We start from the raw sequence: 144,179 nt of genomic DNA on the forward strand, positions 1-144,179 counted from the left end.
TCAGATCTGTTGCAGGTTCCAACCTAAGTAGCACAGGATCTACAATGGTGGGCTTGCAGACATCATATCCTCAGAGGAGAATCTTTTTGGCAACCATGGCCAGAGATAACAGTAGTAACGGACGCCTCACTCACAGGGTGGGGAGCTCACACCAGCAGGTTGACAATCAGCGGTCACTGGTCTCCATCGGAGTCCAAACTACACATCAACCTTTTGGAGCTAAGGGCGATCAGACTAGCACTGAAGGCCTCCTGCCCTCTGTACGGGGAAAGAATGTCCTGATAATGACGGACAACACGGTGTCCATGTACTACCTCAACAAGAGAGGAGGAGTGGCGTCACTGCCACTGTACAGAGAGGTGATGCAGCTCTGGTTCTGGGCAATACAAGAAGGGATCTCTCTATCGGCAGTTCATCTAGCTGGAGAGCAAAACACAGCGGCGGACGCTCTGAGCAGGCAGAGCACAGTGTCCCATGAGTGGGAGCTAGCTCAGGAAGTCATTCAAGAGATCTTCACCCTTTGAGGAACCTCCCAAGTGGATCTGTTCGCGACCGGTACCAACCGGAAGTGCGAACTGTACTGCTCCAGGGAATTTCCCCCAAGAGGAGCTCTAGGGGACGCGTTTGTGGTGGATTGGGAGTTTCCACTTCTGTACGCATTCCCTCCAGTCCATGTGATCCCTCAAGTAATAAGGAGGTTGAGAAAGTTCAAGAAAACCATAATCCTAATTGTCCCGTATTGGGCCAGGAGAACGTGTACCAGGACCTTCTGGACATGTCCATCTGCCCTCCAATACGTCTTGCAAAAATAGAGGATCTTCTCTCGCGAGAGGAAGGTCATGTTCTCCATCCGGAGGTCAACACACTCAACCTTCATGCATGGCTTCTGAGAGGTTGAGATATAAGGATTGGGACCTTCCGGATGACCTGATGGAGATTTTGCTTTCGGCCAGAAGGCCAGCAACGAAATCTCTGTATCGGTGTCGTTGGAACAAGTTCAGTAACTGGTGCACGGAAAAGAATGTCGACCCGTTTCAATGTAATATTCCCACAATGTTATCTTTTCTATTACACTTAGCTAATCTTGGGCTCCAGGTTGGTACGATAAAGGGATACTTGGCAGCGCTGTCCATTTTCAAGCGCTCCTCAGAGGAAGAATCTTATTTTAAGTTACCTTTTAATAATTCAATTCTTAAAAGGTCTAATGTGTTTTCACCAATACCTTTTCAAGTTCCTGTGTGGGATTTAAACTTTCGTTCTGAAATTCCTCACATGCATTCCATTTGAGCCTTTGCACTCTTGTCCACTAAGGCTCCTTACTTTGAAAGTTACAGGTGCTGTCTAGCGGTCCTCCTCACACCATCTTTTATAAAGACAAAGTAGTGCTTAGAGTTAAACCATCATTTTTGCCAAAAATTGTTTCTGATTTTCACCTGTCACAAAAAACATTGCCTACTTTTTACCCTCTTCCTCATGCAAGTAAGGACTAGATCCCAGAAGAGCTCTTAGCTTCTATATTTTAAGATTGGCAAAAATACGTCAGTGTGATCAACTTTTTGTGGGGTACACTGGCTGCAAATTAGGACTTGCTGTAACTAAACAAACATTATCTAGATGGATAATTTTGGCTATAACATAGATTGGTGGGAAAGAACCACCAGATGCGCTGAGGGCTCATTCGACCAGGGGCATGGCAACTTCAACAGCACTAAAAAGGGGTGTCCCTGTACAGGATATTTGTGCAGCAGCCACATGGTCATCCATGCATACGTTTATAAAACATTATGCTCTACACTCAACTTCTTATCAAGGAGGTCTGTTTGCTAAATCTGTACTCCATTCTGTACATGACTAGAACAATTCTGTACTCCCACCTCCAATACAAACTGCTTTGGGAGCCTATCTAAGATGAGGAATATGTAGGAGGACACAATCCATTCGAAGAACAAGTTACCAACTGTAACGTTCTTTCGATTGGATGTTCCTCCCACGTATTCCTCATCGACCATCCCAGCCAACCCCACAGTAGTTATGTGATTTACACTCTAAATTCTTTTAAGGCTTGGGTCAAAAGAGGCACGGCATTAACTACAATACATTGGTTACAATATATGAAAAAACAACTGAGGCCAATGGGCACGTTCGAGGCATTTATACAGCGGATGACGTTGGTGCTCGACGGATGCTGCCGAGGGACATCAACGCTGCGGCCTCGAGAGGAGCGCCCTCTGGTGGAGAGGGAGAGAAATCATTTTTCCGAATAGCAAAGCTGAAGGTAAGGATATAGCTAAAATGAGGAATAATTGGGAGATGCATCCAATCAAAAAAAGTTACAGTTGGTAAGTAACTTGTTCTTTTGCAAAATGGTCTAAAAGTCAATGTCTCAAAAACCCAAATCATGTCCTTCTGCGTTCAACATGGAAGCATTAAAGGGAAGTTCGCCATATTCTTGGGGCTAATTAAACTGGAGCAAGTTTACACCACAAAATACTTAGGCGTTTGGGTCAACTCCAGTATTGGTGAATATGGTTGGGAAGCTGCGCTAAGAATCAAGGCGCATAGTTTGCCGCGTCAAGCTGTGGTTCTACACAAGATGTATGGAAAATTCTCTGTGCTACCGGTAGTTACCTTTGATGTCCAGAAAGTGGCACCAATACTTATTTACGGAGCGGAAACAGCTCTTAACTTTGTCAATTTGGGACTTGTTGGAAGACACCTTTTTGTGGAAAGTGCTCGCCTTCCGCAATTGTTTTCAGTAGCTCTTATAAGGTACGAACAGGCTCTCCAGTCCCAACGTTGTAAGGTATTGTGGAAATCCCATGACCTATATCGCAAATCAATTATCAGACAGGGCCACAAAATGGGCTACTTAATTAATGGAAAAATAAATGCAGAGGCTGGATCCAATTTCTCAGCTGTTCAATAGAAACTTTGAAGACAAATCCTGCTAAGATCAACAACAAAAAAATCAGTGGAACAACTGGATAGAAACGCAAGAAAAGAAAGTTTGGTACAAACTATCTATCAACAGTCTGGTAGAAAGACGTTCAATAAATCAACTACCTCCTTATCTGACGAAACTCCCCTGTCTGAGATTTAGAGATCTCTTCTTGAGATTGAGACTTAACCTCCTTCCTTCGAGGGAAGTTTTGGCCCAACATAAACAGCTGAAGGGACAGCCGGTGATCTATCGCTTTTGTGAGGTTACTGCGCAAAATGAAAGCTTGAGACACCTCTTGACTGAATGTATGAGCTTAACTAGCCTAAGAAATAAATATCGGGCAACCCTCATACACAACCCATCATCATTGAATGCCGAAGTACGGTGGAATCTGCTCCTATTGAGAGAACACAAGAGGCTCATTTTCACAATACTGTTGTTCTGGAAGGAAATACTGTCAATCCCTAATACCAGGACATAACTGAGGTTCATTCCTTTGCTCTGCCCTTAATTAACTTTCATGTAATGGGGGGGGGGAAGTGGGAACAGAATCAATTGGAGTATTCTCTGGAGCACTCCGATTTATCCAAGTGATCTCGTGGTCAGAAGATGATTGCTTTGCATGTTTTTAGATTTTTTTTTTTATTTAGTTTTACTTTGGATGTGTAAGAAAAAGTGAAATGTTTGTAATCAACTGTATCCATTAATATCTATATTTTTAAAGCCAATACAAGACCCAAAACCAATGGCTTCCTCAAAGCTCGTTTTACTTTTCTCTCTCTATTCTCACCCCTCTTGCGACCTCTATATTTCCATCTTTCTGCCCGGCTTCTCTCTTTTCTGAACATGTCTTTCACTCCCTTAGTAAATGTTCTCTCCTCTCAGTCTTTTCTCCCTACCTTTTTCTCAAGCTAGCTCTACCTCGTCTCACTGTCTGATGTCTCTATCCTTTCTATTTGCTGTCCCCCTCACCCTGCCTCTGCTTCCAATATTTTTGTCTTAAGCTTCATTTCTCGGTCTTTGCAAAGTCTCCCCACCTATCTTCCTCATGTCTCCCTTGTGTCGTGGCCCTAGATCTCTTCTGTTCTCAGTCCATGTGGACTGCCCGCTTCCTCTCTCTTTGATGTCCTATTTTTCTCAGCCTGCCTCCCTGTCTCTGCCCTCGGTACATCATTTTCTCTGTCTACATAGTGTGACCTTGTCTTTCCCTTCTCAGTGCCTTATTCCACCCACTCTGCCCTATTTTGTCACTTTACTTTCTGACCCTGTCAATCCATCCTTTTATCAGTCCTCAGCTCCCCCTCCTCCATCACTCCTCTCGATACCCTCCCTGCCTGTCTCCAGGCTGTCCGATCTGCTTCATGTCCTCAGGCTCTCCCATTTACTTTGTCCTCTCCATTGCTCTTCGACACCGCCCTGCCAACTTTTCTTCTCTTCTGTCTTCCCCCACTTGCTCCACTCTTTTCTCCCCTCTGCTTCCACGATCTCAGCTGTAGGTATTAGCCTCTTCTTGGCCTGCCACTGTCTCTGTCTGCCTCAATCTCTGCTCCCTGCTCGCTTCACTTCTCTCATGGGTATACAGCATGTCTCCCGTCTTTGCCATGGGTCTCTAGTCTCCATCTATGCCCTGTTTCCCTCCCCCTCTTTTTCCACTGATTCTGCTCTGCCCCCATCCTAAGTCTATGCCATGTATCTCCCCCTTCTTCTTACCCTGTTTCTGCCCTCTCGTGTGTTTCTCTTCTCGGTTTACACCCTGTCTCCCTCCCCTCTGCTGTGTCGTCATTCGTATTTTTGCGCCCTGTCTCCCTCTGCTCAACCCCCCCGCCCGCCGTCTCTCTGACATATACATCCCTCATCTAGGTCTGCCTCCGCTCATCCTCCACTGCTTCTGCCCTGCCACATGTGTCTTTCTATTTCGGTCTACCCTCTCTCCCTCTTCTCCTAGTCCCCGGTCTGTGCCGTCCTATGGTCCTGCTTCGTGGTCTGCACTGCCACGGCCCTGTCTGGGTTTGACTCTTGTCTTCTTCCCCTTTCTTTCATGTGTCCCTACTCTCTATTTGCTCTGCTGTGCCCTCCTTTTGCACTGCTGCTGCCCTGTGTGAGTGTATCTGTGTTCCTCCCCGCTGTTTACCCATTTCTGCCCTGCCGCCTGTATCCCTCTTCTCGGTCTGCACCCTCTCCCACTGCCCTCTGCTTCCACTGTCTCCCTCCCTTCTTCACCCCCTCTCTCTGCTGTAGCATGTAGGATCCCTCTTCTCAGTCTGCGCCGTCTTCCTGGCCTAGCTTCCCCATCTCACTCCCCCCCAAACCCCTCCCTCTGCAGTATGCATTCCCCTACCTACTCCCTTTGCCGCCACTCTTCGTCTACTGTGCCCTGTCCCATGTGTCTCCTCTCGAAGTTTCCACCCTCTACTCCTCTTCCCCTGTCCTATGGTCCCTCCTCTTGGTCTGCAGTGCACTGTCTCTGTCCACCTCCCACTCTGCTGTCTGTCGTTCACCTCAATCTCTCCCTGTTTGCTTCACTTCTCTCATGGGTGGGTCTGCCCCATGTCTCCCTCCTCTCTGCTTCCGGCCTCTGCCATGCGTCCCTATTCTCGGTCTGCACCCTGCCTCCCCTACCTCTGTCCTCCGCCTCGCTCTCCTCCCAGCCCTCTCGCCACTGCCCCATTGTTCTCTCTTCTCAGCCTGCTCAGTCTCCCCTTACATCCTCTGTCTGAGAATCGTTTGCATCAGCAGGTTTCCGAGCTCTTACTCCCCCCTCTCTCTCAAGAGAAGGAGAGGGAGGAGGTGATGGGGCCTCAAGCTGATAGATGAGGAGAAAGGGAGAAGGAGGAGGCGTTATGTAGCAGTGCCAGCGGAGTGGACATGGGTGAAAAAATGCCGAGACAAAAGGCGAAGTTTAAACGAGACGTGTTAAAGACAGTCGAGAGAGAAGGAGAGAAATAGTGAAAAAGAGCAACGGGCAAATACACCGAGAAGAGTAAGAACAGGGGGTGACGGGATGGGGAAGCGAGAGGTATGTGGAAAAGAAAGACGGAACAAACGAAAAGAACAATATGGAGTGGACATAGAAAGCCAGAGGGGAAAAAGAGAAAGACGCGGGAAGGGATCGAGAATGGCGAGACGAGAACAAAGAGGGAGGCAGGGGACACGGGGCGCCAATACAACAGGGAGGGGGGCAGGGAACGAAAACGAGATAAAACTGGTATGTAGAAGAGGGACTCTGGAGAACGAGCGAACAAAGAAAGGCATAGCGGAGGGGCAAAAGACAGGCCGGAAAGGACGAAGAGAGGGTAGAGACGGGGACCGAGAAAATGTAAGAGAAGGGTGAAGATAATGAAGCGAAGATGGAAAATGAGCAGTAGAAGGCAAGCCATGAGCGAGAAAAAAAACACAGGGAAAATGGCGCAAAGACAGAGGGGAGGAGAGAGACAGAAATATGAGCTCAGCTCTGCAGCAGCAAATCTGTCAACTCCAGGCTTTATACAGACCTGCCAACAAAGCACTCTGGAGAGGAGGGCGGGGGGATGCACGTGGGGAGGAGGGCGGAGAGATGCGGCGGAGAGGGGAGGCAAAGAAAGCAACAAAGGGAACCAGCGAGAGGGGAAGAGGAGGGAGGGGGAGGAGTGGCCGCCAGAGCAGGAAATCGTAGCCGTGGCGGCGTATTTCTGTGGCTCCGAGTGCTCTTAGTGTGCTGCTGCTGTGCCTATCCTTGTATCTGTGCTCCTTGTGTATCTGCCAGTTCTTATGTGTTTGTGTGACTGACAGTGGAGTAATGTATAGTGTGTGTTTTTGTGTGTGTATACCGTGTAGTCACGGGTCAGTGTGTCTGTTTCTTTAGTATAAAATATATTCACACTTCCACAGTGTGTATCCATGCTTTTGTGTTAGTACATGCACGGGTATTTAGCGTGGGGGCTGTCTGTCAGTGTGTCTATGTATACTGCATGTCGATGTATCTGTTAGTATAGCTTTATATACACTATGTTGGTACTTGTGGTGCACGTTTCGCTGTAGTCATTGCTTCATGAATCAGGGTTCACTTCGAACCGTAACATTGTACATATGACGAGCCTCCTCTCTGTTAGGATGCTGTACACCTGGATTGCATGATGTAGAATTTATTTTAGAACCAGCTGCCAGTGTGGGGGCTAATCTGCAGCCTTGCTCGACTCCTTTGTAAGTAGGAATCCATTGAGTGACCTCTCCCGTATGGCCAAATCGAACCTTAACCCAAGTATTAGTGTGAAGATGAATACTCATAGATCATAGGCTGGCATGGATGTGCCAAGCTGCAATAAGTTTACGCCGCAGTATGTCTCTGAGAACAGTTTCAAAGGCGCAGCTTAAATCTATAAAAGCCACATGTACTGGTTGTTTTCAAGTATTCCAAGCAGTTCCAAATATGGTAACTAAGGCTAGAATATTGTGCAGGCTGCTGGAGTGTTTGCGGAAGCCGATTTGATTGTATGATATGATATTGTTTTGATCAATCCAGGAAGTCAATTCAAGGAGTACCATCCCAGACTTTTCCTTCTACTTTTTTTTATGTACGAAGTGAGCTGATTTTAGTGCTGTTAAGTACATTCCAAAATGATCTTTGATCATTGGTGACTGCACAATTGACTGAAGAGAGCCAAAAAACTGTCCCTTTTCCTAAAATGTGCTCGAAAATGTTTTTGATACTCTCCTTTCCTATTCTTGACTAAGGCAGAGATACTCTCCCTATGATCATTACGCTGTGCTAGAGATTTCAAGTCATGCCTCAGTTGTCTCTTTGCATGTTGTACAGCACTATTATCTCTACTCCCCAATGCACAAATGCTGTGAGTTCATGCAGTAGCGATCTTATGCCGTCTATTTATATAGACCTGCGAGGTAATATTAGCAATATCTGTATCATATTTAAGAAAAACAATTTTCTTCATGGAAGAATTAACTTCACGCTCAAGATTAAAAGGGGCTAAATGTGTGAAGTCTTCTAGGGATTAAATAGCAATAAGGTTAGCTTTACTGAGATTAGTAGGGTTCCATCTAATTCGATTAGGAGCAGTGTGAGTGGTCTAAAGACCAATAGTGCCATGATCCAAGAACAGGAGTCTAGTTTAAGAGCAGTGCATATCTTCTCTGGTAATGATGGCCATGTCAAGAACTCGCAGAAGTAATAAGTGGTTGACAAAGATATAATCAATAACAGATTGCCTTTTTGCCACCGACTCTGGTGAATCCTCCGGGAATGCTACCATAACAGTAGTCATTGATCATCTTAACATTGCATTGATATGATAGGTTGGCCCAGGAGGCTGCTTTCTGATCATAGAGACATTCCATAGTAGGAGAATATGAAAGGTCAGCATGAAAAGATACAGTGTTTGGGTGAATTTTGGCATTAAAATCACCACAAATTATAATAGTCTTAGAAAATTATCGCAATAGTAATTCCACACTTTTCAAAGTCTTGTTATATAAGGAAGGAGGGGTCGTACACATTGATAATACATATGGAATTAATCAGATTGTTCACATTATTGCATTTGAGAAACCCGGCAAGTACATTCTGTGATTAAATTCGGTTTCTCGATTCAAAACAAATTGGGAAACGATATTAGCAGGCTGCCTTTCGATTATATGGTATTTTATTTATATTGCGCTCATACACAAGTGGTTCACAGCAAGACCAGGCCAAGGGAGGGGAACAGGGGAGAACAAAAATAAACGATCTTACTAGGCCCAGTGACATTGAGAATGCGCAAGTGCATGGGAGAGGGAAAAGGGGGAAAAGTGCATTGAAGGGGGAGAAGTGGAAAGTGCGGAACAGAGGAGAGACAGAATAAATAATAAGTAAAATAAATAAAGGTGATAAACAGTGGTAGTGTAACCAGCAAGTGCTAGGTGAAGCAGAGAGGGTATAGCTGAAGTGCAGAAGAAAAGTGGGTGGGGGACTGTATGGGTACAGATACAGACCCCAGTGCAAGGGGTGGCCCGGAGATAGTGCAGGAGGGTGGTAGGGTGAGCAGGTAACTGGGTCCGAAGTACAGTGGGTGGCCAGGTGCACAGTGCTGAGAAAGAAAACAGATCAGCAGGGGAAAAGAGGGGCAAAGGCAGAAGCGAAGACTAAGGTCTTGAGCTGATTCCAGAACCAGAGATGGTTTTCCTCAAGTTTCAGGGTGGCGGGGAGGCTGTTCCAAGAGGAGGCCCCAGCCGAAGACAGCAATCTTTTTTTTTTATTTTAATTATTTATTTTTGTTGCACACAGTTAATACAAACACTTAGCTGTAATATTAGTATGTTCATACATTGTACAATTTCAATTACTGTTCAGAGTCAGAGTGTTCTTGCTCGGTCTTTTCAAATACAGTTTGTATCTTTCCCATATATTCTTTGGCCGTGAAACAGGCAGTACCGAGTCTATGTACAGTTCCTCCATGTCGTTTGCCCATACCATGTCCCTGTCCCAATCCGCCTTGGTTGGGGGATTTGCACTCTTCCATTTGAGCAGGATCGCCCTCTTGGCTAGGAGCAGACTTAAGTTCAACAGTTTCCGCCATATCAGGTTCATTTTCTCGACTACCCCCAACAGGCACATCCGTGGGGTCCATTCCACTGGTTGATCTGCCATCCCATCCAGTGCTAGACACACCTCCTCCCAATATCCCCTCAGTTTAACACACGCCCATAACATATGGTAAATGTTTGCATTTTCAGCATGGCATCTCGGGCAGTTCCCAGTCATGGCCGGATATATGCGTTTGAGCCTCATAGAAGTGTAGTGTGTTCTTTGTATTATCTTATAGTGAATTAGCCTGTATCTAGAGTTACATGAAATCTGTTTGTTGAGAGCACAGTGTCGGGACCATTCATCGTCTTCAATCTGCTCACCCAAGTCTTGTTTCCACTTGGCCTTAGTTGTGCGTTGCTCTATCAGGCGTGTCTGGAGTATGATCTAATACAGTGCTGACGCCATTATCTTTTGGGATCCCCCGTGAACATATATCCCAATCCCATGTTAAGTGGTGGTTCATTAGGAAAGGTCGGACATATACTTTGTATGGCTGCCCGTATACGGGAATATTGTTGTCTGGTCCCGTGCGTATTCCCCGCTACTTCCTTGATATCATCCCACTGGGTAAAGTGCCGATCCGTGAATAGTTGACCCCATTGTGATATGCCCCTGGAGGACCAATGGCGGGCTACCTCCCCCTCTATACTGAAGGGTGTCTGGGGGTCACCCCAGAGCGGCATACTCGGGTGGTATATCTTGTCTGTGCCATATATCTCAACTATTTTGGCCCACGCCGTAGTCACCACTTTTGTTGGTTTCGGGGAGTTATAATGCTTGGAAGTGGGCCTCGTAAGTTGGTGGAGCGCCAACACGGCCTCTTTTTCGGGCTGGCTCAGTGCAGGGCCCGCTGGATTAAGAAATGTTGTGGCCCACTGGGCGGCATGCTGTGCCTGTGCAGACAAATAGTATAGTTCGAGGTCTGGTGCCAACAGACCGCCCTTTGGGTAGTCATCAGTAAGTACCCTCCAGGTCACCCTAGGGTGACCACCCCAAACAAATGAAACACATGCGCTAGACATCTTGGAGAATAAGGCCCCCCCCGGCCAGACCGGTACCGTAATAAATAAAACAACTTTGGGAGAATTATCATTTTCACTAAGGCGATCCTACCCATCATGGAAATGGAGAGAGCACTCCAACGCTTTAACTTCATACATAGAGGGTCTGCCAGCAGGTTATAGTTTAGTGCCCGAGACAACTGAGCTGTCCTTGCTATACATGCTCCCAGATACAGAACATGTGTCGGGCACCACTGTAGGTCATGCGGGTCATGGGGTTTACTCGTGTTTTCAGTAATGGGGAACACCTCTGATTTGTTGGGGTTAAGTCGTAGGCCCGAGAGTCTACCAAATTGTTCTACTACTGCCATGACCCTCCCCAATGTTCTGTCTGGGTATTTTAGGTACAGCAAGATATCGTCTGCGTATAGATTTATGATGTGTAGTTTATTCCCTATCCTTAGCCCGTATGTGCTGTAGCGAGCCCTCAATATGTCCGCCAGTGGTTCTATTATTAGGGCGAACAGTAATGGCGACAATGGGCAACCCTGTCTAGTGCCCCCTCGCAGTTCGAGCTTTTCTATTAGGGTGCCATTAACTCTAACTCTGGCCTGGGGGCCTGTGTATAGTAATTGTATCCATTTCAGGAAGTTTGGACCGAACCCATAATTTCGTAAGACCCCGAACAGGAAGGGCCAGGATACCGTATCAAATGCTTTGCGCATGTCTAGTGACACGGCTATGACTTGCTGATCTGGGGGTGTTGTAGTCAGGATCTCATGGCATCTTCTGATGTTAGTGGCCGTGGACCTGCCAGGAATGAACCCTGCCTGATCCTCATGGACCATATATGGCATCAAAGGTGTTAACCTAGTGGGGAGTATCTTTGCCAAGACCTTTGCATCCGTATTAATTAATGATGGAGATCTATAAGACCCGCAGTCATCCGGGGGTTTCCCCGATTTAAGCAGTAGCGTTATTACTGCTTCCCTTGTAGTCTCGGGGAGCTCTCCCCTGTCCAGGGCTTCGGTCCACATCGCCAGTAGTCTGGGCACTAGAAGATGTTTAAACTCCTTGTAGAACTCTGCGCTAAGGCCATCGGTGCCAGGGGCCTTCCCGTTGGGGAGTGCCTCAATTGCCTCCACAACTTCCGCCTCAGATATCGGAGTCTCCAACAACTCTCTGGTATCCGCCGCCAGTAATGTCGTTGGGATTTGGGAGAGGTAATGTTCAATCTCCGCATCCGTAGAGTCGGATTGAGGTGAGTAAAGTTCTTCATATAATGCGTGAAATGTGTCACGTATCTTACCCTGATCTGTGGTGACCGAGTCGTCCGCTGTTTGTATACATGGGATATCTGTTGATCCCCTTTCTCCCCTCACTGCTCTGGCTAACAACCTCCCCGGGCGTTCGCTTTCACCGTAGCGGCGTGCAGCCGCCGGTCTGTCAAAGTAGTGGATCTCTTGGTCCGCTGTGTCCGTATATTCGTCTAGCTTGTTTTTTATATCTAAAGTGAGTTGTGGTGTCGGAGTGAGCACATATTGGGCTTGTATTGATGCTATTTGCGCTTCTAGTCGTTGCAATCTATTCCTAATGACTTTGAGGATGCCACTTTCCTTTGATATGGATGCGCCCCTTATATACACCTTAAATGCTTGCCACAATATCGCGAGAGAGGACACTGAGTTCTCATTGAGTTCAAAATATTCTTGTATGTGCTGGTTCATTGCATTTCTGTAGACCAGATCCCGTAGCGCAGCCGGTTTGAATCTCCATGGGGGCCTGCCCACCGCATCGCCGGGTATTCGCAATGCCATCAGTATGGGGGAATGATCTGAGTATGTCCTGGGGAGTATCTGAGTGTCGGTGACCCATGATAATACTGTGTTATCCAGCAACCAAATATCTATCCTGGAATGCATGTCGTGTACTGTCGAGTAATATGTGTATCCTCTCGCAGAGGGGTGTAGTGTCCTCCATGCATCCTTCAGCCTCAAATCTGCCATGTGAGTGATAATTGTCTGTGCTGCTTTGGATAGTGCTCTCACTTGTGTCGAAGTACGGTCGATGTTCACATCAAGAATGGTGTTAAAGTCCCCCCCGCATATCAGATGGGCTGTGGGGTAGTGTGCCAGTTTCCCGAAGATTGTGGAGTAGAATTCCGGGTCATCTATGTTCGGCCCGTATATGTTAAGGAGGACTATCTCTTTATCTCGTAGAGTACCATGTACTAACACATATCTCCCCCCAGAATCACATTCCACTTCTTTACACGTGAACCGCAAGGTCTTGTGTAACAAGATTGCTGTACCTCTAGCTCTTTTAGAGTAAGTTGTGTAATATTGGTGTGTTCCCCAATTCAGAACCAGCTGTCCCCCTTGTTGTGGCCCACTGTGTGTCTCTTGTAGGAAAAGAATCTTGGGAGTCTGTCTGTTAATGTATGCTATCATTTTCTGTTTCTTAACTCTGGAGCCTAGACCTCGAACATTCCAGCTCATTACTTTAATGTCTTCAGTGCTTGTTTCAGCCATTCCACATGAAATGATCGTGAATGTGTGTTTGCGGATATTGCTTTACAATGCTTTCAGGATTGCCAGTGTACATGAACTGTGTGCTTTTTACTTTCTTCCCCAACATAACATAACCCCCTCCCAGCGTGTCAAACTCTCCCCCTCCCCTCACAGTTCCCCTAACTTCAACTGTGCTTTTAGGATCCCAACCCTTCCCCCCTTCCAACTGCATATGCACCTGCTACAGGGGGACCTGCGGAGATTCCCAGGGCCTATGCTTTCCAAACCTTGAATAAGGGTAACCGGTTCCATACGTTGCTCTCACACTTGTTATTGTCAGCGGGGGACATTGCAATGCAGCTTATCACACTTATTGAGACATTCCCGCCCCCACTTAAAGCTACCCCCAAAAGGGGGAGCCAATGCTACAGGACTAATGCATCATTGGTTGAACATTCTGTTAATGTGCACTCATGAAGATTATTCTTGTTCGTTAACTTCAGTGCTCCTCGACGGAGTGGGGATATGTGTCTCTATGAAGCTGGCGGCTTCCTCAGGGAAGGTGAAGAAGTGGATCTTGTTTTGATATTGAATTTTAAGTCTTGCCGGATAGAGCATGGCGTACTGAACCTGCCGTTCCCGGAGCAGTTTCTTAACCCCATTGAATTGTTTCCTTTCTTGTTGCACCGCTAGTGTAAAGTCCGGAAAGATCTGTATAACGTTGGCTTCCCATCTCAGCTCTTGCTTTTCCCTTGCCGCCTTCAGTATCAGGTCCCTGTCCCTGTAGTTCATCACACGTGCTATTATTGGTCTGGGATATGCTCCCGGCTTCGGTTTCGGGGCCAGAGATCTGTGAGCTCGCTCAATAATGAACATTGGTGACCACCCGGGGTCCCCCAGCAGTGTGTGCAGGAGGGCCTCAACTCCTTTTTCCATGGAGCCCTTCATCGCTTCCTCCGGCACCCCCACTATGCGAATATTGTTGCGTCTTGACCTCGCTTCTAAGTCCTCGCATTTAGTCTTCACCGTTCCTAGTTCGATTGCCATCGTGGATACCGTACTTTTCAAAGCTTTAAGGGCATCTTCAGTGCCCAATATTCTTGTTTCCGCCTCCGTTATACGTGTTGTCGTTTTGTCCAATTTTGTTTTAATGGACACCACGTTTGCGGTGATCCCGTCGAGTTTGTCGTTCAGTGCTGCAAACCCCTGTTGCATTGCGAGGAAGACCGCTTGCGGGTCCATCAGCGTGGTTGGCGGAGCCTGCTGGTCGAGCGGGATCGTTACCTCCTCCATCTCGGATGTTGGATCTTTCTGGATAGTCGTGGTGTATTTGTCGATAGCCCCCTTGTTCTTCTTAGGACCAAAATACTTGGGCATTATCCCCTTTTTTTTGATCGATTGTTCAACAGGATTAATGTGCTCTGCCTTCTCTGATCGGCGTATGGCGGTAATTGTGGTCGAGGTGTGCACAGCCCACAGCAGGCCTGGTCGGGCCAACACAGCACTCGTTTAGCGGAAAGTCTTATCAGCGGGGGGGGGTGAATATGCTTGTTGCAGGTAGTGCGTAGTTGGTGTCGCAGAACCAGAGCCGTGGTAAAAGCTTGACACGGCCTGTCGCGAAGCCTCCTGGTCGCTAGCTATGAAGATACAGTTCTGAGAGTGTCCCTGAGAGGCTTCGTATAGACTGTCTACGACGCACAAACCAAAATTCTTTCTAGTCGTTTCTGTCTGCCGTATATATTTGTAATTCGCCCCAAATATATTGCGGGGGCCGGGGGAGTTCGTGTCTTGTGCAATGCTGCCACCTCCCTCACGCCGCCCCACTTATCTGCGTTGTTCTCGCCGAGAAGGTACCGCTCCAGCAGTTCGTCGGTGGATTCTTGTTGCCGGATAGGGGCCGAGCGCCGGCCGTTCAGCGGTGCTTGAAGGAGGGGGTGGCGGAGCCAGTGGGGGGACCCGGCAGGTGCTCTAGGAGGAGTGCAGCACCCGCAGCAGGCCCCAATAACGATGGGCTTCCAGTGTCATGGTCGCGAAGCGCGCCTATTTCCGCCAAGCTCCTCCTATCGAGTTCCGGCTCGACCTCGACCATGTTTCATAGATGTAGAACCGGACCCGTTGAACAGTTATATTTGCATTACGGCGCTGGTTCACTCCGGAGCTCACACAGGAGCAGCCATTTTCTCCCGTGGGCAACAGCGCCCCCCCCCCGAAGACAGCAATCTACCCCCAGCTTGTTTCTTTGAAAAACAACTGACCATGAGGGAGTTAGAAGTAGAGGAGTGAACGGCTCGGGACGGGAGGTATTTACGGAGGGATAGTTGAAGGTATTTAGGACACAGGCCCCAGAAGGCCTTGTTGACAATGCAGAGGGTTTTAAATGTATGTAATCCTTGCATCCACTGGGAGCCAATGAAGGGATTTCAGCACTGGAGAGATACGATCCCAGGGCTTGAGGCCAAGGACAAGTCTTGCAGTCTTATTCTGGATTAATTGTAAAGGGCGGAGAGTGGAGGCAGGTATATTTAGAAAGAAGCTGTTACAGTAGTCCAGCCTAGAGAGAACCAGAGCTTGAGAGACAGTGAGCTTCTGAGGAAATGAGAGGAAAGGCAAAGTACCTCTGAGGAGGTCCAGTAAGAAGTTTGACCTTTTAGAGATGTCAGAGATGTGGGCGGAGAAGGAAAGTGTGGAGCCAAAGAAGGAGTAGGAGGAGGGCCGAGAGAGGCCGGCCAGAGAGTGAGGGGAAAGGAGGGTTAAAGTGTGCCGATGAGGAGGATCTAATTCTTGTTGGCATTTAGACAGTTTGAATGGCGATCTGCCCTTTGGTCCTTGATCTGCCAGAGAATGAAGATTGCCCATGCACTCAGTGCAGGAAGTCTTGATTCTATTAAAGACACAGTGGTGAGCATTATGCTTATTCTTCTTTATTACTGCTCAACAACGGCACTTTAAAAAAACTTCACTTTATTTTTGTTTTTTTTTGTTGTTTTTAAAAAGTTGAACATGCCCAACTGGCTTGAAAAACAAAGGTAAACAAAAACGTGATGGAGCAAGAGTAGTCTATAAAACCACAGCTCCCATGAGTCCCTGCATGCCAGTAGTCCCTAGCATCAGTCCTGTCCTCCAATGAGGGCTCCTCAGCAGGTAAAAGTCCCTGCGGCTGTAGGTGCCTTTCTCTTCTTTTTTTCCTCTAGCTGCTTTAACTCCTGCAACAGTCTCAATGATCGACCTTTTTTTTTTTTCCTTCAAATTTTAGTTTTATGAGTTTTTCAACAAAACAGAGACATTGGGTTACTTTTGCAGACAGGACATTCACATTTTGTGTACAGTTTACATTCTTTTCTTGTTTTCCTGTTACCGTAAGATTCAACCATTTAACATGATCCCCAACTGATTCAACTCCCCCCCTCGCTCCCCCTGCCCTATCCTGGAGCAGAACATCAATAGGGAGTTGTACATTTCGCCTTATATCGGCGCATATGGGTAGTAATGAAAGCAGCGTGTCCGCATTCTTTCTAAAGTCCATACAATTTGAGGAGAATGAGGTCAGTAGATTCGTGGGTAGGGGCCACCCTGGGGCACAGCTCAGATCGAAGGGACTTATAGGGGTGCTTGGAAGGGGTCTACTCGTGGTCCTGTGACTCAGTCACCTGGGAGGATGCAGTCAAATATTCTCTTTCAAAACCACACCACATCATTTCACTCTGGGCCGCTTTTCCATGGAGAACGACGGTAATTCGTTTCATTGTGTATATGTTGGTCGCCACGGTTGTCCACTCCCTCTGGCTAGGGAGTGTGGTCGCTTTCCATTTGGTGGCCAAACATGCCCTTGCAGCTAACAGGAGCATGGCCGCTATGCCTCTTAATTTTTCCATCTCCCCCTCAGACTGCTCAAAGCCAAATAGAACCAGGAGTGGAGTAGTTTCGTTTGAGATCCCGTCTACCCTTTTGATCCAGCTAAGGACTTCATTCCTTATGTTTGGGCCTTAGGGCACGCCCACCACATGTGCCAATAGTTTGCTTGTTCCCCACATTGACGCCAACATAGTGGGCTTCCAGCCTGGTACATTTTAGACAATCTATGGGGGTCATATTGCCATCTATGGAGGAGCTTGATGGCATGGAGCTTATATTGTGCTGCTATTGATACCTGGGCCGCTCCTCTACAAATGGCATTCCAATCGCTCGGGTCTAGTTCTATGCCCAGGTCCCTTTCCCATTTGTGTCGAGGCCCTGCCCGCCACTAAAAGTGCTTTATACATGCATGATATCATGCCCTTTGTCTCGGACATTGTGTCTAGAAGCTTTTCAAAGTTGGTGAGCTCTCTTTGGATTTTATCGGCCCATTCTTGCCTCGTGAGAGTGCCGTTTAGTTGTAGGAAGAGGAAGACTGGTAGTGGGTGGATCCCCATTGCTTCCTCGAGTTCAGTAATCGTGATGTACATTCCGTTTCTCCATAGTTGCCCAACCCTTTCCAAGCCTGCATCGTACCATGATTGGATTCTAGGGTGGTCATGGATTTCTTCCCTTATACCTGGGGACCATATATGGCTCAGTGGGGAGGGCCACGTATTGACTCCTCTCATGCCTGCGCTCTCTCTCCAAATTTCCCATATTGTGCCTAGTATCGGGTGTGTCCGTAGTCTGCGTGTGAGTTTGCGTCTGGGAACCCATAACCAGTCCGCTAGTGTCACCGGGGTCCGGTTATTGTTATCTAAATGTACCCATTGTAGTTCCTTCTTTTCCCTCAGGTGGGGGATTAGTATTCTCAGTTGCATTGCGTTGTAGTACAGTCGCAGGTCAGGGAGACCTACGCCTCCTTTTTCTTTGGGCAGGGTGAGGGTGTCGTAAGATATTCTTGTTTTTTTTCCTAGCCATAGGAATCTAAGGACCTCTCTTTTTACTTCCTTAAAGAATGTGTCTGGGATTTTTATGGGGAGCATTTGGAATGGGTATAAGAACCTCAGGTGGCAGAGCATCTTAATCGCATTGAATCTCCCCATCCAGGAGATTGTGAGTTTTTGCCAGTTCGCTAGGTCGCTATGGAAGCCTGCCAAGAGTTGGGGAAAGTTTGCCTCATATATATGCTCTCATTTTTGTGTGAGATTTATACCTAAGTATCGGAGGACGTTGCTTTCCATTAGCAATCCGAGTGCAGATAGGTTGGAAGTATCCGCAGGGGTGAGTTCTTTCAGTGGGAATACCACTGATTTTGACTTGTTGATTTTGAAGCTTGAGAGGGCACCATATTCTTCAATTAGTAGTTTGGCACTTGGTATTGTCATGAGGGGATTTTGAACGTGGAGCAGTATGTCGTCTGCGTAGAGGGCTATTTTATATTCTCTACCGGCTGTCCGGTGGCCTTCTACTCTAGGATCCGCCCTGAGAACTTGTGCAAGAGCTTCTACAGATAGGGCGAATAGGATAGCAGATAGTGGGCAGCCCTGTCTCGTACCTCTATTTAAGTCAATCTTGGTCAGGACTGGTACCAGGAAGCTCCATTCTACTCTGTCAAATGCTTTCTCAGCATCTATGGACAAGAGAGTTGGGTTATTCGCCATTCTCTGTGCCTCATGGATGAGGTGTAATGTTTTCCTCATCGTATCCGCTTCCTGTCGTCCTAGTATGAATCCTACTTGATCTGGGTGGATTATGGAGGGCATGTGAGTTTCCAACCTGGCAGCTAGTACTCTCGTGTATATTTTTGCATCTATATTTAGCAGGGAGATAGAACGGTAGGAGCCACAATATTTGGGGTCCTTTCCCTCTTTTGGAATTACGGAGATCAAGGCCTGGGAGAAGGATTCAGGGCAAGCCCTGTTCGCAAAATGTTATTGAATAGCTCTACCATGAAGGGAAGGAGGGGGGTTATGAAGGTCTTCTAAAACCCTGCGGGGTAGCCATCGCTTCCAGGTGCTTTCCCCTGTGGAAGTCGCTTAATTGCTCTTTCAACTTCCTCTACTGTGATTGGTGAGTCTATCCCTTCTGCTGTGTCTTGGGGGAGTCTCGGCATATCTGGTTTAGCTCCACTACTCTGTGCGGTACTGCAACCTCTCTGCTGAGCTGCTAGAAATCAATCTCAAGAGTTATTTTGCTCCTCTCCTACGCAAAAAGAAAAATCGACATTGTTAGGGCGGGGAATTCATTGCAATCCTCTTTATTATACTATAAATGCAGAACACTTTATTCAAATAACAAAATTCCAATAGGGAGAATGCTCGCCTCCGTATCTTTAATAGAATCAAGACTTCCTGCGCTGAGCGCATAGGCAATTTTCATTCTATGACCAGACCGAAGGCAAGCATTATGCTCGTTCAAAGCTTTGCACGGCAGCTGAAGCAATGTTAGAGACTGGCTTGAAATAGAAAGTCCTGAAAACTGAGTCACTGGACCAGTCTGCTGCCTTCATGATCGACTGAAGCGGAACTCCAGCTGCAAAAGCTCCGGAAGCCATAGCTCTTCTGGCCGAGTGGGCTCCAAAGACAGAAATGTCTATTCCCGCTAGCTCCATAATCTCCTTCACCTATCTCGCTATAGTAGGTGGGGCCACTGCTTTATGTGGCTTCCTGTGCGCTATGAGTAGCTGAGTTACACCTTGTGGCCTTATTGCTGCGGTTGCTGCATCGTATCGCTTTATGCACTGTGCTACGCAGAGGTTATTGTTATTAGGAAAGTATGCATACATAATGACTCTAGAATTGGTCTTAGTACGTTGCGCGATGTTGAACACCACTCCTTCAGGATAAATTTTTCGGTCTATCTCTAGAGCTTTAACATCTGAGACTCTTCTGCAAGATACCAAACAGAGCAAAGTAGCTAACTTCCCGGACAGCTGCTTCCCTGATAAAAGGTTGTTTCCTGGCCACTGTTCAAACAAACGCAGGACTTTATTAACGTCCCATAGGACCGAGTATCTAGGTAACGGGGGCTTGCTCACTTTAATTCCTTTCAGAAGTCGAGCCACTGTGGGGTTCTCTCCTACTGGCCCACCATCCACCAGATTGTGGCCCGCAGAGATGGCTGATCTGTACACCCCCACTGTTTTGAATGCTTTCCCTCCTGTGGTAAGAGACGCTAGAAAATGAATAATCTGTGTTATAGGAGCTGAAATGGGAGAAACATTCCTCCCCCTGCACCATAGCTCCCAGGCCTGCCAAGCGGAATTATAGCTCCTGATTGTGTATGGTGCCCATGATACTCTGATACTCTGAGTTCTGTAGCCTCCTCTGAAAGTCCCGGCAAGCACCACCTTTGACTGAAATTCTGCAGGCCAGGAGGGTTAGTGTCTGATCCTGCACTAGGGGATGCGGGGCTCCCACTGGATCTGTGAGGAGATCTGTTCTGTGAGGAGATCCTCTGAGGGAAATCCGTGGAAAGCTCCATCCGAATCGGAAACCAGGCTTGCGGCCTCCATTCTGGAGTCACAATGACCAGTACCGCCCTGTCTCTGCGTACCTTCGCTAGACCCGGGCCAGCATCGCGAAGGGGGGAAAGGCATAGTGGATGTGATCCTTCCAATCACGAAGGGGGGAAAGGCATAGTGGATGTGATCCTTCCAGTCTTGTAGGAACGCATCTGTCCCTATCGCTCCTGAAGTAGCTCGGCAGGTGGGTATTAAGTCTCAAGGCGTAGAGATCTGTATGTAAAGGACCCCATCTGTGCTGTAATTTGTCGAAGACTGACTTGTGTAGTCTCCAGTTGCTCGAGTCTATTAGATAGCAGGAGTTCCAGTCTGCCACTGAATTCTTCACCCCTGGAAGATATTCCGCTTTGACCAATATTTTCCTGTCTAGACAGAAGTGCAATTTCCACTAGCACCTTGGACTTTGCCTCCCATCTTGTTGATATATCTCACGGTTGAGATATTGTCCATGTGTAGGAGGATGCAACATTGCGCTCTGTCCTTGGAAAAGGCTCTGACTGCGAATGAACCTGCGAGGAGCTCTAAACAGTTGATGTGCAACTCTAGCTCCTTTTGAGACCATTTTCCCCCCGTCTCTTTGTGCCCGCATCTGGCACCCCAGCCTGATCTACTGGCGTGTGATTGTACAATGAGTTCCGGCAGGTCTCCGAAGATGGCTTGGCCATTCCATGCTTCCATGTTGTGAAGCCACCAGCGAAGCTCTGTCTTGCTGTCTTCATCCAGAGGTACCTGGTGATGGTATCTCCATCCCTTCTGAAGGTACCTGATCTTGAGCCTCTGAAGGGCTCGATAATGTGAAGGCCCGGGAAAGATCGCCTGGATAGAGGCTGCATGCAGACCAATTATCCTGGCTAGATTCCGAAGCGATATAACCGGTCTCCCTAGGGCTGTCCTCAGATCCTTCTTGATGGATCTTATCTTGGTGGACGGGAGCTCCAACGTGGCTTTTTTCGCATCTATGGTGAACCCTAATAACTCCAGCTTCCTGCATGGGATCAGAGCTGATTTCTCTGTGCTGATCTAGACCCGAGATCAAGGACGTTGCCCACTGCACTTGCTTCTGCAATATCTCCTTGTCTTCCGACATGAGCAGGATGTCGTCTAAATAGATGATCATCCTGATTCCCTGCTCTCTCATCGCGTTCACCAGGGGCCTCATAAGCTTGGTAAAGGCCAATGGCGCTGACGCTAGGCCAAAAGATAGCGTCTTGAACTGCCATATCTCTCCCTTCCATGCAAATCGTAGGAAACAACAGTGGTGTGGTGTTATGGGTACTGTCAGGTATGCGTCCTTTATATCTAACCGCGCTAGCCAATTGTCTCTTTTGAGAAGGTCTGCTAGTAGATGGATTCCTTCCATCTTGAAACTAACCAGCTGTTTAGTTGCTTCAGATTGATGACTGGTCGTACTTTGCCCTTGTGGTGGACCAGAAACATGTTGCTCAAGAATCCTTCTGAGTGAGGTTGCGCCCTCTCTATGGCTTGTTTGCGAACTAGCACCTCTATCTCAGTGTCTAGAAGTGTAATCTCTGCTTGCGAGGTGTGCATGCGCTGTGGGAGGCTCAGTTGAAGTGGCGTTTGTAAGAATTCTAGGTGAAAACCTTGCGCTGTCTGTAACACCCATGCGTCTGCTGATAGCTCACTCCAACTGTTCATAAAAAGCAAGTTTCTCCCTCCTACTGTCTCTCTCTCTCACCTGTGGGGTCGTTCTTGTGCCTGAAATATCCTCTGCGGCCCCTGAAACCTCTGCTTCTGTTTGGGAAGAATGTGTCCTGCTGGCCTGATTCCGAGTATTGGGCTCTGGGCTCTTGGGGTCTCCTGTTTGTGTTGAAGTGGTCAGTCGAGCGGCCCCTGAATTGACCGGCCCCTGCAAAAACACGACTAGGGAAAACTTTTCTAGTCGGCGCTTGAGCCTTCTCGAGCGCTGTATAAGTCTCCACGAACGTATTCATTTCTTTCACGAACGTGTCTCTGAAAAGTAGGCCTTGAGCCCCTTGCCCTGCTTCATAGGAGGCTAGGTCACCTAGTTTATTATCTATCTTCTATAACATTGACCTTCGTCTCTCCACCGAAATGGCAGTGTTTGCGTTCCCAAGCATGCACACGGCTCGCTGGGCCCAGCCTGCCAAAATGAAAGGATCCACTGGCTCTCCAGTGTCCTTAGATCTCTCTGCAAGGTCCATCATTTTTGCTATGGGGCCTGTTAGGTCCAGGATCTTGTCCTGGCAAGACCTCCATGCACGGTCCATCCCCTTCCTGGCATCCTTACTGGCCTTAGTGACAAATGTGAGTATTTTAGGGTCCAGCTCCGGAGTATCCGTCACCTTCCCAGTAAGCTCTGGCCTGGGGCATTCGGCTCTAAGCCGAAACCTGGTCTCCTTCTCCAAAGGCTTCCTAATTTTTTGAACCATATAGAGAGCTACTCTCGGGGACGGGGTCCACTCCATGGACCTGGGGTGCCTAATAGCATCCGGCTCAAACATGTCCGAAATGTCATCATCTTCAGGGGTACTCTCCACCAAGCTGGCTTTCTTATCGGAGGATCTGTCTTTTTCTTGCGCTCCCGAGCTGCCTTTTGGACAGGATTATTTAATTGTCCTCCTGCTCCTCTTCCTGGTCATACTCCTCGGAGGATAATGGTGCTTCCCCTATGTTTTTCGCCCCCGGGGTAGGGGGTACGAGTCTGGGCACTGCTGATTTCTCTGATTTCGCAAGGAAAGCATCTTTAAGCCTATTAAAGGCATCAGCTGCCTCCTGGGGCCTGGGGCTTTTCTCTCTTACTGATATCTGTCCCCGGGGGCGGGGGAGGTAGAAGAGTGTTTCCTCTTCTGAGGCTTAATGGTGGAGGTCCCCTCACCTGGGTCATCCTGCAGGCCAGCTCTAGTGCCCAAAATGTTCTCCAGGACTTGTAGCCTGTCCTGTATAGGCTGAACTCCCTGTGCCACAGCTCTCACTAGGGAGTCTCCCAAAACTCTTTTAAAGCTTTGGGATAGGTCTATTTCCTCCTCCTGGAGCTCATGCTCCTAGTCACTAAATTCTTCCCAGTACTCTTCCCATCTGTCACAGGCCATTATGGTGATAATCTGTGTGGGGCAGTGTGACCATAAACTCTCAAGGTCTTAGTCTGACCTATCTGCCACTAGTAGGTTTTTTTTGTTGTTGTATAAAATATGCCTTCTGTATCTTGAAATGCTGAGTTCCTGTGATGAATGGAGGCTTAGGAGCTCCGGAGCGCTGCTCGAAACCTTCTTGTTCGAATACGGAACGTTTAAGGAGGTAATGCGGACCCACTGAGTGAACCGTTGCTGCTTCCGTCTGGTGTGTGTGGCGCGGAGCGCAACGCCGCAGAAAATAGATAACGGTGCCCGGAATATGACAAACCCTAATGCGAAAGAGGTCGCTCGTGGGCCTGTCATCTCTGCTTATTTGAATTACTCACAAAATATAATCAAATAAGTTCCGACGCTTGCATGAAACGAAACGCTTGAAAAGTAAGTAATAATATGTGCACTGACATACAACGCTGCGCGTCTACACTATTATGTTGTTCTCAATAACCCATTGATAACTGCCTGACTAGAACATAGGATATAACCTGTCACGAAACAAATGTGATAAAATGGCAAATGGGTACTTAGCTGTCGTAAGCAGCAAAAAAGAAGTTGAAGGCACCTACAGCCGCAGGGACTTATACCTGCTGAGGAGCCCTCATTGGAGGACAGGACTGATGCTAGGGACTACTGGCCTGCAGGGACTCATGGGAGCTGTGGTTTTATAGACTACTCTGGTTCCATCACGTTTTTGTTTACCTTTGTTTTTCAAGCCAGTTGGGCATGTTCAACTGTTTAAAAAAAGAAAAACAGAAATAAAGTGAAGTTTTAAAGTGCTGTTGTTGAGCAGTAATAAAGAAGAATAAGCATAATGTTCGCCTCCGATCTTGTCATAGAATTAATAGTTTGTCTTCCATCCGTTTTCAGAATGTTTACCGCAGGACTTCTGTAGGGCAAGTGGAAATTGTTCAATGTTTTCTAGTAGACCGTCCTCGGTCTACTAGAAAACAACCACCTAGATGCTACCTGCCCTTCTTCAGGACTCTTTTGCAACTTCTGCGAATCCCTCTCTCTCTCTATTTTTCCCTCTGGCCTGACTCACTCTGAAGGGCTCACCCTGGATGTTCTGATCTCCTCAGACCTCTCGCTCTCCAACTCTCTCACCACTCTTCTCTCCTGGACTGATCATTCTCCTTTCCACCCACCTCTCTCTCTGCCTCTCAGCCCAAGCCGACTCTAACACTCCCACCTACCTTCTCCGTCATCCGACCCATGAGGCGTGTATTAGCTGAGGCTTTCGCCGCTACTTTCTCTCCTCCTTCTGCGCCTTTGGCTGACTCACACCCTGACACACCCCTATCTAACCTCCATCTTTCTATCTCGAACACTCTGGATGCACTTGCCCCTTTCATGAAGATCTGCTTGAAGCTGATATCCAAGTGCAACTCTTGGTACAAATTCGTCCTCGTCACCCTCAAACACAAGTGCAGGGTGGCTCAGAGGAAGTGGAGGGCATCGGGTGCACCCTCTGACAAACTGACCTGCCGTCTGCTCCAAAGGCAATACAGACTCTCTGTCCTCGCCAAGAAGAGAGCCCACATCCAAGCCCGCGTCTCTGTGGCATCTAACAACTCGGCCGAACTCTTCAAAACCTGCAAGGAGCTGGCCAATCCTGCTGCAGTCTCTACCTCCCCTGATCCCTCCTTGGCCCTCTGTATGGCCTTGGTTTCTGATTAGGTCACTAAAACTCAGGACATCCTGTCCACCCTCTCGTCCTCTTCCTCCTCCTCCACTCCTGGCTCGCCTGTGGCTGTCTCTCCTCCTCCCTCTCTTCCTTTCCCTTGTTAACTCCAGATTATGTTCTAGACCAGTCCGATCTATGAAAGTCTTGTCAAAACAGGTTCTCCCCTGTTCATCCAGAACCATCAAAGACCACATTGACACCCTTGCACCAGCCTTGGCCGATTTCTGCAATTACCCCTTTGCCACTGTAATCCACGACCACCAGTCTGTCTCCGGAGCTTTCAGAAGCATGGAAACTACTCTCCTGAACACTCATGAAGACTTGCTCTCTAACCTTGATTCTAACCTTCCTTCTGTCCCCATTCTCCTCGATCTTTCTTCTACCTTTGATACAGTCAACCATGCCATCCTGCTCAATCGCCTCCGTGATAACCTGGGTATCACTGATCAGGCCCTGGCCTGGCTGACCTACTTTCTCACTGACCGACCCTCTCAGGACCAACTGGGGTCTTTCCTCTCCTCTAGCTCTTTCTCTACTTGTGGTGTTCCCCAGGGGTCTACCCTCTCTCCCTGGCTGTTCAACCAATACCTGGCACCTCTTTCCCACCACATTGCTTCCACCTGCTTCAACTTTCAGTGTTATGCTGATGACACCCAGCTTTCCTTCAGGCTCCCCTCAGACGCCCAGTCTCCTCCTCTCATTCCAGATTGTCTGACCGCAATTCAAGAATCGTGTACCATCAATGATATCTGCCTTAATGTCAGTAACACTTAAATCCTCATCAGTACAGCAGCTCCCTCCTTTCCTCTCTCTCTCTCTCTCTGGCCGCCCACTGTGGGCCCTCTTCCTGCTCCTACCTGTGAGGCTAAGAACCATGGGGTCATCTTCAACTCCACCCTCTCCTTCTCTCCTCCCATCTCTGACGTCCCTAAGAAGTCAAACTATCAGCTGCACATCCTCAGAGGAATTCTCCCTTTCCTGGCTTTCCCCCAGAAGCACACTGTCTCTAGAGCTCTGGTCCTCTCTAGGCTGGACTACTGCAACAGCCTCTTTCTAAATCTTCCTGCCTCTACTATCCAACCTCTACAACTTATCCAGAACAGGACTGCAAGACATGTCCTTGGCCTTAAGCCCAGAATTGTATCTCTCCAGCACTGAAATCTCTTCATTGGCTCCCAGTGGTGGCAAGGATCAAGTTCAAGACCCCCTGCATCACCACAAGGCTTTCTGGCGCCTGGTATCACACTATCTCCAACTCTCTCTTCAAAAACATCTCCCTTCTCGAGCTCTCTGCTCATCCACCTTCAACTCTCTGAGGTTCAGTCACTTTTCCAAGCAGAAAGTTGGAGGCAGAACGCTTCAGCTCGGGCCTCCCTCTGGAACAGCCTCCCTGCCTCTCTCAAACTTGAGCAGAACCATTTCCGGTTCCGGAAGCAACTCAAGACCTTCCTCGTTGCTTCCGCTTTCTCTATTTTCCTATCCCCTGCTGATGTCCCGACTGCTCCATGCACTGGTCACCTGGCTACCCTCTGAACTTGGGCCCAGGCTCCTGCATGTCCCCTCGCACTTCACACTGCCTCCCGGCTACCCTAGCACTTGTGGCATGTATCTGCAACCCTACAGTACCTTCTCTCTGCAGAATGCAGAATGCAGCGTTGAAGCTGATTGCTTTGGTGGATATGGAAGTGCTCATATACACTATACAGGCGTATATGAACACTTTCATATACACCAAACAACGCTTCTTGTGGCACTCCTCCAGTCTAACGGCACCAAAATGGTACCGTATATGTGCGCTATTTTAGTGCACATATTAAACTGGAGGAGTGCCACATGAATACCCTTAAAAAAAAACAGGTTACAAATGTGGCGGCTGCTAGGTTGGTTTCTAACCCATCCTAGCAACCGCCACATGTATTTCGAAAGTGGCACATTCCTTCTGACTTCAGAAGAATGTGCCACCTTCAGAATATGTCTTAAGTACCGAAAAGGTTGTTAATCATTTTAACAACCTTTTCGGTACTTAACACCAGGATGAGAATAGGGCCCTTGGTGTTTCTACAAAGGCAAAGCTTGTTCTTGCTCCAGGAAGAGTTGGAACAGTTTATTTTTTATTTTATTTTATTTTGGTTGGTTAAGTTAAATGAACCTTTCAAAACATTTTATTTTACATAGACAATTAAAGGAAGTAAAAAATTACAATTCACTTCACATTAAAAGAAACACATGAAAAGAAACGCATTATAATTTTGGAAACTGGAAGCTGTAACAGCTATTCTGACAAGAACATTTGTTTTCATAAAGCTGAAACCTGTTGTTACTCCAGGACTAGTGGGAATAGTTTATTCCTTTCAGAAGCTAGAGACATTTGTTGTTTCTTCGAAGGTGAAACCTGTTCTTACTCCAGGAAAAGTGTTAATAGTTTATTTCTTTAGGAAACCGCAACATTGTGACAATTACCCTAACAAACCTTATTGTTATTGCTTGCTTGGAGAAGACAAACGTGAGACAGTTCTTACTCCAGCAGGAATGGGAACTTATGATTCCTTGAGATGCCTTAATGAAGCAAAATAACGTTGTGTAGCTGAATATCAAATCCTTAAGAACTGTGTTGTAACTTTGTGCTAAACCGGAATTCCTTGTTTTCTATGAATTGGGAAAACCCCTTGGTTCAGATCTGCGGAAGAGAAACTCACCCAGGTGATGAGAAGACAATGGTCCTATTGTGAATCAGATCATATGCTATATATTGCTATTGAATTGAATTGCCATATATTTCCTTTTTGCTTTATTTGTTGTACATTTGTGAGGGTCAGATATCCATTTGTTAGAATGTTTCCTTTAGTTTATTTTAGGTATGGAAATCCTCGCCGGGGTAGACATAGTGAGGTGTTTATACAACCTGTTTATTTAATAAAATGGCTAAAGTTGAAAACTCTTTACAAAGTTGTACGCTTCACATTTCTGACCCGTCACACTACTAGGCTTATTTATATTCTCTGTACATGTGCAATTGCTTTATTTGAGAGGTAAGCTGTTAACTCCTCTTTAGTTGTAAAATGTAATAGGAGGGTTCACATGGAAAAAACCTTCAATATTTGTAGAATCTGTGATTTTGTACTCAACAGGTGTTGCTTTTCCTGCTCTTTACCTTCGCATGGAGTACTTGAGGGAATTCTCTTGGTAGGGATCATATACTAAATGAGTTTCACCATACTTTAGCAGATACGTTTCTGTTTTCTTGTTAAATTCAATTGCAAGGTTTTGGCATGTCTTCACATATGATCGTTTCTGCAGTGCTTGCCATTCTGCCAAGGACAGCTGCTGAATATGTTTGCTCTGGTACAGAAAGTCTGTCCTCGGTAACAAAGGAAGAGACCTCTGTCACGTTGTTAGAAACCTCTGTATGTTGTTCCTCTTCCCGTATCTTCATCAGCTTGCTTTTGTTTGTAGGTAAAATAATGTTACCATTTAAGGTGAACATGAGAGGTACTGCAGAGTATTTGTAATTACTAGAGCATTCCTAAAGATCAGTGTTAGGTAGACTTTGTGAAGCAATCATCAAAAGTGTGAACAAAGAACGATCTGCCTTCAATGTCACTATGGTGTCTGATACGTTTGTCTTAACAAGTTTGTGTGCACATTTACACAGCTGTAGGTTCCCTTTCTTCATTGGAACTCACAGGCTACAAATGTCTGATTCAGTCTGGTCTTCTTTAAAACGGTTGTACATTTGGCAAACTTATTTCTGTTATTCCTGATGTGGCCTTCTGAATTTTTCATCAAAACCTGCCTTTGTCGATATGTTGATGAGTTCTTTTCTATCATCATTCACAGGATTATACAATGTCATTATTGAGTTGTAGATCTGTTGAACATCTTCCTTTTGGCGTGTTGCTTTGGATGCTGTTAGGTGGTGATGTTTTAACTGTTCATTATCTGTGATTCCTACAATTGTTTTTGCTTCTGTAGACAGCCTTAACAGCTCAGGAGAAGCTAAAAAGAACTGTGCTAGAGCCTTGTTTCTTTTGATTAATAATAACCACACCACCTTTCATTGCCCTGTTTTGATGTTCCAGAGCTTCATTAGAAACAAAAGCACAAAAGGGTACTTTTGTCTTGCTTACTTTCCAGTTGCCTTTTTTGAAACTCACTCCACAAGTCCGGTGTTCGCTTTCAAGCTGTTTCATTTCTGCTACGCACCATGCTATCATACTTGCATAGTTTATCAAATTGAGGGCAAAAAAGTACTTAACAAACTCTTCAAGTGATGCAAGATGTAAATCCCAGATTGCAGTTCAGATGGATCTGATAAATAAAAGCATTGTGTCCACCATATGGATGTACTGAAGAACAACTCTGTGTTGGTTTTTCTTGATTCTTTAGCCTCAAATGCTTCCATTTTGGCAATCACATTCAAATTTGTTGGAATTGTCAATCCGGTTCCATCCTTTCATTTATTTTAACATGCTCTTTGTAGAATTCATTGATGATGCATTTCAAAAGTGCAAGCCGTAGTGACTTATGTGCTCAAACTGCTCTCCTTAGACAATTCCCTGATAAAATCTTCAACACAACATTTGCTTAATAAAATACAGTGAAGGTGGCCTCAATGACTGTACCATCCAAGAAAGAACCAATTGCTCGAAGCATCGTAATTATTATATGTAGGTCACCTGGTCTAAGCATCCAATTCTTTGACAAGTCTTTTTAGCCATAGCTCATTTAAAAAAAAAGGCTTTTAAAGGCCAAGATCAATATTACAACTGTTTTTGATTCTGGGGTAACAGATGTTATTTCCTCCATCTTCTTCATGAATGTGAGCTGTGTTTGTGTGCTTGTTGGGCTGGCATCTATGAGTGGGAGTACACAGACTCTAGTTTCTTTAGTTGGAGGATCACTTATATTGGAATTGTAAGCTGACCCAGTCGGAATTGTAGTGAGTGGTTCTGTCTCTCTCACATTCATCAGTCTTGTTTCTTCAGTGAGATTACAATGTGCATCCAGCAACGCTTCATCGAAACATTAATTGAAAATCACTTAATGGCAAGACTTCGGCCATCGTCCAAACTAGGTCCTCAAACCTGTTGGAATTTAAAATATCCCTATCCCTCTCTGTATAATCTTGGATTTGACTACTTACAGGATTCCGTGGTCTACACCCTTAGGGAATGTTGCAAGACATTACCTCAGACAGGGACTGAGTAATCTTCTGCACTGATCGAAGTGATGATTTTCCTGATGTTTCAATTGGTTTTAGGACATCTGACTCCTCCTTCTCCTGATAGACCACCATAACTGTCCCGTGCAAAGTTCCTTTATCATACAGAGTATCCTTGAGGAAGTCAATGTTGTCAGCAACACACTAGACAGATCTGCCTCTGACCAACTCTAAGGGAACGTATGATCCTCCACACTCATCCATGTGTTTTATTACCTCTGTGGCTATCTGTGTCTCAGACCGAAGAACTCTACTGTAATCTATAGAAGCTCCCATGCTATGCAGACATTAAATGTTGACCTTTCTGCGGGTATCTTTGTGCATTGTGAGCCCAACTGCCACTTGCAAGTGCATTTCATGAGAATGCCATGTAGTAGAAGTGCTTTTGTAGGAAACTTGTCATGGTGATAGCATTTCATATATAAACATTTGTGACAATTTATGAGCCCTATTCATTACAGTGGAATCCCGCTTTTCTGAATTACTTTTCATATTCATCTGTCCTTGACAGCACCACTTGCAAAAAAGAACATCATCCTTTGGAACAACATCTGTCAAATTTACTTCTTCAAAACGTCCAGTGAATTTCCATTTAGACAAGTTAGTACGGCTCTCCGTAAAATCATAGTTGCTTCAAGAAAGGTTCTCATGTTTTTCTCTATATCCTCAAATTCTTCTTCTGCATGAGACATTTGCTGTTACTTTCAGCGAGACTCGTTGTGGTTCATTTATCCTTTTTGGGATTTCTAAAAATAATGCCAATACATTCTAGTTCTTCTATGAAACGTTAGATTTGTTTTCTTGTTTTCATCTGTCCTTTTTCTAAACAATTGTTTACTGCAATTTTCCTGTAAAGCTTTTCAATTTCCCCCATTGTTGTTACGCTGCCTTCAAGGAGAAAATCATTGATTGAAGATACAAATTCAACATTTGTTGCTTTGTAAGACAGCGAATTTGGCTGCATCTGTACGCTTTGTGCAGGCTTGCGTTGTAAGACATTCACTACATGTGTGTTCCAACATAGCTTGTGATATGCAATTTCCCTTCTGTGCAGTTCAGTTCTCCAGGATTTGTACAATCGCTAAGATGAATCTTCAATGTGTCATTATTAGACAGTTCTACTGACTCTTCAAACGGATGCCAGCTGAATCAGTTGCTATCAAATATAATTGAGTTGTTCTTTTTCCTTCTTTATTGCAAAAGAAGCATTTATTTCTGCCATAGAGAGGTATTTTTAATCTTGTAGTGTAGATTTGCAATGTACCCCCGCTATTCATAACTTCCCTTCATTCAAAATCCCACAGAATTACATATGCCCCTGAACTATATGGTAACCAGGCATTTGTGGATACCTTAGCATTCCTGATGGCTGACAGTGTATCTTCTAACTTGTCAGAATTGCATGCCATTTTGCAACTTAAGGTTTGTGCTGAGCACACAAGCTGAAAGACCAAGGGCCCTGTACAGAGATACCATTAGTCGGTAGCTGATCTTCAAGGAAAGCGCTGGTAACTCTCACTCAGGAATCTCAGTGCATACCCAGATACCTGGCACAAGGCCCTCAAGAGTGCATCTGTTATTAGCTACTGAGCATGAACAGACATCCGGGTGACAGATCACCACCTCTGAAGTTATTCCAGTAACAGCCCCGGCAAGGCAATTTAGCAACTGTCATTCACCCTAGAACCAATTGGGTGCCTACCCAGCCACTGAGGCATGAAACTAGTCAGATGAGTGAGGTGCTTCTAAAAAGAGATAACTCTGTAGAAATACCTTTCTTCTCCTTAAAGGCACAGAAAGACAAACTGATAGGTTACATACATGTGCATGGAATTTACATTTCAGGCTGAGCACAGCTACCATAATAGGTATAGACCCAATGTGAGGGGTCAGAAATGAGAGGCAGACAACGTTTTGAAAGGTTTCTCAACAGATGCCATTTTCTTCTATTTAAAGGTTGGATAAATGCTTCACTATCCCTACCCTGGCAAATATTTCCCTGCCTAAAATATACTAAAGGAAACTCTCTAACAAAGGATATCTGTCCCTCACACTTATACATACAATAAATGAACAAGGAAATGCATGGCAGTTCAAACAAAACAATGATTGAATTTGTAATGTAACCACAGTCTCTCCTTATAACCTGGGCAAATTCCCCTTCCTCAGATTTAAGTTGGATTCTGCTTCACAGTTCAAGAAAAGAAAATAAGGAAATCCTGGTTTGCAACAAAGTTCGAACACAGTTCTTTGCAACTTCAACTTGTCAATAGAAAGTTCCAACACTCCAGTGATTCATCAAAGAAAATAGATGGCTCTTCCTCTTCCTCATTTCATCTTTAGCAACAATAATTGTCTTGGTCCGGATGATTTACCACAACTGATATGTTCGAAAGGAATATAACTTCTTTGTAACAACTTTACACAGTTCTTCCTTAAGCACCACAAACAACATACATTGGGCCTCATCATGAGTTGGGCAGTAACCCGTTGTATTTTCCGTTGAGCGCTATTTGCGCTAACGCCACAATGTCTGGCGGATACAATTCCAGATCATGAGTCAGCGTGCACACAGCCATGGCATTAACGCAAATAGCGCCCAGTGGAAAAAGTGGCAATGAACCCATAAATCCAGTGCACATTGCGCTACTGCCGAGCCGTGGCACTAGTAGCTCGCTGTATTATTTCCGCTGGAAACACGTCACCGCCGAAACTGGAAATAAAGCGGTGGCCATCTTGGAAATCACAATACACCGAAAATTGCAGCCCCTGTAAGCCATCCGCTCCTCCAAAGCTTGGAAAATGTCACAGGAATGTACCAGGGGCAAGTCGGCTTTGGACAGGGTGCAAAAACCCAAGTTCACAGACCAGGAGCTTGCCATACTTGTTCTGGGACGTCAAGAAGAGCTATATGGCCCCCAGCAGCGCAAGACAAGTGCACTGCGGCGAGCACAGATCTGGAGACAGGTGAGCCAGAATGTGTCACCGGTGGGCGGTGTGGCCAGGAATGGGGAGGATTGCTGCAAGCGGCTGAATGACTTTCGGGTCCATGTCCATGGTCTCTTGGCCCAGCACAGGAGCGAGCGCAATGGGACTGGAGGAGGCCAGCACCACCACCACCCGAGTTGACACCTTCGGAGGAGCAGATGACCACCCTGATAGACATGGGCACAATTGAGGGAGTCAGTGGAGCGGAGGCAGGCTCCGGTACCCAGGAGGCTGCAGATGAGTACACCCTCCCCGAAAACTGCATAATCATGTTAGGCCCATCCCTCCAAACCCAGTATGTGTTTGCAATGTGTGTGATGCACCGCAGCCACCCATTAGTGCCCCCTCGTACCACTGTAGACTAGTGCCCCCTGGTACCATAAGTACCTAAAATGTATCAACCAAAGCCCCAAGGGAAAGGCATCCATGGGCATGGCACAGCAACGTGATGTGTGGGTGCGTATCAAAGCCCCCCAAGCATAGTGACATGGGACCTGTGCATTCACAACAGACATCTGAACATGTCACACCAACATGTCCAAGCAGTGTCCCTCCCCTGTAGCACGTTCCATGAATGACAACATGGGGACTGACTAATATGCAATGGCCAAGCATGATAGAAACTGTGCCCAACCCACTGTAAGGCATGAAATGCATGTGTCATCGCGCGCCATGGAAGCTATGGAGACAATTGAAGAAGGGCTAATTCCACCGGCGGTCTAGTCTCCCATGCACCTTGCACGTCATGACGCATTTAAATAGGCGTCACACGCGGAAGTCGTCGCGTTGCAACCTTGCTTTCCCGGCTAGGTCCGTATGCTTGTACTCTGCTCCTGTCCCGCCTGTGCTTCTCCACTGGCCTTTCCTCCTTTCATTCCGCCCGCTGTGGCTGTTCGTTCTGCTCCGCCTCCTCTCCTTTCATTCCGCTCGAGCAGTCCGCTTTATCCCCAGCTTGTCTCGTGTGTTTCCCTTGGTATCCTCCTGCTGTGTGTACAGCTGTCACTGTACGCTCCTTCCACCTCAGCGTCCTTCAGTCCTCTTCCTCATTTCTCGCCTGTAGTATCCATCCAAGCTGCTGTTCCGGATACCCACGCTGGAATCTCTTCCACCTGCCAACCGTAGTGTCTTCTGGGAATTGGAGTCCATTCATCTTACTCCAATGGAAAGCCTTCCTGTCTTCGCATCCGTAGTGCTATCACATCTCAGCACACCAGGGTTTTTCAGCCACGCTTTTCCCTGGTTTTGGGGGCAGGCTCCCTGAGGGCCCCCTTTGCCTTGCTGTCTACCGGCAGGCAGGGTGGCCTCCGGTGGAGCTCGTCCTAAACTCACTAAGAAAGGACTGGACCTCTGGAGAGAAAGAAGAGCCATTTCCACTGACAGTTCTTTGGAAGAACCCAGTACAGGGGAGGAGGAGGAGGGAACTAAAGAGGGTATTCGTCAAGCACACAATACTCCATTGCATGACAGTTTGCAACGCCAAAAGATGGCTAGCTTAGAGCAGTATCAAGAACTGGTTAACGCCATACAAGGGATAGCTGCCGAGCTCCAAACCCTTAAGGTAGAAAACTCCGCTCTTAAGGCTGACAATGCCGCCCTGAGACAACAAATGATTCAGAGAGAAGAGGTCCGGGGTGATCTCCCACCTATGCCATTACCCTGTGGGAAGTATGAAGGGAACCCCAAGAGGATCAAGGAATTCCTCGACGCTTGTAGAGTATACTTCACCTTTCGCCCTAAAATGTATGAATTCGACCAGGCAAAGGTTGGCTTCCTCGTCTCAAACCTTGGGGGTAACGCCCTAGCATGGGCCACCCCATTGGTCACAGAAGCTGATCCAGTGCTAAATGATTACAATGCCTTTGTACTACGATTCAGAGAACGCTTTGAAAGGACCGAAGCCTTATACGCTTCGTATGAAAACATACTTGATCTCAAACAGGGCCTTTCTGATGTACAAACTTATGCCTCAAGCTTCCAGAGCATAGCTTTGGAGACGGGATGGCCCGATTCAGCTAAACAAACACTCTTTAGGAGAGGGTTACATGAAGAATTGAAGGATGAACTTTCTCGGGTAGCCAGACCTTCTTCATTCCAAGAACTTGTAGCCCTAGCCCTCCAGATGGAATTTCAGATATCCAAAAGACGAGCAGAAAGAAGGAAGTCCAGACCCAATCCACACTCTACTCCCTCCTCCTACTCGCCTACCGCTCCGGAGAAGTCTCATCTCCAGACTGAAGAACCCATGCAAATAGGTGCAGCAAGGGGTCCCCTTAGTGCTGCAGAAAGAAAGAGACGAAAAGACCTAAGCTTGTGCATGTACTGTGCTTCTGAGAAGCACCTTCTTAGAGACTGTTCAGAAGTACCTCCCAGAAGATCGGGAAACGAAGGACCCCGACCCTGAGCAGGGACACGGAAGGGGCTTCGCTTCCTAATCCCTGTGTTACAAGTCCACCCATAACATGTAACCCCTCTAACCAACTTATGGTCCTGAAGATCGTTCTGGAATGGACAACAACTCATGCAGTAGAGTGTCTCGCTATGCTAGACTGCGGTGCAGCTGGAAACTTTATGGACGACCTATGGGCTAGTAAATACGCCATTCCCAGAAAAACCACAACCCATACCTGTAGAAGGAGTAGATGGTACCCCTCTGTGTTCTGGTCTCATCCGACAAGAAACCACAGAAGTCGTGGTCAAGATGAAGACTCATCAGGAAACCCTGGTGTTTGATTTGATAAAGGCAGCTCACTTTCCAGTGATACTCGGAATACCCTGGTTAAGAAAGCACAATCCAGGGATTGACTGGGTAACTAACATAGTGGAATTCAGGTCAGACCTTTGTGTGCAGTCCTGCTTGAAAGAAGGAGGACAACATTCACATCAGGGAGATGCAGGGCCTGCAAGAAGTATCAACTCCATTCCTGTGACCTATCAAGAATTCACCGACATCTTTACAGACACTCAACCCAGACCCCTTCCTCCACATCGAGCCGAGGATTGTAGGATCGATCTTGTACCCAATGCTGTGGTTCCTTTTGGGAGAATGTATCCCTTATCCCTTCCTGAGAAGGAAGCATTAAGGGACTACCTAGCAAGTAATTTACAGAAAGGCTTGATACAAGAATCTACTTCATCGGCTGGAGCCTCCCTGTTCTTTATTCCAAAGAGAGGAACCAAGCAGCTAAGACCGTGTATTGACTTTAGGGGCCTGAATAGTCAAACCATACGAGACAGATACCCAATGCCTCTGATAAAGGAGATCATGGAAGCAGTACAAGGGGCTAGATGGTTTACCAAATTAGACCTAGGAGGGGCCTATCATCTCCTACGAATCAAACAAGGGGACGAATGGAAGACCGCCTTTCGTACTCCTTTAGGTCATATCGAGTACAAGGTGATGTCCTTTGGGTTAGTCAACGCGCCAGCCCAGTTCCAAAGATTCATGGACAAAGTCTTCAGTGATCTTCTGTTTAAATCCACGGTAGTCTACTTGGATGACATCTTGGTTTACTCGCACACGTTAGAACAACATCGTCTACATGTAAGGGAAGTGCTCAAGAGACTCCGAGACCATCACCTGTTAGCCAAACCTGAGAAATGTCTTTTCGAGGTTTCTACAGTTCCGTTCTTGGGCTTTATTCTGTCAGAAAACCGCATCGAGATGGATCCCAACAAGACAGCATCCATTAACAATTGGCCTGTTCCCAACTCAGTTAAAGACATCCAGAGGTTCTTGGGTCTGACTAATTTCTATCGGAAATTCATCACAGGCTTCTCCAACATAGTCTTACCTATTACGGCTTTGCTAAAGAAGGGGGTGAAATTCCATTGGACAACCGAAGCTGATTCCGCCTTTAACCAGCTCAAGCAAGCGTTCACCTCTGCACCTATTCTCAGGCAGCCTGACCAGTCTCAGCCCTTTATCGTAGAAGCTGACGCCTCACAAGGGGCCATTGTGGCAGCTTTGCTACAACGGAAGGAGGACCAACTCGAACATCCCATCGCCTATTATTCCAGAACACTCACCTCTAGTGAAAGAAACTATTCGGTGATTGAAAAGGAACTGGTAGCAATTAAACAGGCTTGTGAGGAGTGGCGTCATCTGTTGCAAGGAGCAAGGTACCCATTTCAAGTTGGGAATGACCACAGGAACCTAAGTATTCTCCAACAAATGGAATGCAGAAACTCTCGTCATGCTTGTTGGGCTTATTTCTTCTCCCATTTCGATTTCATACTTACATACTTACCTGGTAAAGAAAACCACTTAGCAGATGCACTCTCCCGCAGCTACGGAGAAGAATCTGGGAACTACACAGAACAGGAATGTCTACTCAACGGGAAGAGTTTCATTGGAACCGTCAATAGTTATTTACAACAAGTATTGAATGCCCAAAAGACTGCATCTCTTCCAAAGGATCCCTCTCTAGCCTATAAAGGGGAATACCTATTCAAAGACTACTTGCTTTACCTGCCCACCCAAGATCTCCAGAACCAAGCAATATCTTGGTGCCATGATCTGCCTATGGCTGGACATAAAGGTCATGCTTCCACACTGGATTTGCTGAAAAGGAGTTTTTGGTGGCCGACAATGAACAAGGACGTAGTGAAGTACGTCTCCACCTGCCCCATATGTGCCCAAAGCAAGCACAGTACGTCTAAACCATTGGGGCTTCTACAACAAGATGAACCATATACCGGACCCTGGCAACGTATATCCATGGATTTTGTTGATTTACCCAAATCAGAAGGATGTTCAGTAATCATGGTTGTTGTTGACTCCTTCAGTAAACTAGCTCATTTCGTCCCACTCAAAGGTACTCCTTCGGCAACTACCACCGCGGACGTATTCCTGAAGGAGATAGTCCGTCTCCATGGCCTACCGTCCTCTATAGTGTCCGATAGAGGAACACAGTTCACCTCCAAGTTCTGGACAACCTTGTGTAAACAGTTACATATTCAGAGGGCGTTATCTTCTGGTTTTCACCCCGAAACTAATGGACAGACTGAACGCCTCAACGCTACACTTGAACAGTTTCTAAGATGTTACTGCAACCAGAATCAGGACAACTGGTATCATCTCTTATCAGTGGCAGAATTCTCATACAACAACACCAAACATACTGCAATAGGAATGAGTCCTTTTAAATGTACCTATGGGTACGAACCCAAACATATCCCATTCTCTACAGTTCAACCCACCAATGTACCTACCATAGACCTACTGCTGAACACCCTTAAGCAAACTCATAAGGCTGCTCAAGAAACCCTGTCAGTCAGTCGTCAGACTTATAAGAGATGGGCTGATAAGAACAGAAAACCAAATCCCGATTTGAAAAAAGGAGACAAGGTATGGCTGTCCACTAGATATCTCCCCAGAAGAGTCCATCCAGGTAAATTCACTCCTAGATATATTGGACCATTTTCCATAGAACAAAAGATCAATCCTGTAGCCTTCCGGTTAGCCCTTCCAAACTCTCTTCGAAGGGTACATCCGGTATTCCATACCTCGCTTCTTAAAGAGTATAAACCTGATCCTTTCTCCAGAACCATCAGAAGAAAGATACCCAGTGAGGAGGATGACACCCAAGAGTATGAGGTTTCACGCATCTTGGACTCTCGATACAAAGACAGTGTCCTGGAATACCTCATCTTATGGAAGGGATACCCTTGGACGGAAAGATCGTGGGAACCAGCGAGAAATCTACATGCCTCCAGACTCCTACGCAAGTTTCACAGACTCCGTCCAGGTAAGCCTGGAGGAGGGCCTTGGCGAAGGGGTTATACTGTCATGGCACGCGCGCCATGGAAGCTATGGAGACAATGGAAGAAGGGCTAATTCCACCGGCGGTCTAGTCTCCCACACACCTTGCATGTCATGACGCATTTAAATAGGCGTCACACGCGGAAGTCGTCGCGTTGCAACCTTGCTTTCCCGGCTAGGTCCGTACGCTTGTACTCCGCTCCTGTCCCGCCCGTGCTTCTCCACTGGCCTTTCCTCCTTTCATTCCGCCCGCTGTGGCTGCTCGTTTTGCTCCGCCTCCTCTCCTTTCATTCCGCTCGAGCAGTCCGCTTTATCCCCAGCTTGTCTCGTGTGTTTCCCTTGGTATCCTACTGCTGTGTGTACAGCTGTCACTGTACGCTCCTTCCACCTCAGCGTCCTTCAGTCCTCTTCCTCATTTCTCGCCTGTAGTATCCATCCAAGCTGCTGCTCCAGATACCCACGCTGGAATCTCTTCCACCTGCCAACCGTAGTGTCTTCTGGGAATTGGAGTCCATTCATCTTACTCCAACGGAAAGCCTTCCTGTCTTCGCATCCGTAGTGCTATCACATCTCAGCACACCAGGGTTTTTCAGCCACGCTTTTCCCTGGTTTTGGGGGCAGGCTCCCTGAGGGCCCCCTTTGCCTTGCTGTCTACCTGCAGGCAGGGTGGCCTCCGGTGGAGCTCGTCCTAAACTCACTAAGAAAGGACTGGACCTCTGGAGAGAAAGAAGAGCCATTTCCACAGACAGTTCTTCGGAAGAACCCAGTACAGGTGAGGAGGAGGGAACTAAAGAGGGTATTCGTCAAGCACACAATACTCCATCGCATGACAGCATGATACAAATGTAAGCTGCCCTCATCATTCAACACCCTATGCACCCCACAGGCACACAGCGAACGTCTCAGGGCAGCGATGATGGGGGAAGCAGCATCCACATCCAGCCGCATGTCCCTACACGCATCAATTGGCACCACCACCCCACAAAGGGACCGGCATGAGACGGCAAGACGCAGGACACATCCTACATTACCCCACCGAAGCCCACTCAGACCGGCGCAACGTCCACAAGGCCACAGGGTGTCAGCGCCTCGAATGCCGGGAGCCACCACGGGCATTCAGGATGTGGAGGGAGCCACCAGTGAGTCTAACTCAGATGAGGTCCACACATCCCCTGCGGTACGACACACTGCACTGGTGTACTCACCCAGCCACAGTGCCACTCATGAGATGGGCACACCCTAATGGAGCCCGGAGCACGTGCCAGTGGAAGCACACACTCCCCATGTACCTGTGCGTGTATGCCATGCCCGCACACCCATGCCTGATATGGACACACCGTCTTATGGTTCCCCTGAAGGCAGCCCCTCCAACCGCAGCAGTCCCATCATAGATGCTGCCATGTCCCCCAACAGCTCCCCTGCCACCCCGCACAGACCTGTCAGTTCAATCAACAGCCTGACAGACCCATCGCCACGGTACCTGCTGTAATGGGGCGGCTGGATGTGATGGAGGCTCGACAGCTGAGAATTGAGGCCATGTCTGTTGAGCACAACCACCACATCAAGGCAATAAGCCGTGCCATACGCAATACTGACAAGACCATGGCACGTGATAATGCGCGCACCCGTAGAGTGGTGAAGGCCGGTACAGCAGCCGTGACAGGATTTGGACAAGGAGTATGCGAGCTGTGTGAGGGCCAATTTGCACATGCTGAGCAGATGCGGGAGGCAAACAATCTGCTCTGCCAGCAGCTGCAGTTATCAGGGGCCATTCCATCTACCTCTACAACACCCACAGAAGGATCCCTGGAGGCTTCGCCCAGTCGCTGTTCCATGCGCAATCTCCCACGCCGCTCACCAGAGGGACCCAGACGTGGGAAGCGCCCACGACCATCCTAGATGGCCATAGCACAGTTGTGCCAAGCCCTGGCACATGGACCCACTTGCACTGCTTTTTGGGGAGTTCAAAGGGGGGAGGGAAGATGGTGTGATGGTGAGTTCACAGGGGGGACGGGGGATTTTGTGCTGGGGAGTTCACAGGGGAGAGTGGGATTGTGTGCTGGGGAGTTCACAGGGGCGGGGGGGTTGTTCAACTAATAATAAATCCTGTTCATTATGCATATAAATCATGGACATTCATGATTGTGTTAAAGTGCTCTTTATTTTACAAGTGATATATGTTACATGTACCCATCCACCAGATAAAAAATAATTGTCAATCGGGGCTGTCTGGCCAACCTCCCCTCCCTTACCCCATCCCTGTGTGCATGTGCCCCAGCTTTGGGCACATTTTCATCATCACTCCCATCCCCAGGTGGCTGGCCATCAGCATCGGGGGGCAGTGGCACATGCCTGCTACAGCAAATGTTGTGCAGCATGGCACAGGTAAGTACGATTTTGCCAACTTTCTCTGGTGCATACATCAATGCCCTTCCTGTACAGTCTAGGCACCAGAAGCGTGCCTTCAGCAATCCAAATGCCTTTTCCACACAGATGCGTGTACGCCCCTGGGCAATGTTGTATGCCAGCTCAGCTGGAGTGTGTGGATTACGCAAAGGGGTCATGAGCCATGTGTACTGCAGGTATCCTGAATCACCTGCAGGGGAGAGACTGCGAACATTAGGCCAAGGTTGGTTCAGAGGGTGTACAAGGCACAGACATCAGTGACATTAGCAGCAGAATCAAGTATGTGTTGATAAGGCCCATGCTATTTCAGTGCAATGTTGTCATACATCCTTCGCCTTCCGGGACATACATGGGCTGAGGTTAACATGCAGCAGTGTACCAATTAACATGTTAATGCTTATGTGTGTCACACTCCTGTAGTACACGTACGCTACTTTTCATATACCTACTTCCATTGTGGTGTGTGATGGCTAGGTTGGGGCTACACATCATCTGCACGTTCATGGAATGGTAATTCCAGAAGAAGATCCTTCGGAAGTGCCCCAGGAACGCCCTGTGGCTTACCAGCTCTGAGTTTGGGCTACCGTGCTTCAGATGTCGCCATTCCGAGTTGAGGCGTGGAACTTGGAGGATCCCCAGCTTGTCCTATAAGACTTACCTCTGTGAAATGTTGTGGTCCTAGTATCAAAGAGACTCAGGATAGGAGGGAAAGTCTGACGCAGCAAATGAATCCCTTTGCGTCACTGTGCAATGTTGGCCATCATCCAAAATTGCTTACCTGCATCCATTCCTGTCCTGAGAGGGGCCCTGCATCAAGTTGTGCTGCATTCTTCCACTGAGAGTCCTTGCACCAGCATCAGACAGTGACTGGAGATTTGCTCGAACCTGCAACCCCTGGGGATCAAGCACTGAGCCTGATGGCGGGAAAAGCAACCTCAGACATTCTTCAACCGACCTGTTAAGTCTCATGAAGAATCAGAGTACAGGAGGTGAGTTATAGCGACACATACCTGCCCCCGAAACTGTCTTTAAAAGTTTGCTTACTTTTGTAAAGCCTAACACCTTGGCTTTGTCATTGCTTGTTCACACAAGCACTCCACAAGTTGGGAACATGTTTGTTAGCTCGGTTTAACCTGTCCTCTGACACTAGACCCTAGAAACCCTACCTTCATTTTTTCCAGCTTCACAAACTGTGTGGAAACTTTGCTGAACTTTTCAGCACAAGGCCCCAGATAACTTGGTGTTGGACCTATAAAGTTAGGGTTGATTCTCTGTGTGCCTGTAGTTCTAATACTAATCTGTACCTTTTTTTTGTCAGGGGTTTGATATGTATTTTGCCCTACACCAGTAATTGTATATATGTATCTAAGTTTTTAGACTTGTGTGATAATATTACCTGTTAGTAGTAATTGTTCATTGTGCTATTTGGCCACAAGTAAAGAAGTATTTTTATACCTATTTATCTAAGTATGTTCCGTGACTGCTTTGCTGTGTGTGCTCATTGTGGACCCCTTACAAGCTCACTACCTCTTGAGACTTAGCCTAGACCACTCAACTTGCTACCTTGAACTGGTTTGGCTACAGCTCCCAGGGTTGTCCCTTTCACAATACTAGGTTGGGCTTCTATACATCTGTCCACCAGGCCAGAGTATAGAAAATAAGTCCTCACACCTGCAGGGCTGTTAATGTAGGGAGCAGGAACGGTGGCAGGTTCACCCAGGAGATGGAGGCAGCTGATGCTTTCCCACTTCTTGGCTGCCCTTAAATTGTGTTTTTTGTGCTGCAGGCTCCCCTCCCTGCCCCCGCAAAGCCAGCGAAATCCTGTGGCCGCCCATGCCATGCCCCACACGGTGCACCGGGCCACTTCTGGCCTGACACTGTGTGCCATCACTGTGTGCTGCGAGGGGAGTGTGGAGCACGAGGAAGGGGACAGGCCAGCCGTGGTCAACAACCACTTACTCTGCAGTTGACTCCTCTGGCCGCCCGAACCGGCAGCCCCTCCAGTTGGAGGGGTCTCCCTACATTCTTATTTTTCTTGGTTGGGCTGTGTGTTGCCCGTCCCCCAAGGTCTCCTTCTCTACTCCTGGAACAGTTTCTTCCCAGTCGCATTGGTTGTCTTATTCCATATCCCGCCCTAGTATCTACTTCATGTGGTGCTCCATTACTGGGATAGCAGCACTTGGACAAGCTGTTTCAATCGAATAATTCTCTTAGAAGTGTCTTCAAGTCCATTTATGGTAAGGGGAGGATTTGTTAATCGGGGATGGGGAGACAGTAGACGTGATTCTTGAGGAGAAGGTGGAGCACATCAGATGCAGACAGGGAAACACAGAAAGCATTTCTCTGTATTCAAGAAATAGGAATGCAATTTCCCAGCAAGGTTTCTTTCAACAAGACACTCCCACTGTGAGAGGATTTTTGTTCACAGCATAAACATGGAAAAATGCTTCAACTATAGAGACATGGGGCCTCATTCCAAGTGAGGCGGTCCAGAAACAATGTGACGGTAATTCCAATTACCGGTACACATTTCAGGTCTGCCTCACTACAATGGGCAACTACAGAAACAACGTTGCCAGCCACTGCGTTCACTGTGACACTTTCGCCGGTAGCAAAGGCAATGTAAACTGGGAAACACACGGAAGGCACATCCGGAAACACCGGCACCATGGAAAGAAGATGACATTCTGACCATGTAACAAGCAGTGAGACTGGCACAGAAATTCCGGCTGCACTGCGAAAAGCAGGCCAGTAACACAGCACCGCGGAGCTGGCGGTACCCAGGCTAAGGTGTGCAGGAACAGCTCCCAGGTTCACCCAGCTGCACGCAATGAGCACAGGGACTGCAGAAAAGGACCACACCTCACACACACAGCAACACAACCATGCTGACACTTGTAGCAGCAGCCATGGACATCGAGATGCTTCATGCAGGAGGTTGAAAACTGGCAACAGGCCGACAGGCAGCGGAGGAGGAGGAGAAGGAGGAGGAGGAGGAGGAAGAGGAGGAAGAAGAGGAGGGGAAAGATGATGGTGAGGAGCAATGTGCAGCAAGCCACGTAGGCGTGAACCCATATCCCACACAAGGGCCACAACCTGGACCATGAGAGACACCCAAATACACACACTACCGGCTTAACAGGGAGACCATCCTCTCAATAGTCGACCTCATCCAGGACGACATCCATAGCATCATTGAAGTCAGCACTGCCATACCCCCACTGTTGAAGAAGGTGGTGTCCGTGCTGCATTTCCTTGCCACAAGCACATTTCAGCACACAGTTGGCGAATTGCATGGAATCGAACAGCCTGTGTTTTAGAAAGTGCTGGTGCAGGCCCTGGATGCCCTCCTCTGTCATGTGTCCCAGCACATACCTGCCAAAAGACGCAAGCACAGGCGAATACCACCTAGATCCAGTTTCATGCCCTTGGTGGCATGCCCAATGTGCTTGGGGCACTTGACTGTATACACATCGTGCCAGTGGCAGGGCACGCCACAGAGGATGTGTGCTGTAACATGAAGATGTAACATTCTCTGAATGTGCAGGTTGTATGTGACAGATTTTACCATTGCACATTGCTGTGCACGATTCCCAGGATCCACACATGACTCAATGTTCCTGCACAACAGCACGTTGCCCGTCTACATGTCGCGGTATGTTGGACAGCAGACGTGGCTGTTGGGTGAGTAAAATGATCAACAGAAACCACATTGCATGTGATGTGAATGGGGGGATGTACACTGTTAGTAGTGCATGCCTCACAGGCACCATACAAAAGCAGGGACACAACCACACAAAGGAGTGGCTGGCACGTACCACATGATCCACACCATCACAATGGCAGATGTAATGCACTACAGGTACTACAATGCATCACTCCCATGGCACAAATCACAGCAAGACCACACCATAGCCCACCAACACCACCCTGGTGTGCCCATCCCACACATGTCATGACCGGCAGAACCTGTCATCGGGACATGCAAGGTGTCACACGGCCTGCAAGTGCACAGACCCAGAGATGCATGTGTGTCACATCCACTTCCACCATGAATGCACCGCACTGTCAACGCACTGATGTGTCTCACCTTTTCCCTTTCCATGCAGGTGACTCCGGATACCAATTACAGCCCTCGCTGATGACCCCAGTCGGGCATCCACAGTGGCATCATGACACAGCCTACAATCATGCACACATCAGTACAAGGACAACAATTGAGCAGACCTTCGGCCTGTTGAAGGGACGATTCTGTTGCCTGCTCCGCTCAGGAGGTGCCTACTATGAAAGTAGGCAAGATAGTCCTGGCCTGTGCCATGTTGCACAACATGTGTATCAGGCGCAAAATTCCCCTGCACCCGGACATGGACATGCCCCCAGCTGATGATGGAGATGACAACGAAGGAGCAGCTGCAGACATGCAACACTGTGTCAGGGATGACATGGATGGGTGTGCAGCCCGCCAGGAACTGATAAGAAGTTACTTCTGAGCACACAACACCTGCACACGGGCACACATACTGCCTGTGAAACTGCGCACTAATGAAAATAGTTGAGCACAAACTGAATATCCAGACGTAATTTGAAATGCAGCACCATGTGTATTAAACATGAAATTCAAACATCAAATGTGTGGCCTGCCACCCCCTACCTCGAACCCACCCCAAACCCCCACCCAAACTCACACCAACACCCCCTCTAAACCCCCAACTACCCATACCAACTCCCCCCTCAGCAACCTCCACCCCATCCCTGACCCTACCTGGTTGAATTGCAAAGGCACACTATCACCATAACCCCCTAGACAGTCACAGTGTCATATTTCCTATCACAATCCTGCTCAATTCCATGGCTTCTTCATGCCTAGCTTGCCCTTCAGAGGTGAGCCGACAGGCACAGGGATCTTCGCTTTGGGCTGCTTTGCTGTAAGCTTGCAGGCATGATGGTGGTAAAGGGTGTGCATGTACCTGCAATGTCCCTGTATTCCAGTACGACCTACATGGAAAGGGTAAGTGCCTCTGCCATGGCCGAAATGGCCTCATTCCCTTTATGTACCCTCTGTGTCAGCAGCACCGTTCACAGGCAGCCCGTTCGAGGGCACGTGCACAGTGCAGCCTGGTGGCCTGCACGCTTTCCATGATCAATTGTGCCTCCCCAAACATCATAACTGCCTCCTCTCGAATCAAACGGGACTCCTCTAGGTGCCATGTGTTGGTGGCGTTCCTCCATGCGCTGTAGGCATGCGTCCATGTCCCTGATGCTGGGGAAGGGCGGGCATGGCAAGCTGTGCATGTCGGATGGGCTGAAGGAGGGACGTTGGTAGGGTGTGAGCTCAGATGTGCCCTCCGTCGATTCCCCGGCATCCTGTCCAGTATCCTCGTCAGTTGACACAGCCATGCACATTGGGGGGCAGAGCGGCGGGTCCAAGTGAAGCATGTGGGGTGGAGGGGTACATTGCCATGGACGAGGATAGTCAAAGTTACAGACATTGCAGAGAAGGATGAGTGTAGGCAGGTGCTGGTGAGGGAAGCTATTATTGGTTTTTCGTGGATAGACTTCTACGGGTGTCACACATGGTGGATGTGGCACCAGACAGCCTTGCATGTGGGGAGGGTGGCATGCAATTGCTGTTACCATCACAGGGAGCCTGTGCAGTGATCCTGGGCCTTTCCTGATGCAGTCCCAAGGCCAAGGGCCACAGTTTATCAATCAACAGACCCCTTGAAGTGCATTGGGGGTGAGTGTATGTGACGACAGGGTGAGGGTGGCTTTCTGACGTTCTTGGGGTGAGGGCAGTGGTGACATAGACCATATGGGTGTGGGCGTGGTAGGGTCAGCTGACTCTGGGGTGGTGGTATTATGTGCCAGCCCTATTGGCATGGTCTGTCATGTGCAGGTGCAAGGTGTGGGATGTGTCACTGATAATGGCTGGGTGTGTGGGGAGGGTGCTCAGGGAGGCTGTCCAAGGTGTGGCTGTGTTACAGTGTGCATGTGTCGCAGTGAGGTGGCTTTTTGTTTGGCTGGGATCTGGGCTGGCATGGGCCTCAGGCATGTTGCATGATTGTCACGGTATCAGGCATGTATGGGAGGGGACGGTAAGGCGGTGCAGTATGGGTGTTGGTAGGTCGACAATTTGTCATTTCACTGTTATTGGTGTATGGTGGTGATGGTAGGGACGGGCAGGTGGAGTGATATGTGTTGGTATGACCGGTCAATTGAGTTGTGACCTGTGTCCTGTGAGAAACCTGAAGGTGCCTCACCTGCTAGTCCCCACGGATCTCTCTCTCAGGTGGCCAGGGCATGGCCATCGCCTTTGGGTCCAGACCCTGAGGGCAGACAAGTACGGGAGGATCACCTGTGTGAGGGGTCCTCGGGAGCGGGAGTGGGACAACGGATGGTATTTAGAAACTCAATTCTCCCCCACGCCCCCTTTTCCTGCACAAACACTTTCTCGTGGACAGCTTGCTCTGAGAGAAAACAAAATCACATCTGAGCCATGTACATGACATGTCCCAATACTATGGTCAGGCAATTATTGACAATCACTCACACCTGACTTCCATTACACTTCCCCGCACGGGTAAAAGGTGGAGCACAAGAGCACACTGTGAGCGAGGCAAAACACATAAAGTAACAGCAGTTTCGATTTGGCAGTTGAATGAGAGGAGAAAGATGGACAGGCAAGAGAGGGGCAACACCCTTGACCAAGTTGACAGGAAGCCGTTACTTTCAAGAAACCTTCAAGTCAGAAAATGTAAGACCAGGAAACAAGGCTAAAGAATCCTGCATTTTGTGTCGGAGATATCGCGGGTCCTCCCTCGTAACTGACCAAGGCTGGGAGGAGAAGCAGATGCTGCAGTATCGTCCTTGGCTCCAAGCACAAAGAAGCGATGGAGAACAACACAGCCTGTGAGTTGGGGAGACCGGTCTGTGTTGAAGTCAAGGTTGCAAGTGGCAACATTGTAAAGTGAACACTGGAAGGAACATTGTTAACCACGTGCGATGGAAGATGCGAGTGAAGCTAAATTGCTGGTGAATATTTGAACATTAGAAGAAAAGATACAATAAAATTGACAGAGTGGTCCGGCACTGTGAATGTGCTCAATCGAAGGTCTCTGAAAGTTATCTTGGCAAAGGAAACTAAAGCAAAAGATATATGTGAAGTGTAAACTGTGTAAATTGTGTGAAGTGAATTGAAGTGGTCCTGTGACGGTTTAAGCAAAACCCATTGCACATTCGAAAGTCTTTGATTCTGGTATCAAAAGGGAATCTGAGCCCGGACGAGGGGATCGATGGTCTGAGCCCGAATGAGGGAGACCAAGTTGAGAATATTAGGGGAAAAAGGAATCTGACCCTGAACAAGGGGGTTCCATGGTCTGAGCCCGAACGAGGGAGACCAAACTGTGAACATTGTAGAAAAGGGGTCGGAGCCCGAAGAAGGGGGACCTGTGGTCTGACCCCAAAGGAAGGAGACCAGTATTGAACTTGTGAAAGTGAAACCTTGACAAAGGAAAGGAACTTTTGTGTTTTTGTTTGATGCATCAGGCCCCTGCATTAAGAGACTGTCATTGTGTGAGATACTTTGGCAGAAGGCCCTAATGCCCATGTGTTGAACTGTTACCTTGTGGCCAAGAAGCAAGTATGTACGAAGCCTGCTTGTGTCGTCTTGCCCTGTGCTAAAAACGTGGGGAAGGGAAGCGGAAGCAAGGATTGGTAATAGGTTTATTAGTATAGACCCTTTTATTTTGACAGACTCCACTAGGACTGCGTTATTATTTTTTGATGGTCGTAGCTTGCTACCGTTCTTAGATTTAGGTTTAGGTAGGCGTTTTACCAACCTATTGAAGTTCAATAAACACCCTTGAACTGTGATCACTTGTATCGGTCTTCTCTGTTTGATACCATGCATTCCTTACAGACCCAACATAGATGGGGAGTGATGTGGAGGTGTGGGCAAGCCAACATTTCTCTTGGGCATGTTGGTCTGGCAGCTGGGCAGTCAAATTTGCATGGCTGGGTCCACCAGGGCTTCTTGGGTTTGTGCATGGCTGTGAGTGTATGACAGCTGCACATAACACCTGGTAGATGCATGCCAAGGGGGAGGGGGGAGCACTCGTGTGTGTCTCCATGGCATCATTGACTGTGCAGAGAAGGGTGTCCAGTGGGCATATGTGTGTGTGTGGATATTTGTGGTGTCTGTTTCTGTATGTTTCGAAGGGGGGGCCACTCAGGGGTGGCAGTGGTCTGCCCTCGGGGTAGCGTACCAGTGAAGGGCTAGTAAGACTTGTATATACAAAAAAAGGGATACTGGTAACGCAGGGCACGGCCCATAAAAACTCATAGAGAGTTAAGTCCTGTATGGGTCCTATTACCGAAATAACCTCATTGGTTATATAGAACACTACACCCATTTGTATATTTCAAAGTCATAACCTCGCATAACAATTGAGTTTTGTGTAAGATAAAAAACATATTTAATACGAGATATTTGCACATACAATTAAGTCTAACATGTAATACACATACATAACAATAAGTGAAATCATTGAAATCATATATTAACTGGTTGAAGCCATATACTACACATATATATAACAATAGGTGAAATCATTGAAGCCATATATTAACTGTCAAATCAAACACTTTTAACCAAACAAGGCCAAAGGGCAAAGAAACGAAAGAAAAAAGAAAAGGGAAGATGCCGGACCAAAGCCGGACATAAGTAGGAGTTCTTAAATTGTTTTTAAGCTTGCACTATTACTTAACAACAATAAGAGTTCCTAGAATACATATTCCTTTGAAAATGAAATTCCAGGGTGAAAATATTAGGAAGCTGGGATTGGGTCTGCCAACGCATCAGAGGGGAGTTTTCAGAACCCAAAGTAATAAAAAATGCCACTGCTGCGTGTCCTTTAGCAAATAAAGCACAAGGGGCAGGGTTCGAGACCCAAAATGGGTGAGGCGTGTTAGTTAAGAGCCTCCAATGTCCTCTGATCAAGAAAGTGCGTTTCGGCAGTGGTAACAGTGCGGAGAAAGTGGAATCTTCACAGTTGAAAGACTGTTCCGCCTTCGTCAGGGCAATGAGTAGCAAGACCCTGTTATAGTGAGATGAAGGAAAAAAATAGAAAACAAGTGCATGAGGGTATAGAAGAAAAAAGAAAACGAATTGCTGTCAATAGAAATACAATGTAAAGAGGTTATGAAATAAACATATACAAACTTGAGTTTCAAGTGTAGGGAAAATACGCAAATGTATGTGTGCAAGTATAAGATCATGGTCCTGTATGCACTAAACTGTTAAGGGCCATGTAATGTTGAGCCTCTAATTCTGTTTCTGTGTCTTTGACTGACATCCATGTGACATCATTCACTGTATGGGTTCAGCGTGGCCTTGAGCTATTAAGTGGGGCCAAAGTTCTTGTGTGGTGCTGTGCCATGTCTGTGTTTGTTCTGTCGTGACACGTTCTACTCACTGCCCTCGCCAGGTGTCCCTGCTCTGACCTCTACTGCTCCAATTCCCACTATTCCCTCTAGGTGCAGCACGCTGCTGCACTTGTCCTCCCATGGCATCAGTCAGACTGGTAACGCGCTTCCCCCACCAGTTGCCATGCATTGCTTGCAGTGGGCTGACAGCAGGCTTCTGACCCTCAGGAGGAGGTCATCCCACCACTTGTGGCAGTCACATGGGCTTCTTCCTCCCAGATTGCATTCTTCCTGATCTGGGTGCTGCGGCGGTGGTACGTGGCAAACAACTCTCCTGCATGTTCTAGTATGCAGTCCGTTTGGATGGTCAACTCGGGTTCTGTGCAGCATGCTTTGCGCTGCCATCTCTCCGGAATGCCATGGCTGGCGGTAAGCTGGGAGTGTCTGCAGGTCCGGATGGCTAGTGGAAGTTTGATTTTCAGTGAATTGTGCTTCTCAAAATGTCCACCAGCGAGTTTCCTGTTCTCGCGATGACGTTGTTTCCGGTCCCGCTATTTCCGTAGGCACAATTTACAGTGCTGCTGTTTCCATTCTTTCATGCCAGAAATGGTGCCACCGGCACTGTAGCTTACAGTGCGTCCAATTTCTGGACCTTTTCACAGTGATTCTGTGGTGCCGGTGGCACAGATTCCAGCATGAAAGAAAGTGCGCGGCCGACAGGTCGTACTAGGCCGGTGGTCCCATCGTTACGGGGGACGGAATCAGTGCCACTGATACATCGGAAACTCCAGGATATTTGCAGCTAACTCGGAATGAGGCACATTGTTTACTTTATTACACATAGTGCATGCTCATGTTAATAAAGCCTTTCCTGTTCAACCAAATTCAGTATTAAAACGCTTACCATATAAAGATATAATTGCTATTTAAATACCACAAAATTATATAATATATATTTTTTTTATATAAGCAATTTGTATTATTTTTTCAGTTTACAAACATCACAGCACACCCGACAAGGAAAGTTACAAATGTCCAAACATCGTGTGCATTAACATGTATTTACCACTGCCATCACCTTCCCCTCTCTCTTAACCTGAGCTTACTCTGTTGCACCTTTAATTATATTCCTCCAGGGGCACCCCTCCTTCCGTGCTCCCAGAGGGATCATGTTCGCTTGGACTGGCTCGGGTGGGCTCGGTGAATGTGGCCACTCGCTGTCTCCAGGCCATCAGCGTTCCCACTTCATCATCCTCCCCCCTGTAGGCCGCCTCATACCATGCTGCTGTTTCCGCTTCAGCCCATTTCAGAAGTTCATGCCACAACACCTCTATCCTGGGTCTCTGGCACACTTTCCACCCCATAGCTATTCTGCGTTGGCCAGAATGTAAGCCACCCATGCTTCATTTTACATGGTCTGGTAAATCCTCCCACCATGCATGCCCACACAGATTCTATGTCTAACTTAATACCTTTCTCAGAGAAGCGGTGGGTGACCTCCCCCCAGAATTTCTGAATCTCTGGACATGCCCAAAACATGTGTATCATCCCCGCGTTCACTTCCCCACATTTGGGGCACGTTTGTGTTTCTGTGCTGTTAAATCGGGCTATCTTTTGAGGGGTCATGGACGCCCCATCGGTTACATATAGCTGAATCTGTTGTAATCTAGCGTTCCTGGACAACATCTTGTAGTACCTCTGTGCTCTTTCCCATTGCCCATCCTGAATGGGTTCCCCCGTGTCGTCCTCCCACTCCCGTCTCAACTGGGTCACCTCCTTCCCCACCCTGGACATTACCAGTTCATAAATCCGGGATACCTCATGCCCTCCTTCCGAGATATCATATATTGTCTCTATGGTCGAATCTGGTTGGTCTTCTGGTACCATTTCAGACCATGAGGCTCTTATCTGCCTTACCAGTCTAGTGTGGGTAATATATTGCCCAGGGTGTACTCCGGTTTCTTCCATTAGTGTTGTGAATTCCAGTTCCCTCCCTTCCCGCCACACATCTCCCAGTGTTGCTATGCCCACCAGTTCCCAGTGTCTACGTATCGTCTTTCTTAGTTTTTAGTCCACTCCCCTCAGTGCCACTAGCTGCACTTGGGGGGGGGGGGGAGGAGGAGCACGGAGTCGGGTTCTCCATGACCTGGCATGCCTTACGCCATATCTTCCACCCCAATTCTAACAGCTTCGATCGCCCTTTTTGCTCTGATTTGGGCAGCCATATCAGTTCTTTCAGGAAGAAGGGTGCACATTCAGACCGCAGCAGTCTGGACTCTGCTGTTGTGTCTTCAGATAACCACTTGGCCACATACTGTAGTTGCCCAGCCAGATGGTATATCTCGAGGTTAGGCAGTTGTAGGCCCCCTCTCTCATACGCATTTTGTAATTTCCATAAGGCAATCCTATTTCTGGTGGTGTGCCAGATGAAACCTCTGCATATGCGCTGTAGTTTACCAAAAAAGCGTTTGGGCACCATATATGGCATATTCACAAAAAAGTGCAACAGCCTAGGCAATACAACCATTTTCAACAATGTCACCCTTCCCATCATAGCCAGGGGGAGTTTAGCCCAGAACTTCATGCTGTTTTCAATGTTAGCTATTGCTTTCTCTGTGTTGTGTTCATCTTCTACCACATGGTAAATATCAATCTCTAAGTATCTGAACATACTAGTCTCCCAGGGAATTTGTAGTACCGGCAGGTTATCTTGTGCAATTCCTTTGTATCTGCCTAAGGGAAATATGCATGACTTCCTGGGGTTAACCGCGATGCCGGAGAATGACGCAAATCGTTGCATTACTTCTAGGATGTATTGCAGGTTTTCTTCTGGATACCTCCGATATAGCAGCATGTCATCTGCATACAGTGATATAAGGTGCGGCCCCTCCTAGTGTGGACCCCTATCTCTTCATAGTGTTGCCTCAAATATATCACTAGGGATTCCAGTGCGAGGATATACAGCATCGGAGACCTTGGGCAGCCTTGTCTGGTGCCCCTACTGAGCTGCCATTTATCCGAGATGATCACTCCCGTTTTGACCCTGGCAAGCGGCGAGCTATACAACAGCTTCACCCACCTCAAGTACCCAGGCCCCATTCCATATTCCGTCTAGGCTGCCATCAGCCAGAGCCACTTTACTGAATCAAAGGCTTTCACCGCATCTAGTGAGACTATTGCCTTTTTGTTTGCATCTCTTTCTGTCTGTTCCATGATGCGATGGAGCCATCTATGGTTATCGGCTATACTCCTACCCAGAACATATCCTGTCTGATCATGATGTATCAGTTTGCTTATAACCCATCTAAGTGTGTTTTGCTAGCACTGCCGTGAGTATTTTACTATCCTGGTTTAGCATGGATAGCAGTCTGTATGACCCACAATCTGTGCTAGGCTTATTTGGTTTGAGAAGCAGGATAATTATTGCCTCTCTCAGGGATTCCGGTAGTTTCCCTACCTCAAAAGCCTAGTTTTGCATCGCCAGTAGCGGCGGGTGCACCTCCAACCTGTATGTTTTATAAAACTCACTAGTGAGCCCATCCGTTCCTGGGGCTTTGCCAGTAGGCAATTATCTGACTACCATTTCTAGCTCCTCTAATGTAATGGGGGCGTCTAGGCTCTCTTTCTCTTCAGCCCTCAGTTTAGGTAACCCGATGTCCTCTAATATCTCTCTTATCTCATTCTCATCCGACCCTCCTGTATCTTCGTATAAGTGTTGGTGGAATTCGAGGAATATCCCATTTATGCTCTCTTGGGTATCCGATATTTGACCACTCTCTTCCCTTATCTCTCTTATCGCTGGTCTAGGCGTCTCCTGTTTGTATAGCCATGCCAACAGCCTTCCCATCTTATCTCCCCCAGTGTGTTGCCTTTCTATGTATTTCTTGTAGTTTAAGTTTCATAGTCTCTCCCAGTGTCCCCCACATTCTTGTTGCAATTGGCTCATAGCTTCGGCATCTTCCTGTGAGGTGTCCCCTTTGTTCATAATTGCTTCAAGTTTCTTTTCTGTTTTTTGCAGCTCTTTTATTATGTCCCCGTGGAGCCCTTTGGATTTTGATATTGCTGCCCCCTCACCACTACCTTAAATGCCTCCCACAGGGTGCTTTCCGATGCAATGCTGGCGGTGTTATTTTTGAAATATTCTATTATCTCCTCCCTCAGGTCCTCCCTGAACTCTGTATCATTCAGTGCTTCGGCTCTGAGCCGCCATGTTGGGATCTTGGCTCTGGGGGGCTGATGTTGCATGTTAAGATCAAGGGTGAGTGGTCCGATAAGACCCTTGCTTTGTATTCCGAGCTCGCTATCTCCCCGGTAAGTTCTGGGTTGACGAACATGTAGTTTAATCGTGTGTACAGGTTTTGTGGGGCAGAGTAATGTGAATAGTGTCTATCGTATGGGTGGTGCAGTCTCCATACGTCTTCTAACTGGAAGTCCCCTATCAGGGTCTTCAGCATTTTGACTGTGGGGGTGGGCCTGACTAGTTTTTTGTCTGATCTGTCCACCCTGGGGTCTAGCGTGCAATTAAAGTCTCCACCTCAAATGAGCACGCTTCCCAGGTATGGACTAACTTTACCATACAGGGCCTTAAAGTGGGCCACTGTGTCTTGGTTCGGGGCATATGTGTTAATGATACACAACTCCCTGTTCTCCAACATTCCCCGTATCGCCACCATTCTCCCGTCTGCCTCCACTGTGCACTGCAATAACTGAAAGGGTACATGTGGTGCAATCCAAGTGATTACCGCCCTGGCATATGCCGAGTACGTTGCTCCAATAATGGTAACCTTCCATTTTCTCCTTATCACCTCTGGTTTTTCTTTTTTAAGATGGGTTTCCTGGAGTAAGGCAATATCTCTTTTTTGCCTCCTCAGTTACATCATGATCTTGTTTCTTTTCAAATAGCTGTTGAGTCCCCTGACATTCCAGGTTGCTATCTTAAGGTCTCCCAGCTCTCATCCATATCCTGTCCCGCCTCTGACCTTCCATGCTCACCAACAACCTCGTTGCAGCGCGTGGATATAAGCATGTTCCCTTACAAACCGTACTACAAACTCCCCAACTCCCTCGCCACCCCCCACCCTCCCCAAACCCAACTGTTGCCCAGCTCCATCCCTGGATCTCAGGCTATCCCGCATTTAGTCCTACCCTGGCTACGCCGGTATTAGGAACCCAGCAGGGGGTTGCCGCACTACTGGCAACCTAACTAGTCTATCTAATGGGGTGCGAGTTGGGTCCTTTGTGTCTACCGCATTTAGACTACGTTATGCCCTGCCCGGCCATGTACACTGCCCTTCATCTTACTGCTATATACAGATCTATATTCAAGTCCCATTGTCATTGTTTATACAGCACCTCAGTCTTTGTGATCGCCACTTCACTTGTCCTTTCCGCCATCGCGCTGATCGTTCGTCTTCGATGGGTCATTCTGTGCATCCAACCAGTCCATAGCTTCTTCCGGAGTCTCAAAGAACAAAGCCCTGTTTTTATGAACTACTTTCAGTTTTGCCGGGTACATCAACATGTATTTGTAGCCCGCTTCACGTAATCTTCTCTTAACTGCTCTGAAGTTTAGTCCACGTCTTTGCACCTGAAGAGTGTAGTCCGGGTATGCTGTTATTGATGCAGATGCCCTCCGCATTGTACCTCCTTCCTGGAAGTATTCCAGGATTTTCTCCCTGTCTCGGTAATTTAATATCTTGCCGATGATCGCCCCGGGGGGCTCCTGGCGCCAATTTCTCTGTCAGTGCCCGGTGTGCTCTCTCCACCGCGAATCCTTGGGTGAGTGCCCCTCCTTCTATTTCTTGTAGCAGCATAGTTTTGATATAGTCAGTGGGGTTTGTACCCTCCTCACCTTCCCGGAGCCCTACAATTCGTATGTTGTTTCTTCGGGCCCGTCCTTCGGCTTCCTCAGCCCGGTTTTCCAGGTTGCTCACTTGTTGACATAGTGTGTCGATCTCCGAAGCATTTGCAGAGCAGGCGGTTGTATTCGATTTGACTTCTTTCTCCAGCTCGCCTGTGCGTTCCGCTATCGCTCTTATGTCTTATCTTAGTAAGTTAACATCCACTTGTACTGCGTCGATTTTGAATTCTAGGGACGTTTTAAGGTTTGTCATAGCTGCTTCTAGTTTAGATTCCCATGCTACCTTTAGGTCTGCTATTGCATCCAAGATGTGTTGGTCATCACGCGTTGGTGCCGTGTCCATTTGTGAGTTCCTCTCTTTGCTTCTGGCTCCTTCCATTGGTTGTGGTGTTTTGGTATAATCCTCCATAGTGGGTTGCTTCCCCCGTTTTAGGCAGTTTTGATGCCATCTCAGTGTCTTCGGGTGACCCGCTTCGGATGGTCGGAATCTGAGTGTCCGTTAGATGGGCTTGTGCAGCTGTTTTCCCTGTTTTAGGGGCCTCCTGCTGCGCTAGCTGGGGTCCAAATGCGTCTGTCGTAAATGTCGTTCCTTAGTATTTGGTGATTAGGAGCACGTTATTATCATTAGCACACTTCTATGTTTGTCACCATGCTCAAGTATCTGTTCCGTGGCTATTCTTCTTGGGCTTGGGGTCATTTCGTATATCGTCCTACTCTTTGGGGGTGCGCATTTACAAACTGGGGATTTCAGATTCCGTGCTTGTGGTGCGAGTATCCTTCGTGTGCCTTACTGCAGTCTTTTCTATGAGCCCCTTGCTTCCAGGTCTCTTCTTTCATGGCTCCCCTTTACCGGCTGATTGGCCAGTGTAGTAGTTGTATATATCCTGCACTCTGTGTGTACCCTCTTGCTCCAGGGCATCGGACAGTAGATATGTGAGGGGGCCTCAGCAGCGACGCCTTGGTTACTTTAATAGCTGCCCACAAAGTGCGAGCATAGAGTATGCAGTGTAAGCGCTAGACAGAGCTGTGCACTAGCACACCTCTGATGCCATCCGTTCACTGATCACTGTGTCTGTCAAGCTCATGCTCCCACCGTTGAGAGCCTCCATTCAGCAACATTCGCCAGGATTCCACGTTGCTGGCTTCGTTGTGTGTGTGTTAGTTAGTTTTCTGAGTACCGTGGGCACAGTATGGCGTATCTTCTCTCGCGTCTGTGTGTCGTTCACGGCTTCATTTCCCGAATCCAAGTGTGCCTCCCTCAGGGTGGGGTCGCACTATTCCGACCCTGAAGCCGAGCTGATCTGGGGCTCAAATGCACTCAAGGACCCGTGTGTGCGTTAGACCATTGCTCCGGTGCACGGCAGCCTGCAGGTCTGCGCTTTCACCATCAATCACAGATGCTATTCTATTAAGAACCCACAAACTGCCTCATCTCACCGTTGCACATCGTAGGGGCCCAGCGTGTCCCGTAGTCTGCTCCATTATTGTAATGATGTGCAGAATGAGTGTTCTGCTGGTCCTCATTCGGCATTTGGTGTTATCTCGTACCGCTGCGGATCGCGTGTATCAGTTCCTTTGTCCACCGACCGTGGCCATTTTGCTTCAACTTCTTCGGGACCTTGATTATTCCATTTCTCACATAACTTCCACAGTGCTAATCGGAATTAGGTCTAGAGTTGCACGTTACACGCAGTGTCCGTTCACACAGTTTTGTATTCGCTTTAATGGTTTGTACACCTCCTACATCAGGTGGGCTTCTCAGGATTGTGTCCTGAACAGCAGGAGCTATGGAGTTTTCCAGCTTATCCCATGGCTAGTTAGCCATGCCCCCCAAAATTAAATTATATTTAATTTACTAACACGTATTGTCTATTTACTTTATTTACTATTAAACTATTGCTTTTATTTCTTCACCACCACAACTCCAAAATGTATATTGCTGTTTCCACTGCTTGCTGATAATGGACATCGGCAGGGGGTATTATGGGTTGTGATAGTGACCCTTTCCCAACTTAGGAGTGGGCCATTGTCCTACGATAGTGACCCCTCCATTGGTCTATAAGGCTTAAGCAATTCAGTGCCCATGATCGAAGGCAAGATGTTAGGTTATCCATTTAGTACAGAGGTACAGCGCAACTAACACCAAAAAGGCAACCTGGCGTTACAATTCTGTGAAGGTACCGAAAGGCCGAACACAGGAAGTCAAAAGAGCAAGGTTTTTAAAGCATGTCTAAATTGCAGGTGGGCCACCATGGATCGAAGTGCAGTGGGCAAAGCATTCCACAATTTAGCAGACCTTAAAAAAAATGAATGGCCAACAATTCGGACAATCCATAATTTTGCCACACAAATGAGAAATCTGTCCCCAGAACGCAGAGTGGCCAGGAACATGAGGCCTGAACTTATGCTGCAGGTACTCAGGCCCCACAGCATGGAAGGCCCTGTGTACAAGACACAGAGATTTGAAATGCACATGCTTGGTCACAGGAAGCCAATGAAGAGCATGACATGATAGGGGAGATGTGTTCCGTGAGAGGGGTGCCGGTAGCTAGCTAGGCAGCAGAATCCGGTAGGGTTTGCAAGCGGTCTGTACAGATAGGCTGGTTGCGCCAAGTACAGGGAGTTGCAGTGGTCAATACGACTACGAGCTAAAGCTGCAACCACAGGAGCTCAAAGATGACAGGGAATAAACTGCACCACTTTTCTCAGAATCTTCAGCTGGAAATGGCCCGCCTGGCACACTGAGCTAATCTGGGAAGACATGGAGAGGGAGGCAGAAAGTTTGACACCAAGATTTTCAAGTCTCAGCAGGGATAGGGATAGAACCAATAGACGAAGGCCAAAAAGAGGGAGTGCAGAGGAAGGTGGTGGAGGCAGACCCCCCGACCAGAGCCTCGATTTGCTCCCATTCAAATTGAGCCAGTTGTCGCTCATCCAGCTCCCAACAGCCTCAGTCCCTCAGCTGAGTGGCATGGGAAGGGTGGAGAAGATCCAGACGAACTATGATCTGCGTATTGTCAGCATAAGAGTAGCACCTGAAGCCGTGGGAGCGGAAGACCGCAACAAGAGGCTGGATGTAAATATTGAACAGGGTAGGCGAGAGGGCAGAGGCCTGAGGAAGCCCACAAACCAAGGAAGAGAGAGCAGAGTAGAAAAACCAAAGGGATTGCGACAGCGCGATTGGAAAGGAAGGAGTGAAACTAGGAGAGAACTGAGCCAGAGATCCCTGCAGCAGAAAGACGAATGATCAGGATGGAGTGGTTGCCAGTATTAAAAGTCGCCTCCAGGTCTACGGAATCCATGCTGCCACTCCTCCCTGATCAGAAGTCAGTGTCAGATCATCCAGCGCAGAGACCAGAACAGTCTCGGTACCGCAACTATGTCTAAACCCTGACTGAAAGGCATCAAACAAAAGCGTGTATTCAGAGAATCTCCCAAGCAAGGGTACAACCTGTGATTCTGGCAGTTTCATAAAAAAGGTAGCAGCGAGATAGGGTGAAAATGTGCAGGAATCAAAGGATCGAGAGAGGGTTTTTTCAACAAAGGAATAACCAAGGCATGTTTAAGCTCTGAGGGGATCACACCTGTAGAGCAGGAGTGATTAATAGCAGCCGTAACAATAAAGGCCAGAATTTCTTTCACTATTTTAAGAGGGATGGCATCAATAGGTGAGGCAGATTTAATTCTCTCCACAGCCGAGGAGATGTCAGTAGCCGAGAAAGATGGAAGAGAGTCCCAACGGGATGCAGAGACAGTCAGAGACACAGGAGAATGCAGGGGTGCTGGAGTATTCGGAGAAGCCGTAGCCTCTGCGGTTTGATTAAGAACAAGCACAATATGCTCACGAATATCGCCTGTTTTGTGAATAAAAAAATCAGCAAGCGAATCACATAAAATTTGGGAGCAAACAACCTTAAACAGTTCTTTAGGCCGATTAATGGAATTCTGAATTTGAAGAGTGAAAACATTGTTTTTGGTCTGATTAATAGCTTGGTGGTAGCTGGACGTAATAGCACAGAATGCTGCCGTGTCGCAGGGGGAATAGGAGGAGTGCCATTTCCGTTTGGCCTGCCTGCGTTTGAGACGAAGAAGTTTAAGATCGCCATTACACTAGGGCTCCGAAGGCCGACCCCGCACTCTGATGCTTTAAAGAGGGGCCTCCATATCAGTCACAGTGGTGAATACCTGAGAGAGCAGAGGTCCGGACAAGGAGTGGAAAGACACAGATCATTAATATGGGCAGCAAACTGGGAACGGTCAAATAAAAGCCAATTGTGCTTTCACACATTCTGATTACAGGATGTGGGGACACGGTCAGTAAAATTATAAACAAACGGAATAACAAAATGATCAGACCAAGTAATCTTGTAGGTGCTGGCAACTGAAATATCAGTAAACTTAGCAAAAATTAGATCAAGGCAATTACCTAAGATATGGGGGGGGGGCTCGGAAACAAATTAGCCACAAGGTTAACAAAACTCTCAGTAAAGGCTGGATTGGAACCAGAGGGACGATATGCAATAAGGAAATGAAGAGTCCTGGAGGGAGATAAAACCATGCGTACCAAGAGAGCCTCTGTTTTACAGTTAACTACCAAAGGAATCGCTGTAGATGTAAATCTGGTTTGGTTTGGAAAATACATTCAACACCACCCCCATGGCTATTGGATGCCCGATCAGACCGGGAGTTTATTATAGCCATCAGGCAGCATAGTCATTACAGCAGGCCCCGAAGAGTCGGATTGCCAAGATTCAGCGACCAGCAAACAATCAGGCCTCAAGTCAGACAAAAAGATCAAAACAATCAGACGCATGACCCACTATGGACCTGACGTTGCACAGCAGGCAATGCAGCTGGGTCAAATTAAGAGATGGCATCACTACCCTAGCCACAGGATTGGCCACAAAGCCAGGGCAGGATGTTACAGAGATGTCCAAAGCAACTAGACATTTCCGTGTAGCAACAGAGAGGTGGGAAGATAATATGAAGACCAGATACCCTGAAAAGAAATGGTATTCAGGACCCACTCATTTGAGGTAATTTACTCCCCTCTTTATGGAGTGTGCTTTGGGATGGTTGGACTTGACCGAATGGCCAGGGGTGGATTGCCCTACAGGGTTCCCAGTAGGCCTCTGTATCATGGGCCTTTATTTCCAAATTGTCAATGGAAAAGGGGTTGGGCTTGCTCAAAATGTGTAGTATGGGGCCACTTTGAACATTACTTCCAGGGACTTTTTTGGTTCCCAGTCCACTCCTGTGTATGGCGGTCTCAGCAGAGAATTCCATTAAGCTTAACGCCTCCCTCTCCTTGGGGGGAAACACTGCTGTTACCATTGCTGCTGTGAAAAAGAGAGGCTCAGGAGTATCCAGGCTTTGAAAACTTCATCTTCTTATATTCTTTAAGGGCTCATCAGCCTTTGATCCTAAGAAGCATACCAACGTCTTCTGAAAAACTTAGAAGCACATCCAGGTTTAACATGTTAGAATGGATGTGGTGCTCAAAGAGCTACCCGGGCAGTGGGCCTTTTCCAGGCCCATCCTCAAGATCTGCTGTGTAGCATCTATGCCATCCACCACCATTTCAATGGCTACTTTCCGCGCCCATCCACTGGATTGGCTGTGCAGCATTCTTGCCATCCACCACCATTTCAATGGCTACACAGGCAGTGGGCCATTTCCAGGCCCATCCACTGGATTGGCTGTGTAGCATTCTTGCCATCTCCCACCATTTCAAGGGCTACCCAGGCATTTCCAGGCCCATCCACTGGATTGGCTGTGCAGCATTCTTGCCATCCACCACCATTTCAATGGCTACACAGGCAGTGGGCCATTTCCAGGCCCATCCACTGGATTGGCTGTGCAGCATTCTTGCCATCTCCCACCATTTCAAGGGCTACCCAGGCAGTGGGCCATTTCCAGGCCCATCCACTGGATTGGCTGTGCAGCATTCTTGCCATCTCCCACCATTTCAAGGGCTACCCAGGCAGTGGGCCATTTCCAGGCCCATCCACTGGATTGGCTGTGCAGCATTCTTGCCATCCACCACCATTTCAATGGCTACAGAGGCAGTGGGCCATTTCCAGGCCCATCCACTGGATTGGCTGTGTAGCATTCTTGCCATCTCCCACCATTTCAAGGGCTACCCAGGCATTTCCAGGCCCATCCACTGGATTGGCTGTGCAGCATTCTTGCCATCCACCACCATTTCAATGGCTACACAGGCAGTGGGCCATTTCCAGGCCCATCCACTGGATTGGCTGTGCAGCATTCTTGCCATCTCCCACCATTTCAAGGGCTACCCAGGCAGTGGGCCATTTCCAGGCCCATCCACTGGATTGGCTGTGCAGCATTCTTGCCATCTCCCACCATTTCAAGGGCTACCCAGGCAGTGGGCCATTTCCAGGCCCATCCACTGGATTGGCTGTGCAGCATTCTTGCCATCCACCACCATTTCAATGGCTACAGAGGCAGTGGGCCATTTCCAGGCCCATCCACTGGATTGGCTGTGTAGCATTCTTGCCATCTCCCACCATTTCAAGGGCTACCCAGGCAGTGGGCCATTTCCAGGCCCATCCACTGGATTGGCTGTGCAGCATTCTTGCCATCCACCACCATTTCAATGGCTACAGAGGCAGTGGGCCATTTCCAGGCCCATCCACTGGATTGGCTGTGTAGCATTCTTGCCATCTCCCACCATTTCAAGGGCTACCCAGGCAGTGGGCCATTTCCAGGCCCATCCACTGGATTGGCTGTGCAGCATTCTTGCCATCCACCACCATTTCAATGGCTACACAGGCAGTGTGCCATTTCCAGGCCCATCCACTGGATTGGCTGTGCAGCATTCTTGCCATCCACCACCATTTCAATGGCTACAGAGGCAGTGGGCCATTTCCAGGCCCATCCACTGGATTGGCTGTGTAGCATTCTTGCCATCTCCCACCATTTCAAGGGCTACCCAGGCAGTGGGCCATTTCCAGGCCCATCCACTGGATTGGCTGTGCAGCATTCTTGCCATCCACCACCATTTCAATGGCTACACAGGCAGTGGGCCATTTCCAGGCCCATCCACTGGATTGGCTGTGCAGCATTCTTGCCATCCACCACCATTTCAATGGCTACAGAGGCAGTGGGCCATTTCCAGGCCCATCCACTGGATTGGCTGTGCAGCATTCTTGCCATCCACCACCATTTCAATGGCTACACAGGCAGTGGGCCATTTCCAGGCCCATCCACTGGATTGGCTGTGTAGCATTCTTGCCATCTCCCACCATTTCAAGGGCTACCCAGGCATTTCCAGGCCCATCCACTGGATTGGCTGTGCAGCATTCTTGCCATCCACCACCATTTCAATGGCTACAGAGGCAGTGGGCCATTTCCAGGCCCATCCACTGGATTGGCTGTGCAGCATTCTTGCCATCCACCACCATTTCAATGGCTACACAGGCAGTGGGCCATTTCCAGGCCCATCCACTGGATTGGCTGTGTAGCATTCTTGCCATCTCCCACCATTTCAAGGGCTACCCAGGCATTTCCAGGCCCATCCACTGGATTGGCTGTGCAGCATTCTTGCCATCTCCCACCATTTCAAGGGCTACCCAGGCATTTCCAGGCCCATCCACTGGATTGGCTGTGCAGCATTCTTGCCATCCACCACCATTTCAATGGCTACAGAGGCAGTGGGCCATTTCCAGGCCCATCCACTGGATTGGCTGTGTAGCATTCTTGCCATCTCCCACCATTTCAAGGGCTACCCAGGCAGTGGGCCATTTCCAGGCCCATCCACTGGATTGGCTGTGCAGCATTCTTGCCATCCACCACCATTTCAATGGCTACACAGGCAGTGGGCCATTTCCAGGCCCATCCACTGGATTGGCTGTGCAGCATTCTTGCCATCCACCACCATTTCAATGGCTACAGAGGCAGTGGGCCATTTCCAGGCCCATCCACTGGATTGGCTGTGCAGCATTCTTGCCATCCACCACCATTTCAATGGCTACACAGGCAGTGGGCCATTTCCAGGCCCATCCACTGGATTGGCTGTGTAGCATTCTTGCCATCTCCCACCATTTCAAGGGCTACCCAGGCATTTCCAGGCCCATCCACTGGATTGGCTGTGCAGCATTCTTGCCATCCACCACCATTTCAATGGCTACAGAGGCAGTGGGCCATTTCCAGGCCCATCCACTGGATTGGCTGTGCAGCATTCTTGCCATCCACCACCATTTCAATGGCTACACAGGCAGTGGGCCATTTCCAGGCCCATCCACTGGATTGGCTGTGTAGCATTCTTGCCATCTCCCACCATTTCAAGGGCTACCCAGGCATTTCCAGGCCCATCCACTGGATTGGCTGTGCAGCATTCTTGCCATCTCCCACCATTTCAAGGGCTACCCAGGCATTTCCAGGCCCATCCACTGGATTGGCTGTGCAGCATTCTTGCCATCCACCACCATTTCAATGGCTACACAGGCAGTGGGCCATTTCCAGGCCCATCCACTGGATTGGCTGTGTAGCATTCTTGCCATCTCCCACCATTTCAAGGGCTACCCAGGCATTTCCAGGCCCATCCACTGGATTGGCTGTGCAGCATTCTTGCCATCCACCACCATTTCAATGGCTACAGAGGCAGTGGGCCATTTCCAGGCCCATCCACTGGATTGGCTGTGCAGCATTCTTGCCATCCACCACCATTTCAATGGCTACACAGGCAGTGGGCCATTTCCAGGCCCATCCACTGGATTGGCTGTGTAGCATTCTTGCCATCTCCCACCATTTCAAGGGCTACCCAGGCATTTCCAGGCCCATCCACTGGATTGGCTGTGCAGCATTCTTGCCATCTCCCACCATTTCAAGGGCTACCCAGGCATTTCCAGGCCCATCCACTGGATTGGCTGTGCAGCATTCTTGCCATCCACCACCATTTCAATGGCTACAGAGGCAGTGGGCCATTTCCAGGCCCATCCACTGGATTGGCTGTGTAGCATTCTTGCCATCTCCCACCATTTCAAGGGCTACCCAGGCAGTGGGCCATTTCCAGGCCCATCCACTGGATTGGCTGTGCAGCATTCTTGCCATCCACCACCATTTCAATGGCTACACAGGCAGTGGGCCATTTCCAGGCCCATCCACTGGATTGGCTGTGCAGCATTCTTGCCATCCACCACCATTTCAATGGCTACAGAGGCAGTGGGCCATTTCCAGGCCCATCCACTGGATTGGCTGTGCAGCATTCTTGCCATCCACCACCATTTCAATGGCTACACAGGCAGTGGGCCATTTCCAGGCCCATCCACTGGATTGGCTGTGTAGCATTCTTGCCATCTCCCACCATTTCAAGGGCTACCCAGGCATTTCCAGGCCCATCCACTGGATTGGCTGTGCAGCATTCTTGCCATCCACCACCATTTCAATGGCTACAGAGGCAGTGGGCCATTTCCAGGCCCATCCACTGGATTGGCTGTGCAGCATTCTTGCCATCCACCACCATTTCAATGGCTACACAGGCAGTGGGCCATTTCCAGGCCCATCCACTGGATTGGCTGTGTAGCATTCTTGCCATCTCCCACCATTTCAAGGGCTACCCAGGCATTTCCAGGCCCATCCACTGGATTGGCTGTGCAGCATTCTTGCCATCTCCCACCATTTCAAGGGCTACCCAGGCATTTCCAGGCCCATCCACTGGATTGGCTGTGTAGCATTCTTGCCATCCACCACCATTTCAATGGCTACACAGGCAGTGGGCCATTTCCAGGCCCATCCACTGGATTGGCTGTGTAGCATTCTTGCCATCTCCCACCATTTCAAGGGCTACCCAGGCATTTCCAGGCCCATCCACTGGATTGGCTGTGCAGCATTCTTGCCATCTCCCACCATTTCAAGGGCTACCCAGGCATTTCCAGGCCCATCCACTGGATTGGCTGTGCAGCATTCTTGCCATCCACCACCATTTCAATGGCTACAGAGGCAGTGGGCCATTTCCAGGCCCATCCACTGGATTGGCTGTGTAGCATTCTTGCCATCTCCCACCATTTCAAGGGCTACCCAGGCAGTGGGCCATTTCCAGGCCCATCCACTGGATTGGCTGTGCAGCATTCTTGCCATCCACCACCATTTCAATGGCTACACAGGCAGTGGGCCATTTCCAGGCCCATCCACTGGATTGGCTGTGCAGCATTCTTGCCATCCACCACCATTTCAATGGCTACAGAGGCAGTGGGCCATTTCCAGGCCCATCCACTGGATTGGCTGTGCAGCATTCTTGCCATCCACCACCATTTCAATGGCTACACAGGCAGTGGGCCATTTCCAGGCCCATCCACTGGATTGGCTGTGTAGCATTCTTGCCATCTCCCACCATTTCAAGGGCTACCCAGGCATTTCCAGGCCCATCCACTGGATTGGCTGTGCAGCATTCTTGCCATCCACCACCATTTCAATGGCTACAGAGGCAGTGGGCCATTTCCAGGCCCATCCACTGGATTGGCTGTGCAGCATTCTTGCCATCCACCACCATTTCAATGGCTACACAGGCAGTGGGCCATTTCCAGGCCCATCCACTGGATTGGCTGTGTAGCATTCTTGCCATCTCCCACCATTTCAAGGGCTACCCAGGCATTTCCAGGCCCATCCACTGGATTGGCTGTGCAGCATTCTTGCCATCTCCCACCATTTCAAGGGCTACCCAGGCATTTCCAGGCCCATCCACTGGATTGGCTGTGCAGCATTCTTGCCATCCACCACCATTTCAATGGCTACACAGGCAGTGGGCCATTTCCAGGCCCATCCACTGGATTGGCTGTGTAGCATTCTTGCCATCTCCCACCATTTCAAGGGCTACCCAGGCATTTCCAGGCCCATCCACTGGATTGGCTGTGCAGCATTCTTGCCATCCACCACCATTTCAATGGCTACAGAGGCAGTGGGCCATTTCCAGGCCCATCCACTGGATTGGCTGTGCAGCATTCTTGCCATCCACCACCATTTCAATGGCTACACAGGCAGTGGGCCATTTCCAGGCCCATCCACTGGATTGGCTGTGTAGCATTCTTGCCATCTCCCACCATTTCAAGGGCTACCCAGGCATTTCCAGGCCCATCCACTGGATTGGCTGTGCAGCATTCTTGCCATCTCCCACCATTTCAAGGGCTACCCAGGCATTTCCAGGCCCATCCACTGGATTGGCTGTGCAGCATTCTTGCCATCCACCACCATTTCAATGGCTACAGAGGCAGTGGGCCATTTCCAGGCCCATCCACTGGATTGGCTGTGTAGCATTCTTGCCATCTCCCACCATTTCAAGGGCTACCCAGGCAGTGGGCCATTTCCAGGCCCATCCACTGGATTGGCTGTGCAGCATTCTTGCCATCCACCACCATTTCAATGGCTACAGAGGCAGTGGGCCATTTCCAGGCCCATCCACTGGATTGGCTGTGCAGCATTCTTGCCATCCACCACCATTTCAATGGCTACAGAGGCAGTGGGCCATTTCCAGGCCCATCCACTGGATTGGCTGTGCAGCATTCTTGCCATCCACCACCATTTCAATGGCTACACAGGCAGTGGGCCATTTCCAGGCCCATCCACTGGATTGGCTGTGCAGCATTCTTGCCATCCACCACCATTTCAATGGCTACAGAGGCAGTGGGCCATTTCCAGGCCCATCCACTGGATTGGCTGTGCAGCATTCTTGCCATCCACCACCATTTCAATGGCTACACAGGCAGTGGGCCATTTCCAGGCCCATCCACTGGATTGGCTGTGTAGCATTCTTGCCATCTCCCACCATTTCAAGGGCTACCCAGGCATTTCCAGGCCCATCCACTGGATTGGCTGTGCAGCATTCTTGCCATCCACCACCATTTCAATGGCTACAGAGGCAGTGGGCCATTTCCAGGCCCATCCACTGGATTGGCTGTGCAGCATTCTTGCCATCCACCACCATTTCAATGGCTACACAGGCAGTGGGCCATTTCCAGGCCCATCCACTGGATTGGCTGTGTAGCATTCTTGCCATCTCCCACCATTTCAAGGGCTACCCAGGCATTTCCAGGCCCATCCACTGGATTGGCTGTGCAGCATTCTTGCCATCTCCCACCATTTCAAGGGCTACCCAGGCATTTCCAGGCCCATCCACTGGATTGGCTGTGTAGCATTCTTGCCATCCACCACCATTTCAATGGCTACACAGGCAGTGGGCCATTTCCAGGCCCATCCACTGGATTGGCTGTGTAGCATTCTTGCCATCTCCCACCATTTCAAGGGCTACCCAGGCATTTCCAGGCCCATCCACTGGATTGGCTGTGCAGCATTCTTGCCATCTCCCACCATTTCAAGGGCTACCCAGGCATTTCCAGGCCCATCCACTGGATTGGCTGTGCAGCATTCTTGCCATCCACCACCATTTCAATGGCTACAGAGGCAGTGGGCCATTTCCAGGCCCATCCACTGGATTGGCTGTGTAGCATTCTTGCCATCTCCCACCATTTCAAGGGCTACCCAGGCAGTGGGCCATTTCCAGGCCCATCCACTGGATTGGCTGTGCAGCATTCTTGCCATCCACCACCATTTCAATGGCTACACAGGCAGTGGGCCATTTCCAGGCCCATCCACTGGATTGGCTGTGCAGCATTCTTGCCATCCACCACCATTTCAATGGCTACAGAGGCAGTGGGCCATTTCCAGGCCCATCCACTGGATTGGCTGTGCAGCATTCTTGCCATCCACCACCATTTCAATGGCTACACAGGCAGTGGGCCATTTCCAGGCCCATCCACTGGATTGGCTGTGTAGCATTCTTGCCATCTCCCACCATTTCAAGGGCTACCCAGGCATTTCCAGGCCCATCCACTGGATTGGCTGTGCAGCATTCTTGCCATCCACCACCATTTCAATGGCTACAGAGGCAGTGGGCCATTTCCAGGCCCATCCACTGGATTGGCTGTGCAGCATTCTTGCCATCCACCACCATTTCAATGGCTACACAGGCAGTGGGCCATTTCCAGGCCCATCCACTGGATTGGCTGTGTAGCATTCTTGCCATCTCCCACCATTTCAAGGGCTACCCAGGCATTTCCAGGCCCATCCACTGGATTGGCTGTGCAGCATTCTTGCCATCTCCCACCATTTCAAGGGCTACCCAGGCATTTCCAGGCCCATCCACTGGATTGGCTGTGCAGCATTCTTGCCATCCACCACCATTTCAATGGCTACACAGGCAGTGGGCCATTTCCAGGCCCATCCACTGGATTGGCTGTGTAGCATTCTTGCCATCTCCCACCATTTCAAGGGCTACCCAGGCATTTCCAGGCCCATCCACTGGATTGGCTGTGCAGCATTCTTGCCATCCACCACCATTTCAATGGCTACAGAGGCAGTGGGCCATTTCCAGGCCCATCCACTGGATTGGCTGTGCAGCATTCTTGCCATCCACCACCATTTCAATGGCTACACAGGCAGTGGGCCATTTCCAGGCCCATCCACTGGATTGGCTGTGTAGCATTCTTGCCATCTCCCACCATTTCAAGGGCTACCCAGGCATTTCCAGGCCCATCCACTGGATTGGCTGTGCAGCATTCTTGCCATCTCCCACCATTTCAAGGGCTACCCAGGCATTTCCAGGCCCATCCACTGGATTGGCTGTGCAGCATTCTTGCCATCCACCACCATTTCAATGGCTACAGAGGCAGTGGGCCATTTCCAGGCCCATCCACTGGATTGGCTGTGTAGCATTCTTGCCATCTCCCACCATTTCAAGGGCTACCCAGGCAGTGGGCCATTTCCAGGCCCATCCACTGGATTGGCTGTGCAGCATTCTTGCCATCCACCACCATTTCAATGGCTACACAGGCAGTGGGCCATTTCCAGGCCCATCCACTGGATTGGCTGTGCAGCATTCTTGCCATCCACCACCATTTCAATGGCTACAGAGGCAGTGGGCCATTTCCAGGCCCATCCACTGGATTGGCTGTGCAGCATTCTTGCCATCCACCACCATTTCAATGGCTACACAGGCAGTGGGCCATTTCCAGGCCCATCCACTGGATTGGCTGTGTAGCATTCTTGCCATCTCCCACCATTTCAAGGGCTACCCAGGCATTTCCAGGCCCATCCACTGGATTGGCTGTGCAGCATTCTTGCCATCCACCACCATTTCAATGGCTACAGAGGCAGTGGGCCATTTCCAGGCCCATCCACTGGATTGGCTGTGCAGCATTCTTGCCATCCACCACCATTTCAATGGCTACACAGGCAGTGGGCCATTTCCAGGCCCATCCACTGGATTGGCTGTGTAGCATTCTTGCCATCTCCCACCATTTCAAGGGCTACCCAGGCATTTCCAGGCCCATCCACTGGATTGGCTGTGTAGCATTCTTGCCACCTCCCACCATTTCAAGGGCTACCCAGGCATTTCCAGGCCGGTAGCCAGGGATATAATTGTTCACCACAAAGTTGTTCACAGAAACAGTGACAAAAAAATAAATGCAGTACTTTAATAATAGTGGCACATAATGTCGGTCTATATTCTGTTTAAAAAAGAATACTGTAGCCAAAGTGTGGTGGGGGAGGACTAAGAGGGAAGAGCGGAGGTTCAAAGGGTGTCCCCTCAAAGGGGAATAGATCAGGTGCTTACTTCTTTTCTGTCAGTGTGTGTATTCTGTTGTTTTCTTCTGTCATTAAATCTGTAAACAATTTTAAAGAATTACTTCAGTTTAAAGCCCGATGCTGCACGCTTTATTTCACTGGCTTGAAACTCTGCCTTTCATGTAAGCTGCCCACTTCTTCCCTTTGGAAATGTGGCTGTAAAGCAGTGGCTTCTTTGATCATGCATCTCTCTTCCCTCAGCTGAAGTGGCGGATTCCTTATCTATGCATTTGCTCACAGGTTTCAGCTGCACTGCTTGCTTAATCGTTGTATGGCACTACTCTCTGCCTTTCACTTAAGGGCTTACAAAAATAACCAATATTCGATGTCCCCATCACCAACACATCAGTGATTTCCAACAATGTTTCAGGAGTGATATTTTTTAAATGTACCATTATTTTTATCAGAGCAAAATATTCAAACACTCTTTATTGTTTTCAATGACATTTCAACAAGAGAATGTTTTGAAAACGATAATATCACACGCGCCCTGCCAGGCCTCTCCCCACGAGCTGATGTACAGCATTCTCGCCACTAGGGGGTTGGTTGGGTCTGGAAAAGATCCGGGGCTAGGCTGTGGGGAATCGGGGCTAGCTGCCCTTTTGATTGTAGCCCCCGAGCTTCTGTCTGGGGCTACAAACAAAAGAGCTGAGCTACCCAGACAGTGGGCCATTGCCAGGCCTAAACTCAAGATCCGCTGTGCAGCATTCATGCGATCTGCCTCCATTTCAAGAGCTACCCGGGCAGTGGGCCATTGCCAGGCCTAAACTCAAGATCCGCTGTGCAGCATTCATGCGATCTGCCTCCATTTCAAGAGCTACCCGGGCAGTCAGCAGTTTCCAGGCCTAAACTCAAGATCCGCTGTGCAGCGACCTTGCCATCTCGCTACCATTTCTACAGGGTTCCAAAAACGTTGCGAAGACTCTTAACACCTCGCGCAAGCTGGGAATGTGTGAACGTGGCATTTGCATTAGGCACACCAAGTCTCCCCGAAGCAGAGCACCTTTTAATTTTGCCTTCATTTACATGTAGCTTTCTAAAGCGCAAGCCAGGTCCCTGAGGGGTGTCAGAGCGCTGTGTAAGAAATGTTACAGCTGTGCAGACATCTATAAAAGATGCCAAATGAACAAAGTCCGTAATAGGGAGCGAGCATAATGGGGAAGCAGCATATGTGGCATAATCAGTAAAAGCACAGATGCGCAAGGGCTAACGGTATAATCCAGGAAAGCGGGACTGTCGGGTCAAAGAGGCGGGATTAGAGCATAGGAGTGCGTGGGTTACTGGAGTGGGGACATGCTAGCAGTGAAGCCAAAAGCATGTAAATGGCATCCAGTCTTTTTTACCATTGACATTTCACCACGGGTTTTATATACATGCAATCATTTCTCAAGATGTTGCTGCTAAATGCAGTGGGGTGTGTAAGACTGCCAGCATTGCTAAGGGAGCAGCAAGTCAGAATTCGTTTTACATGTGTTTAAATTAAACAAAACTTCTAGCATGTCCAAGTGCGTATGGAGATTAGAAAGGCAGAGCTCCGTATGTGTGAAATGGTTTTTGCCAATCAAAAGTGTTGCAGATTACTTAACTTAAACTTCATATAAAGTAGAGTGTTAAGTTTCTGATCTTGTCATGTTTCAAGGTGCTACCGTCTATTAAAAATGAACCCCAGGCAAAGTGTTTTTGACTGTCCATGTTGTGGGGCTGAAGAGTTTGTGATCTGTGTTATCCTGATGAAATCTACTATAAGAGATTCCAGGGTGTTTGATAAACCAGCAGGAAGGTTATCGCTGGTAAAACTAACCTCTATGTACAGCAAACCCACCTGGACTGCTAGTGTAGGCAGAATAAATAGATTTTAAACATGAGGAAACAAATTACCTCTAAATGTTTATTAACCAGTTACTTATCCAATGTTCACCATTGAGTTTGAAATAAAAATAATGTTGCACGTATCCTGTACAAATATTGCATGCATTAATATACACATGTATTTAACAACTTTATAATAAATCTAGACTTAAATTGCAAAGTCCAAAGGTAAACTGTCACGTGCTTTGTAAACCAATATTTGTGAACACCAACGTGCAAATATTACAACTAACCCAGAGATCTACTATCCTACACTACGCCCAGCATGTTTTGTTCCTTCACTTCAGATTATGTTGTGGAACTTCTTCAGGGGCTTTTTGTTTTTACCAGGCAACTCTTGTACATGTGTATGTACTAAGGTGAACCATCCACTCACTGCCCGCTTTTTTGGGCGGCTCAATGGGACTCAATGCTACTAGGAGCCTTACAATCTAGTTCCCCTATATCAGGGTTGAATCTTTCTCCTGCACACAGTAAGGGTTTCACATATTTCTGTGGGAGTATGGGCTCCAGATTTTAACGGTTAGACTCAGCATTGTAGCATGCACATGGTAGCGTGGGTTTGAACTTCAATTGGGGCACAGGGTGTGAAACCTATTACTGGACTCAAGAGTGTGAGTCTCAGACAGAATTAAATAGATGCCAATGCACAGAGCACATGATTGAAATTGCACTTTGCTTCAGGATGATGTTTCAATGAACTGAGCTGCATTAAATATAATACTAACATACATTAACATATGAATTAACCCAAACCCAGTTAACATGTAACTGAATCCCTTAATAACATTCAGTGCAAATTAGTCCATGATAAAATAAGCTGAATGCAGATTGGGAAAATGCATGATGCCCTTGAAATGGGAATTTAAACGTGCAGGCTGAATCTGCGCTGGGTGATAAACAAAAAACAATGTGAAGATCCGTTCTGAAAACAGGGCATTGTATTTGAGTAGGAAGCGCAAGATAGATGTATCTTTTGCTCTCCAGCAATGAACTCTCATGCCATTTCAGTGGAATGATCTGCTCAAGGGCAAGTGTTTTCCTTGATTGACAAAGGGGTTTGAAAAAAAGGGTTTTGATACAGACTAGCATTTGTTCCTCTTCAGGCACTGGGAGACGAAGGAGCAGAGTTCTGGCTGGGCAAACGGTGTTCAGTGCTGGCAAACTGATTGATGCTGAAGCTGTCCCTATCTGGGTTGATCCTCTGCGAGGCAGGCAGAAAGACAGGCGAAAATTCCCCTGCCAAATTGAGTGGAAATACCACCAACAAATCTAGGTAAATATGAAGTTAAGTGAGGGGCTGCTGATGCGAATGATAACAGATAGTTTAGGTGAAATAGTTCTTTTATTTTTAGGTGCGGTCTATTTTTAACGTGCATGTAATCCTGTGTTTATATTTCTCAAAGTCTTACTGTGTTTTTTTTCAAAGTGTATTTCTCTTTCCAAGTTCCATGATGCCAAGGACAGTTGGCAGGGCTTTGCACAGATAAAGCACTGAAAGCTATTACAAGAAGAAATGTACTTGCACTATGAAGTCCAATGTGTGCATAAGTGTCTCTCTGTGTAATTTGCATACTTCTATTTTACGATTAAAAAACAGATTCAAAAAGTAACTTGGTCTCATGATATTTATTCTGCATTCAGTCCCTTTCATTTGACATGCTTAGAGAGATAGATGTGCGGTAAGAAATATCTCAAAGTAAACTAGCCGCCATGAGCTGCTTATCTAGAGAGATTGAATGATTGTGCAGTATTTCAATCGCATGCTTTACGTTTGTGGAAACTCAGCCAAAAGGGCATACTGTGGTGTTGTACATAAGGTGCCACAGGAGGGCATGTTCTCTTTTAGAAGCTGAGAAATCTCTATAGATGAAATCTAAGGATTTTATGGCTAGACTGTGCTCAATAGATGTATATAAAGATTTGACATCCAAGGTTACTAATAGAAACAGTGATTCCCAGTGAAAATCCTCCAGTAGTTACAAAACGTGAGTTGAATCCCTCAAATAGGATGTCAATGATGGAACTAATCCCTGAATGGCTCTGTCAATGTGCTCTGAAAGACCCTCCGTTTCCCATCCTATGCCGCTCATGATGGGCTGGACCTCTGGTAGTTGTTCAAATGTTTTGTAAATTTTTGGTAGAAAGTCCATGGTTGGCATTGTGGAATTCTTTCTAATCAGAAAGTGTCTTTCTTCATCTGTTAGCAATCCTTTCATATGCCATTCAAGGACTAGTGTAATCAATGTTTGCACTGTCTGTTCCGATAGATTTGTTAGTAATTTAGGGTACTACCCTGCAGTAGATAGGTGTAAATCCGCCATTGGTATATAATCTGCTTCATTGAGAATAATAATATTGCCACCTTTATCAGCTTCTTTTATCACAACACTAGAATCATCTGCTAGCATCTTTTATAATTGTCTCTCTTTGGTTGTTAGTTTATGGCCCTTATCCTGCCTTTTAACTTTGTCCATATGACAGTGAATATCTGATGTCACAGATTTGTAAAACGTCTCAATTACACTTTCTGTATTTGATTGCGGAGTGAATTTGGATTTTCATTTTAATTCTTGTATCTCCAGATTCCTAGGATGTATCCCCAAATCTTCACACATTTCTTTCTTGGTTGTATTGGGAGCATTCCCTAATGATAATAGGTGTGTTTTCTCAATATCCGCTTTGACGAGGATACTCGCAGGTTGGCATATCATAGGTGAGTCATAAACAGTAATTTTGTTGTGAAAATATCTCTTGAGTTTCAATTTCCTAACTAATCTATATAGAACAGCCAATCGTCAAACAGAAATGTGCAGACTACGAGGGAGTTTAGGTGTGCCAGTCAATGGAAAGGAACGTGCCGCTTTAACACAACATAATTGGAACTATTTAAAGGAGTGCCAAAATGGATCCCACAAGAAATCCAATGCAGACCCCAGATGAGGGCTGGGACTTCCACTGAGGAGGTGCCCAACAAGGACGTCAGTAGGAGATTTTTCGGGTATGCATTTCCATGTTAATCAACTCTGTGTACAGCTTAATGACACAGTGCATCAAACGAGTACTGATTTCATGTTGAGTAAGCAGTTGCATTTTAAGCAACTGAGCGCTTATAGTGTTTTGACACAGTGGATTAAACAGGTATTTATTTCATTGCAGCTCATGCAGAGAGGGAATGAGTTTATTTTACTTTATTTCCCTACGGATCATCTGATTAGAGACACGTTTTGAGGACTTAGGAATTAAAGCACTCGCAACCACATCAGTTCACCACGGACACTGTTGCAGATATTTATGAGCTTATTATAGGGTGAGTAGCTAAAGCACTTATTCCGAGTTCCACACTAATATGACACGACTGATGAAACGCAAGCTAAGTAAGCGGGGAACTAATGACATACATCCCCACTTATTTACCTTTGCAGCCATTGAAAATTGATTATCTCCAGCTATTCATCCTCTAATTACGCAGAGAGGGCCATAATCAATGTTCTAGGGTAAGTAGCTAATCAGACTGTCTAATTGATCAATATGTAACTCCTTCTACGTTAATTGGGAAGCCTGCTTTCGAGTAAACTGGTTATTTCAAGGGTCTAGTCAATTTCTACTGTTGGTGGTAGGCATAGGTCCATCATTGTAGTATGGGTTGCTTAGAATTTTAAGAGACATAGTGGAATGACTAAAGGAATATTTGTCTTCATTACGAGATTAGCATTGTTTTCATCACCAGTTTGTGATTAAATATAGATGGTTAATTATAGAATATTTGTATATAGGTTAAACTTTGAGGTTTCAGACAACAGCTAAGATGTTGTGTAATTGGGAATGCAAAGAGGCACACTGAATGCTCAGTGATGTTAATGTTCTTGAGCTAACAGATTTTTCTTTTTTTCTCACCCCTTTGTCCTTTTCTCTTCTACTTATCTCCCTTCTTCCTCATCAACCTAATCACCTATCCTCCTATTTAATCACCTGTACCCCTATTGTGTGTCTCCTCCTCTGCCAATGTAACTTGAATATTGTAAAATGTCTAATATTATCTGATGACAACACTTGGTTACCATTTGGTATATATATATTTCTTTGATCATTCTTGCTATGACTGACTATTCTAATAGAATTTGTTTTGCCTTGGAAAAAGACCAAATCGGTCGAAACACGTGTTGGTAAACCTTTACCATGCACAATAAAACATGTTGATATACTGAATTGTTAATGGTTTTTGGCATATACTAACAGATTTTGAGACAAGCTCACGCTTTTCTGTTAACTTGATACAACATTAGGCTGGGGTTAGTCTAACCAGTGCCTGTATCTGTATATGTTTTCAATTTCTATCAGGGTCAAATTTTGATTACTAACCTAAGTGCATCTGCTACCTGGTTCAGACCCCACCTTTTTCTGTTAGCATGGTGTAATGTGGTTGTCAAGGGCAACTGCAGAAAGGTGCAGTTACAGCAAGCGCCATCTTAAGATGGTGCATTTCAAGTGTGCCATAGCTTGTTTAACTTTGTTTAAATCTCGATGGCCGTAGTGGATGTGTCTTCATTTACTTCTAGTTGTCTTTTAATTACATGTGAGTTGTTCCACTATATGTCCACATTATTGTGTTAGGGCAATATATATATTACAATCACATATCGATAATAACGGTAGTCTGGTATATGCTTCTCACGCTCACTTATTCATGCCAATGGTAATCCGGTATATACTCTCTTATAGTTGTAACATTCTGCTGTTAGGAACCTGGTGATGCAGGTATTTTGAGTATTACTGTGGACAGTAGTTCCACCCGGTGCCATTTTACGGCAGTTGCTCAATGTACATTAATTCTGAATTGTCGCATTATCTATGTTGTAGTGGAAGTCTGTATACAAGAACTTGCTTCTTACCGTATGTTACATGATGCATCAGAATCTATGCAGCACACGCGTGCTGATTACAAAATAGAGCTATTAATCATGGATGACCTCGCTGGTATTATTAGTCGGTATCAATGTAGCAAACGTTCATAATTCCGCTTGATTAATTTGCAAGTGGCTACATCATACTGCTAATCATATACACACACACACAATCTAAATATGTATGTTTTATACATCTCTTACTACCAGATAGCCATAGTGATAATGGACAGCCTATCCCTAAACAAACCTTTGTACTTATGTCTGCTCAGATCAAGACATGTAAGAGCCTTTGAATGAGTGCCATTGAAATGAGAGGCTAAGAAAAATCTCCTAACCAAGCTGTTCATTCGGGAGACTGGGGTGAGCAGGACACTGGGTGCTGGCAGGCAAGAATGGTACAAGATGTCACATCCGTAGGCACTGTCATTTGGCTTAATGGTGTGATGTTACATTAAGCTCTGGGTGAGCTTTACAAGGCTCAAAATGCATGCGAGGGGCAGGCTAAAATGGTTTAATGCACGGCCAGTTATTTTTGATTTGCAATTAATTGAAGAGTGATTGAAAAAACAAGAGGGCAGTATACTGAGTTAGACCGAAGACCTGCAAAAGGCCTGGCGGTGCTGTTGGATGAACTTGTGCCCTATAAATAGCCCACAAAGGAAATTAAACACAAAAACAGGGGTTGACTTCCAAAGTGAGGGTTGTCTCCCAAAATGACTTTGATCACATGCACCAAGATTTAAATCTTCTTAAACAGCAGACAATGCAACTGATTAAGGAAAAAGACATCTTACACCAGGATAACAGTTGAAAATTGATGCATACAGGGTCAGTCAGGTTCTCTGGAATTGACCAGAATCAGAGAAGAAAATATGGAGTTTATGGAGTGTTTGAGAAAAGCAGAAGCTGACTTATTACAGGCAGTGCATGGTAGAGACACGCAAGAGAGAACTTGTCATTTTAAAAGAAAAGTGCCATAAGCATGCGCACATAACACAAGAATCTGAAAGGTAATATGAAATCCTTGAAGACAAAGTACAGAAAATAAATGATCGATTGGTGGCTCAGAGCAGTGTTCTTGAAGCCTGCCAGGCATTAGTGTCAGAGGTAAAAATGTAACTCTCTGAATATAAGCAGGAGATCCTGGCAAAGAGAAACACTTCTGAGAAATTAAATACTGAAATCCAAAAATATAAACTGGCATTGAGATTCTTCTGAGAAATTAAATGCTGAAATCCAAAAATATAAACTGGCATTGAGATTCTTCTGAGAAATTAAATACTGAAATCCAAAAATATAAACTGGCATTGAGATTCTTGGCTGTCCCCCTTTGTCTGAAGACAGTTCTCACAACCTGTTTGTGGGGAGGATACCTCTACAGTCTTTGTATGATCAGGCTTGTGCGGTGGGGGTCTAGGAATTTCTTGATCTGGGTCGGTCTCCATACCTATCCTGTTGGACTCAGGGTCTCTTGGGCCCCATTTTTCTTTGGGAGGGATCGTCCCATTCCTGAAAGAGTAGATTTCCTTACCTGAACCCACCAGGGATTCTTCTCTTTCAAAGAGAATAACCTTGTTTTCATGCTCCTCAAAGTGGGCTTTTCTTTGACCTCTCCTACCTACCCTCTGTTCTTCGGGTTCTACCCTCTTCTAGAGGGTAGACGATGCACTATCAGGTTGAGAGGTTTCCAGGGGTTCTGTTCACGTATGAAATTAAGCTTGTTCAAAATCTTGGTATCTCCCTTCAACCAGGGCTCCATCCTCAGGAACCTGTTGATTTTCGGAATTTTCCTTTAGTCACTTCCCCCGGCCAGGGCATCAGATCCAGGGTTATGGGGGTCTGGGAAGCATGGTTAGATTGAGGGTTCGACTGAGCCCTCAGAATGCACCCACATCGTCTGTCAACTGTTGGACCTCTCTTTCCAGCTGTGTAACTTTCTCTCGGCTGTAGGGAGGTCTCTACACATACCTCTGCTGCTCCCTAAAAGGGTAACTGTCCCTTCTAGAGAAGTAGCTTGGCATGGAAAATTTCCCCCATCCTGTATACCAGTCAAACTCCAGTGCCTGTGCCAGTTTAATATAAAGTATAATTTAAAGATGAACATTGAAGGCACAGAGCAGGGGAAATCTGCATATGATCTGATTGGAGGTCAAGTAAAGGAAAGGGTAACATGTATGCCATCCGTTTCTGTTCAGGAGAAATGGCTTCAGTTTCTGTTCAGGAGAAATGGATTCAGTTTCTGTTCAGAGTACTCGAACAATGATCTTTCCCTCATCTTCTATTTAGCATTGATGTCCAACATCCTTTGAAGCCACAGCAGTGACCAAGAAGGAATTTATGATGGATGGGGCCTGCTCTCAAAGATGAGCAACAAATGATCCATTAGACCTGGTGGAAAGAATGCTAATGGATTAATTGCAGGCAAAACCAACAAAGACAGCAGATGTCCAGACCGTATGTGGAGTGGGGAAACAAAACGTAATGTGCAATTCAAGTCCAAATATGCATATAAGTTTAGAGATTGCCATTCGCTTAGATGGACGATCATATTTTGCTAATTTTCGCAGGAACCATACATCACACAGTAATGGTTCAAGTATGTTCATTTCTGTTAAGTTATTGTGACTTATACCGTGCACCACTAGCATTTATTATGGTCTTCAGGCACTCTGGCGGATCTGAAAAGGAAGGAAGGCTGAAGTGCTTAGTGAGATTGAGAGGGAACTTGGGAACAAGAGTTACAATCTGAAATGTGGTTATGACTTCCCAGAAAATGCCACGAAGAAGAGATTTTGGTAGATTATAGTTTATTAAATTAGATATCTGTATAGAATATTTTGGGTTGATAACTGTTATAAATCTTGAATAAATTAAGAAAACCCCTTGTTCAAACCTGCAAGCTTGTTCATTCACTAGATTTATTTCATTAGGTCTGGCGTGAGAAGACAGTTTCAGGCATGTATATACTGTTATGCTTAACTGTAATATAAAAATATTTGCCATGTTAGAATTTTTATTGCAAAATTGAAATGTGTAAAGCTGTAAATTCAAGTGCGTGGCCTTATCCCTCCCAAAATGTGGGTTTGGCAACTGAACGGGTCAATCAAAGAAGAGAGGTTCGCCTTGGGTAAGGGGTGGAAAATATTTGTCCAATCAAAACTAATGCCCAATGAGCTGGCATGTCATCATTTAGACATTATTGTGGAAGTGGTGTAGGTTTCATAAGGAGATGCACAAAAGAAATCAGGGAGACTGCCTGAAATTACCTGGGTTTGAATTGATGATAGAATTGATGGTGGAAACCAGGAGAGGGGACAGAGGCTGGATCTATGACCTATGTGAGAAATCTGAAGGTGTCTCCCTGACTAGTCCCCAGGGATCTGTGGCCAGGACATGGCCATCTCTATTGGATCCAGTTCCTGAGGGTGAATCAGTGAGGGAGGATCACCTGGATGGGAAGTTCTCAGGGAGCGGAAGTGGGACATACGATTCTTTAAAAATCAATAATTTCTGAGTCCTTTAAAAAGTATACAGCCATAAATAATAGTGACGTCGGTTGACCCCTTAAAATACAGTACCAAAATGAAAGCCTAGACAAATACAGTACATTGTACACTTAATCCATTAACAAACTCTATACGCTACAAAATATAAATGCATGCTTAAGTGTCTCAGGTTCCCCCAAGCAAAATCTACATAGATGCTTTACACTTAGTCCCCTGATGCATAAATGAGTGTGAAATATCCTTAGAAAAGTCTTAATTAATCTCCCATCACGGCAATGTGTCAGAAAGCTGGGTAGTGTGCCTCTTTTTTGTGCAAAGGTCCTAGGAACTCCTTTTCTTGCAGGTCACTATCCAGTTTATATATCAAAAAAATTCTCTTAATAGTATCACAGTTCATATAAAAATTGGCCACCAGCACATGATTCTTATTGAAAATGTCATGACATATTTTAAAGTTAGTCAAACAGCCCGCATTTGATCTCATCAATTGGTTGAACATTAAAGGGTACAGTGTCTGGGGGCCTGCTTCCATACGTTTTTTATTCAAAGATGTAATTTTCCATGGGACCAGGGAAACCAGAGTAGCAAGACCCAGCTTGTATCTTATAATAATTGTTGGAACACAGTAAGGGAGATTCAGCACATTCCGACAGAGAGTGCCCTCCAAATTTCCAGTCACATTTTTCCAAAAAGAGCAAAAGTTCCATTCCATATATAATGGGAGGCATAACCTTCAGGTTATAAAAAGCAATCAAGGAGCATAAAGTAAAGCGGCAGTACCTTTTTTGAATAAACCTCATCTGTGCCCGCAGATAAGTTCTTTTTTCAAATTTCGGTTCTCCCCACCCAGATCGGTTTAAGCTTCTGGTTAGTAAATATCCTAAATATTTCACAGTATATTTTACCATTAATGGGTTCCCATTCATTTTCCAGAAGAATTTCAATCTACCCTTTTTTAGAGCCCCTGAAGCATATAACTTTAGTCTTACACAGGTTAGCCCTAAGACTATTCAATACTGTATGTTCTGAGAACCATTCTATTAGCCACTGTAGAACATTCTTGGTTTTGTCCAACAAAAAAATGTCATCGGCATATCTTAGCCAGAAACACTTTTCCATATTCATTAGTGGTGGCACAAAAGATGCAGATGCTAGAAATTGAAGGATGCACTCCTGTCTAAGTGCTCTTGTCATGGGAATAGGACCAGTTATCGAGCCTTGTATATTTAGGGCCCGATTCATGGAATCGGGTGCAGAAATGGCGCAAGGGCCGTGCACCGAGAAGGTCCTTGCGCGAGCTGTGGCGCAGATAAAATGTTGCGCTGCACACGTATTCATGAATTCCAAGAGGCATTACTAGCCGTCGCGCAAGTAATTGCTAGCTGGGCAAGGAACACCCCCAACACGCCTCCACGCACACCAAAAAGCAAGTGAAAGGACTAACATGGTGCAAGCCTCCATGCCATCCCTGGCCCAGCACCCCAGCAAAATAGCCTGACAACACTTCGTAATGCGTGGCCGCAGCCCAGACAAATCGTGTGCCCTCCCATGCAAGGCCAGGCCGTACCCCAGCCAAATCACTTGACAACACCTTGCAATCCCCGGTCACACAAAAGCCAAATCGCATGCCCTCCCACGCAAGACCAGGCTGTACCCCAGCCAAATCGCGCGACTACACCACGCCCCCATATCATCCTCCTCCACCACGTCGGGCCCCTTCTCCTCAGCAGACCCAGACATGGGCATAGGAATGGATACGGCCACAGGGGAAAGTCAAGCAGGTCTTCAAAAGGATTCTCCACATCATACCCACAGCCTTCCAGATCCTCTACATAAGAAACCTACAGAGGCTGTTCCCAGGCCTACGGCAGCGGAGGACAATGTCGCCGTCCCATGCAGGGCAGGACGCCGGGCCAAAGCAAGCCTGAACAGACCAGGACATCGGGCCCCCACGGTGGGAGGCCGGCTGATGAGGTTCATCAGCGAATGGAGAAAGATCACCACTGAGAGATGGGTGCTGGACGCTCTCGCCCAAGGACACACCTTGGAGTTCCAACGCAGGTGTCAGCAGATCCCTCCGATTCCCTGTTAGGAGCAGCACATCCCTCAGCTTCTGGAAGAAGTATGAGCCATGTTGCGAAAAGGGGCAATATAGCTGGTTCCCCAACAGTTCCTGGGGTCTGGAATCTATTCCAGATACTTTCTAGCCAGAAAGAAGATAGGGTGCTGGAGGATCTAAAGTCCCAAAAGTTCAGGATGGTCATGTTGCAACACGTGCTCGGCCAACTGGAAAGAAGAGACTTCTTGATGTTGTTGGACCTGGAGGACACCTATTTCCATGCCCCCATTCACAGAAACATCGGATGTTCCTACGTTTCATAGTGCAGGAACAACACTACCAGTTCAAGGCCCTACCTTTTGGCTTAAAGTCGGCCCCAGAGTGTTCACCAAATGCCAGCACCAGTGGCAGCCCATCTGCATCTACAGGGCATACATGTATACCCATACCTGGACGACTGGCTGATAAGCGCATGCTCGCGGGAGCTGGCCGTCGGACACACAGAGACGACCGTCCGGCTACTGACGGAACTATCCGATGTCCTGCTTAACGTCATCGCAGAACGTGCTGGTCTTAGGCACCAGACTCAAAACATGTTTTGCCCTGCGTCTGCCTCAGAGGAGGGGCTAGCAGCCATTCAAGGAAAGGTGCAACGGATGTCATCGCCGACGATGGCCACAGTGCGGGCCATTACATTATTACTGGGCATGATGTAATCCTGCATCTACCTCGTCCGTCTCTGCAGGTTGCAGATGTGACCCCTACAGGAATTCCTGGACGCCCGCTGGATGCAAGTGTCCGGAAGCTTCACAGACAAGATCTCTCTCAATGAAGAGTTCCGTTGGGCGATAGGATCGTGGGGCGTCCGCTCCAACATCGCCCAAGGCATGGGGTTTCAAAACCCCCATACCAGGAGACAGTCACCACGGACGCATCTCTGGAGGTTTGAGGAGCGCACATCAGACGTCTGCACGCCAGAGGCATGTGGCTGCTGGAGGAGAAGGATCTTCATATCAACATCCTGGAGCTATGGGCAGTGTTCTGGGCCCTCAAGTCGTTCCTCCCATCTCTGAAAGGCAAGGTGGTGAGGAACACAGACAACACCACCACCATGTTTTACATCAGACAGCAGTGGGGCATTCGATCCCCAACGCTCTCTAAGGTAGCACAAGACTTGTGGCACTGGGACATTGGACAGGGGATGTTCCTCATCCCTCTCCACCTGGCGGGAGTTGAGAACACCATTGCAGGCTCCCTCAGCAGCAGTCCCTCCTGCCACGAGTGGGAGTTTCATCAGGATTAGGTGGACTGCCTATTCGTCAAATGTGGCAGGCCCAGAACGATCTGTTTGCAATGGCAGTGAACTTCAAATGCCAGAAGTTTGCTAGCAGATTCCATAAGCCGAGGAGCATGTGGGACACATTCACTTTCCCATCGGAAGAGCTGTTAATGTATGCGTTTCCTCCGTTCCCTCTCCTGCACACTCAGACAGTGTCAATGCTAGATGATACTCATCGCCCCAGCGTGGCCAAGGTAGATTTGGTATCCGGACCTTCTCAACCTGTCAGCATTGCCTCCGGTCAAGCTGCCAGTGGTTCAGGATTTTCTCACCAGAGAAGGAGGTGTAATCCTTCATCACGGCCCAGGACCGTTGAACCTGAGGGCTTGGCTCCTGCAGCCATAGGGATTGGAGTTTGAGTTGCCAGCAGACTGCAGGGAGGTCCTCGCCAAGGCCAGGGCGTCATCGACCTTGAAGTGCTACGTGGTGCCGGTCACAAAAGATTACCCCTCTGAAGGTCACAGATATGATATGGCGTTTATATACACAAGTGTTTCAAGGCGCGACGTGGCAAGGGGGGAACAGAGGGAGGACAGACAACGATCCTACTAGGTCAGGTGTCATTCAGATTGCGCAAGTGCATGGAAAGGGTGGGGAGAAGGGGGGGAGAAGTGCGCGGGGGAAGGGAGAGGGGAAAGTGCAGTACATGGGAAATTGAATAAATAGACATAAATAGGATAAATAAGACAAATAAAACAGCCAGCTAGTGGCAAGTGCACGGAAGTGCAGACATAAGTGAAGGTAGGGGGACTGAAGGGATACTGAAAACGGTCCACAAGTGCAGGGGTTGCCAGGGAGGCAGTGCAGGTGGGCAATTGACGGGGCCTGGGCCAGAGATCAGAAAGGGTGGCCAGGTAACCAGTGCAGTTCCAGTCAGGAATTCAGCAGGGGACAAGTGAGGAGAAAGCAGAAGCAAAGAGAAAAGTTTTGAGGTGTTTCCGGAACCGGAGATGGTTCTCCTCGAGTTTCAGGGAGGCAGGAAGGCTGTTCCAGAGAGAGGCCCCTGCCGAAGAGAGTGATCTGCCACCAACTTGTTGCTTGGAGAAGCAACTGACCCTGAGGGAGTTGGAGGCAGATGAGCAAAGAGCTCGAGAAGGAAGATATTTAGGGAGAGAGAGTTGAAGGTACTGCGGCCCCAGATCCCAGAAGGCCTTGTGTACAATTCAGAGGGTTTTGAACTTAATCCTTGCAGCCACTGGGAGCCAGTGCAGAGATTTCAGTCCTGGAGAGATACGATCCATGGGCTTGAGGCCAAGGACAAATCACGCAGTCCTGTTCTGGATAAATTGTAGAGGGCGGAGAGTGGAGGCAGGCAGATTTAGATAGAGGCTGTTACAATAGTCCAGCTTAGATAGGATCAGGGGTCTGGAGACCGAGAGCTTCTGAGGGAAGTAGAGGAAAGGAAGAATACCTCTGAGGAGGTGCAGCTGATAATGTGACTTTTTGGAGACGTCAGAGATGTGACGAGAGAAGGAGAGAGCAGAGTCGAAGATGACCCCAAGGTTTTTAGCCTTGCAGGTGGGAGTGGGAGGAGGGCCAAGAGAGGCCGGCCAGGGAGCTGTAGGGAAGGAGGGAGTGGGTGTGCCGATGAGTAGAATCTCAGTCTTACTGGCATTAAGGCAGAGGTCATTGACGGCACACCATTCCTGGATGGCAGACAGACAGACAGTCAGAGATGAGAGAAGGAGAGGAGGAGGAGGCCGAGGGTAGCCTGAAAATGAGCGCATAGCACTGAGGACAGAGAGCGGCGATGCGGTGGGCAAGGAGTGCCATGTATTGGTTGAACAGCCAGGGAGAGAGGTTAGATCCCTGGGGGACACCACAGGTAGAGAAAAAGATGTCGGAGAGGAAGGACCCAAGTTGGACCTGGGAGGGTCGGTCGGAGAGGAAAGAAGTCAGCCACGCCAGAGCCTGGCCAGTGATACCCAGGTTATCACGGAGACGGTTGAGCAGGATGGCATGGTTGACAGTGTCAAAGGCAGAAGAGAGATCAAGCAAGATAAGAACGCAATGGGTGTTAGAGTCGAGGTTGGAGAGCAGGTCTTCACAGATGTTCAGGAGAGCAGTTTCTGTGCTTCTGGCAGCTCTGAAGCCAGACTGATGGTCATGAAGACAACCAACAGATTCAGTGTGGAGATTGAGCTGGGAGATGGCCAGTTTCTCCAGGAGCTTGCCCAGGAAGGGAGTGATGGAGATTGGGCGATAGTTAGCCGGGCAAGAGGGGTCGGCAGAGGGTTTCTTAAGAAGAGGGTTCACAAGAGAGTGCTTCAGGGGGGAAGGGAAGACACCAGTGGCGAAGGAGTGGTTGCAGAACTCCGCCAGGGCAGGAGCCAGGGAGTCGATGTGATCCTTGATAGTTTTGGAGGAACAGGGGTGACCCTGTTTCGACAAGACTTTCATTGATCGGACTTGTCTAGAAACATCATCTGCAGAGAAAAGGGGAAAGGCAGAGAAGGAAGGGGGAGGGGTGGTTGCAGAGGGGAAAGAGGAAGTGCAGGGAATAGTGGGAGGGGGATAAGAGGAGGAGAGTGAGGACAGGATGTCCTGAGTTCTAGAGATGAAGTGGGAAGCCAGTGCTGTGCAGAGGGCCTGGGAAGGGATAGGAGAGATAGAGACTGCAGCAGGATTGGCCAGTTCCTTGCAGATTTTAAAGAGTTCAGCCGAGTTGTTAGATGCCGCAGAGACACGGACTTGGATATGGGCTCTCTTCTTGGAGACGACGGAGAGCCGGTATTGCCTTTGTAGCAGGCGTCAGGCCAGTTTGTCGGAGGATGAACTTGAGGCATGCCATTTTCTCTCGGCAACCCTACACTTGCGTTTTAGGGTGACGAGGTCGGAGTCATGCCAGGAGTTGCACTTGGCTTTGGGCTTCAGGCGGATTCTCGTGACAGGGGCAAGGATATCCAGAGTATCAGAAATAGAAGAGTGGAGTGTGGAGAGGGCTGTGTCAGGGTGAGAGCCAGCCAGAGGGGGAGGGGGGGGTGAGAAGGTGGCGGCGAAAGCCTCAACTGACACGCACTTCATGGGTCGGATGACCAAGGAGGTGGGTGGCTTGGCCTGCAGGGTAGGGAGGGAGGATAGGAGAAAGTGGTCACTCCAGGAGAGAGGAGTGGCGAGAGGGACAGAGAGGGGAAGGTCTAAAGAGATCAGAACATCGAGAGTGTGTCCTACAGAATGATTCGGACCAGAGGAGAGAATGGTGAGTGAGAGAGAGTCGCAGAGGTCGCGAAAGAGTACATAGGGTGGACAGGAGTTAACCAGGTGGATGTTGAAGTCTCCGAGGAGGAGGAGGAGTTGTGTGGTTGAGGCCAGGAGTGAGGAGGAGAGATCCACCCACTCAGAGCGGAAGGAAGAGACCTGACCAGGTGGCCGATAGATAGTAGCCATGGTAAGGGAATGGCTAGGCGAGAGAGAGAGTCTGCAGACGAGGCATTCAAAAGAGGAGTAGGCCTGCGTAGGAATGACAGAGGCAGGAATCCACTCTGGGAAGATGAGGGCTACTCCGCCACCAGAGCGGTTGGGCCTGGGGGCGGAGAGGATCTTGTAGCCATCGGGTAGGTGCGTGTCAAATCTGGTGACAGAGCTGGCCGTAAACCATGACTCAGTGAGACCGAGGACATCAAGGTCAAGTTCTTCAAGAAGGCGGCAGATATCAGAGGAGTGTTTTACAGTGGAGCGGGAGTTAAGACTGGCAATGTGGAGAAGGTTGCCCTCCTTGAAGGACTTCCGGGGAGGGGTACAGATCAGGGGTACACCCTGCGGAAGTGTAAAAAGCGACCGAGAGTGGGCAGAGACTGAGGGGGGCAAGGTAGCCAAGGAAAGGGGGCAGGGGACAGCAGGAGAAGAAAGGAAGTTGATGAGGCGCGGAAAGCGTCTATCAAAGAGATGAAGGTTGGCCTGAGGGCCTTGGACCAAGACGATCCCATTAGAATAGACATTAATGGCGACTTTAGAGGATAGGAAGGAGGTCAGGAGGGCGTCCCTACGAGTACCACCATTAATGGGAGAAGAGGAGAAAGGAGAGAGAACAGAGACCATATGAGGGGTCCATAGATCTGGTGAAGGCACGAAAAAGAGGATGTCTGTGAGAGTTTCCTTGGAGGAAGCACTGATGTAGGTGTCAGCGATAGGGAGGCCTGGGTTGGAGACCAGGATGTCCTTTTTAAACGTTTTCCTACCAGACATAGTGAGGAGAGCAAGATAGTCAATAGAAAAAAAAAATACTTCCGTATTTGCTATGCGTGACCAAGGCCGGACTGGCACACGCCGCCATCAAGGTACATCTGGCGGCTATTTCCCGCTACACCAGGTCCCCAGGAAGATCTTCACTTTGGTCTCACTAACTCGTCAAGGAGTTTTTCAAAGGACTTTTCAGATCTTTCCCACCAGTGAAGGCTCCTTCCCAGGCGTGGGAACTCAACGTGGTTCTGATGAGGCTCATGGGGCCCTCTTCGGGCCTTTGCATCAGGCCCCACTCAAGTTTCTCTCGTGGAAAATAGCTTTCCTTCTGGCCATCACCTCTGCCAGAAGAGTACGTGAGATCCAGGCTCTATCCTGCAAGCAACCGTATCTGACTTTCTATGAATTGAGGGTGGTGCTGCGCACGCACCCCTCTTTTTTTATTTCTTTATTTTTTTAAACAATTTTTATTACATATTCAAACAAACAAAACCAATACAAACCAAACACGCAGTGCAAATATCAACAGTACAATTGTTCACATTGTTCATTGTATAATTTCAGTCACTGCTTACCTTATCCCACCCCCCTTGCGAGCCTATTTGTTCAACTCACTCTGTATCTGCCACGCGTGGTGGGGTCTCATTTTCCGTGCATTCTGTCAGATCTTGTATCGTTCCAAACAATTCCGCTATCAACGATTTCCATGCCATCAGGGTTCCCACCTCTTCCTCTCCCCCTGTGTTACTTGCCTCTTGCCATACCATGGTCTCCGCCTCTGCCCACTTCTGCAACTCTTTCCACCACACCTCCACCCGTGGTCTATGACATGTCTTCCATCCCATGGCAATCCTTCTTTTTGCGAGCACATATACTAGATCTTTCAATTTATTGACATGATTAAGTTTCTGCGATCTGGGGAACCCCCCCAGCAAGCAGGCCCAGGCTGAATCTATAATAATAGTGAACCTCCTTTCCGCTAGTTTCCGCGCTACTTCACCCCAGAAGCGCTCAATCACTGGGCCTGACCAGAACATGTGTACCATGTCAGCCTGTTCTTCGTCGCATTTGGGACATGTTTGTCGTCCGGCATGTTCAAATCTCGATATCCTCAGAGGTGTCATGTATGCCCTGTGCGTAATATATAGTTGTATCTGTTTTAGTCTCGCGTTCCTTGACACCTTCTTATGGTACCCCAGGGCACTTTCCCACATCCCATCCTCTATCGGGGCTTCCACTTCCGCTTCCCAGTCTATTCTCAATTGCGTTAATTCTTTCCCGACCTTAGACATCATCATCTCGCACAATCTAGAGATCTCATGCCCTCCCTCCATAATATCATATATCGTGTCTATGGTAGCATCTGGTTCTTCTTCTAGTGCTGTTTCAGGCCATGTTTTCTTAATTCTCTGCACCATTCTATGATATGTGATATACTGGCCCACGTGTAACCCCATTTCCTCTCCCAGCTCTTCAAAATTTATGATAGTCCCCTCCCACCAGACATCTCCTTTCGTTACCAACCCCACCGATTCCCAGTGGTTTCTGATTATCATCCGTAGCTGCCCATCTCCCCCTGCCAATGCAACCAACGGTATCTGCGGGGAGCATGGAACTGGGTTTTCCATCATCTGGCATGCCCAGTGCCACATCTTCCACCCAAGCATCATCATTTTAGGGCGCTCTTTCATTTCTGTCTTGGGCAGCCAGATCATCTCTTTTAAATAGAATGGGGCACAATCTTGTGTAAACAACCTGGATTCGGGGGTCGCTTCATCTGAGAGCCATTTAGGGATATATTACAGTTGGCTCGCTACTTAATAGACCTCATAGTTTGGCAGTTTTATTCCCCCTTTTTCATAAAAGTTCTGCAGCTTCCATAGTGCCACCCTATTCCTGGTGCCATGCCACAGGAAATCCCTGCACATGCCGTTTAGTTTAGTGAAAAACCTCTTAGGTATCAGGTACGGAATGTTCCCAAAATAATGCAGGAGCCTGGGCAGGACCACCATCTTGAGCATTGCCCCTCGTCCCATCATTGCTAAAGGCAACTTCACCCAGAATTTCATACACTTCTCTATTTTCTCTATGGCTACCTCTCTATTGTACCTGTGTTCTTCTTCCACCATGTGGTACACATCTATCCCAAGGTACCGAAAAGTGCCAACAGCCCAAGGAGTTTGCAGCACCAGCAACCTTCTAACAGGGATTCCCTTATAACTACCTAGCGGGAAAATAATAGATTTCTGAGGATTCACCGCTATGCAAGACAGCCCCGCATACCTCTCCATCACCTCCAGGATGTACTGGAGATTCTCCTCCGGGTGCCTCAGGTACAGCAGCAAATCATCCGCATACAAGGAGATCAAGTGTCACTCCCCTCCCACCTCGATGCCTGTAGTATCGTACTGTTGTCTGAGGTATATCGCCAAAGGCTCCAAAGTTAATATATACAGCATAGGGGACCATGGGCACTCCTGTCTGGTGCCTCTGCCTAGTTGCCATCTTTCGGATATCACTGCTCCTGTTTTGACTCTGGCCAACGGTTCACTATATAGCATCTTTGCCTATTTTATGTATTCAGGCCCCATACCATAGCCCTCCAAGGCCGCCAGCAGCCATGGCCACTTGACAGAATCGAAGGCCTTCACAGCGTCCAAGGACACAATTGCTATTTCCCCCTCATTCCTGCTCCCCCATTCAACAACCCGATGGAGTCGTCTATGATTATGAGTTATGTTTCTATTCGGGACATAGCCTGCCTGGTCGGGGTGTATTAATTTGCCAATGATTCTTCGCAATCTGCTTGCCAAGACAGCCGTCAATATCTTGCTGTCCTGGTTCAGCATTGACAATGGTCTATAGGAGCCACAGCTATGCCCAGGCTTGTTAGGTTTGTGAAGCGGTATTATGATCGCTTCTCTAAGTGACTGGCAGCTGTCCCATCTCAAAAGCTTCATTTAACATATCCAACATTGGGGGGAGCACTTCTGCTTTGTACACTTTATAAAATTCACTTGGAAACCCGTCCGCCCCCTGGGTCTTACTAGTAGGCAGCTGCCTCACCACTTCTTCTAACTCCTCTAAAGTAAGCGATGCATCCAGCTCCTCTCTTTCTTCAGCACATATTGTAGGCAGACCTATGTCTTCTAGTGTTTCTATTATTTCTTCATAACTGATTCCCTCCTCATCCCTGTATAGTTCCCTGTAGTAATCTGCAAACTCCTGATTAACTCCCTCCTGGGTGTCAGCTATACTGCCATCTTCTCTTGTTATTGTCCTAATGGTGGGTCTGGGGATCTCACTCTTGTATAACCATGCCAAAAGCCTTCCTGTTTTATCTCCTCCCGCATGCTGTCTCTCTATATATTATTTATAGTTAAGGTTACACAGTCTGTCCCATTGCTCCACACATGTCTGCTGCAGTTTAAGTATCTGCTCCATGTCTCCTTCAGTGTCATCTCTCCCCCTCAGTGCCTTTTCCAATTCCCTTTCTGTTTCATGTAGATCAGCCAGGATCCCACCTTGCAGGCCTTTAGATTATGCTATGGCTTCGCCCCGCATCACCACCTTGAAAGCTTCCCATAGCGTGCTCGCCGAGTCCAGGCTGCCCGTATTCACCTCAAAGTAGTTTATAATCTCCTCTCTTATGTCTTCCCTAAAAAGGGGATATTTAAGGGCCTCTGCCCGGAGACGCCATGTCAGAATCCTTGCTCTCGGGGGGCAATATTGCCAGCCAATAACCAGGGGCGAGTGGTCTGAAAGGACCCTCGCCTTATATTCTGCCTGCGTCGTCTCCATCATTATTTCCGACGTGGCAAAGACATAGTCCAGCCTCGTGTGCAACTGCTGAGGGGCGGAGTAGTGCGAGTACTGCCTTTCTTGGGGGTGTTTCATTCTCCATACATCCGCCAGACCAAAGTCGTCCAGCAATGTCTGCAGCGCTTTAGCCGCTGGGGCGGGTCTATCAATCTTCCAATCCGATCTGTCCACCCTAGGGTTTAGTACACAGTTAAAATCCCCACCCCAGATCACCGCACTCCCCATACACATGCTAAAATTAGTACTCTGGGTTCTGAAATATGCTGCCGTATTCTGATTGGGGGCATATGTATTTACAATGCTTATCTCCCTATTCTCCACCAATCCCCTCAATATGACCATCCTCCCATTTGCTTCCGCAGTTTCCTGCAACAAGTGAAATGGGACATGCGGCGCCACCCAGATGAGCACTCCTCTAGCATAGGCAGAATATGTCGAGCCCGCCACCACCCCTTTCCATTTTTTCACAACCGTTCCCAACTTTTCCTGTGTCAGGTGAGTCTCCTGCAGCAGTGCAATATCTATCTTTTGTCTGCGCAGGTACAACATGACCTTGTTTCTCTTTAGATAACTATTGAGCCCCCTGACATTCCACGTAATTATTTTAAGGTCCCCCATGGCTTGTTAGAGTCCTCATTCCCCCCCCATCGGAGCAGTCCAGTTCCCCTTCCCGTTTCAGTCTATATAGGCTCGTTCCCCAGTTCAAATTACCCTCAACTACAAACACCCCTCCCCCTCTCCCTCCCGCCACCCTTCCCCAACTTTACCCCCTCCCCCCCAACAGTTGCCCAGCTCCATCCCTGGATCTCCTGCACCCCCACATCTAGCACTTTCTGGCAATAGCCTGTACTCGAAGCTCAGCAGGGTGAGGCAGCCCTAATGGCTATCCTGCTACTTCTACTACTACTTGGGGGGGTAAGGTGCCTGTGTTCTGCCGCTCCTATTTGCCACAATTCAACCACATACTAGTATCCAATTTACTTATATAATCAAAGTTCTATATTCCAGTCCAATGCACCTCAATAAAATCAAAGATATCCTAACCTATCTCCCGCACCTCCCATCCCTACTCATCTATTAATGTTTCTATCGAGTCCCTACTGGTATACCTCACAGTGTGATATACCAGTATGCATGAATTGTCTTAGTCACTTATCTTGTTCTCCTTGGGCCCGTGCAGCATCTTGTTCCAGGCAGTCCTGTAGGTCCAGCCATGCAGCAGCCTCCTCTGGGGTATCAAAGAAGAACATTTGACTCTTGTGTAACACTTTAAATCTTGCAGGGTACAGAAGCATATATTTGATGCCAGCCGTACGCAGCCTTCTCTTCACCGCTACATAGCTATACCTTTGCCTCCGGACCAGCATTGTATAATCAGGATAAGCTGTGATGGTAGCCGAGGCTCTATCTATCGTTCCCCCTTTCCTGAAATACTCCAAAACCTTCTCACGATCTTTATAATTAAAAATCTTGGCAATTATTGCACGGGGAGGGGCTCCGGGCTTCGGTTTCCTCGTGAGGGCTCTATGTGCGCGCTCCACTGTGAATCCTTGTGAGAGTTTGTCAGCTCCTATTTCCTGCAGGATCATATTCTCCACATAGTCTGTAGGATCCTGGCCTTCTTCTCCTTCTGGCGGACCAACCACTCGAATGTTGTTCCTTCTTGCTCTCCCGTCCGGCTCCTCTGCACGGTTCTCCAGGTTAGCCACTTGTTGCTTTAGTATGTGGACTTCCTTTGCATTATCAGTGCTGGTGGTCGTGTTAGTTTTGACCGCACTTTCCAGGCTGCTCGTTCTGTCTGCCAGCGCCCTGACATCTTGTCGCAGCAAGTTGGCATCTATCCCCACCGCGTTGATCTTAGCCTCCAAGGAAGTCCTTAAGTCCACCATTGCTATCCCCCAAGAATCTCTTAGTTCCGTTATGGCTGCCAATATCTGGTGGTTTTCAGCCCCAGGGGAGCTTCGCGTGGACCCACTTGCACCCGCCAGCGCCGGCGCAGTTGGAGACTGCTGTGTCTTGGCAAACCCCTCCATCGTGGGTTGCTTGCTCTTGCCTTTGATCACTCTCCCCGCCATCTTGTGATCCAGGGCATGTGTCCCACACCGCTCCGTCCATGGCACAGCAATTCTGTTGCTCTATTTCGCCGTGTTGTCTGCGGGTTACTACTGGTTCTGGTTATTGTTTCGGGGTGTCGCATGGATTTCTGTGCGCTGAGCAATGCGCTCGAGTGGGTTATGTCCTCCCACATATCAGTTGGCTCATCTACCACACAGCGCAATTCCGTACTTTGCGCCTTCCAGCATCCGCTCTTGAAGCACAGCCCTTGTGTTTTGCGGGCTATCTGCCTCCCCCCGGCGCCTCGGGGCTCGCGTGATGCGGAAGCCACGTAGTCGTGCCCCAGACGGTGCAGGGAGGCCTCCTCTCTTCCTCTGTCTCCCACACTTTCATCCAACGAACACAGTAACGCAATCCACCTATATCAGGCGCTTCACTGGGCACCTCTCATGTCCAGTGGCTGCTACAGTTAATGTCCGACCCCAGACTCCAGGTCCCCACTATGTCTATGCCAAGGAAAGCTCCCCTTTGTTTGTCGGCAGCACCTCGTTCCAGGTGTCTCCCTTCCAGCTTGCCTGTCGTGAGGGGGAAACGTCCTACAAGCAACTCCGGTCCCACTTTCCATTCAGTCCAAGTACTGCTGATTATTAAAGGCAGCAAGCCCCTGTTCCTCGCTCTCATGGGCGCGGGTGCTTTCACTGTGTAATGGTGGCACTTCGTCTCAAGACGACGATGGTAGCCCCTCCCTTTATCCGCCGCACAGAAAAGACAAAGGAAATGTCCTCCGAGGAGCCGCGCAGCTCTCTCATTCCAGGTGTCCCAGTGCCCAGAGACTCAATGGACTCAGCGAGTCCCGGCACCATAGTCCTGCACATACAGGTGTCCTTATATATTTTATGAGGCGCCCGACACACACACACGGGACCTCCGCTCCCGTCGCTCATAACACTCGACAGCTGCCCGGGCCCTCAGCTGCACCTACGCTCTTATTGTGCGGCACCCGCGCATGCAATTTGTTAGCCCTCGCGGGCGGCAGGAAGCCGCTCGCACAATATTCCACGCTGTTGGGGGGGCTGCGCAGGCTCCAGTCACCAGCCCCTCATCTTCTCCGCATACGGCTGCCACAGCCTGGCTCACCCGCACCTTCGGTCTCCTCATGGCAGCGCGACCTCGTACCAAGTCGCCGCTCCCCGTTCCGTCGGCAGGGGTCCAGTCGAACTCCAGGCAACAGTGTATTCTTGTACATGCCGCACTTAAGTTCATTTTGCTGATCCTGCATTCGCGGCCGCTCGCCCATTGTTGTCCGCCATTTTAGATACTTTGTCTCAGGGCCGCCAAAAGGTCCAAAGTCAGTTTCACTGCTGCTGCTCACACAATCTGCTCAATATTTTCAGTAGTGGCAGGGCATCTATTCACACGCCCGTTTTTCCATTATTGGAGTAGGTTGTCCATTTCCAGTATGTGCAATTTCGGATCAATGTCGGATCTCCGGAGCAGCTCTCATCAGGCACGTCTTGCTACATGGCCAGTTAGCCACGCCCCCCTGTGCACACACCCCTCTTTAATACTGACGGTTCCGTCGGAATTCCACCTCAACGAGCCTTTGTGGTTACCTGTTTTTTTCCCGAAACCTTTGTTGCCAGCAGAAGGGCCTTGCTCTTGCTGTTCGTTGCTCGTGCCCTGAAGTTCTACGTGGCATGCATAAAGTGTTTTCGGAAGACTTCACAACTGTTCATTTCTACGTGGCATGCATAAAGTGTTTTCGGAAGACTTCACAACTGTTCATTAACTTTGGTCCTGTGAACCATGGGAAGGCCTTGTTCGAGTTCCATTTCAAGGTTGGCTCTTCGGCTGTATCACGCACTGTCATCGGTTGGCGAACCGATCGCTGCCCGGCTGTCCGAGAGCCCACTCCACCAGAGCGATCACTGCGACGACGGCATTTCTGTCTGGTGTGCCCCTTGCTGGACATCTGCAGGGCTTCTACGTGGAGGTCCACGCACACCTTCACAAAGTTCTACTGCGTCAACAGGGATTGCAGGGAGGAGTCCAGAGTAGGCCAAGCAGTGCTACGCAACCTGTTCGCTTGAGGTGAGCCTGTTTGCAAGGTAAGAGTTAATTGCTTCTGTTGAGCCTTGCCACTTCTTGTGGTTGTGAAATGTTGTACTGCTATGTATTTGTTAATCATTAGCATGTGAATCCATGCCAGTCCACATGCTGGAGAAGGTTTAAGATACTTACCTGTAACTATTGTTATCCTGCATGAGTCTGGCATGGATTCACATGCAAACCCTCCCTCCGACCCCTCTGCGGTTCTTCTTGGTCATACTGCCACTTTATGTGCTTACCAAATCTGAAAATGGTTGCCAGAGGAGGAGCTTAGGGGGAGGACTGTCATTGGGTGGGGGCAGTATGACCCAGAGTACAGTGATTGGTTTAAGGGAGAAATATAGGCCTGACGACGGGGAATATTCATGAGCATGTGAAGCCATGCCAGACCCATGCTGGAGAACAATAGTTACAGTTAAGTAACTTAAACCTTATTTCGACTAAAAAATCAACAGACCAGGCACCCTCAGAAGAAGAAATTTATACAGCTTTAGTTTGACTGCTGTATTTTTTTAAGTGTGTTTATTAGGGTTTTCTTTGACAATCGCCTTCATATAATATGCTTTATCAAAACATCATACACTTCAAAACGTTCCCCCTTCCCACCCCAAGTCCCACTTCCCTCCGTAACCCCCACTGAGCTTGAACTTTATCCACAGTCTGATCTCTGCTAACATTGCTAGACTACCTAGTGTATGTTCTCAGTTGTACCTGTCTGACTTTCTTCCTCTTCTGCTTTCCTTTCACTGGTTACTGCTCTTCTCATTTGCCTAACCTCACTATGACTTCAGGGGGGCTTGTCATCGGGTGAGCTGAACAAGGCTTGTACCAAAGCATTCCAGGTCAATATGTCATCAGAGCATTCCCTCCTCCCCATATGGATGGCCTCATACCACACAGATGTTTCTGCCATGGACAACTTCCTTAGATCTTCCCACCACGTATTCATTCTTGTGATTTCCACCCCATTGGTATCCTTCTCTTTGCCAGTACCCAGGCCAGGTCTATTAGTCTATTTTTTGGTTTAGTTGTTTTAGGGCGTGCAAATATACCAAGAAGGCAAGCCTTGATGTCCATGTGCATCCATTTATACGCCGCCCCCCCTTCTCTTCTCGGTCTACATTCCACTCTTTACCAAAACTCTTGTGCTACTGGACAGCTCCAGAACATATGTATCATTCCTGCCTCGCTCACTCTACATCGTGGACATCCCCTGTCCTCTGAGCCTGGGAAATGCGATAAACGGTGTGGTGTCATGTATGCTCTGTGTAATATATAAAATTGGGTCAATTTAAATCTAGCATTTCTTGAGAACTTTTTTGTATATAGCAGTGCCCTGTTCCATTTCCCTTCCGTCAATTCCCTGCCCATGTCAGTTTTCCACATGCTCTTCCCTCTGGTTATATCCTTCGGTATCGCCTGCAGTAGTCCCTGATATAGCCTGGACACTTCATGGCCCCTTTCTGATACATCATATAGCAGTCCAACTACATTCTTTTTTCCTGGAACCCTGGGAGGTTCGGCCATTTCTTGCGTATTTCATATAGGATTTTTGAATACACCAGGAGCTGTCCCTCATGTACCCTGAAGCTTTCCATTACTTCTTTAAATGTGAGACACCTTTCTGGTTCAACCAGGTCTCCCACAAATATAATCCCCTTGCTTTCCCAGTGCAGCCTGATCTGCTCTAAAACGTTAGTGTTTTCCCCTGAGATGGTCGCCAATGGCATCTGGGGTGAGTAACGTTCTGCCATCTTTTGGATTGCCCTGGTTCTAGCGCAGATATTCCTGCCCAACTGTACTAGTTCCGGTGGATCACTGTCCCTGTCACTTTTTAACCATAATGCTTCCTTCAACACTTGCCACGTGCTGTAGCTGTCCTGCCAAGTAATAGGGTTTGAAATTATGAAGCCGCATACCTCCGTCTACGTACTCCCTGTAAGCTACTCTTGCGTCTACCCTTTCCCCATATGAACCCTCCTATTATGGAGTTCAGCTCCCTGAAGAAGAGCCGCAGTATTAGGTATGGAACATTTACAAAGTAATATAGTAAACGGGGAAGGGTCACCATTTTTAGAAGAGAGTTAAGATGGATTTTCTGAACTGTGATGGGCAGAGGTTCAGAAGGCCAGCCTAGTTTCTTGGAACAGGATAACCTTCTGGACAAGCCAGACCAATCAAGGTAACATTGGCGGTGGTCAAGACCAGGTCTCAGGAGGGGTGAGGGTGATCGAAAGCCCACAATGAGCACACACAGTAAATGACACCACAAATTACTGTGTCAGATGTATATAGCAAAAATACGTATACACGTATTAAAGGCCTTTTAAGTCAAACACAAGATGAAACCACAGTAATTATTAACAATTTTAACACAACCATATACTAGGGAACATATATACAGTAACTATTATCCCAACAATATATTCAAACAAGTATGGATCTGCAACCTGTAACAGAAGAGGATCAGACAGTGCAAATATACTTTAGGCAATTCTTCAGCAACCCAAACCGTAACTAACAGGCAGTCAAATCCCTACGAAGTGTGGAGCCTTGTGCTAATAAATACATTCAGCGCGGGAGTACTCGATCATGCAGTTAAGTACAAAATGGGTCTCTTCAAGGGGGTGTTGTGGCTCAGGAGGTGCGTGACGTGATGAACAATAAAGTTCCACTATTCAAGGAGGGTCTCCACAAGAGGGCAGAGCGATTTTCAGGAATCGGGAATAGGATGGTAGCACGGGCTACCCTAACAAACGAGAGTGGCCCTTGGGGGACACTCGTGCGTAAAAGTCTATGGATGCGCCAGGGACCACCATTAAGTGTTGCAAGTACTCACCAACCCTCAAAGCACTCCAGACCAAACTTCACCAGTCAAGTCCAGTTTGCTTGCAGGTTCGAGTCCAGCAGTTTTGCGTCTCGCCAGCTTTCAGGAGCTGCATTCCGGGACCTCAGTCCGTGATGGAACAGTGGCGTTTTCCTTGCTTTTGGCAAAGGGACGGGATTGGGTTGGTTCTACTGCAGCTCATCTTAGGGCACAGGGGGGCACAGCAGCAAGATACCCACAAAGCTCATCACCACAGCTGGGCGACACGGTACTGCATAGGCTCTGGTTCAGGCGGCCTCTCCTAATTCCAGACTTAGGAATGCTAGGTGTACGAAACTCGGCAGGAGAGTGCCTTCTACCAAGAGCTTACAGTTTCCAAAGTCTCAAGTCAAAACTCGAGACGGCGGTGGTTCAAATGCAAAGGTCTCGTATGAGCTGGTCAGTTCACTCGACGGTCCAGGAACACTTTCGAAGAGGCTCATTTGCAGGTTAAGTTGGAGGTGCCAGTAGTAGTAAGTCCCACTACACCAACGAGTCGAAGCGTCCTTGCAGGCCTTCTGTGGTCGATGAGAAACAGGGGATCCGATGGGACAACAGAAGGATCAGGCTTTCAAAACTTCTGGCGGGTCACCATCGGTTCCAGAGATCTGCTTCTTCGGTTCAGAATACTTGGCTTATTTACTACGTTCGGTGTGAGCTCAGAAGATCGACCTGGAATAAGTCTAGAGTGCCTTCGCTTATCCAGAATCTTCCTCGCGCCAAAACGAAGAGTAACTAATAGGAGATCTGCTCACATTCAACCATTCCAGCCATGGACCAATCACGGACCACAGTGGTCCCAGTCATCCTAGCACACCAGACATCCTGGCACCTAGGATGTGTATTGGAACTAGACAGCTCCAGGCCACATCCTGGGCGCACCTACACAAGTCATGCAGAAGCCTGCGAAAGCTTCGGTTTTGGTGGGGGTCTGCATGACCAAATAAGGAATTTCCCGGGTCTGCTCGAACTGTGGAAGGCAAAGGGATGCAGTAAATGCAGTTTGGACCATTGAAAAGAGTCAAAATGTTTTATAAGCACCGGCTGCCACCAGCTCTGTCCTGGGCACACGTGTACAATAATCCCTTGAGGGTGTCTAGTGCCTTAAAAATGAAAGAGACCCCACTGTACTGTACTAGAAGGTACATTGTGCACTGATAAAATGTTGCCAAGAAATGGCAACACAGTGAAAGACTAAGGGAAACAAAGTCTCCCAGTACTGACAGTCTGAAGGGCATGTCAGTTTCCTCTTAACAAGATGAGCAAAAGCAGAAGGCTGGACTCCACTGATAAAAGTCAGGCTAGGATGGTCAGACAAAAGCAAAAATATGTGGGGGTTCACAACTGGAGGAAAAATTACCCATAGATGGAAATCTGTCCTAACACTCGCCCCTCCCAGGCCAAGAACAGGGGGAACTAATCCACCCGTGGATGAGCTTCATGTTCAGGTCGGTTAAACATTCTGGACAACCCATCAGCATTGCTATGTTGGACACCTGGACTATGCTCAATGGTGGTCAAACCCTTGCAGGCTTATGGACTACCTGAGCAACTTTGGATTCTCTCCTTTCATGTTCATGAGCCACTTTAAGGGCTTATGGTCAGTTTGCACAGTGAAGTTGGTCCCATAGAGGTCGGGCCTCAGCTTCCTTAGGGCCCGCACAACAGAGAAACATTATCTCTCTACTGTGGATCACCTGAGTTCTCTGTCCTTAAGCTGGCGGCGTATAAATCCAATCGGTGTTCCTTGCCTTTCTCATGTTCCTGTGATAGTACAGCACCTATCCCAGTGCCAGAGGCATCTGTCTGCACAATAAAAGGTTTTTTGTAGTCAGGGAGCATTTGACACATCTGGATAAGGTGTTGCAGGCCTTGAAAAGGGCTAACCTCACTATCAAGGCCACCAAGTGCCAGATAGCTCAGGGGAAAGTCACGTATCTTGGTCATGAGGTAGGAGGGGGTCAAATCTAACCTCTCCCCAGTAAAGTACAAGATGTACATGACTGGGAGACTTCCACTACTCAAACCCAGGTGAGAGCCTTTTTGTTCCTCACTGGGTATTATCGCAAATTTCATGGCAGACTATGGAACCATAGCTGCACCATTGACAGCTATGACTGCACCAAAACAGCCTAATAAGGTTAATTGAACTGAATTCTGTCAGAGGGCCTTTGATGGCTTGAATGAAAGTCTGTGTAGGGCACCTGTGTTGTGTGCTCTTGACCAAAGCAAACCCTTTATCAGCCAGACGGATGCCTGCGACACCGGAATTGGAGCGGTCTTGTCCCAATTAGATGACAAAGGGAGGGAACATCCTATCATATTCATCAGTTGACAACTCAAGGGTAGAGAACTTAGGTGGGCTACTGTTGAAAAGGAATGTTTTAGCATAGTTTGGAGCCTTAGGCGTTTTAGGCCCTACCTTACGGGGTCTACCTTCAAGATCCAAACAGATCATAAGCCCCTGAAGTGGCTTTTGCAGATGAAGGGTGAAAACGCGAAACTCTGCTCAGGTGGTCCATTAGCCTGCAAGGGCTAGACTTCACCATAGAGCACAGACCAGGGAAGAGTCACGATAATGTAGGTGGCCTTTCCTGAAAGTATGTTGACCGTCTGAATGAGGGTGTCTATCTTGTGGGAGATTAGGCACCCTAACCTCAGTCTGGGGGGGGGGGCGACTGTGATGCTGGAAATGCCTTGGTGGGACAGGGCCGCCCTGTCCTTGTCCTGTAGTCCTTTTTCATTTATGTTCTGTATTTTCTTCTGCCCAGGGGTCCATGTGGGACTCCTGGCAGTGCAGCGCTTTCTGTTTTATGGTTTGGTGTACAAACCCATGGGATACCCCTATGGCACCCATGGGTGGGGGTACAATCCTGTGCCCCTAGTGTATGTTTTTGGGAACCAGTGTGTGGCCCACAGAGCAGGGTATTGGCTGGTAGCAGCTCCATGCTGAATTTGACAGGTGCTCTGAGTATCCTCCATTTTGGGATACCCAGGCCCTGCCATTGGAATCAGTTGATTCCTGATAGGAAACAAGATGACCCATGTGACCTCTTGCTTTCTATTGCCTGCTACCTTGTTTTCCCATAGTCCTGGGAAGCCCTGACTCTGTCCCTTCCCCCTGACTGGCTGTTGGGTGGAAGTTCCATATATGGTGGTGTTGTGAAGTCCAGGCCAGACTGGCTGGAGCCTTCCCAGTAACTGTATGTTGTGGGTACACCCTGTGGGTGGGACCTGGGTGAATGGAGTGTGCGACCAATATGCACTTCTTGTTGTGGATGTCTGATATCTGGTGTTTGACACAATGACTGAGACAGCCCTGCCCGAAACTGGTATGAATGCAGTGTGTAGTGTTGAATGGCTGGGTACTTGTCCCAATACACATTCCTTGTTGTGAGTGTCTGAGAGGGAGGAGAATGGCCTGAATGCACTGTATGCCTGATTGGCTGACTGACTGCTGAATGCCCTTCTGAGTGATTGGTTGCCTGAGTGTGACCCAGCAGAATGAATGGGAGATCAACTAGTATATCTGGGGGCGTCTCACTGCTAGACATCGTTCAGAAGCTGAAGTTGAAACTGACCCTTAATCTTGAAGCCGAGCCTGAAGAAGAAGGTTGACGGCTGTCTCCCTTCGCCGAAATCCAAAACCTGAAAGCCGTCAAGACTGATCCAGGAGAGGACCTTGTTAGGCGCCCTCTTCCCGTGCTCCAAGGGACCATCGAGCACCGCTAAACCTTTGCCGAAACTCCATGGAAGTCAGACCCTCAACAGGCTGCCAACCAGAGACAGGGACCGCCGAGGAGAACGTAGATAAGCACCAGACATTTCGTCCACCGTCGTTGACCAGGGTTTGCAGGTTTGCTATAACCGCTGGAGGCCCATCGAAGCTGTGTTGCCCAGAAGCGGGGACCGCTTGACGCCGTGCCATTGACGACTGGAGCCGCAACGCTCCTTTGGCTAAGACTTTTGATTCACGGACGCGCTTGTCCGCACTGCCGCCCGCCTTATTCTGCCGGAGAAGGCCAGGCCGTCGATGCGCCGAGGAGCATCTGCCGGTGGGTTTCCCGCCACCCAAAGACCGTAGAGACGCCGGATGACTCGATGCCCTTGCTGGGCACAGTTCTTCACAAACTCTTTGCGGTCCAGAACTATCGACATCGAGGTGCCCCACATGCCCCTTCCTTGCAGGACGTCTTAGACGAGCACCGCTGGGACCGAAACCTCCGCCTCGACGCCAAGTTCACTTTCTTTGAGGGATCTCGACGATCCATGGCTCCTGCTTTAAAGGTAGCTGCTCAAGAAGGATCCGTCGACGACTCGTCGTCGAACTCTGCTCTTCCAGGTACATTGGGGTGGTAGAAACATTATAGAAGGAAATAAGACTTATAGAACAATATATGGACTGGGCTTGTGATATATCTTTAATTTACAGGTTGCCCAGTTGGGGGGGGATCTCCACACAGATCTGTGTCTAGTGGTAGGGGCCAGTATTCTGCCAATTGTTTTAACCAACTGCTTTCCTCCTATATCTATTGTTGGTTACCTTTATTAAATGGTTTGTGTGACATTTAACCAGAGTACAGTTGATGCACTTTAATGAAATCTGATAATAATTGTGGTACCACTTAGAACTGTATATATTTGCTATTGTAGATTTACTGAGCACAAAGTGAGTTATTGTGATTGTGTATATAACCATGAACCTTAATTATATAAAGACGATGTTTTAACTAATACAGTGTGTGGACATTCCTTTGTGGGGGCTTGGAGACTACACTGTACTTAAGAACCAGCCTGCATCACCTCCTGAGAAGCTAGGCCTTGATTGCTCGACTACGTTACCAATAATAGAGAATCTTGGCTGGGGTCCTCTGTGCCTCTCCTCTACTATATAGAGAGCAGAAGTACAGACCCACCTCCAGTCTTTACACTGCTATCTCATCCAGATATGCAAGACATAATTCATCCAACCCATTAAGGACATGATTCACACGCCTCTGAAAAGTGAAAGGTGCTTTCTTTAATCCAAATAGCATTATCCTGAATTACTAAAGACATTCTGGAGTTGGAATGCTGTCTTCTCCTTGGCATGTTCTGCTAGGGCTATTTGCCTCTACCCTGCAGTGAGGTCAAATGTGCTGAGGTACTTGGAGGCACTCAAGGTATTCCCCAGCTCATCATTTCTAAGCAAGGGGTGTGCATCTGTTTTGGTGAAAGCATTCGGAGCCCTGAAGTCCACACAGAACCTCAGCTCAGAGGTATCTCCCTTTGGTACCAGAACCACAGGAGTAGACCAAGGACTACTGGAGGGCTCAATCACCCCAAGATCTAACATCTTGTTGACCTCTTTCTTGATGTAGGATCTCAGTGTCTGACATTCGGTATCCCCTCCTTTTGGTAGGTACACTATCTCCTGTGCCAATGTCATGTTTGCACCAAGGTGTCAAACCAGGAGCTAGGGAAAACAAGGGGGGGAATTGTCTCAGCAAACTTCTCACCTCATCTTGTTGAACGGAAGTCAGGCGAGAGGCCACTTTGACACCCTCAATAGAGCTGTCTGAAGGACTGCCTTGGAACAGGTCAGGAAGGGGTTCTGATTCCTACTCTTCTTTATCTGAAGCCAAGAGCAGTACAGCAATTTCAACCCTACGGATGAAAGCCTTCACCCTATTCACATGGAACACTTTTCGAGCCTGTCCAGCCCTTCCAAGGTCCACTAAATAGTTCACCTCACCCAGTGGGTCCACTATTGAGTAAGGGCCTGACCATTTATCATGTAAAGCTCTAGGCCTTATAGGGTTCATGATCAGGACTTGCTGGCCTGGTGTAAAGTTGACAAGGGAAGTCTTCTGGTCATACCAGTGTTTCACCAGAGCTTGCCCAGCCTTCAACTCATCACTGGCCTGAGCCATCAGGAGTATCATTCTCTTCCTCAATCCTAGCACATAGTCCGCTACATAGGTAGTGATAGGGGGAGTAGGCATCTCCCACCCCTCCTTGACTATAGCCAATGGTCCCCTAACAAGAGTGACCAAAAATAAGTTGAAAGGGGCTGAAGCCAAGCCCCTCTTGTGGTACCTCTCTTCAGGCAAAAAGTAAGCATAGAAGAAGGAGATCCCATTTTCTGCTCTGGGGCTCTTCTAGAGCCCCAATAAACCTTTAAAGGGTTCTACTCTCAACTAAGCCATTGGTTTGTGGATGGTATGCTGAGGAAAACTTAGAAGTGACCATACACTCCTTCCATTATGGCTTGCATGAACTTGTACATTACATTTCTGCCCCGATCTGACACAACTTTGTTAGGGAAGGCAACCCTAGTGAATATGCCAAGCAAAGCTTTAGCAACTGACTTGGTAGTTACTGTTTTTAATGGGATGGCCTCAGGGTACCTGGTGGCATGGCCGACCAGCACGAGGATAAACCTATTGCCTGAGGATGTCTGAGGGTCAAAAGGACCGCCCATGTCAATCCCTACCCTCTCAAATGGTACCCCCACAACTGGGAGTGGTACCAATGGAGCCTGGATTGTTGTGCCACTTTTTACAGATAACTGGCAGGTGGCACAACTCTTGCAGTGACTTTCGACCTGGACACCGATCTTGGGCCAGTAGAAGTGCATGGCTAAATTTTGCTTGGTTCTCTTGATGCCAAGGCGACCAGAAAGGGGGGACTTCAGGAACCAGCTGCAAGAGGAAGGGTCTTACATGAAGGGGAACCACCAACGTCTTATGGTCTCATTCTGTAGACTCTGTGGGCTCACTGTACAGGAGCCCACCTTCCCAATAGATCCTATGCTTCACAGGAGGTTCACCCTCAGGCTGGGAGCAGGCCTGTCTCCTAAGGCCTTCCAAAGATGGGCACTCACGTTGGCCCTTACTAAACTCAACCCTATCGGGACCACCTTCAACCATCAAACATTGGAGTTCAGGATGGTCATGGGGATTGAGAATTTCAGGCAACACCTCTTCCTCGTCAGCTTCAGGTGTTTGGCCAACTACCTCCACCTCAGTGGTAGGTGAGCTAGAGGGAATGTTTTCTTTCCCTCTCTTGTCTTTCTTTTAGCCTTGGGTTTCCCCTTTTGCTTGGGCTTTGCCTTGGTCTGGGCTAAGGCAGCCCTTGTTTGTGAACTTATGCATGGTCTATCTGCTGTGTCACCCACAAAACCTAAGTCTCTTGAGATCATTCCCCAGCAGGACCTTACCAGGAATCTGCCTCTGTATGCTCGCTGGAATCCTGACCATTGTACTATTGATAGTAAGATTTACAGCCATTACTGGGAACTTGAGAGGGGGACCATCTGCTAACGTGGTGGGCATCAGGGGAGCTCTGGCAAGCTCCTCTGGGTTTACCAAAGTAGAATCCACCACAGTTCTGCTGGCCCCACTATCCCTAAAGGCTGGAGTATCTACTCCATTGATTAGCACACTGTCTTTAAAGTAGTGCTTGGTGTTACCTGGAATGCTAGCATAAGCCTCTGAGACTTTAGGCTTCCAGGAACCCAGGGAAATTAGGACTACCTGTCATGCCTCGTAGGCATAGATGGTCCGTTTGGCGCTGATGGAAGCGCATAGCCTTACTATGCTGCGCTTCTCCCAAGATGGCACCGCGCAGTGCATGTAGCAGTTCAGCCTTTCATGAGGATCCTACAGTCATGGCTCCGCTCCTGGCAACTGAGAGAGTTTATCTGCTGGCAAAGACAGAGCAACGTTGCGTTGCTACTCCTTTCCTGGGAACGCTTCGTGAGTTCATTAAACTGTTTGCCTCCTATTTTGAAAGCATTCTCAAAATACTTGTAAACCTCTCTGCTTTTCATTCCTTCCCTTAGCAAGCCTTTTCGTATCCCGTGGCTATCCTGCTCTCAGCCTTCGCCCTAATCACGTTTCACATTCGTTTGAGAACTCTCATCAACTGGTATGTCTGATTACAAGCTTTGCCCTCTTCTCTAGTCCTCCCCTTCCAACATCCTCACTCGATTTATTCTTCCCCTTCTTCCTTCATCTAGGCGTCTACCGCCTTTCTCTCACGTCCCTGGCAATGGAGCTGGATCCCAGCTGACACTGAAGACCACTGCATCTCCCTCTCTTCCACGGCCTGCTTGCGCTCTGGCCGAGAAACTCCTTGGGTATGTCTAAAATTCTATTCAGCCCCAGTCTCCTGCTCTGTCTCACCTGATCAAAACTACTTTTTTCTTTCTAGTCCGTTGTTACTACGCGCAGCCATCCTCCCCAAACAAACCACGCCCATACATGAAGACTCGAACACACAGTTAGCCTCAGGCTTTTACTTCTGTGACACCAACAAAGGGTAAACTTCCTCTCATAATTCTATTCCTGGTTATTCATAGCCTAGTCAAATATGGACTCTCTTTCTTCCTTTCCGGTGCCTGTAGACAGAAAAGCCCAGCAGTTCACCACAAGAAGTCTTCCCTTGAAGCCTACCCATAAGAAAACACAGATTCGGCAAGAACAGGAAGCAGGGTTTTTTTACCCAGAGGGTTTCCCTGGAAACCTTATTCTGCCCTAGCACATTTGCCTCAGGGAAGAGTAGGGTGACTAGGTAGGCTCTCCTTTCAACCCGACAGCTGCCTCTGATCCAGGTGGGTGATCTTTACATTTATGAAATTGGGTAATACCAGGCTGCTAGTTTATCACAGTTAGCAAAGCCCTTTTACCAACATGGATCAGGTGCAGCAGTTGGTGGCCGCTGTTCAGTCCTTAACAGCAGACGTCCAGCAGCTTAAACAAGAGAACATGGTACTAAGGCAACAAATGACCTGCTCCCCCCGAAGCTCTGAGATACCTCCCGATCCCTTGCCCGGGGGTAGTTTTGATGGGAATCCTCACAAATTAATACCAGACTGCTAGTTTATCACACTACCTCGGATTCTATCCCACTGGGGAAGGAGTCTGAGGAGAATGATGCCCCTGTGATCTCATCCTCCTTATAGGAGGAGAAGGCCAGACTCACAGAGTGGACCTACAAGGTTTTGATCTTACATCTGGGGTCCCCCTTCACATGGTCCCTTGCTCCATAAGTCACGCAAGATCCACTGGGTCTTGGGACATAGGGAGGCTTACTGTAACCAGAGTTCTGTCTGGGAATATAACTACCACTACCCTGAACGTTCTCTTGGGACTTAACCGCCTTTTTCTTTTTGTGGCTTTTTTGGGAGGAAGTTTTATCAGATCCCCTGACCTCCTTATCTTTGTTCTTTTTCCACTCCTCCTGCTTACCAGGAGCCGTCTTGTCCTTATGTAACACCCTGTGTGACACCCACAAAGCAGCTGCAATGGCTAGCTTATTGGGATCTATCTCCTTTGAATCAGCCAAGTGTTGCTTAAGCCCAGGGGAACAAGATGCAAAAATATGTTCAACCATGACCAACCACATCATACCCTCAAAGGTGGTGACCTTATAGCCTTCAACCCTGCCAGTCAAGGTCTTCAGGGAATCAGTAACACAGGACACCCAAGTGTTACCTTCTTTCTTTTTGAACTCTCTAAATCTCTTCAAGTGTTGAGCAGGAGTCTTCCCAAACTTTAAGAGGAGAGTTTGCTTCAATCTTACAAAGTCTTTTCTGTCAGCCTTTGACATGTCCATAATGGCACTGCAGCCAGAATGGGGTAGTCAACTGAGCAACCATGCAATCTTGTCAGCATCCACAACCTCTTGTACTTCACATGCATACTCAACTACAGTTAACCAGTCCATGAAGACATTCTTTTCATCATACATACTGAGCAGATCTTTAGGAAACCAGATGAGAGGAGGACCCAGACCCCTTAGAGGAGCCAGTTGTTGCCTGAAGATTCGCCAGTTCCAACTGGTGATCCCTGTCCTTCTGTTTTTCTGCTGGCCCAACTCTCAGCTTTGCCATTGCCATGTTCAACTCAAGCTCCTGCTTAAACAGCAGTTCTTGTTTCTTGAATTCAAGCATGGCTTCAGCATCAGAGCCAACAGACAAAACTTGGGACTCTTCATCATCCCTTTCTTAATGGACTCCATGGATGATGGCAGCGGCAGCTCTGCTAGAGGTGTCCGTGAGAGAAGCCCCACCACCTTCTGCACTGTCATCTGAAGGTATGGCATTGAGTTGAACATATTGCCAATTCATGAGCCTTTGCATTATTTCACCTTTGGTGCCTTGAGCCACTCTCGGTACACAACATTCTCAGTGTCTCTGATTTGGAAGCATTCAAAGTTATGTTAGTTTTTGTTTCCATGTTTTAAGAGAGGTCATTAGCCGTTAGTTATGTTTCTACTAAGGACACTATGTGTCCTGGCTAAGTGTAATCTGGGCACCCTCTACCAGTGCGCAACACTAGGTGCCTTCAATCATATCCCACTGCTGTACACCAATTTGTTAAGATGGATTTCTGAACTCTGACCTGGTGGGCAGAGGTTTTAAAGGCCAGCCTAGTTTCTTGGAACAGGGTAACTTTCTCGACACGTGAAAGAGATAAAGGTGCACTCCTTGAATGATTAATATTTAAATGTTTAAATGCCTTAGGAATTAGAGGACAAATTAGAGGTGCAGGGACTGTAATCTTGGCACACATTCACCACATAATATAGACAAAAAAAGGAGATTCAACATAGGAACCTTCCCGTCCCCTGCACAAAGATGTAAATCCGTCCTCTATGGCTGACGCGTTTCGAGGAGTCTTTCCTCTTCTTCTTCAAGAGCCTAAACGGACTGTGGAGAAGATAATTGCATAATCAAGTTGTGTCAAAAAGTAAATATAGTCAAGAGCATATTCAGAACAACAATATCCTATATGTTGAAAGCATCATCATCGATATACATAGAGAATCCAACGTTAATCACAATGGTATCTGTACATATGCATACAAGGGGACATAACAACTTAGTCTAAGATCGGTGGCGTTCATGAGAAACACATTGTCTGACAAACTTCTTGACACTGAGTCAACTTAATGGAAATGTATGTGTCCAAATATTTAATGGCCATAAGTGACAACAATCCCTGAACGAGAGCCTATAAGGCAGGGTACTATATATGGAGCATCTCATCACGTGTTTAGCCTATGATGAAATATGGAGCCATCGTGGTTGAATCCGACAAGGAGGATTATCTTGAAATAAAAAAGATAAGGATTACCCTATGCAGAGTGATGACTGGAAATACTCTGTTGATCAATTCTGATATGGTACGCGTGGAAAAAACTGAGAAAATCGCTCCCGCTGGTTGGTCCAAATTATACATCCGATTAGAGTGACCGCAAGACCTAGGCGTCAAATCTAAAGATACATGCAGTGGATCAGGAAATCAACAGGGACAAGCACTCTAGACTACAAGTCGAGAAATCCAATATGGGAAAGGGTGCTCAAGTGTACGTAAGAAAGACTTCAAAGCGGAACACACTAGAATATTATGAAAATGGATGGAAAAGCAGTCGCACAGCGCCAATTGCGAAGTGTCAACTTGTGCTTAAGAGGCACAAATTAGTTTATTGGCCTGAAATTAAATCCATACAGCCTAACATATGTTTCGAGCATGACCTTGCTCTTCATCAGAGGCTGTTTACAAATTAAAATGATGTAATCTTTGGTAAAAAATATAATTTAGTACAAAGTAATTACGTTTGTAACCCATCGTCCAAACCAGAGGACAAAGTCTCATATCACACAGATAGTATATTAAACCTAAAAATATGTATATGTAATGTTGAGAAACCCATGGTTCAGTGTTTTGCATGTAAGCCAATTGAAAATTATGAAAACAAGGATCCGTATAAACATAATCATTCACAGTGCAAAATGAAATTATTAGAAATATGGTACATACCAAATACAATTGGTGAATATGAATTGATAGCCCAAAAAGAAATGTGAGGGGAAAGAAAACATTAAGAAGCAAGAAATTAGTGAGTTGCTTGCATTAAATCATTCGAGCTCAACAATATGTATGATTATAATAAGTGGGCTGGCCCAATGCACAACGAGGCGCCTGCGCACACAGCGCTCTCATATACTCAAAAGCAATAAGACGTACCTTATAACGAGTAGCAAATATTCCATTTGATAAATAAGACCAGTCTGGCAAAGTTTATCAGCTGGTGTACCGTAGGGTCAATGAACAACTGAAAATAAGACACAAGAGAAAATGGACAACATGTCACGCTAATTCTTACGTTCTAACCAATGTGCGTCGTGATTAAATAAAAGGTGTCTTGGACATACCTCTAATCCTTCGCAGTTGTGGTCAGTAACTGTTCAATCATCGCAAAGAATTTCCATAACAATCCAAATGGATCCAATGTAGTAAATTCAAAGTTTCAATCACCAATGCAAGAAGGGAAGTGGAACACAAACAGTACTCAATTAGCTCATTGATTCTGATGATTCACAGCATCAGTGGTGCCTAATTAGCTGTCTGACTAATGATCACAACCAAGGGACTGTCCCAGAACTCTCTTACCTTGGTAATGCTTTCCTGCATTCTGAATTCTGGAACTAAACGCTGCGCGGGCGTACAAGCAAATATATAGCAGAGACATCTTGACCGTTACGGCTGAGTGCGACTGCTGGAAGTCAGCTTCCGCCACCTTGGGTGTGTTAAAATCCATTAACTGAATATCGAGCGTACTTGCCGTGTAGATTCTCATGTACTCCCATTAATCATAACTCCAGATATTAATTCATTGTCTCACAATAGGCTGATAACATAATAGTGTGGTGCATTCATACTGTGTTAAGTGGTATTTATCTCGTCTTTTCGGATGCTAATTTGTGTGTTCTACAAGCTGCTCCAAGATTTAAAAGGCACGCATAAGTGTGCGCTGATCAAGGCCACAGTGCAAATGTTAGTATGCAACTGGGACTACATGCATCAGTTAATAGCACGTACTGTGTTATTATTAGGTGTTCATGAGTGCCCCATTTGCCTGGTTGTGCATATGTTCATCATTTAAGTCGTGTATTGGAGACCTAATATCCAAGGCATCCTAAGCAATCACTTTACTGACAAACACAGACCTCATATCCAAACCGACATTGATCAGGTACATATCAGGTACGTATAGACTAATCACATGGGTCATGTGCAAACTATGTATTGAGAGTTTTTGAGTATAGTTGCATGTGTATGTGTGTATATATATATATATATATATATATATATTTATTTCTGAGGCTTGTGGAATCTACTTAGATCACATGCTGTGCATAGGACGACATCTAGTGGAAGTTGCGGAGTATTACAGTTTGTTTTTCGAAACTTCAAAATGGGCGTCGACACAGGGCGTGCCAGTAATACTATCCCTAGTGTGACGTCCACTGTACCCATGATCCCTCACGCGTGTAGGACCCTCAGATTGTTTTTTTCCGCCATACTGGTCGGAAGCATTTAGCAGAGTTCCCTGGCATTAGCCATACTTTGAAAAATATTGTTATATTTTCCCCTTTTTTCTCCACGCTAACGTCGAGCCACCAAAATTCGACACTCGGCGCCGAACCGGAGAAGAAGGCGACCGTTGAGAACTTCACAACGGAGTGGGCCTAGGAAGGCTTCTGGCCTCGGCCCGGGCCTCAGAAGGTCTCTGGCCTAGGCCCGGGCCTCGGAAGGCCTCTGGCCTCGGCCCTACAAGTAGGGAGAGTGGGGGGTGGACATATCCTACACTCTTATATATTCTCTTATATATATTCCTACACTTACCAGCCCGCTGCCTCAAGGTGCGTATGGAGGGTACCCCTTTCCAATTTTGCCCAAAGTGCAACCGCAAGTATCCTTGGGTTGACAGACACGCCACATGCAATCTCTGCTTGCCAAGGGATCACCCCGAGGCAAATTGCAGAGCGTGTAGTAGGTTCAAACCTAAAACACTAAAAGACTGTTCCACCAAGCGTTGGGCCCACCACGTCAGGCGTCAAGAGGGTGCCTTCAGCGACGGCAGCGATGCCGTACTTTCGGACAGCGAGGGCAACACGGCTATGGGGAAGACCCCTGGCGACGTAAGCGCAACCCACAGCACTTCCAAACACACAAAGTCCCACCGAGACTCGACGCGCACATCGAGCTCTCGGAAAGAGGCACATAAGGAACGGTCCGAATCGGCGTCCTCTGGGCGTTTGCAATCTAGATCACCGCATAACGCCAGGCAATCATCCACTATTGCCAAAAGTGCCTCGCTCCCCAAGGTAACCGAGGTTCGATCGTCGGAAGATGAAAGTGACCTCTATCCCAGACCGCACTCCAGGAGTCGGCGTCAGTACAAGTAATGCCCATTCCCGAATCCCAACCTACACGGTCGAAGGATAGTACCACCACTACCGAAGCTCGACGCCAGGCGTCGAAAAGCTCCGAAGGCCCAAAGAAGCAGGGCAAACACTCTTCCAGCCACGGGGAGGGAGGAAACAACAGAGGAAGCAGTCTCAGCCTACTTCCACACCGCAGACACATTCCACTCCACTCAAACAAACAGACAGGTCTCACACCTCTATTATAGATGAGTCAGGGAAACTCCCCCCAGGCAAAGTCATTCCCAGTTCAAGAGAGTGGTCCAGTGAGGACATAGATAGTCATGTCAAGAATGTCATCATTGGCAGATTTCTATTCTAAAAATCCCGAACATTTTCTCAAGTATAACCCGACGGGTCAGCACCCTCAGGCTCCAAGGATCCTATCCCTCCACATTCACCCTTATTCTCAGGAACAAGAAGATCCTTCCCTTTATGAGGATACAGATTTGGGCATGTTGGAAGAACAGACTGGGACAGGCTACCATGGGGACGATGAAGAACAAGAGGAGGAAGAGGACGACCCAGAAATATACAGGGTAGATTCCCCGGTAGATAAAGAACCTCCGGTTACCGACTCCCCTGTCGACAACCAGCCCCTCCTAAATGAGTTCCTATCTAGAGCAGCAAACCACTTCCACATTGACACCCAGGGTGCTCAAGAGGAAAGAGATTTTGCCGAAGAGTTGGTGGGAGAAAGGAGACCTGTTGCGCAGGCCATCACTATCCTTAAATCCATCCAAAGAAGAATAGACCCTTCACTGGTAAACCCCAATCTCACCAGGGCAGTCAATCCCAGGATTGAGAAGCTATTCAGGGCAGCCCAATCAGACCCACTGTATATAAGAGGGCATCTGAAACCAGACTCCCTAGTCGTTACAAACACCCGCAAGAGGGCAGGAACACCCTTGTCATCATCAGAAGCTCCTCCCGACAAGGAGAGCAAGACAATCTATGGGTTCGGCAGAAAGGTTGCCTCCACTTCCGCCTACCAAGCAAGAATCGCCAACTCCACCACCCTACTGGCGAGTTATAACTGCCACCAGTGGGAGGAAGTCGCGGCACTCATAGGTTCCGCCCCAGAGCCCCTAAAAAGCCAATTGGCACGAGTCTCGGCGGAAGGGAGAGCTGTATCCGGTTGCATTTTAAAGGCAACCTTTGATGCCGCAGATAATGCCGGTAGATTGATAGCAGAGGGTACTGTTATCAAGAGACACGCTTGGTTACAGCAGTCTGGATTCAAGGCCGAAACCCAAGCATCATTGTTAGACAAACCGGTGGAGCCAGATCTATTGTTCGGTAAGGCGGTCGAGGACGCGCTGAAAAATGCCAAGGACGAGTATGAAACACTCAAGTCCCTAGGTCAACTAACCACCAAACCCCCTAATCAAAGGGGTAATGGCAATTTTCGCCACACACGCGGACAAAATTCCCAAAGAGGGTCAAACTATTCCCAGGGCCAGGGTATGCAGTGGAACAATAACCAACAGTCTACCCAACGTTATAGTAGAGGGAATAAGAGAGGACGGGGTAAAGGTAGAGGCAGCCCCAGTAGAGGCGGCGGCATGCCTCCACCAAAACAGTGACGCTCCGTTCAGGGTTCCTTCTCACGCATCCCCAGTAGGAGGACGCATTTCCAACTTCACCCAAGCTTGGGAAGGGATCACATCAGACAGATGGTTGCTGTCCACAGTGTCCGCAGGATACTGCATAGAACTCTTAGAGCGTCCCCGAAACACCCTCCACGACAAAGAACACATTCTCTAGACCACCAAAGAATCCTCCTCGAGGAGATCGTCAATCTGCTAGCAAAGGACGCGATCAAACTCGTCCCGGGACACCAGGTAAACAACGGTATTTATTTAACTTACTTCCTTGTACCAAAAAAAGATTTAACAATGCGGCCAGTATTAGACTTGCGGCCTGCAAACAAATATGTCAAGCCGCAAAGTTTCACATGACTGCTCTCCAAGAGGTAATCCCCCTCCTAAAAAAGGGGGACTACATGGCAACATTGGACATGAAAGATGCCTATTTTCATATTTCCATGTTCCCAGCGCACAGAAAGTACTTGCGCTTCAAGGTGGACAGTCGGCACTATCAGTTCAAGGTACTGCCCTTCGGATAGCCTCGGCTCCAAGGGTATTCACCAAGGTACTGGTGGTGGCGGCAGCACACCTACGCAGGGAGGCAATCCCGGTGTACCCTTACCTGGACGACTGGCTCATCACGGGGGAAACACCAGCGATTTGCAGAACGAACATTCAAAGAACAATCGACCTCCTCTTTGAATTGGGTTTCTCAATAAACGAGAAAAAGTCAAGTCTGGTGCCAAGCACCTCCAAACAGTTCCTAGGAGCTATCCTAGACACACAAGAGGGGTTGACCTTTCCATCAGAGGAGAGAATTCAGAATATACTACTGCAAATTCCTCAATATCAGGCCGGTCGTCAGATAAGGGTACGCAAAGCAATGCATTTGCTAGGCATGATGGCGTCATTTATTTACCTGGTCCCCAATGCGCGCCTGCGCGTGCGTCCCATGCAGGAATGGTTGGCAAAACAGTGGTCTCAGGCAAGTGGTCAGTGGGACGATCTAGTGGTCGTTTCGCCAACACTGGTAAAAAGCCTTCACTGGTGGACAAGAGAAAATCTGTCCAAGGGGAAACCCTTTTACGATCCTGAGATACAGGCGGTAGTCACAACCGATGCATGCCTTACAGGGTGGGGAGCTCACCTCCTCCACCACACAGCTCAGGGGCTCTGGTCTCACTCAATGGCCAGGAATCACATCAACCTGCTAGAGCTTCTGGCAGTATTCAGAGCGCTTCAAGCGTTCGAACCCTACCTGCTGAATCTGTCAGTGCAGATCCGGACGGACAGCACTACAGCCATGTTTTACATAAACAAGCAGGGAGGAACTCGTTCGCCAAATCTGTCCAAACTTGCCCAGAAAATCTGGACATGGGCACTCAAACGGACATCTTCCTGTCATCGCAACATGTTCCAGGGGATCTCAATTCTCTGGCAGATGCACTAAGCAGAGATCCTCTCCCAGAGGAGCACGAATGGTGTCTACACAGAGAAATCGTAGAAGATCTCTTCTCTCAGTGGGGTTCCCCCACCATAGACCTATTCGCCACAAGCGAAAACAGACAATGCCCAAGATTCCCGTCTAGATTCCCACAACCAGGATCCCAGGGGAACGCCCTGTGGATGAACTGGTCAGGAATGTTTGCATACGCTTTTCCATCAACTCCTCTCATCAGGAAGGTGGTGAACAAGATGAACAGGGAATTGATTACGCTCGTCCTAGTTGCTCCCATGTGGGCGAGACAACCGTGGTTCCCACACTTAAGCAGACTAGCGACGTGCGACCCCATCAAACTCCCGGGCTGGTACAACCTACTGTCCCAGCATCAAGGTCAAACAGTACATCCTCTACCCAGCTCAATGAACCTAGCAGCATGGCTCCTGAGGTCATAGAGTTTGGACATCTAAATTTACCTCACAGATGTATGGACATCCTAAAAGAATCTAGGAAGCTTAACACGAGGCACTGCTACTTTGACAAGTGGAAGAGATTCGTTATCTGGTGACAGAATAGACAAATCAACCCAGTTGATTGCACTCCTTCAACGATTGTTACATACATGCTCCACCTGCTGGATGCAGGACTGGTTTTTAACTCACTGAAGGTGCATCTGGCAGCTCTGTCAGCATACACTACCTCCCATAACAAGGTGTCATGGTGGAAAGTTCCAGTGGTTAAGCCTTCATGGAAGGAGTAAAGAGGCTTCACCCTCCTGTTTCAAACCCATCACCAGGGGTGGGACCTTAATGTGGTGCTAGCTAAACTCATGGGCCCCCCATTCGAACCCATGCATAAAAGCAGTCTCAAAAACCTGACTTATAAGACAGCCTTCTTAGTAGCTATTACATCCATAAGAAGGGTTAGTGAAATTCAGGCTCTGTCAGTGCAAGATCCTTTCTTTACAGTTCACAAGGATAAACTGGTTTTGCGTACACACCCTAGGTTCTCACCTACGTTTATTTCCAAATTCCACATGAACCAGTCCATCGAGCTTCCGGCTTTCTTCCAAAACCCACAAAGCTCGGCTGAGGTGAAACTACACACCCTAGATGTGCGTAGGGCGGTCCTCTACTATGTAAAAAAGACCAGACCGCTAAGAAAAACAGATCAACTGTTTGTCTCCGTAGCTACAGGCAGAGAGGGGGATCGCGTCTCTAAAGGTGCCACCTCTAAGTGGATTATTAACTGTATCCAGCTGTGTTACTCCCTTTCTGAAAAAACTCTGCCTTTCACGCCAAGAGCCCACTCTACAAGAGGCATTGGGGCCACTCTGGCTTTCATTGCAAATGTACCCCTTGACACAATTTGCAAAGCAGCTACTTGGAGCTCTATTCACACTTTTACTCAGCACTACTGCCTTGACACACATTCCAAGACAGATACACAAGTGGGACAAACGGTTCTAAGACATTTATTTGCTCATGACCCTTCTCACATCCCACCTCCCTCTTCAGGTACTGCTCGCTAATCTATGCACAGCATGTGATCTAAGCAGATTCCACAAGCCTCAGAATGGATACATTACTCACCGTAATCGTATTTCTGATGCTTGTATCTGCTTAGATTCACATGCAACCCACCCTTCCTCCTCTGTGAGAGAAGGCGCATGGATGCTTGTAATCTTACCTTTCTTTCTATCTACTTGGATTATCTGTACTCAAGCTACTCCTCATGCTACCTCGTGTCAGAAAAAAAATACAATCTGAGGGTCCTACACGCGTGAGGGATCATGGGTACAGTGGACGTCACACTAGGGATAGTATTACTGGCACGCCCTGTGTCGACGCCCATTTTCGAGTTTCGAAAAACAAACTGTAATACTCTGCAACTTCTACTAGATGTCGGCCGATGCACAGCATGTGAATCTAAGCAGATACAAGCATCAGAAATACGATTACGGTGAGTAATGTATCATATATATATATATATATATATATATATATATATATATATATATATATATTCAGTGAAAAAATGTTGTTAAAAGGGACGTTCTGGTTAAGTTGCGCTACTAAAAACCTATCAAATTCAGTAAAAAAACGTTGTTAAAGGGAAGCTGAGTGGCTTAGTATACTGGATAGAACTTCATAATAGAATGCTATTTATATCAATGCATTGCTTAATGCACTAATTAGCTCATGATATTTATCCCAATGATCCTTGACAGTTTTTGGTCAGCATTATAAGAATACCTTGTATAGAGTTTTTATGAAAAGTAAATGCACATGTGATGTCATCAGTGATGTCATCAATGACATTTTTGATGTCATCTTTGATGTACTGGGTGTTAGTGTTAGCAGTGCACGGTGGCGCGAGTTATGGTTGCTTATCTTACCATAACTGCCGAATTTCAGGGGTTTTTCGGTTTTACTTTGAACCATAACGCCCCTTTAACAAAGTTTTTTTTACTGAATTTGATAGGTTTTTTGTAGCGCAACTTAACCATAACGTCCCTTTTAACAAAGTTTTTTCACTGATATATATATATATGCCCTGTTAATTTAATACATCATAAGAACAACGCAAATTCATGATCTGAGTTAAGGCCAGAATACACTGTGTGATATATGCAAATGAGTATGGCTTCTAATCTTCGCAATTTCTTGATCAGGTTAGGAGGTACAAGAAAAGCAATCGCCTTGCTCTCAAGAAAGTTCGATTCCAAAGTCCTATCGTCACCAATACTTCAACCCCAGGCGCTCAACAAGAGGGACAAGGAGCTGCCAGCACAGGAGGCGCAAACGCCATGCCGGCACAATGAAGATTCACCAGAGCCTCACATCATCAGCAACTCATGAATCAAAACCGCTGAATCTAATCTATAACCTCAGTAAATAGCAACTTTCTTGTGATGAGAAATCTGTATTGAATAAAGGTCTTTCATTTGTACCGTCTGGCTTTAATGATTATGTGGACATCCAGATCGATTTATTTAAATTTATATGTAAACTCAAGCTAAAGAAGTTTTTCACAACTCAAGACATTCAAACCCAAAGTAGCAGTACCCCTACTTTCTCATATCAGTTTACAAACAATGGTCAATACACATATCTTGATGTCACTTGAGGATTACCATGTTGAAGCTGAATCAAGTATTATGAATGTTCTTAGTGATTTGGATATTGTCCAGCAAAATTTGAAGATCAAACAACTTAGTAACAAGTCTAAATTCACACCGACCTTCCCGGATGACAACATAATTGATACTTTCCATCAGGCTGTTACCATGGACGTACACAAATTAGCAGATATTCTAAACTCAAATCCAATCTCAACAAAGGGGAATATTTGGCCTTACAAGGAAGCTGGATGTTATCAAAGACTTACAACCATCCCCTTGAATCAAATACGAGTTGCACTTAATGATTTGATACAACATTGGTTTTCCAAAGGAGTTTTTTCAAACATGGAAAAACAGTACCTAATTGAAGATGGGCCTACTATGCCGACAATATATTTCCTGCCCAAAATACATAAGGCCTTTGATAAGATCCCTGAAGGTAGGCCAATTGTAAGTGGCAAGGGAGGCATACTAGAACCCATCTCAATTTATATTAATGAGTGTCTGCTACCAGTGGTACTCACTACACCAATTTACATTAGAGACACAATGCATGTTTTGGAAATCCTAGATAAATTGCCCTTCAAGACAATCTGATATTGGTAACACTTGATACGTCAATTGATCACTCCAAAGCCATACAAAGCTCCTACTACGAACACATTGAAAAGTTGAAGGAATTTTTGATGTTCACATTACAGAATAATGTATTTTTGTTTAATTCTACCTATTATAAACAACTGATTGGGATTGCCATGGGTGCCAGTTTTGCCCCAGCTCTAGCGAATATATTCATGCATCACTTCGAACAGACATTTGCACTCATCAACACATCATTCAAATCATCTATCCATCTCTGGAAGAGATATATAGATGATGTTATTTTGATTTGGTCAGGGGATGAGATTAACTTACTGCAATTTGTTAATTATCTGAATTCAAATCAATGGGGTATTCAGTTCACTCACACATGCAGTCATAGTAGCATTAACTTCCTAGATCTTACGATCCAACTAACTGAACAATGATTTGGAGTCAAAATCTTTTGCAAAAGCACCTCAGTAAATGCCTTATTACATGCGAGGAGTTGTCACAAAAAATTAGTGATATCCAATATCCCAAAGTGGGAATTTATGATTGCTCATCCACTGCAGATTACAGTGTTGAAAGTAAACGTATAAAATAAAAGTTCTTAGAAAGAGGTTATGATGTTGGCAATTTACAAAAAGAACAACTAGTAAGTACAATCAAGAGAGTTGATTTACTGACAGCTAAAACAGGTCAAGACAAAAACCTCAGGTCAAAACAGGTCAAGACAAAACCTCAGCCAGGAAAATCCAATTGATTACTTGTTATAATGCAGACCGTTATAAAGTACATTCCATCATTAAAAAGCATTGGCACCTGTTATATCTCGACCAGGATGTAAAAAATTGGATAGATCAAAACTCGAGTTTCACCTTTAGTAAAGGGGTCACACTGAAAAATATCTTATGTGCATCATTTATGAGAAACACGCAACCAACTAGAACATGGCTACACCTAGCACAAAGCAAGGGTTTTCACAAATGTGGCAAGTGTGCAATGTGCCAAATGCTCTGGAAACACAAACAGTGGAGTTTGACAAACTAGGTGTACATCAGATTGTGTCATTTATCAATTGCAATTCAAAATACATTGTTTACTGTATAATATGTGTTTTTGGTTTGAAATATATTGGGAGCACGATCAGACCCCTCAGAATTCGGATCCGAGAACATCTCTCGACTATTGCTAGCCAGGACTCGATATATCCTCTTGCCAATCATTGGCAAAACTGTCATCAAATGGACAAAAAATCAGACATTAGGTTTGTTGGACTGGTTAAGGCAACTCTAACGCCACGATGTGGTAACCTGATCAAGAAATTGCAAAGATTAGAAGCCAAACTCATTTGAAAATATCGCATGTCTATTCTGTTCCTATGATGTATTATACGAATAGGGCATATATACACATGCAACTATACTCAAAAACTTTCCATACATAGTTTGCACATGTCCCATGTGATTGGTCCATATATACCTGATCAATGTTGCTTTGTATATGAGGTCTGTGTTTGTTGTTGTCAGTGTGTAAGTGATTGCTTAGGATGCCTTGGATATTCGGTATCCAATACACGACTTAAATGATGTACATATGCACAACCAGGCAACCGGCACAATGGGGCACTCATGAACACATAATATTAACATAGTACGTGCTATTAACTGATGCATGTAGTTGCAGTTGCATACTGACGTTTGCACTGTGGCCCTTGATCAGCGCGCACTTATGCGTGCCTTTTAAATCTTGGAGCAGCTTGTGGAACACATAATAAATTAGCATTCGAAAAGACGAGATAAATACCACTTAACACAGTATGTATGCACCACACTATTATGTTATCAGCCTATTGTGAGGCAATTAATATCTTGAGTTATGATTAATATGTGTACATGAGAATCTACATGGCAAGTGCACTCGATATTCAGTTAATGGGTTTTAACGCTCCCAAGATGGTGAAAGCTGACTTCCAGTAGTCGCACTCAGCTGTAATGGTCAAGATGTATCTGCTATATATTTGCTTGTACGCCCGCGCAGCGTTTAGTTCCAGAATTCAGAATGCAGGAAAACATTACCAAGGTAAGAGAGTTCTGGGACAGTCCCTTGGTTGTGATCATTAGTCAGAGAGCTTATTAGGCACCACTAATGCTGCAAATCAGCAGAATCAATGAGCTAATTGAGTACTGTTTGTGTTCCACTTCCCTTCTTGCATTGGTGATTGAAACTTTGAATTTACTACATTGGATCCATTTGGATTGTTATGGAAATTCTTTGTGATGATTGAACAGTTACTGACTAGAGGTATGTCCAAGACACCTTTAATTTAATCACGACGCACATTGGTTAGAAAGTAAGAATTAGCGTGACATGTTGTCCATTTTCTCTTGTGTCTTATTTTCAGTTGTTCATTTACCCTACGGGACACCAGCTGGTAAACTTTGCCAGACAGACTGGTTTTATTTGTCAAATGGAATATTTTCTACTCGTTATAGGGTACATCTTATTGCTTTTGAGTGTTTGAGAGCGCTGTATGCGCTGGCGCCTCGTTTAGCATTGGCCCAGTCCACTTATTATATTCATACATATTGTTGAACTCGAATGATTTAATGCAAGCAACTCACTAATTTCTTGCTTCATAATGTTTTCTTTCCCCTCACTTTTCTTTTTGGGCTATCAATTCATATTCACCAATTGGATTTGGTATGTACCATATTTCTAATAATTTGATTTTGCACTGTGAATGATGATGTTTATACGGACCCTTGTTTTCATAATTTTCAATTGGTTTATGTGCAACACACTGAACCATGGGTTTCTCCACATTACATATACATATTTTTTTGATTTGATATACTATACCTATATATATGATATACCGTGTGATCTGTGACTTTGTCCTCCGGTTTGGACGTTGGGTTGCAAACGTAATTACTTTGTACTAAGTGATATTTTGTACCAAAAATTACATTATTTTAATTTGTAAACAGCCTCTGATGAAGAGCAAGGTCGTGCTCGAAACACGTGGTAGCCTGTATTGATTTAATTTCAGACCAATAAACTAATTTGTGCCTCTTAATCACAAGTTGACACTTCGCAGTTGGCGCTGTATGACTGTTTTTGCATCAATTTTCCTTTATTTTTGGAGTACTTTGGCCTAGTACACAGACCCAACAGTCGCCTGCAGCCTGAGTGACGCCCAATCTAATTTGCAAGCGCGGTGGACTCTAAGTCACTTTGGCCACCAGTTTTTTGGTTAGAATATTATGAAATCAGTCAATTGTTTCTGGAAAATTATGCTACAGAAAAAGTGCTTACTTAAAGATAAAGAATTCAAAAGGGACGAGAATGCTAGACTCAAAATAGGGAATTCCAATATGGGAAAGGGTGCCCAAACAAACCTAGAATAGATTAAAAATTGGTACACACTAGAATAATATGAAATCAGGTAATGGTTACCAGAGAAATGGCCTGCAGAAAAATCACTTGCCTACAGATAAATATAGCGACCCAAGGAATGGATGCCAGTTACAAAGGAGGAAACTGGTGGTAGATCAATAATACGTCTGCGAGGATGTAGAGTCACTGGGTTCTGGAAAGGAAAGCACAACATATGCACAAAACCTAAATAAGGGTGAATCAGATGGGTGACTGTCAATGAATGCCGGAATCTGCGGGCAGATAGATAGTCGAAAATGTCTAAAAGGTGAATACGACATACCTCACTTACAATGATCACACGGAAACAGGCATACATATGGAATCTGGACGGAATCGATCCATGATTAATGAGGATATGACTGAAGGATCTCAATGGCGTGGTGGCGGGTGATTATTAACTCGGTGCGGCTGTCACTAAAAGAAAGGTAAAGGCAACATGAATACTGGAACAGGACTTTGGAGAGGGTCCCTAATGTTGGAGAACATGGTTGAGCAACATACCTGCGGGAGCGGCGGACCAAAAGTGAAAGTAGGTTTGCGACGAACAGACACGTGTCCGTATCCATAGAAATGCTGGATGCCATTGAAGATTGGTTAAATAGTCAGACGAGGACTGGAAATAGAAGAGGACTAGAGAAGGGGAAGAGAGGCCACAGATGACTCTACCAATAGATTAGCCATATTGGAATATAATGAGCAACATAGCAAGGAAAAAGTTATTATGAGAAAGTTCACAAGCACGAAAATAAGCAGAAGAGAATGAGGGAAGACGTAACGACACAAGAACACTAGAATGCTGCAGACTAAATAGCAGCATTCACAAAAATGAACAAGGGACCGAGACCCTCTTGAATGTAATTTTTGAGGTAAATGACACATACCTTGCATAGTCAAAGGTTTGAAGTGAATGAAAATAGCAATGAAGAGTGAATCAGTAGAGTGAATCAGTATAACTGCGGCATGGGATACAGTACTGCTGTGGCTTAGAGAAAAAATAACGAAAATACATAGAGTAGAAAAAGCCGATAAAGCCAGGACGACACATGTATTTCTCGAATGTAAAAAAACACAGTACATAATCAAGACATAGTGAGAGCTACATAAAATATCATGGACCAAGAAGCAAATAATTGCAATAAAGAGGCTCACGTGAATAGATTGTCTATAGTAGTTAATTGGCTCGAAGGACATTTCTCTAACACAGAGAATGCAATGCATGATCAAAGGAAATGTATTTTGGACTAAGTTGAGAGGTAACCTCAAGCAAGACTCACATGTGAATAAACCCTACCATGTCTCCTTACTTAGAATACAAAATTACTTTAACATTGTGTTTAAAGTCATACAACGAACAGGTGTCGCAAATGTTAACAAATTCTCAAGCCGTACAATGGATATTTCAATATTTTATGAGATATACAACATCTTGGTACAATAGAGTGGTATGATGGCGTGTCCATAGATACATAGAGAATACATACATTGTGAAATGTCCCTAGATACATAAAAGATACATAATGTTGAACCAATGGTCCCTGTACCGAGTCAAGTGTATCAAGATTATATACAAAGTTGTCACTAGGCACACACCAACCTAATGACCAGAGCAGAGTGAGCGAGTCTAATATAACAACTGATCCTACATCCGGAGTCTCTGGTGAACTCACTAGTACAGGGGCTTTTTTAGGCCTAAGAGAAAAACCAGGAGAGGCAAAAGGAAAAAAAATGAAGAAAAAGAACAAGTAAATTGTGAGTCTTTAGTTATCAATATCGCGAGTAAAGCACTCACAAGTGGCCAGCTTGACATACTCAATAGAGGATTCTCCTTTGTTCCCACATGCAACACCTCCCTCTTTGATGAAGAGATTTGTCTCCATAGACTCCTCGAGAAAGTCAGTTGAAGATTTTCTTTGAATCACAACCCCTTACGGAATCACAGATCCCTATTGATGACACATTAAAAATGCGGCCTAGAAGCGTCTTCGACCCCTAGGTTCAGATCTGTGTTTTGAACCTTTTCGAAAAAAGTGTACTTTTAGATCTTAGCAGGATCAACTATAAGAGGAACACTCCCCTTAACATTAAGAACAGTCAATTGGAACATATTGAGAATTTGGCCAAAGATGAAAACTTAACCATTAAACCTGCAGATAAAGGGGGAGCGATCATCGTCAAGGACACTTCTTTTTACACCAAAAAATGCCTAGATCTACTTATTGATGTCAACACCTGCATTATATTGGATAGGGATCCCCTTGCTGAGATTAGGACTTTAATCACTGGGACGGTGGAAAAGACTCTTGATGATAAATGGATCAGCAATAAAACCTATGAGTTTTTACTCAATAAACATCCCATCACTCCCGTCTCCTACGACCTTCCTAAGATTCATAACGACCGGTAGAATCCTCCTCTCAGACCAATAGTTGCTGGCACCAAGAGTATTATTGATCCCCTTTTCCATTTACATTGACAAATTGTTACAATTCCTGATCCAGAACACCTCCACGTATCTTAAAGACACTATGGATTTCCTAAACTGCCTAAAGGACATTACAGCATTAAACTCAAATAGTATCCTAATCAGTTTAGACATGTGTAGCTTGTACACATCCATTCCCCATGATGAAGGATTAGATTTAATTAAATGCCTTTTACTTAATACATCTGGCCTCAGAGGCAATGCTCAGTTTGTTCTAGAACTGTTGAATTTGATACTCTACAACAGTTATTTCCGTTTTCAAGAGAAATACTATTTGCAAGAATTGGGCACTTCTATGGGGTCTTCCATGGCACCTGCTTTAACTCATCTGTTCACCTTTTTCTTGGTATACCTCCCCAGTGCTGTATCTCTGCTGCTCTCGCTTCCCTTCATTGGCTCTCCTTTCAATCTCCTCTTATCTTTCACTTCCTTTGTATTGCCTTTAAATGCCTACATGGACTAGCCCTCCCTACGCTCTGCTCGTGTTTCTTTTTACACTCCTCCACACGCTTCGAGATCTCAACCCCAGTTCCTTCTCTCTGTTCCTGGACCTCTTTGTGCATGGTCGTGCTTCCTCACTTTTTCGCTTGTTGCACCAAGACATTGGAACACTCTACCTCTATCCATCCGATCCCTTTCTTCTATCTCACTTTTTCAGTCCAGCTTGAAAGGCCACTTGCTATCCCTCTCTACTGCTAAACCTTGCTGGTAAATCTTCATCATGTACCTATTTATCAGTACCTCCTCTGGGTAATCGGGTCTTTTCGTGCCACTAAACAGTGAACATAGCCGTGTAGGCTAAGCTGGGAAAGGCCATTTATTCAAAGTGATAATGACCCCTCCCACGCTCCATAAGGCTATTAACACATAGCGCTGGTAGCAATAAAGGTTTTGGAATTGTGGCGGTGAAGTAAAACATGTTAGCTTAATAATTAGTAAAGTAGACAAAAGGTGCTAGCAAATTTAAAGTGGTTTCATTTTGTAATATTTAAATATCTAGAGTGTCTTTATAAAGTAAGCATTGTAATTATAAACTTGGCTGAACTGGAACAGTTTTAGAATGAGCTTGCTTTAGGCGCAATACTAAAGTCAATGTTTTTTTTCTTCATAAAAGTGCAAGAATGTTGTCGCTTTGACTTTGACATTACTGTTTCTTGAATGCAGAAACATGCTTTCTGCTGTTTCCAAATCTGATTTTGGAGTCTGAATGTCTGGAATGCAGTTGAAACCAGTAGTTATTGACTACCTTCCGAACATTCTGATTGGCTGAGCGATCAATACTGACTTCCATGCGCTAATATTATATACATTCTTGATCCACCAAACTGTTAACAAAGTGTATTAAAAACAGCGCTATCTTTAGCTCATAGTTCATCAAAATCAGGGTAACTCTTGCTGTAATAAGCAAAGGGAGTAGCAGGAGGCAAGCCTGCCCCAACAGGATGTGTTACTTTAAACCCTGATTGGGTAACCGGGAAAACAGAATGGAAACTTCTCTTCATGTTACCAAAGCCCGATTCCCAAAGTGTAATTTAGGGATTATTTGAGCAAGCTAAGGGTTAACGGTAAGGATGCGTACCCTTTCTACCATGTTCATCCTCTAAGTTCCCTCTAAGACAGGAATCACCTCAGCCCGTTATCATTCTGCTGCCACTGTATTAGGTGCCAGTTCCATCCTGAACACACATGCTCCAGCAGTGTCTAGACCAGGGAACGCCAACCTGTCCCCCACCAGATGTTTTGACCTGTAATTCCCATTAGCCCCAGCAACCATAGCCAATGTTGTGGGGTGATGGGAATTGTAGGCTACAATGTCTGAAGAGTGACAGGTTGGCTACCCCTGGCGCAGACTCTAATGGCAAGGCCGCTAGTGTTTAGACAAACGGGGGTATATCAGGGCAAATGCTTAATGGACACCCCCTCACTGGCATAATGGCGAGCACCTGTGGGACATTTAAATCACAACATTAACTGTAAATCATTTGAATCGTTTCATATTGGGTACTATTGAATCTGCTCTTGCGGACTCACCACAAATATTAATACAATGATGGCACATTCAAATAAAGCAAAGGAGATGTCGATGGCAGATGTGTCTTCTTTAATCACTGATTCCAAATTGGCGTGAAGGCGGTAGCCCTGTCCACAACATTACGTGGTTTGCAACCCACGACAAACACAACAAAGGAAAGGGGACAGATGCCTGCCCTACACAAACATGATAAACATAGAGAGGGGACGTTGCATCTCCCCTTTGCTCAGTAAAGAACTTGGGGCGCTCAATCCATTTCTTCAATCCATCTAGGCTGGTTGTGAACTACCCTACTAGAGGGGCTTCGTGTGAGGGGAGTGTTTCCCGCATTGCGATAACTATTACTATCATCAGTGTCCACATCGCATTCCATGAACTCCGAGTCCACATCACAGGAGTCATCGGAGGCTGTTGAATCATCTTTCCCATGATTCATCTCGCCTTCAAAAGACCGAAAGAATGAGGAGTTTTGGGTGACAGTGCCAGTGGGACTGGGAGCTGTTACCAATGTCCCTTGAATGGGGTCACAGTCATCGATTCTGGTTTGAATGCGGGGACATCCTTGGAGTCTTGTGCTTGGCGTACAAGTACTTGGTGTCCTATCTGGAAATTGCCGGGTTTTGCCTTTTGTCGGTGGTCCGCATACTCCTTCATTTTGCATTTGCTCCCACGATCCCCTGTCCTGGCTTTGTCTGTGCAGTTGCTGGATGGTGCGCTGTTGTGATTGTTGGGAAGGGTGGTTCTTACCATGCACCCAAACATGAGTGCTGAAGGACAAGTTCCCGTGGAGCTGTGTGGCGTATTTCTGTAGTCCCAGAGTAGTGTGCAGATGACCTGCATGAAGGATCCCTTGGTGATTGAGCAGATTTGCAGGGTGTATTTTAGGTTGCCCATGAATCTTTCCACTGTTCCATTGGCTTGTGGTGAGAGGGGTTTGATTTTGCTGTGCTGGAAACCAAGGTGTTCTAGGAACATGGCAAAGCCATGCCCACTGAAATGTGGTCCAATATCCAACTTCACGATGGAGGGGAATGCATAGTCAGCGAATGTCTTGTCTAGCGCTGGACTCACCGCCTGAGGACTGGTGGAGTGGATCAAATGGACTTCCGGCACCTGGACATCTCATCAATGATTACCAGTACATATTTACCATTGCCTAACATACCAAACATGTCCCATACTTGTGGCATTGTTGTCATCTTGAGAGGTTCAGGAAATGTGCACGGGGCGACTGCCTTACACGCTATGCACTTCCTGAGTACCTGTTCCACTTTGTCATCCATCTGAGAGAACCACACTTTGGTCCTGAGCTGTCTCTTTGTGGACACAATACCCTGGTGTCCCGTTTGTGGCAGAGCGAGTACTTGGTCTTGTAGACTTGCAGGGAAGACAATCCTGTTTTCTTTTAGCAATAGTCCTTCCGTTGAGATTGACAGAGTATGCCTTATGAGTCGGAATGTCTGGAAGTGCTTCTCTTCTAACGCCTATAGGGGTTGGTCATGCTTGCTTTTGAGGTGCCACTGGCCCGATGTTACACACTTCCGTATCTTCATGAGCAGCTAGTCACTTTTCATACCTTCTAATAGTTGCACTCTCGTGACTGATTTTGGTAGTGTGTTGCTCACAAGGTAGTTTAGATATTGATTGGCCTTAATGGACTGTCTCATCTTTGGCTGGCAACAGATATCGGGATAAGAAGCCCGCAGGGTTGCTGTCCTTTCCTGGGTGGTGTATGATGCTGAAAGAGTACTCCTGCAAACAAAGTCCCCACCCTGCGATGCGAGGTGGCATGGTTGTGAGGTCTTGATGGTTCGTAATGATGGTGAATGGATGCCCATACAGATGGTAGTGTTCACATGCCCATACGAAGGCAAGACTCTCGTTCTCAGGCTGCGACTATGCGCACTCAGGGGTGGATAGGCTGCGACTTGCATACATCACTGTGCGTCTTGCCAAAGTCAGTGAAGCACCTGATTTTGTTTGTGCCAGAATCTCCCCCAAACCAACAGGGCTGGTATCTACTGTCACTGCAGTTTCAGGTTCGGGGTCATAGTATGCCATGCATGATGCAGAGGCAATGCATTTGTTGATCTCTTGCAAAGCCACTTCGCAATCTGTTGACCAGGAAAATTCTTGTCCTTTCCCAGTGAGTAGTCAGAAGAGCGTTGTGATGCTGGAAATGCATTGGAGGGACAGGGCCTCAATGTCTTTGTCCTGCACTCCTTTAATCATGTGTGTTCTGTGTTATTTTCTGTACAGGAGTTCATGTGGGACTCATGGCAATGCAGCTCTTCCTCTTTTGGGTTTGGTGAACAGACCCTTGGGATACCCTTATGGCACCCATGGGTGGGGGTACAACCCTGTACCCCTAGTGTATGTTTTTGGGAACCTGTATGTGGCCCACAGAGCACGGTATGGGCTGGTGGCAGCTCCATGCTGAATTTGACAGGTGCTCTGAGTATCCTCCATTTTGGGATACCCAGGCCCTGCCATTGGAATCCGTTGATTCCTGATAGGAGACAAGACGGCCCCTGTGGCCTCCTGCTTTCTATTGCCTGTTACCTTGTTTTTCCAAAGTCCTGGGAAACCCTGACTCTGTCCCTTTCCCTGACTGGCTGTTGGGTGGTAGTTCCATATATGGTATTGTGGGGAAGTCCAGGCCAGACTGGCTGGAGCTTTCCCAGTGACTGTATGTTTGGGTATGCCCTTGGGGTGGGACCTGGGTGAATTGAGTGTGTGACCAATATACATTTCATGTTATGGGTGGCTGGTTTCTGAATGAGACAACCCTGCCCGAAACTGGCATGAATGCAGTGTGGAGTGCTGAATGGCTGGGTGCTTGTCCCAATCCACATGCCTTGTGAGTGTCTGGATGGAGTAGAACGGCCTGAATGCACTGTGAGCCTGATTGGTTGCCTTCCTGATGAATGCCCTTTTGAATGATCGGCTGCTGAGCTTGGCCCAGCAGTATGAATGAGAGACAGAACAGTATATCCGGGGACCTCTCACTTACTGGAATTGTTCAGAAGCTGAAGTAGAAACTTGATGCTTAACCTTGAAGCCTAGCTGGAAGAAGTAGGCTTTGCTGCTGCTTTCTTTTGACGTAATCTGAAAGCTGTCATGTCTCCAAAAACTGATCCAAGAGAGGACCTGGCTAGGAGGGAACATCATGCACCAGCTAACCTTCACCAAGGCTCCCTGGAAGTCAGTCATCAAAAGGTTGCTGACCGGAGACTGCGACCGCCGAGGAATCTGAAGTGAAGCGCCAGGATGTCGAGGACATCGACGGCCGCCACTGTCGACCGAGGTTCAGAAGACCGCTGTAACCTCATGGACCAGAGCTGCAACGCTCGATTGCCTAAGAAACTTTCAAATCAAGGACTCCCTTGCTCATCGCCATTGACGTCTTTGTTCCGCCGGAGAAATTTAAGGTTGCTGGTGAACCGAGGAGAATGCGCCGGTGGGTTTCCGGCCACCTGAATCCACAAAGACGCTGACGAAGATCCGTAAGCCAGCCGTGGTCGAGTCCCGATCACTGACGCCAAACGCTGATGACCCGACACCCTTGCTGGGCTTATGTTCTTCTTTGACTCTTTGAGGCAACGAACTCTCATCATCGAGATACCTCCACGCCTCATCTTCGCAGGACATCCACAACCGATCATCGACGAGCACCGCAAGGACTGAAGCTGCAGCCTAGACAACATTGTTCACCTTTTCTTCGAGAAATCTTGACGATCCGTGGCTCCTGCCTTAAAGGGAGTTCACTCAAGAAGGATCCGTCGACGACCTGACATCATACTCTGCTAAACCAGGTACATTGGGGGTAGTAGAACCTTTTTAGAAGGAACCAAGACTATTTTAAACAATATGTGGACTGGGATTGTTAATATACTTTATTTACAGGTTGCCCAGGTGGGGGGATCCTCATACAGAACTGTGTTTTTGGCAGGGACCCAGTATTCTGCCAGTTGTTTAACCCAACTTGTCTTCCCTCTTATGTCTATTGTTGATTCACTTTCCTAGTTGATTTGTATGCCATTGAGACTGCCAGCAGTTGGTGCATTTTAATGGAATCAATAGTTAACTGTGGTTCCACATAGATATTGTGCATATTTATCATTATAGTATTGCCTGAGCACAAAGTGTGTTATTGTGTGTGTACATAACTTGAACCTTATTTATATGAAGAACTGTGTTATCACTAAGATAGTGTGTGGACATTCCTTTGTGGGCGCGTGGGGACTACACTGTACTTAAGAACCAGCTTGCATCACCTCCTGAGAGCTTACGCCTTGATTGCTTGTCCATTGCTATCGCTTAGAGAATTTTGGCTGGGGTGCTCTGTGCTTCTACTCTGCCATATAGAGGGCAGGAGTAGAGATAACCCCCCACCAGTCTTTACACTGGTGGCAGCAGTGGCATGCTTATGGTTTTAAGAATCAGTGTGTAACCATGCCAATATCCACACTTTGTGAATTTGAGGTTTAGTTGTGTACTAGATAACTACATTACAAGCTATGGAATCTATTGCCATTGGTAAATTGACTATTGCCAATGGTAAATTGACTAGGATGAGCTTAGAGGCTCTCCGGAATGCGTGTGAAGCCGGGGAGTTGGACTTTGAAGATAGGTCTAGGACTGAGCTGATAGCTTCCCTGGTGGACTACCAGACTGATTGTGAAGCTCTTAATGAAGAGGGGGGGGAATGCAACCATTGGGGACCCTAACCCTGGGGTTGGTATTGAATCTGTTTCTGGGAGTGCCACCACTCCTGCTGCCTCTATTCCGAAACCCAGCAATGTTTCTTCAGGGAATTCCTTGGAACTTGAATTATTGAGGATGAAATTGGCCTTTGAATATAAAAAGTTGGAAACAAAAACTGAACCTAAGAAGGAGCAGTTGGCACAGCAAGTGATACTCAAGAATAGGGATCTTGAACTCAAAGACAAGGACACTGAATGTCAGAGAATCTTGCTAGAGAAAGCTAGAGTGGAGACGTTAGACAAACCAGTTGAGAGTGTCTGTTCTCCTGCAACCAAGTTTACGAAAGATTTGGTAGGCGTGTATGTGGAGGGTTCTGATATCCTCAAGTGGAATGAAGTGTTTGAAATGGCTTGTGGAATCCATGATGTTGATAAAAAGAGATTGGGCTAAGTGTTTGTTAAGTAGAGTGCCTCAGACTTTTCATGACTGTATACTGAAACTGAGTGTGGAAGAAAGGGGTCAGTATGAGTGCATGAAATCTGCTTTGATTGCCAAGTTTGGCAAGGCACCTACCCAATACCTTAAAAGTTTCAAGGGGTATAAGAAAAGAGAGAATGTGTCTTGTATTGACTGTGCGAGTGCTGCACATATAAACATCATGGGGTGGATTGATGGTTACAAGGTGGGATTCAAATTTTGTTCCAACATTGCAAAACACAAACATCACTAATGAGTACATAAATACAATATCTTAGGCAAACAATCAACAGCGCATATAAAAACTAATTCTGCAAAAGAAAGAAATAGACAAGAGAGGAAAACAGAAGGGTAAAAGAGAAGAGAAAGAAAAAGGAAAAAAAAACAAGAAGAAGAAAGGACAGAGAACCAGAAAGCAATTGGTTAGCCAATGGAACCATCAATGCAAATTCGATGGAACATTGAACATAAATTACAAGTAATAATCAACACAGCAAGCGCATTTTCTAGCCACAGAGACATCACATTGTGTATAGAAAATGAAATTCAACCGTAGACCTCCAGGAACCTACTCCAAATGTCCCAAACTTTCTCAATATCATCTGTATTCTTGTAAATTGCCCTCTCATAAATTGAAACAGTCAAAAGTTCATCCACCCATTCATCAATGTTAAAGGAGTTGTTCGATCTCAATATCATCCTCTTAGCGATCATACTGGCACGGAGTATCCAAGTCGCCTGCCCAAAAGAGATATCATCAATCACTGACACGTCCCCTAGAATCAATAAGGTAGCTGAGAGGGGAATCGCACAGCTCAAAACCAGACCCAACCTCTTACAGATGTACTCCCAGAATTGCTTCAATTTAGGACAAAACCATAGCAGATGACTGAGTGAGCCTCTAGCACCCTTAGACTTCCAACAGAGTTCATTATCCATGAGTTGTCTCTTAAACAACCTGACTGGAGTCCAGTAGGACCTAAAGAGCAGTTTTGTTTGCGATGCTCTAAGACCCCAGTCCAGACTTGCCAATCGGGTATTCTCACAGCAGCGCTGCCAACAGATATCATCAATTTCTTCTCCTAATTCCTCTGCCCAGATCACTGACAGCCTCGAATCTTCCTTCTTGAATGATTTTAGAAATCCGTACATCGTAGAAGCAGGATGGTTACAAGGTGAAAACGTTTGTTGAGTTGTCCCACCGGAGCTGGGTCAGTATGTTGCTGACCAGAACATCTTAGATCCCTTTAAGATGGCCAGGCTGGCTGACAAGTGGGTCTCCCATTGGGTGTCTCCCGAGGAACCCACTGGGAAGGACAAGGACAAAGAAAAGGGGGCTTCTCAGAAGTCTGAGGAGTCCCAAAAGCAGTCACAGTCGGGTAAATCCAAACCTTCCTCTCCTAAAACCCAGTAATCTAGTGGGGATAAGTCCTATGTGGGTGGGAGTAAGAGTAGTGGTCTACCTGCTGCAAAGCAGGCTCCCAGTGGCTCCAGTACCGTACCCTGTATTCCTGGCACATGTTGGGACTGTGGGGCTTTGGATCACAAGAAGGGTGATCCAGAGTGTAAAGGTAAGGCACTTGGAGTCCAGGCGGTCAGCCCGACCTACCCTTGCTTCATGCCTGAGGTGTAGGCCACTGTCCTCCCCTCCTCTGCAGGAATCACCTTCGGTGCTCCTGCAGATATTTCCCTGGTGTCCCTTGGGGCCTGGGACCAGTACACAGAAGTACTGGCTACAATCCCACAAAACACCTGTAGATTTTTGAGAAGTGCCCTATTGAATGGCCAGCCTTCTGCTGGTTTGAGAGACACTGGGGCAAGTATGACAGTGCCGGATAGGACCCTGCTCATGCCAGGGGGCTGTGTAGGTGCTTCTCTGAAAACTATCTGGTTAGCTGGTGGGCCTCCTGTGGACTAGGTCCAGTGATAACCTGAGCCTCAACTCCTGAGGGAGAAGAGCCAGAAGACCCTGCAGGAGTGGTGCTCAACCTGGAGGATCACTGTGACCTTCACAGCCTGCTGGCTGAAGGGGGGCCCTCTAGGGGCGACTTCCTCAAGGGTCAGAAAGAGTGCCATTGACCCTCCCACTTCAGGTGGACATCGGTTTATCCTGGTCTTGGTTGATCATGCCACCAGGTACCCTGAGGCAATACCCCTTCGGACCATTACCGCCAAGGTGGTTGCCAGGGCTCTCCTGAGCATTTTTTTACCAGAGTTGGATTCCCTAAAGAGGTTGTTAGGAATAATTTCATAATTGTATGCAATTTTCCCTCTATGTGTCAACACCCAATCTTTTTGATGCTGTTTAGACACCATTGACTGACTTTGCCAGAGAAGCACAGCCTTCAGCTGCGCTCCTCTGGGCTTTCACTCACTTTTTATGGGGAAACTGAAATGCGCTTAAGACAGTCAGTACTGGGAGACTTTTTTTCCCTTAGTCCTTTCCTCATGTTGCAACTTTTGTGCAACATGTAACAAGCGTGCAATGTATCTTACCATACAGCACACTTGGGTCTGTAGTCATTTCCAAAGGCCATAGATACTCTCGCTGGACTTTTTATGAACTGTTCAGATGTGCCATGGACAGGACTAGTGGCAGCTATATTTTTGCATTATTTTTAACCCTTTCTTGCCATGTTAACCGTGTTTGGCACGAATAGGTGGCCTGGCTCCAAAATGCCCATGCCACGAGGTTTTGTCCTGTCCTTTGCCCATCTTGCCCCTTCAACTTCCCCAAGTCGAGTCTACCTGGGTCAGTCCATATTTGGTCATGCACTTTCCCGTGAATCCCAATGCTTTCGCGGGCTTCTGCATTCTTTGTGTGTGTGCCTTCAGGATGTTGGCTGGAACGTCTGGTTCCAATACACATCCTGGGTGCCAGAGAGTCTGGAGTGCCATGAATGACTGGGACCACGTGGTCCGTGATTGGTCCACGTATGGAGTGTGTGTTTGTGAGCAGATCTCCCATTGGGTCCTCTCTGTTTTGGTGCAAAGGGAACTTTGGATAAGAGGAGGCTGAAAACACCACTACCATGTCACTCCTGAGTTCTCACTGAACAAAGGATAGGATCCAAGTATCCTGCAACTATGAAGCTGAGTCGAGGAACCGCTGGTGACTCGCTGGAAGGTTTGGCACCCTGAGCCCGCTATCGTCCCGTGGGACCCCTCTGCATCTGTTCATCCTAGAAGGTCTGCGAAGAAGCTTCGACCCATTGCAATAGTGGGACCAACTATTCTCGGCACCTTCATCAAACACTGCAAGTAAGCTTTCTTGGAAGTGTCCCTGGGCCAACCAGTGGACTGACCAGCTTACCCAGTTGCTTTGCTCTGTCACTGTCGCCGTTTCAAGGAGGCCCTCGAAACTTTGTATACTGCTAGCTCTGTGTCCCCAGCACCTTTACACCGAATTTCGTAAGTACACTTGGCATTCCCAGGTCTGAAGTGAGACAAGTGCGCCAGGACCGGAGTAAACGCGGTTACCGTGTTGCCCTGCCGCGGCAACGTCCTTTGCAAGTCAGCTGCGTTTGTGACCCTCTTGGCCCTGAAGCCTGCTGCAGTGAAACTGGGTCGATTCATCCACCCGGAGCTGAGAAATTGCCACAGTCCCATTTGGGAATCATCGCTGTATCTCCGGAACTAAAAGGTGCGAGACGTCCTTTTTGCCGCAATCAAACTTGCAAGCGAAGTGGACTTACCAGCCAAGGTTTGGGTCTGCTTGCATCAGGGACTGGTGAGGACTCAATACCCCAACTGGTGGCCCCTAGTGCAAGGGCCTATTTCTATGCACAAGTGGCCCCTGGGGGCCCCTCTCCTTTCCACTGCTATTGCGAAATAGCGACTCCATCTCGAACTGCCTCTGCCTTCAAGTGGAGGTCCTTCTTGAATAGTGGGAACTTGTTCTGCATCACCTCATCCACCTTCCCGAGCTGCTAGAGACCCCTGAAGAGACCCTCTTCTGTCCATTGGAACAAACGCTTGCGTTTGCATTGCATGTACTATTGAGCACAAGGCTCCTCTCATTTTAGGGCTTGGACTGCCTCTAAGGTGTATTGTCGATGTCGAACTGGGCCTAAAGACTATCTGCACTGCCTGTTTCCTTCCCATTTAGGTTGTCGACATATTTTGTGCATTTAACCCTTTAGAGCCCAATCGTCTTGTATATACATTGTATTGATAGTGTTGTGTTGGTTTATTTAGTGTTACTGTGATTCTTTTGCTATGGTCTGTGTTACAAAGGCCTTGTAATAAATGTGTCTATATTTTTGATGTAACACCTGTCTGGAGTAATTTCTAAGTGTCCTTGCTCTGTGTGCTCATTGAGGTCCTTCGGTCACCCTCACCCCTCCTGAGACTTATTCTTGACCGCCTGCCATAGCTACCCTGATTGGTCTGCCTTGTCCAGAGGTTACCCTGCTCCATGAAACTAGGCTGGCCTTCTGAACCTCTGCCCTGCCATGTCAGAATTCAGAAATCAAATCTTAACAATGGTGTTCTCTGACAGAGGATCCAACTTCATGTCGAGTTACATGCAAGCGATGTGGAAAGAGTGCGGAGTAACCTACAAGTTCTCCACCCCCTACCATCCCCAGACCAATGCTCTGGTTTAGAGATTTAATAAAACGCTCAAGGGCATGCTGGGTGCTTTAGGAGAGCCCCTAAGGAGGAAATGGGATCTCCTCTTGCCATGCCTGTTGTGTGCTTACCGAGAAGTACCTCCAGAGGGTGTTGGTTTCAGCCCCTATAGGTTTCTCTTTAGACATCCCGTGAGGGGGCCCCTTGCCTTGATCAGAGAAGGTTTGGAAGCTACCCCCCAGGTCCTGCCAAGCAAGTGGGGAACTATGTGTTAGGCCTCAGGCGGAGGATGGCATAGATGATGGGCCAGGCGACAGCGAATCTTAAGACCAGCCAGGAATTGAACAAATACTGGCAAGACCTTGAAGTGTCACAAGTGGATTGGACTCCAGGACAGGAGAGCCTTGTGATGGGGCCTAGAACTTTGGCAGATAAGTGGACTGGACCCTTCAGGATAATCTCCAAAATGGGCAAAGTCAGCTATCTGGTTGACATGAGAGTCCCTGGGGTAGCCTCTCAGGTATTCCACACCAACAGGCTCAAGCCTTTCCCCAGGCAAGTGGAAGTCTCATGTCTCTTGCTAGCTTCAGAGCAAGTATAGGATGAGAGTGAGCCCCTTCCTGATTTGCTGCATAGCAACCCTCAGGATGGCTCAGTGGAGGGAGTGCATCTCTCTCCAGATCTGACACCAGAGCAGCAGAGGGCCTGCAGGGCTTTGCTGCGGCAGTATGCCCTTCTGTTCTCACTGACACCAGGCCTCGCCCCATGAAGCAGACATGAAATTGACACGTGTGACAGTGTACATGTCAAAAGCAGGTGCTACCGAATGTCAGACACGGTTAGGAACGACATCCAGGCTGAGATCGCCAAGATGTTGTATCTGGGTGTTATTGAACCCTCAACCAGTCCCTGGTCCAGTCAATGGTCCTTGTCCCCAAGGCATGTTCCCAGGCAGGTACCGAGGATTGGCGGTTCTATGTGAACTACAGAGGGGTCAATGCTGTCACCAAAACTGATGCGCACCCATTGCCCAGGGCTGATGAGCTCGTGGGCACCATAGGTGCTGCCAAATTTGTGAGCACCTTTGACCTTACCTCAGGCTATTGGCAAATATCTCTGATGGACCATGCCAAGGAATAGGCTGCATTCCCAACACCTGAGGGGCTCTACCAGTTTAGAGGCATGTCTTTTGGATTGAAAAATGCACCTGCCACCTTCCAAAGATTAGTCTACCATGTGCTCAGTGGGCTGGATGCCTTTTGTGTGGCCTACTTAGACGACATTGCTGTGTACAGTTCCACCTGGGAAGAGCATTTGACTCATTTGGATAAGGTGTTGCAGGCCTTGAAAAGGGCTAACCTCACCAACGCCACCAAGTGCCAGATAGCTCAGGGGAAAGTCACATATCTTGGTCACGAGGTTGGAGGGGGTTGAATCCAACCTCTCCCCAGTAAAGTACAGGATGGCATGACTGGGATCTCCCACTACTCAAACCCAGGTGAGAGCCTTTTTTGGGCCTCACTGGGTATTATCGCAACTTCATGGTGGACTATGGAACCATAGCTGCCCCTCTGACAGCTCTGACTTCGACCAAACAAACGAGGAAGGTTAATTCGACAGAAGACTGTCAGAGGGCCTTTGTTGGCTTGAAGGAAAGTCTGTGTAGGGCACCTGTGTTGTGTGCACCTGTTAGGAAAGATTCCCATCTATGTGAAGTTTTCTCTCCAGTTGTGTAACCCCTCAACTTTTTGCTGGAGTACAGCCTTCAACTGCTCCCCTGGGCTTTTTACTCACTTTATTAAGGGGAAACTGACATGCCCTTAAAGACAGTCAGTACTGGGAGAGTTTGTTTCCCTTAGTCCTTTTCAATGTTGCAACTTTTCTGCAACATGTTACAAGTGTACAATGTACCTTACAGTACAGTGCGCTTCAGTCCTCCTGTCATTTCCCAGGACCCTAGCACCCTCGAAGGATTTTTTAGGAAAAGTGCAGGTGTGCCTTGGACAGGGATTGTGGCAGCTTATTATTTTGTGTATTTTTAACCCTTTCTTGCCATGCAAACCGTGTTTTATGCGTTTGGCACAGAAAGGTGGCCTTGCTCCAAAATGCCCATGCGGCAACATTCTTTGTCCTGTCCTTTGGCCATCTTTCCCCTTCACCTTCCCCAAGTCGGGCCGACCTGGGTCAGTCCCTATTTGGGCATGCATTCTCTCGCGAAATTCCAAGCTTTCCCGGGCTTCTGCATGCTGTGTGTGTGCGCCCCCAGGATGTGGGCTGGACTGTCTGGTTCCAATACACATCCTGGGTGCCAGAGAGTCTGGTGTGCTGTGCATGAGAGGAACCACCATGGTCCGTGATTGGTCCACATATGGTGTGCCTGTATGGAGCAGATCTCCCATTGGGTCCTCTTTGTTTTGGCACAAAGGAGATTCTGGATATGAGAAGGCTCCAAACACCCATGCCATGTCGATCTCTTGAGTTTTCACTGAACGAAGGATAGGATCCAAGCATCCTTAAACTAAGAAGCCAAGTTGAGGAACTGCTGGTGACCTGCTGGAAGGTTTGGCACCCTGAGCCCGCTGTTGTCCCGCTGGACCTCTCTGCATCCCATCGAACTAGAAGGCCTGCGAAAACGCTTTAACCCATTGGAATAGTGAAACTAACTATTCTCTACACCTTCATCAAACCCTGCAAGTAAACCTTTTCGGAAGTGTCCCTGGGCCAACCAGTGGGCTGACCGGTTTGCGCAGGACCTTTGCTCTGACACCTCTGCCCGCAAGCTCTGTGTTCATGACACTCTCACACTGAACTTCGTACACTTGGTGTTGCGTTCCCAGGTCTGAAGTAAACAGAGAGCGCCCGAACTAGAGTGCACGCGGTTACCGTGTTGCCCAAATGTGGTGACGAACTTCGCAGGTGCCTTTCTACTGTACCCCCCTGTGCCCTAAAGCCTGCTCCAGTGAAACTGGCCCATCCATCCACCAGGAGCAGAGAAATCGCCATTGTCCCGTTTGAGAATCATTGCTGTAACTTCGCCGCTGAAAGCCGCAGAGCCACACAATTGCTGCATTTAAACCTGCAACCGAAGTGGACTCGACTGCTGAAGTTTGGTCCGTAGAGTAATTGCAACCCTTACCGGTGGCCCCTAGCGCATCCATCCATTTTTACGCACGAGGGGGCCCTGAGGGCCTCTCTTCTTTCCACAAATAGGCTGAGCTATCGAACCATTCCCAACTCCTGGAACTAGTTCTGCCCTCTCGGGGAGGCCCTCCACGAATAGTGGGAATTCATTCTGCATCACCTCACCCACCTTCCTCAGTTGCTACAGACCGTACAAGAGACCCCGTTTTCGCCCAGTTGCATTACTGCGTGCGCCAGCATTGCAATTTGAGCAATAGGCTCCACTCTTCTTAGGGACTGGACTGCCTTTCCGTTAGGACTGTGATTACTGCAGCATTGCCTAAAGACTCTTTGAACTGCCTGCTTCATTCCCTGTTTAGGTTGTGGAACCATTATGTGCATTTAATCCTTTAGGCCACTTGGTCTTGTATATATATATTTTAGTAAGATTGCGTTGGTTTAAAAGTATTACTGTGATTATTACTGTGTGTTGAACTTCAAAGGCCTTGAATAAATGTACTTCTATTTTTAATATAGATACACTTGTCTTGGAGTGATTTGTAAGTGTCCTTTACTCTGTGTGCTCATTGAGGTCTTTCAGTCACCCTCACCCCTCCTGAGACCCAGTCTTGACCACTGCCAATGCTACCTTGATTGGTCTGGCTTGTCCAGAAGGTTACCCTGTTCCAAGAAACTAGGCTGGCCTTCTGAACCTCTGCCTACCAGGTTAGAGTTCAGAAAACCATTTTAACAGTGCCTGACTACAGCAAACCCTTTGTCGTTCAGACTGATGCCTGCAACACCGGAATTGGAGCTGTCTTCTCAGAGTTAGATGACAAAGGGAGAGAACATCCTATTATATTCATTAGTAGACAAATCAAGGGTAGATAACTTAGGTGGGCTACTGTTCAAAAGGAATATTTTAGTATAATTTGGAGCCTTAGGCATTTCAGGCACTACCTTACGGGGTCTACCTTCAAGGTCCAAACAGACCATAAGCCCCTAAACTGGCTTATCCAGATGAAGGGTGAAAACCTAAAACTGTTCAGGTGGTCCATTAGCCTGCAAGAGCTAGATTTCACCATTAAGCATAGACCAGGCAAGAGTCATGATAATGCAGATGGCCTTTCCAAAAGGTATGTTTACTGTCTGGATGAGGGTGTCAGTCTTATGGGAGATTAGACCATCCTAACCTCAGTCTGGGGGGGCGACTGTGATGCTGGAAATGCATTGGGGAGACAGGGCCTCCATGTCCTTTCCCTTTACTCCTTTTATCATGTGTGTTCTGTATAATTTTCTGCACAGGAGTCCATGTGGGACTCCTGGCAGTGCAGCTCTTACTCTTTCTGGTTTGGTGAACAGAACATTGGGATACCCTTACAACACCCAGGGGTGGGGGTACAACCCTGTGCCCCTAGTGTATGTTTTGTGGCACCTGTGTGTGGCCCACAGAGCAGGGTATGGGCTGAGGTGCTCGGAGTATCCTCCATTTTGGGATACCAAGGCCCTGCCATTGGAATCCGTTGATTCATGATTGGAGACAAGATGGCCCATGTGGCATCTTGCTTTCTATTGCCTGTTACCTTGTTTTCCCAAAGTCCTGGGAAGCCCTGACTCTGACCCTTCCCCTGACTGGCTGTTGGGTGGAAGTTCCATATATGGTATTGTGGGGAAGTCCAGGCCAGACTCGCTGGAGCCTTCCCAGTGACTGCATGTTATGGGTACGCCCTGGGGTGGGACCTGGTTGAATGGAGTGTGTGACCAATATACATTTCATATTATGGGTGTCTGGTTTCTATTGTGTGACACAATGAATGAGACAGCCCTGCCTGAAACTGGTATGAATGCAGTGTGGAGTGCTGAATGGCTGGGTGCTTGTCCCAATCCAAATTCCTTGTTGTGAGAGTCTGGATGGAGAAGAATGGCCTGAATGCACTGTGAGCCTGATTGACTGCCTGCCTGCTGAATGCTCTTCTGAATGATTGCCTGCTGAGATTGGCCCAGCAGTGTGAATGAGAGACAGAACATTATATCTGGGTACTTCTCACTTACTGGAATTGTTCTGAAGTTGAAGTCAAAATTTGATGCTTAACCTTGAAGCCCAGCTGGAAGAAAGC

The 144,179-nt window shown here is 47.3% G+C and overlaps 1 long non-coding RNA gene across 1 annotated transcript; it reads left to right on the forward strand.

Annotated features, from left to right (window-relative positions):
* Nucleotides 1-5,806: 5,806 nt before the first annotated feature.
* Nucleotides 5,807-74,994, forward strand: LOC138579516 (uncharacterized). Its single transcript, XR_011304033.1, has 3 exons — nt 5,807-5,921; nt 74,500-74,669; nt 74,823-74,994. It is a non-coding gene; the product is annotated as an uncharacterized lncRNA (long non-coding RNA).
* Nucleotides 74,995-144,179: the final 69,185 nt, after the last annotated feature.

The sequence above is a fragment of the Ambystoma mexicanum genome, chromosome 3p (genome assembly GCF_040938575.1).
Source record: "Ambystoma mexicanum isolate Mex_15411 chromosome 3p, UKY_AmexF1_1, whole genome shotgun sequence".
Taxonomy (NCBI): Eukaryota; Metazoa; Chordata; class Amphibia; order Caudata; family Ambystomatidae; genus Ambystoma; species Ambystoma mexicanum.